We start from the raw sequence: 141937 nt of genomic DNA, 5'->3' as shown, positions 1-141937 counted from the left end.
TTTTTTTTTGAGACGGAGTCTCGCTCTGTCACCCAGGCTGGAGTGCAGTGGCCGGATCTCAGCTCACTGCAAGCTCCGCCTCCCGGGTTCATGCCATTCTCCTGCCTCAGTCTCCCGGGTAGTTGGGACTACGGGCGCCCGCCACCTCGCCCGGCTAGTTTTTTGTATTTTTTTAGTAGAGACGGGGTTTCACGGTGTTAGCCAGGATGGTCTCGATCTCCTGACCTCATGATCCGCCCGTCTCGGCCTCCCAAAGTGCTGGGATTACAGGCTTGAGCCACCGCGCCCGGCCGACTTTTTCTTTTCAACTAAAATGGGCTCTTTTCCAAAACCCTGCACACACACGCCCCCCCCATTCTGTTTATTCTCTGTGTGTTCTGAAATGGCCTTCAGCACTCACTGGATGTTCCACCTTGAGGGCAAGTCTGCCTCTTTGCTTTCTCTTTGCCTGCCACGTGACTTCTGAACACTCCCTGTTACCTGCGTGCCCAGGGCTCTCTGCGTTTGTGCGGCCGTGAAGACACGGGCTCCCTTGCAGATATCCTGAGGGTTACGTTTGTTTCTCCCAGCTCGAATGACCTTCAATCCTTCCCCTGGCTGCTGGCACACGGCTGGGACACATGCTAATTGGAACTCTGGCTCTGCCAGCTTCTTACAACTCACCATGTGCTTTTCGTTCCTGTTATGCCCCAGGACTAGGTTTTTGGATGGCTTTTAAAAGCAGCTTGTCCACCTGCATAGGGCTTTGCTCTGGCCCTTTTAGGATCTCACCCTCTTGCCTTTTAAGCTAGCACCACTTTGGGAGGAGGAGAAATTCTTCCCCCAAGCCCCAAGTCCTCCAGAAGTTAATGCTTTATGTCCACAGGGTGAATAAACGTTGCCCTTCTTGCATCCAAGGGCTGCTGTTTTTCTGAGCCTATGAAGGCGTTCCATGAGTATTCCTCCCTCTTCCTTCCACTTCCTCCTATAGCCTCCATTTATCTAATTACTTACACACCCTTCTCAATGGGCATCAAGACCGTCAAGGTTGTATTCCAAGGGAAGGGGGAGGAAGTCCAGTCCCTGTGGCAGTTAATGGAGAAACAGACTTCTAAGGAAAGAGATAATAATTATATTACTAGAATCCTCTGAGTAAGGGTCACTATAATGTCATGAGGACAGGAATACAGGCTGGCCCAAGGCCGAAGAGGCAAGAGATCCACAGGACAGAGGTGAAGGGTGGTCCCAGGCTAACGGATTACCATTGGAACAGAGATGAAAGTCTAGGGCATACATGGTGAGGACCCGTACATTCCGGAACCCCAGGGATGGACAGGGGCCCACTGTTCACTCCAACATCTCCTCTGTTCTCAAGTGGGTAATTGTGATGAGATGGGATGATGGGTACATGATAAAGACTGGTTAAGTCCAGAACCCAAGATGATGGGGGATGCCCCATTTTGGATGATAGGAAGAAAGGAGAGATGCTTCTTTTTCCTTTTGTCCTCTTTTTTCTCCTCTGTCCTCTGTTGGCACACGGCAGATGGGTAATCATGTCTGTATACCACAGGACATGCCCCTCGGATACATCGCCCCCAAACTTGGAAAAGCTTAATTTCCCCAAACCTTAAAAAACTAATTCTCCTTTGTAATACTGTTTGGCTTAAAAATGAACTGGGAGGAAATTACAAAAGTCAGCCTTGGAACCCAGTACCTGTGTGTAAGAGGTCCTCAGATTAGCCTCTTAAGTCTTTTATAACCGAGAGTAGAGTAAGGAGGACAGGAGTAAGCCTGGTGGGTGGGACAAATGGCATCCCCTCCCTCCAAAAGAAAAAATTCACACTATATTACTTAAGGACCAATTACCATTCTTCCACTGGTCCCTGGTAATATCTGGATACCCCACACCTCTTTGGGGCAAAAATATACTCTCTAAGATTGGTGCTCGCTTAATATTCACCCAACCTCTGAATTCACCTTTCTCTCTAATAGCCCTATTTATCCCAGGAAAGCGACCTAAATCATTAATCAAAAGCTTCAACCTGGACAGTCCTACCTCAGAGGTATACAAATAGCCCACACTTACTTGAATAAGCCCTAGCATAAATCTAACCAAGTAATCTCCTGACGGGGGATAACTTCTACAGTATGCCCACAACCTCCTCATCTGCTCTCCCTTCACAGGATGCCAGGGTCACTAGGGCTGCCCAGGGAAAGGGAACCTAGAAGCCTGTCCTGCCAGCAAAAGGGTAAAAATTCTTACCAGCCAGCCTCCTGACTTCCCTCTCTGTGCAAACTGATTGTAGGAGTGCAAACTGATTGTAGGAATGGTAAAAATCACTGTATTCTCTGCCCCTCCATGACCAACTTCTGACTTTACTTCTTGAATTTTCCTTTCTTGGAGCTACCTTTGTAGACTCTAAATCTTGTAAAAACTGCTTACCACCTTGCTGAAAATACCTCATACACTCGTGGATAAGTCATAACCTTAGTTAAGGCTTATTGGTTTCACCTGTGAGGTTACTTTTGGCAACGTTCAAAAATCAGAAATATTGGCCGTTCTTATTACCTGGCTAAAGTTGGGTAATAAGAGACTTAAAGGTTTTGTTTTAAGAACATTACTGTTAAAATGGGCTTAATTAAAAGCAGATATCCAAGCTATACATATATTTAAAAGGTCTTTTTTTTTCTCTTCTTGAATCTTATATTTTTTCTGGAAAAAAGAAAAAAAAAAAGGTTTTTTCTTCTCAGTCAACTGAATTGTTTTTCTCCATTTTGTCTTCTTGCCACTCTTGATGCAGATGTGAGAGTACCCAAGATAATTTCTAACAGCTTGGGTCTCCTTGGGAAAAACAGAGGAGGTGCCACAGACCCCCTTTTGGGAAAAACCTCTGTTTTCCTCATGGAACCCCAGGAATTGGAAGTGGATAGATCCCTCTCAAAATCTGAGGCTCTGTTTCCTTTGCATTGTGTTACCTGGTGTTTTTAACTTTTGGGAGTAGCAGAAATTACTTCACATTATGAGAGAACTTTGGTAATAACTAGGTAGCTAATAGAATTTTATGGATGGCTAATGGCAGTTTTGGGGGGAATACTCAGCTCTTTGACGTTTGGATTAGAGAAGCATGCTCTCAGCCGCCTGGAACATATGGAAACGTCCCCACTCCTCCACTGAGAGATAAAACCTCTATAGGAAATGGGCTGATTCCCTCTTTCTTGGAATCCAGGATCCGGTATAAAATGGGACACCTAATTTTGGGAATCTGTTTTTGCCTTCCAGGCACGCCTGTTTATTAGGCACTGGAAACTGCATGCTTTCCCAGCCCTGTTTCTGGAAGAGCTCCACCCTGGAGCCAGTAATCCAATTAAGAAACTTAAAAACTACTGGCAAATAAAAAATCTTACAACTACTGAATCTTCTGTTTGTCCATGTATTTATATGTGTTGTGTGTGTGATGTTTATGTAAAAGAACTCTAATTGGTTTAAAAAAGAAGGACTTAAATATTGTCAGAAAAATAAAACTAATGCCTCTTAGTTCATGTAACTTAAATAATCTTTGGGAAATAAAGACAGTTTTAAAGATTATTGGTAAAATAAAAATATCTTCAAAAATTTAGACATTTGGTCTAAATTATGCAAGTCAGATATTAGGTTTGCTAAATGTTTTAAGGTCATAAACTGTGTCTTTGGATTTTGAAAATTGTTTAGCCTGATTTACAGCTAGGTAAGGCTTGGGGACAGGTGGAGTTAGCCACACCCCTAGCTATGCTGGAAAGAATCAGATCTTATCTACACTTCTCTCTGGTGTCCTAGGCTCCAAACCTAGTACATAATTAAAATTGCTTACTAACCAGGCTTTTTACCAAAAGTTGCTAAGAGTTCTTTCTTTGGTCTGTATTTGTGTAAATATGTCATTGGTATGTTTTCCAAAATTATGGAATTCTGATATAACTTAGTGTGTTAAGAATTAGAATTGTTATCTAAAATTGTTGTGTGCCACAGAGGTAACACATTTCCTTGTCAATTGTGTCTTTAACGGTGGGTGCCCTAAGACATTTTGTCATCCACGATTGTTGTCTTATTTTAATCCTCTTTAAATGTTGGTTTTATAATCAGCTACAGAACTCTAATAGGTGTTCTTAAATGCAAGTTTCTGATAACTTTGGAGATTGTGACATTAGAACAAAGGAAAAAAACCTTCCAGGACTCCAATGGAGAGGTAAAATATTCATGAATATCAAACAGAACAGGAGTTAATGGAATGGATTGAACTAATAGAAGACTGAACTAATCCTTTTTGACTTTTTAACTCAAAATGTCACTAATCTTTGTTGTTTTTCAGAGCCAAAAAAAACTTTTCTTTTGAGCTATTTACAGCTTTTAACAATTGAGTAAAATACTTCTGTGAAAAAACTTGGAGCCTATTTGATTCTCTCTACCTGATTTCTCTAGAATTTGGGAACTATTTGTGAGTATTCTAAACTTATGGTAATATAGTTATTTACGTAAGTGCAATAAGAATGGTGTTTTTTTGGTTTTTTTTTGTTTTTTTCTGGTTTTTTTTTTTTTTTTTTTTTTTTTTTTTTGGCAAGAGGATGCAGTTGGAGAAACTGGTTATTTTACCAAGGCTTTGACTGGAATGGCATGCTTTCCTTTAAGGAATCAAACCTGACTTGTAGAGCCAATAAAATCCCCTTGGGAAAAGTGGCCTCATACTTTGTCTACACACTCCCTGTACAGATTTCCTAACCTGCGATGAGTAAAGAATGTCACTTTCTAACAGGCCCAGGAGCCCCAAGTTATTTTGTAACCTCAAGAGGAGAGAAAATTTCCCAACTCACAGGTATTTGAGGGTACAAAATCATAGCTGGGCTTGGCTTTAAAAAAGTCTTATCTGAAATTCCTTATGAAACAGAGTTCCATCAAAGCCAATTTGAAAAGCTTATGTGAAAAATAATTATTCTTGCTGTGCTATATGCAAGTAATCAGGTCAAGAATAATAAGACTGAAGTTTATTCTGCAAACAAATTAGCCCTGTCATATTTGTTTTCAACAAAAATGAGGACTAGAGAGAGAAAAATTATGCTTCAAAATTTATAGTACCTACTATTAGATTCTAGTCTAATAGTACATACTATTAGATTATATTCTCCTCAGTTGTTTCTAAGGTTTTGTCTGCATTTTATACTAACCCTGCTTATTCCCATAAGCCAACCAGCGATCTCTGGCTGCAGCTAAGAAGAAACAAAAGGGATTGGCCATCAAGCTGCAGATGATCCTCGGTGAGTAATATCATCCTCTCAATATTCAAGAGATTCCTTTCTACATAGGACCCCTAGACTGCCATCAGTGAGGCAGGAAGGAGGCAAAATCCTGCCCCTGTCTGCCTTGGACTTGGATAGACACTGCTTTCACCAATCCTTGGAGTCACCCTCTTACCCTGTCAGCTGGCAAGAGGCCAAGACCCAGAGAACCATCACTGCCCCTTTGTCAGTGGGAAGCAGTCACAGAAGACTGACCTTCATCCATTTCTCCCAAAGATTTGCAGTCTTGGGCTGCTGAGGGGGGAAAGGTGACAGGCACAAGTGGGGCAGGAGAGGGCTCTCCCCCATCCCCTAGGAATGTCTGGCAATTATCACATTGCCTGTCTGAAATGGATAAATTGGCAGCTGGCACCAGGTAGAGTCCATTTCCTGATGCTCCACACCTGTTGCAGTAAAGTGTTCATCGAATGCAGGCACCAGGGAGAAGCAACTTCCTGGCCATGTGCATTAAGGGACAAAATGGTGGAATGTGACCTTCCAGGGGCACACCGCAGGAAAAGGGAAGAAAGTCTCAGAGGGGCATGCATACAACTTCCTAATCACACTGTGTGTGCTCACCTCCCAAGGGTAAGGAGGGCACTGTGCATGCGGGCAGCCCACCCGAAGGGAAGAACCATGGGAAAGGAGACAGCCTGTAAAGTCCTAGGATCATGGTTAAACACTGCACTTGACCTTCATGTGCCCACTTGGGTCTCTTCTAAGTGTCTTTTTCTTTCTTTCCTGTTCTAAAGCCTTTTAAAAGAAACTTCCATTCCTGCTCTGAAAGTTGCCTCGGTCTCTTTTTCTGCCTTGCACCCCTCGGTCTAATTCTTTCTTCTGAGGAGGCAAGACTTGAGGTTGCTGCAGACCCATAAGGATTCACTGCTAGTAACTCAGATACTTCTACTGGTGACATATTTGGTACCATGAGACTCAGATTTTCCTCTCCTGATAGGACCACAGCATACAAAAGAAAAGTTGATAGGATCGTGTAAGTTGAAATGTTTAAACAGGCTTTATGCAAAGCGGTTGTGACTCCTTTGCCAAAATGTTTTATGAAAGTGGGTCTAGTGTCTAACTGTGGGGCGTTTCTCCTGCTTAGTACTATACAACTGAAGGCACGCAGATCCAGCCTTTGAGCTATGTTAATTGGAAATGCTAAATGGTAATGTGGAAGGAAAATAATCTTGGAACCCCAAAATCATTAAGCTAAAGGGAAAAGTGAAGCTGGGAACTGCTTAGAGAAAACCTGCCTCCCAATCTATTCAAAGTCATCCCTTTGCTCACCGAGATAAGTGCATATCCAATTGCTTCCATTGGAAAGGCTAATCAGAAACTCAAAAGAATGCAACCACTTGTCTCTTATCTACTGATGACCTGGAAGCCCCCTTCCCACTTCAATTTGTCCCACCTTTCTGGACTGAACCAATGTACATCTTACATATATTGATTGATGTGTCATGTCTCTCTCAAATGTATAAAACCAAGCTGTGCTCCAACCACCTTAGGCACGTGTAGTCAGGACTTCCTGGGGCTGTGTCATGGGCACGTGTCTTTAACTTTGGTAAAATAAACATCCCAAATTGCCCAAGACCCATTTCAGATATTTGGAGTTCACAGGAACTAGTACGATTGCCGGAGCCCACAGAGTGTAAAGTAGAAGTTGGAGTGCTGGTTGAGACACATTCTCCATTTGACAGCCCTTTGTGGAGTTTTTACAGGGGTTTACGGCAAAAGCCTGTGAACGCCTCCCAGCTATAGCTACAAGTTTCTGGACTAGAGAATTCCACCTAAGGGCATTTATTGCCTTGCTATGGGACGTTAACTGAAGATAGCCCATTCTAATGAAATAATGGTGCCTAAGAGTTCCATGGCAAGATGAAAATGGTTTACATAAAATCTTGCTACCTGGGGAGTGTGAGGAGCAGATACTCACGGACAGTAGGCCTCTTCTTTTCCCTAGGACTGACTCTGGAACTGCATGAGGAGCTGCTGGATTCAACAGTGACTGAGAAACAGCTCTCACCTGATGCACAAAGACCTGCTTGGCTTGCAGATGGCAGCTCCAAGGTGAGCAAAAAGACATATTGTTTGGAAAGCTGCTCTGATTGAAGAAGAGTCAAGAAAACTTTTCTCTTTTGAGCTATTGATAGCTTACAATGATTGAGTAAAGTGTATTTTTTTTTGAGACTGAGTCTTGCTCTATTGCCCAGGCTGGAGTGCAGTGGTGAGATCTTAGCTCACTGCAACTTCTGCTTCCCGGGTTCAAGTGATTCTCATGCCTCAGCCTCCTGAGTAGCTGGGATTACAGGCATCTGCCACCACAGCTGGCTAAATTTTGTATTTCTAGTAGAGATGAGGTTTCACTATGTTGGCCAGGCTGGTCTTGAACTCCTGACCTCAAATGATTCACCTGCCTTGGCCTCCAAAGTGTTGGGATTAAAGGCATGAGCCACCATGCCTGGCTGAGTAAAGTGTATTTTTGTGAGCAATATTTACCCCTCTCTGTTTTAGTTCTCCAAAACTTGAAAATTATTTGTGAGTATTCCTATTTTATGGCAACACAGTTATTTGCATAAGTTCAGTAGGAATCTGCTTTCTTACTGAACAGGACACAATTAGAGACACTGGTCATTTTATTAAGGCTTTGGTTGGAATAGCATATTTTGAGACATGACAGGACTGAGAAACTGAGGTTGACTTTGGAGCCAATAAAAAGGCCCTTGGAAGGACTGGCATGGTGCCTTTGTCTAAGTGGTTCCCTTACAAGGTTTCCCACCTGTGGTAAGTAAAGAATGTCACTTTCTAACAGGTCCAGGAAACTCAAGCTATCTTGGGACCTCAAGAAGAGGGTAATTTGCACAGGGATTCTAAACACAGTGTAATGTCAAATCCTCAGCTCGGCTTCTGGCCTCAAGACTTTTAAAAAGTTGAATCCACAATTCCTTATAAAAGTTCCAGCAAAACAAACTTAAAAGGAACCTATAGAGTTGGTCATTTGCCACATTTTATGCAAATAACCAGGCCAAGTATTGTTGCGGGAATCAGGAGGATGAGAGAGACCTCAGGGTAAAGCAAGAGGATGTTTATTGAGTGCACTCAGACCCAGCGGACTTAACATCTGGAAAACTGGGCCCAGAACAAAGACAGCACTTGACTTTTGTACACACTTCATTAAAGGGGGTGGGCTAGCTTGAAGCAGGCTTGCAGCAGTGTGAAAGCAGGGATACAGAGGCAGGACAAACATAGTTAATCAAATTGTAACAGGTTCATAACTCAGGATTACACATGACCTTTGCCAAACAACCTAGATGTCTGTTATCCAGGTTTTGCTCCAAAGAGCCTTACACTGGTTTATCTCATAACCTTCACTATGGTGCCCAGACAGCTGGAGTTCAGGCCTGCTCAGACTTCTCATGACCTTCATTGTACTTCTTAGATAAAACAGAATACTTGAAGTTACTAGTTACCAAGAACAAGAATTTATAAGCTCATACTATAAAAGAAAGGAAAATTTGTTTTTCTCCTCCTTATGTTGAAGGAGTTCTGGGAGAGTCTCCAGAGCATATTCCTTTGTGTCCTAGCTTCTCAGATAGTGTTTATCAAGACTTTTCCTGGGTCTGGGTCTTGCCTGCTACTGCCTTTGGGATGAGTCAGCCTAATACAGGAAAGCTTAATTCTCTTTCTTTTAATTTTATTTTTCTTTCTTTCTTTAATTTCCCACCTCAGTATAATGTGGTAAAAGTTTATTATGCAAATAAATTGGTCCTAATATAATTTATCCTTGATAGAGATGAGGAAACTGGAGAGAGAATATTTATTTATTTATTTATGGGATGGAGTCTTGCTCTGTTGGACAGGCTGGAGTGCTGTGGTGCAATCTTGGCTCACTGCAACCTCTGCCTCCCAGGTTCAAGCTACTGGAGAGAGAAAAATTTAGATTCTAGCCCTGACCATTCATTGTGTTTGAGTTTTTATTATTTGTCTACAACCTGGGCTAATCCTGGATTATTTCTTGGCTACAAGAAGTCTTTGAGAAAGAACCAGATTTTGGCTGGGTGTGGTGGCTCACGCCTGTAATCTCAGCACTTTGGGAAGCCGAGGTGGACAGATCACGTGAGATCATGAGTTTGAGACCAGCTTGGCCAACATGGTGAAAACCTGTCTCTACTAAAAATACAGAAATTAGCCAGGCATGGTGGCACATGCCTGTAATCCCAACTACTTGGGAGATTGAGGTAGGAGAATCGCTTGAACCCAGGTGGCAGAGGTTGCAGTGAGCTGAGATCGTGTCATTGCACTCCAGCCTGTGCAACAAGAGCAAAACTCCATCTCAAAACAAGCAAGCAAACAAACAAAAACAGACCAAAAAACCCAGGTTTTAATTTTCTTCATGATGCTTTTAGTTGGCTCCTTAATGGGATAAGTTCTTTTTCATTGTTCTGGCACACAAATTCTTATTTGATTGTAATCCTGTGTGCAAATTATTAATGTTATGTATTTCTCATTGACTTCTTCTGAGAAAACCAAGGTCTTGGTATTCTGAAGACTAGACATGATTCAGCAGGGCCTGTGAATCCCCCACATTTAGAATCCTGCGGGGCTGTTTTCTGTCGCCAGTACACTGCTATTAAAACAATTCCATGCCAAGTACCCTCCCTCAAGGCTCAGGGACCATTGTGGAAGAGGAGGGCACCTTAGGTTGTAAGAGCTGGATTAGGGGGGCGGAGTATGGAGGCCACGGCAACTCCATCGTGGAAGATAATCAGCCATGCTGGCTTCTGATTAACCACAGTTCCTGGAAGGCCTCTAAGATTTCCAGTTTATCTACTGTTCCTTGCCTAAGAGCAGGTGCCATAAATCCTGCCCTGAGGTCCGACAACGTGGATGTTATCATACTTCAGTTGTCTCATACATCCCTTCTGAATCACATATACTCCTCCTCTATGGTATATAAGCCCTGGGTAAGGGGGTGTGGGTGGATCCAGGGGGAATCCACCATGTAGTCTCACTACCCGAGACACAAACATGAAGCCACCTTTGCAAAAATTATAACAGAAAATTATGGCAGTGAAGGAAATCTGATCCAGCCAACCCGCATCTTGCCTTTTGACTTCAAGCTGCCTTTAATTATTCCTGGGCTTGGGTCAAGCTAACTCTGGGAGACATTTATAGTTTAAGTGATAATAGCCTCTTCTCAAAACTCAGCTGTCTTTGTAAAGCTAATGAGAGACCACCAGGTTAGGAGGATAGAGAAGCCTGGTAGACATAGACGATTGCCAGCCACTATTCTGGAGGTCACAAGATACGCAACTTCTCCAATTACTCCTGCAGATAGCATCACTATTGCAGAACCCAAGATTGGCCTTTGAGGTATCATTTCAGGGATTTTTGCATGTCTAACACTAATAGCTCCACCCGGCCCCACTCACTGATGGCTCTACCTGAACCCACAAACCACTCCTGTGATCCCATCCAGAGGCAATTCAGTGTGCAGGAGAACCACTTCCCACACCCCTATTATTGCACTACAACTAATCAGCGGCAAGCACCCATTGCCTAGCCACCCCAAATCCTTTCCCCAAAGCTTAGCTTTCCTTTCCTTTTTCCTTTTTCCTTTCCTTTCCTTTCCTTTCCTTTCCTTTCCTTTCCTTTCCTTTCCTTTCCTTTCCTTTCCTTTCCTTTCCTTTCCTTTCCTTTCCTTTCCTTTCCTTTCCTTTCCTTTCCTTTCCTTTCCTTTCCTGTCTTTTCTTTTCTTTCCTTTCCTTTTTTTGAGATAGGCTTCCTCTGTCACCCAGGCTGGAGTGCAGTGGCATGATCTTGGCTCACTGCAACTTCCACCTTCTGGGTTTAAGTGATTCTCCTGCCTCAGCCTCCCCAGTAGCTGGAATTACAGGTGCACGCCACCACGCCTGGCTATTTTTGTATTCTTAGTAGAGACAGGGTTTTATCATGTTGGCCAGGCTGGTCTCAAACTTCTGACCTCAAGTGATCTGCCCCCTTGGCCTCCTAAAGTGCTGGGATTACAGGTATGAGCCACTGCGCCTGGCCCCAAACTATCTTTGAAAAATCCAACCCCCACATTGTCAGGGAGGCTGATTTAAGTAATAATAAAACGCAGTCTTCTGCTTAGCAGGCTCTATGTGTGTAAAACTCTCTATTGCAATTCCCCTGCCTCAATTAATTGGCTCTACCTGGGAAGCAGGCAAAATAAACCCACTGGGTGGTTACAGACATGGTTTCTCTTCATGAGTTCCTATTAAATGTTTCTTTCTGAGAAACTGGATTTGGCAACCTGTTTCTTCTGCCTCTCAGCTTCCTTGGATTTTGGGGTAGGTTTGCATAGACCTGCCCACTGCAGAACAATGGCTCAATAAGGTCCTGCACTAGTAATTAAGTTTTCCAGAAATTAAATGTTCTTCCTTATCTTCCTATGTCTCAGTCCCCTTGACGAAGCACTTTCAGAGGGCAGTCCTGTATGCACAGAACTGTAAGGCAGATGGCAGAGAGGAAGTAATCTCTTCGTCCAGGGCTTTGGAGGGGGCTTGCTGGCGTGGGTGTACTATGTGAGGCCCCAGACCTACCAGATGGTTACAGTCTATGGGAAGTCCTGGAGGTCTCACCGTGGACCAAAGGCACATGACATGCATTGGCAAGAAAAGCACCAGCTTCACTGTCAGTGGTGGTCTCCTGGGTGGGCCAGGGCTCACTGTAGGAAAGTCCATCAGAACAGCTCACTGAGGGCAATAGAGATAAAAGGATACCAGAGGCCAGGTGCTGTGAAAGTGCGCTTGTGCCGCTCCAAATTCTCATGTTGAAACGCTAACCCCTAAGGTAGTGGCATTAGGACCAGGGGCCTTTGGGAGGTGATTAGGTCATGGGAGTGGAGCCCTCAAGAATGGCATTAGAAGCCCCATAGAGAGACCCCTCACCCTCTTTCTACCATGTGAGGCCACAGCAAGAAGGCACCATCTTTGAGCCAGAAGCCTTCACCAAATCTGCCTTGATCTTGCCAGAACTGTGAGGCATACACTTATGTGGGTTTTTGTGTTTTGTTTTGTTTTGTTTTGAGACAGAGTCTCACTCTGTCACCAGGCTAGAGGACAATGCTGTGATCTCGGATCACTGTAACCTCCACCTCCCAGGTTCAAGTGATTCTTCTGCCTCAGCCTCCCGAGTAGCTGGGATTACAGGTGCCTCACCATGCCCAGCTAATTTTTGTATTTTTAGTAGAGACAGGGTTTCACCATGTTGGCCAGGCTGGTCTCGAACTCCTGACCTCAGGTGATCCACCTGCCTTGGCCTCCCAAAGTGGTGGGATTACAGAAATGAGCCACTGTGCCTGGCCCACTTGTGTTGTTTATAAGGCTACAGTATTCTGTCATAGCAGCCCACGGCGACTAAGATACCTGGGGTCAGTGCTTAACTGTCAGAAGACAATGGGTGTAGTTATTGCAGGGAACAGAAAGGTCAGAGTGGCAGCCAAATGGGCCCGACCTACAGAGTTTATGAAGATGGTTAATAGAATGTAGCACCCTTAGAGGCAAAATATATGTGGAGGCAACAAGGGTGCTACACAGTTGGACCCATCAGAAGCAAACAAGGACAGATGCCCTAGGAGATAAGACAGAGACTCTATTAAAACTCACAACCTTTGCTCAGTTTCTGGACCTGAGCCAGTTTCCAGGCCTGATCTGTTGACTAAAGAGCAGGCTGAGTGCTTGGGAGAAAGGACCACACAACACTACAGCAAGTGAACTTGGTAACAATTTTCCCATTCCTTCCCCAAAGAGAACTACAGCCATTTGCATGGGCAATTTATATATCAGGGAGAGGGGAATATCCAAATATTTTAAGGACAGCTAGATATGGTTAGAGTTGACATTGATATCTAAAGACCCAAAATGTCATCACTGCCCCCCTTTTGAAGATGGGGTACACCGGAGACAGGTAATAGAGTCTTGGCAAGGACTGTCTTGCAATGGGCTCACTGGGTCCAGGACCCTCACTCCCCACATGGCCATGTCCCTGGTTCCCACGTTATAATTAAAGTATAATTAAACTTGACAGTTGGTACTTCGAGTCTTGGCCTATGGGGTAAGAACAGTCATCGTGGGGAATGGCAAATGGAAGCCTCTGAAAACACCCCCACCCCTGGCTAAGAGAGTAAATGAGAAACAATTTGCATCTCCAGGTCGGGGGAGTGGTGGAAATCAGTTTTACTCTTTTTTTTTTTTTTTTTTTTTTCTTTGGAGATGGAGTCTTGCTCTGTCACCAGAGCATGATCGGACGGTTTTATAAGTGCCTGGCTGGAGTGCAGTGGTGTGGTCTTGGCTCACTGCAACCTGCAACCTCTGCCTCCCAGGTTCAAGAGATTCTCCTGCTTCAGACTCCCGAGTAGCTGGGATTACAGGTGCCTGCCACCATGCCCAGCTAATTTTTGCATTTTTAGTAGAGATGAGTTTCACCATGTTGGACCAGGCTGGACCCCAACTCCTGACATCAGGCAATCCACCTGCCTCAGCCTCCCAAAGTGCTGGGATTACAGGCATGAGCCACCACGCCCAGCCCTCAGTTTTACTCTTAAGGAGCTGAAGGATGGGGGTAGTGGTCTTCAATATGTCTCTATTTAATTTACCAGGCTGGCTTCTGCAGAAACAGAAGACTCCTGGAGGAAGAGAGTGAACTTCAGCAAGTCGCACCAAGGAGAATCCACAGTGGCAGCTGCCCTGCCAGGCACAGGATCTCAGTCAAGGTGGGTCAACACAGCCTCAGGTGTGTGCTCTGCCCCACTGAGATGGCGAGTGCATTCTTTTCTATTCTTATGAGGAAAGAGCATCAGAAAGAGCCTGCATTCGCATAGGATGAATAACAGTGGACCTTGGCTTTGCCTCAGGGTTGCGTGCTAATAATCCATGTGTTCTATGCCCTAAGGAAGCCCAGAGAGAGCTGGACAAGCTGGACATCCCAAAGAGCATGACACTGGCCCACCACATTGATTACATTGCGCTGTTTGGGTGCTAACCAAGAAGTGGCTAACACACTGGGAGTCTTGGTAAGATGCCTGAGTGCCTGCAGCTGGCAGACAAATCCTACGAACATTCTGGGAACTGCCACTAATAACACTCTTGCTGGGGAGGTCTCATAACCAGGAGCATACGGGACCTCCCGTCCACAGCAAAGAGCCAATTATTTTATCTTGCATCTCCCCCGACCAAGAGAGACAGAAAATGCCAGTACACCTTCTGCAGGCAGCACATCCCATACCCATGAAGACCACTCCAGTCTATGTACCATTGATACGAGAAGCTGTGGCCTTCACTGAGCCTGCAGCAGGTCGAGGCTGCAGTGCGGGCAGCCCTGTGACTCAGGCCCTGCAGCTGGTCAGACCCTGTGTTATGAGAGGTATCAGACGTGGGAAAGCAATGCTGTGTGTTTATGGCAAGCCCCTATGCCAGAATCGCAGTGCAGGCCCCTGGGATGCGGGAACAAAGCCATGCCATCTGCGGGAGAGGATTCTACACAACATTCTGAAAAGTCCCTGCTGATGTGCTCCTGGGGTCTGGGGTGATGGAATACCTGATTGTGCATGTGGGCCTGCTCAGATGAGCTGGATTCTGTCACGCCCCTGGGTCATGAGGTTGGGGACTCAGAAATAACCCATCACAGGTGGGAAGGTGCGTGTGGCAGCAGCAGAAGTAGGAGCAGGAGGCTAAGCAGCGGCAGTCGCCCAGTACCCTGCCACGCTCCACAGCAGTCCTCAGAGCCCCAGTGGAGGAACCTTCCGGTGAACTGAGGAGGCAGGGATAAGCCTGGCCTTAGTTCACAGAGGTGTCTGCTCCACCTGTGGGGCCCGCCCAAATCTCCCGGCTGCCATACTCCAGCCTCACCAGGCTGCCCTTTCAAGAGTATGATATGGTTTGGCTCTGTGTCCCCACCCAAATCTCATCTTGAACTGTGATCCCCAGGTGAGGAGGGTGAGACCTGGTGGGAAGTGATTGGATCACGGGGGCGGTTTCCCCCACGCTGTTCTGGTGATAGTGAGGGAGTTCTCATGAGAGCTGATGGTTTTATAAGTGCCTGGCAATTCCCCTGCTTGCACTTGTCTCTCTCACCCACCACCACGTAAGACGTGCCTGCTTCCCCTTCCGCCATGATTGTAAGTTTCCTGAGGCGTCACCAGCCATGCAGAACTGTGAGTTAATGAAACCTCTTTTCTTTATAAATTACCCAGTCTTGGGTAGTATCTTTATAGCAATGTGAGAACAGACTAACACAGAGGGTGATGAAGGAACGTTTTCCCAGTGGTCATCCCCTCTGTGTAAGTGGCTGTGAGGTTAGAAGATCTCTGAACCCATGGGCAATGGCCAATGACTTTGCCAGTTGAGCCCAGAATGGGAGCGATGTGGAGAGCGGGGATGGGCAGTCAGGGCTGAGGCATGGGGTGGACATGGAGGAGTGGGCAGGAGGTGCAAAGATCTGTGTGTAACAGGCAGCTGCTCCCAGAAAGCACCTGCCACAGAGGAGGCCTGAACAACCCCTAGGGAAGGTCAGGCATGGCTGTCTGGGCCAAGCGTGATGGGCTGGTTCTCTCTCTCCATGGGGGCCCAAGGCTGCCGTCCTCTCTCCCTGTGCCATCCTCTGCTGCCTCTTTTCCATGGCCCTTGACCCCAAGGGAACTTCCCGATGAGCCTCCCGCCTGCTAGGCTCCGAATCTGAGTCTGTTTCCTGGGGATCCGCCTGCTGCACTGCCACCTTTCCAGAGTAGAGAAACCAGAAGTAACTGAGCAGTGCTGACATCATATGGCCATCCCAAGGTCAAGCTTCTTCCCCTCACGTATGAAGTTCATTCTTTCCCTTGCACCTGAAGTTCCTGCCAGTCCTGCCCGAAGTGCTGCGGCTGCCCTGGCGATCTAGGTGATCTCTCCATTGTGGGTGGTGCCCAGTGGTCCTCAGTGGGTCTGGACAGGCCCTTTCTAGACTGAAGACCTATGAAATGGAAAGACAAGTCATTTACTTCTTCTGCCCATTTACTATGAAATGTGGGAGCAGAGAGAATAGCAACCAGTCCCATTCAGAGAGGGGCAGAGTGGCAAGCACATGGCAATCGTGGAGTGCAGCCAGCCTGAGGTCCCAGTGTGGAGGAGGATGCTCCTTGATGTGGTCCCAGCTCTCCTCTCTAGGCAGGCCCCAGTCCATGTTCTCAGTGGCAGTGGCTGGCCTTCCTTTGCTCTGTCCCCTGGGCCACCTGCATCCCAGGTACTGGAGAGTCCCCACTTTCTCAGTCTCTCTGCCACTCCTCAAAGAATGGGAGCCCCGAGTTATTCTTAAGTTCTCAAACAATCACAAATACAGTCTGTGAATTCACCTGCTAGAGAAAATGTATTTGTAACCCCCACATCAATACTCGGGGCACTCGAGGTCACTGGACACACACAGGGAGGGGGAAAGTTTCAGACATGGGATGTGCATGTTCCAGCTGAGGTTGGACACCGTGACGTTCTGCCTTCTTATTCCAGCTCATCGTGTAAACATGGGTCTTTCCATGGTCTCCTTAGTGACATTCTTTTTTTTTTTTTGGTGGTTTTGCTAAGTTGGCGCAAGCATAGTGCTGAAGTGGTCCTAAGCACAGGGAAGCTGGCTGCCATGCACCAGACAGAGAAAAAAGGCATCTTAGAGAAAGCTTCAATGTTAGTGAGTCAACAATGTTACACAGGTGTCTTTAAACAGAAACACACATAAAACAAGATTGGGTGTGGATTGATGAAAACTTAGTGACCAGAGCTCTCAGGAACCTTAACCCTGTCTTTCTCCTAGGAGCATGACTCATTCATCTCTAATTCTGCGTTTAGAGTGGCTTTTCAGAACATGAACTGCTGCAGATAATGATAATTGATGGTTTTCTTCTAGGTTTATAGGTTCTTGGGTGTTACCATCCTCTTAAAAATGTTGTTGGTTCAGCTTCTTCTGAAATTATGGAGAGAGATGCTGGCAAGCCTCTCGAGGCGACAGAGCTTACATGGGAACACCATACCCTTTACCTGTTTTTCCCAAGCCATTGTGTTCACCTGACACGATTCACTTCTGTCCACTCAGACACTGTAATATTATTTTATATATAAAAAATATAAAAAATGTGGACAAAACCCATATGTATATACATATATGTATATGTATACATAATATATACACACATGGCTTACATATATGCATATATGTATGCATGTACATATATATATGGGGTTTGTCCACAGTTCCTGGGTCATAACTCCCACAGCCCTTGTTACAACAAACAGTCTCTCTCCCTGACCTTCTTCTGGCCTCTTTTTGCTTGCTTTGGGCAGGTGGAGCCCCAAACTGCTGTGGGTCATAAGCCCCCCATTCCAGAGGGGGTCCTGCCCCACACCCTGGAGGAGGGAACACTGCCCAGAAAAGCCAAGAAGAATGTGACCAGACAGCCTCACCGGGTTTAGACCGTATCTCTTTGGGCCAGTCACATTTCTACACGGTTGTCAATCACGCCCACCCCATGAGTCTCCATGAAAGGCCCAAGAGGACAGGGCTCTTAAGGATGGCTGAACACTGACCACGTGGAGGTTCCTGGAGGGTGGCCCCTGGGGAGGGCATGGAAGCTCCGCACTCCTTCCCCCATACTTTGCCCTACATGTTTCTTCATCTGTGTCTTTTGCAATGTCCTTAGTAACAAACTGGCAAACACAGGTGTTTCCCTGAGTTGTATGAGTTGCTGAGCAAATTAATCGAACCTATTTGGTCAGAAGTTCCAGAGGACCCTGATTTATAGCCATTTGGTCAGAAGTTCCAGAGGCCCAGGCTTGCAACTGGTGTCTGAGGTGGGAGAGGGGCAGTCTTGGGGACAGAGCCCTCATCCTGTGGGATACGAGCTCTCTCCAGGTAGGCAGAGTCAGGATGGAATTACAGGACACCCAGCCAGTGTCTGCTGTAGCGCTGACTGCTTGCTTGCTGGTGGGGATAAATCTCCACATATTTTGGGGTCACAGAAGCCTTCTGTGTTGATTGTTGTAGTTGTGTGAGAGCAGAGAAAAAAAGATTTGAGTTTTTCCTTAAGAGGCGTGGTGGAAATGGACGTGAGGCTATGCCTTGATTTCCCTCTTGAAGATGCTGAGCTTTCGTGGCAGCTGTTGCTTCAGGCATCTTTCCATTTTACCGTTTTGCTGTTGGTATTTGAGGAGCTTCTGTCTAGTCCTACACGTTCCTGAACTGAACTCTCCATTCCCTTTCATCCTGGCTTACAAACCACATAATTACTTTCTGTGTGCCTCATTTCCTTATAATATCTTTCTAACGCAGTCCAAAGGCAACCAACACTCATTACTTCTAACACCGTTTCCAGGCCCCTCCTCCGGAGCTGCGATTTTGTTAGGTGTGAGGTCGGCTTCCCACAGCGTCACAGGCACAGTGTTGTACACGAGCCACCACTCTGCCCACCAAGCACCACTCCTGCCTCCCCACGGCCATCCTGTCACATTGGTTACCCGGTTACTGGGGGGCTACTGGGCTGGGGGACTGCCTCATGCCTCACACTGCCACGCCTGGACCAGGCTCACTGAGCAGCCGACGTGTCGGACGTTGCCAGTCCCCATGGCCGAAGGGAAAGGGCTCTGCCACATGACCCATGCCCAGCCCAGAAGGTTCACGTGTCAAAATGTTGGCCAACATAGTAGGAGGCTGGGAGTGGAATAGCTGCAGGAACCTAGAAGGGTTGAGAATTGGAAATACTTGGCAGAAAGCATTAGTGACTGTTACAGAGGACGACAGAGATGGGGCATTCTTAGAGGACTTGAGGGGACAGGCCTGCTTGATCCATGCCCCAGGTTGAGGGAGCCTGAGCCCCACAGCACGGGCCAGCAAGGTGGTCTGGAGGGCAAACACCGTCTCTCTGTCCTGCCCTGCCTCACTCCACTGCGCAGGGTGGTGTCTGGATGGTGGTAACTCTCAGAAAGAAAATGTGCAGTGAGCTGCACGGGCTGCAGCAAGCTTTGGCATGGACACAGTCATCGACCTGAGAGGCCTCAGTGTTCCCTCCAGCACCCCACTCCAACGATCCCAATTCAGGCGCGAGTCCTGGATTTCGGCTCCAGCGTAGCTGGGGAGTCCTGGACGTGCTCAGCCTGGCCTGCTTCCCACGCTTCGCTTGCAAACGGCGGGGAGGCTTTGGAAGAGAGCTGGATCTTTCCTGCAGGGTGACAGCAGTGCCATCAACTTGCCGCCGAGTTGAAGGCCCTCCAGGAGTTCCCTATCCTAACCGAATCCCACCCCAGCTCCTCTGAGTCATTGGCACTGGGTGATTTTCTTGCATTTCGTATAATTTGGAGGCACGGATTTATCATTTCCCCCACTCGGCAGTCTGGAGACATTCATTTTTTTTTTCTTTTCATACTGCAGTTTCTAAAAATAATGTTAGTGGTAACTTCAATTTCTTACTCGTTTCTCTCCTCCTTCAGTATGAGGCGAGGGGATTTATAGAGGCCTGCTGCTGAGGGGACCCCAGGGGACAGAGCATCCGTGGCTTGTTCCTCTCACAAGGGTCCACCCTCCTGCCTCATCCCGGCGGCATGCATGTGATCACCTGGGAACAGTCCAGGCGGGGCTCGTGCCCTCCTGCAATGCCACCAGGCACAACCAGCATCCTCAGGGCTCTGATCAGGCCCTGATCCCGGGGGCTGTGCTGTGCGAAGTCACATGGCCTGTCAGGGTGTCAGTGGCTTCGTTTGTCTGGAAAGTGGAGAAACTGGCGATCTTCGTCCTTAGAACAGGAGGCTGGACAAGTGGCTGTGTAATACAGCAGCATTATTTGGGTGTGATGGTATGATGCAATAATTTGCTTAAAAACACATGACAAGGCTGGGCATGGTGGCTCATGCCTGTAATCCCAGCACTTTGGGAGGCCTAGGTGGGCAGATTACTTGAGGCCAGGAGTTCGAGACCAGCCTGGCCAACATCGTGAAACCAACATCGTGAAACCCTATGTCTACAAAAATTAGCCAGACATGGCGGTGTGAGCCTGTAATTCCAGCTGCTAGGGAGGCTGAGGCAGGAGCATCTCTTGAACCTGGGAGGCAAATGTTGCAGTGAGCCGAGATGGCGCCACTGCACTCCAGCCTGGCTGAAAGAGACACTGGCTCAAAAAAAAAAAAAAAAGCAAACCATATGAGATAAAATGACGGCTTCCATGGGGGGCTAGATTTGAGTCAGGAAAGGCAGGCTGTTGATAACTGTCGAGGCTGGGGATGGGATGTAAAGCTTATTAAGCTGTCTATTTTTATGTACCCATGAGAACTCCCATAGTAAGAAAACGTGAAAAGAAAATCATAAAACGAAATCATAAGGAAGGCTGGTTTGTTGCAGCCTTTTTTGGGTTGGAGTTGGGTGAGTCTGGGCTTCCCAGCAAGCTCAAGGAAAGGACGAAGGTCGGGCCTGTGGCCCGGGTCCTGGCCTGAGTGTGGATTCTAGTGAGGCTTGGCTCCCACCCCTGCGCCGTGGACGTGGCGGCTGGGTCCTGACCCTGGTCAGCCGCAGCATGGCGCTGGAGCTGAAGCAGCTCTGTGAGGCTGTTTCTCCACTTTTTGCTAAAAGGCGGGGACAGCGAGGCCTCACAAGAAGTGCTGGGAGGAGTGGGTGGCGGATGGGTGGGGAGAGGGTGCTCCATGAATGTCCTCTTGCCCCCATCCTGCCCTCCCCTTCTATCCTAAAGCCCAGGCTGGCTCTGGATACATTTGATTTCTGGTTCCTCATCAAATGTGACAAGCGAAGCCAGAGGACCCTCTGTCACCCAGGACTGAGTGCAGCACCAGGAGGGGCTTGTTGGGTGTGGTGGAGGGGGCAGTGTGGCCCAGCTGGGTCAGGGTGGGGCACGGGGCCAGGATCTCCTGAGCTCTGGATATTTGAGCTGTGGACCGGACAGGATACGCTCCTCCACGGGGAAGGCCTCAGTGAGCCGGGGCTGGGGGGCCCTCTTGTGGCAACAGAGGGCCTGGGTTCTATGTACCAAAGCAAAACCAAAACCTGGGAGCGGCCTTTCACCAGCCCAGGCAGATGCAGCGCGCCGGTCCCCTGAGGCCACCAGCCTAACAGGCTTCAGGGAACCTGGATCTGCAGGCGGTGGCCGAGGCCGTGGTACAGCCCACCCAGCGTCCACCCTGCGGTCCGCTGCGATGGTCAAGGTCCTGGAGTACTGATGACAGGTGCCCTCCCAGGTGCCAAAAGGAGCATCTGCAGATACTGTTCCTGGCAATTGTAGGGCTCCTGGCAATCGAAGCACAGGTGAGTGCAGACATAGGCTGCCTTTACGAAAGGCACAGAGCCGTGGCCAGAACCCCTGGGTCTGGTCTCCACGGCCACTTTTGGGGCCTTGGTTTCCTTATCTGTCACGTGGCCTCTGAAGCTGCTGTTGGCTCTAAATTGTGATTATTGGCCCAAAGTTGAACCTGTTACTGTTCTCTGAGAAGTGGCTTTCCTTCTGGTCCTCCTATTTCTGTCTCTTCTCACTTACTACAATTTTCCAACAGCACCTCCCTCCAACCCCTTCAGTGCCCATTGTCAGAGTCACAGCCTAGGGCTCATCATCAGCCACGCCCACCCTGTCTCCAGAACCTTGGCTCCCAGGACCTCACCCACCTCCCATCTGTCCAGATCCACCCCCAGCGAGCCTTCCAGCCACGGGGCCCACTGATTCCCCACTTGCACCATCATCCACTTCGTCACCTGCCCGAGACCAGGCTCTGTCCAGATCCGTCCCCAGCGAGCCTTCCAGCCACGGGGCCCACTGATTCCCCACTCGCACCATCATCCACCTCTTCACCTGCCCAGGCTTGGGTTTCCTGGGTCACCAGCCTCGCCTCTGCTTTCACGGTCCTGTCCCTTGTCTCTACAGCCTGACTAGTATGGAAAACCCTGATCCTGGTGAAATCGGCGAAATCAGCCACCCTCTGTGGCCTGTGCTCCTGAACTTCCTTCCTGGACCTCCTCCAGGGTCTGGAATGGCCTTCCCTAGATCTGCAGGGTTCACTCCATCACACCCTTATCCCGTCCTCGAAGACGATCGTCAATACACAATCATACAGCCCCCGCTCCTGCCCCCGCACTGTTTACTGTTCCTTTGTTAGTCATCTGTTGCTCCCCCCAGACGACTTCAGGGGGCCGATTTGGCTTTCCCGGTTTATTACTGTGTCCCTGCGCTTATTCTCAGGGCTTGGCGATACGAGTGTGCTGAAAGAACGGACGAGCAAATGAATGCTGCTCTTCTACCATCAGATTTGGAATCACGGCTCTGGATTTGGATTTTTACAACACCAGGTACCAGAGAGGTGTCTTTATGGGGCTGGCTGCAGAGTGGGCCATTCTGAAGGCAGAGCTTCTAGAGCTGGTGACCTTGCTGTTCCTAAGGTTGTGGTAGGATGCGGGGCTCACACAGAGTGGCTGCAGCAACTCTTGGGAAAATGTGCTCAAAATACAACTGTCCCATGAAGAAACAGCCCCGGAACAGACTGTTTACATTCTTTCTGGTACTCGCCTTGACTTTTAAAATAATTACTTCTGATTTTAAAGATAAGACAGGTCCCTGTAAAACAAGTAGATGATGCAGAAAGATGATGCATCCTCCAGGTTCAGCCAGAGCAACAGAACCAGTCGGAGATCACACACACACACACACACACCCACCCACCTACGCATGCACACACACACCTATGCATGCACACACACATACACCTATGCATGCACACACACATGCACACATGGATATACATGCAAGCACACACACGTGCACATGGACGCATACAGGCACACATATGCACACATGCACACACATGCATGGACACACACAAATGCACACAGGCACACGCACACACACATGCACATGTGCACACACACACATGCACATGGGCACACACAGATTAATTTCAAGGAACTGGCTTATGCAACTGTGGGGGCTGGCTAGGCAAGTCTGAAATCCAGGGCAGGCACCAGGCTGGAAACTCTCAGGCCGGAGCTGAGGCTGAGTCCACCAGTGGAATTTCTCCTTCCTGAGGGAAGCCTCAGTTTTGCTCTCAAGCCCTTCAACTGAGTGGACCAGGCCCACCCAAGTTATGGAGGATAAATCTCCTTTAGTTAAAGTTGATGGATTCATGGTGTTAAGCACATTTATGAAATGCCTTCATGACAACACCCTAAGTCGTGTTCACTTGAATAACTGGGTCCTAAGGCCTGGCCATGAGGATGCACAAAACTAACCCTCACAGACGTGAACGGAGCTCAGAAGGCACTGACACAAATTAGATAGAAAGAGACAAATGGCCCAGTAGGACAGTGGGCAAAGGCTGTAAAGAGGAGAGGCACGGTGGAGGGATCCAGACGGCCCACCTGCAGAGAGGCGCTCAGGAGGAGGGATCCACATGGCCCACCTGCAGAGAGGTGCTCAGCACACCAGGTAAAGTCAGTTAAAACCCCCAGGGCCAGAATGCTGTTTCCTCAAAGGGGCTGTTTCCGGAGTGCTGGTGACAGTTGATTTCCTGCCCGGGAGAGCGGTTGCATGGGTGGGTTGCACGGGTGTACAGTCACAGTTATTAAACTGTGTGTGGAGGCTCTCAGGACCCTGGGGGCAGGCTCTGGGTTCTCAGTAAGTGAGTAGGGGGACCACAGTGCTGGCATTGGACCCTCGGGGTCTGACCACACAGACCGTGGAGGCGTCCTGCAGCCTCACCCTCCTGAGCAGGCTGACTGCCTCTCAGGTATCCACCAAAGTACCCCGTGCTTGTGACACGGCGCCCTCAAGTCACACTGGTGATTGCTGCTGCTGCCCAAATCTGCTAGCCAGGCCAGAGACACCTTTGGCAAAGGCACGTCTGGGCCAGGATGATCGGCAAGTTTCAGGCCATAAGCTTATTTTGCCTCAAAGCAGTCATATTAGTCTAAGGCAGTCCGTCTGAATTCCAGGGAATTCCTGCACACTCACACACACGTGAGTGCCTCAGAGCCCTAGGGGAGCCATCTGGTGCTATCAGGAAGTCATCCATCAAATACCCAAAGAGAAGACAAGGAGAAAGGATGACTAGGCCAAGGCTAGTGAGGCCTCTGGATTGAAAAGGCAAGAGGAAAATGCAGGCGTAGATATAAATAGGGCGGCAAGCTTGATGCAGGTAAGAGGAAAACGCATGCGTAGGTATAAACAGGGCAGGAGGCTTGATGCAGGTAAGGGGAAACAGATGCGTAGGTATAAACAGGGCACGAGGCTTGATGCAGGTAAGGGGAAACAGATGCGTAGGTATAAACGGGGCACGAGGCTTGATGCAGGTAAGAGGAAAACGCATGCGTGGATATAAACTGGGCAGCAGGCTTGATGCAGGTAAGAGGAAAACGCATGCGTGGAGATAAATAGGGCGGCAGGCTTGATGCAGGTAAGAGGAAAACGTATGCGTGGATGTAAACAGGGCGGCAGGCTTGATGCAGGTACCTGCTTCTCAGTTCTGTCCTGTGGCTACTCAGCCCTGACACTGGTCAATGCGCTGAGCTCAGCACTGCTCTCCCCCACGGCTTCTCCTTGGTGCTGACTGCAAGGGGCAGGAATGAGTAAGGTCATCCCCACGGGGTCCCCTTCCCTTCCCGCATCTCGGGCTTGTTTCCCGGAAGCTGTTATTCCCCCTGCTGACTAAGTGGTGCCGAAAGCGTCTGAGGGACTCCAAACTCCTCTTGGGGCTTATCGTGAGCTGGTGGAGACGAGGCGTTTCCACCCTTTACCCATCCCTTCTACTCATGGGACCTTCCCAGCAGCTCCAGGGCAGCCAAGGCCCCGGCTAAGGTTTCTGTTCTTACCAGAAGTAAATACAAAGAAATGCTGGTAACTTGCTGAGACACAGAAAGTGTGATGAGAGTCGGTTATGCTGCACCCTCCTGCCCCAGGAGGCCGGGGTGACTCCTTCCTGTCTGTGGATGTGTGGGGACACACTGTGAGAGCCCCAAGTCTTTGTTGCCAATAGCAGGTGGACGAGGAAGGGGTTGTGGGGATGTGGAAAAACTGGAGGAAGGAAGATTTATTGAAAGCTGGTGCAAAAGGGGAAGAGAGGCCAATGCAGACCCAACCGTGGCCTGCCTGCCGGGCCCCCTGCTCTGGCCTGGTGGCTTCCGGACGTGACAGCCCAGCCATGGTCCTGCTGGACCTTTGTGTCCTGGGAGACTTCTCGGAGGCCTGGTCCCTGGTCCATAAGGACGCATAATTCTCAAGCCATGTTTCCATTTGAGAGATGCTAATGGTGAGTGTGGGCTCCTCTCCCCCCACTCCCCTCTCTCTGATGGAGTCTTGCTCTGTCACCCAGGCTGGAGTGCAGTGGCGCGAACCTCCACCTCCCAGGTTCAAGCAATTCTCCTGCCTCAGCCTCCCAAGTAGCTGGCACTACAGGTGCCTGCCACCACGCCCGACTAATTTTTATTACTTTTTAGTAGAAATGGGATTTTGCAGTGTTAGCCAGGATGGTCTCGATCTCCTGACCTAGTGATCCATCTGCTCTGGCCTCCCAAAGTGCTGGGATTACAGGCGTGAGCCACTGCACCCAGTCCCTTGTGTCTCTTTAATGAATGAATGGATTAGCATGGAAGGAGAAGTAGGGTCTATTTTTCACCTAGCTCTAGAATTTTAGTGCTCACAGGCATCCTGGAGCCAGTCTCCTTGAAAACTCTCATTTTAAATGGAGGGGAAGGGGAGCGATCACTTACCAGTTTCAAGTGATCTTCTGGGCTGATAAGACGTGTTGACCTGGAGAGAGCTGGTGGCTGCACAACACTGTGAATGCCCCAAACGCCACCAACTGTATGCTTTGAAATGATTACTTGTATGTTACGTAAATGTCACCTCAGTTCCAAAAAAAAAATAATAATAATGCCCTTGAGACCGGGACAGTCTGCTCCCCCAGAGTCACTAGCTCCTCCTGTTGGGCTCCAGGATGTTGTTGTGGCTGCTACTGCACCACGGGGTGCAGGGACTCCTTAAATGCACATACCATTTTTTCTGCATCTCCACTCCAAGTTCCTTTTAGAGGCAGGCAGGGTGTGGATTTTAACAGTAACAGAATGTCCAGTGCCTGCCTCACTTTAGAATTTCAAAGAGACAGAACCGTCTTGGTTATTACCAAGTTGAGGAGGAAGGGAATGGAGTATTCAGGATCAAGATGCCTTCAAAGTCCATGTTCACTGTTGGCCCAGATGACGCATGACATCCACTCACCGATCCTGTTTTGGTCAAAAATTGGCCTGGCTGGTTGGGTGTGGTGGTTGACGTCTGTAATCCCATCACTTTGGGAGGTCAAGGCAGGTGGATCATGAGGTCAGGAGTTTGAGATCTGCCTGGCCAACATGGTGAAATCCTGTCTCTTCTTAAAATACAAAAATTAGCTGGGTGTGTGGTGGCACATGCCTGTAATCCCAGCTTCATGGGAGGCTGAGGGATGAGAACTGCTTGAACCCAGGAGGTGGAGGTTGCGGTGAGCTGAGATTGCACCACTGTACTCCAGCCTGGTGACAGAGCAAGACTCTATCTCAAAAAAAAAAAAAAAAAAAAAAAAAAAAAAAAAAAAAAAAAAAGTGGCTGAGGGCATGTAAAGAAACATAAAAATCACAGGATGCCCAAACTTCTTATGCCAAAGGGAAGGTTAAGCCTGGAGTCTGGGTCATGCAACACCGCGTCCATATGGACAGCTGTCACTAGCAGGATGCATCAGCCAGGTCCCCACAGAAAGGTGGAGGCCACAGCCATCTCCAAGTGCCCCCACAGATCTTTCATCAGTATATTCTTTGCTGGCCTCCCACAAACAAGGACATGCCAATCGTAACTTTAGGTGTGCAATCTAAGTCCAGCTCCTAAAACGAGAGTCTGTTCCATTCCATGCTGATAATGTCCTCTACAAGCTTGTCCTCCCAGTGGCAGGCCAAAGACAAGACGAGATCAAGTGTTCCTCCACCTCCCCAGAGAAGTCTGCAAAATGGACTCCTCCTTTACTCCCTTTTCCTCTTCAAATATTTACCTTGTGTGAAATGCAGATTTACTGGCTGCTAACTGAAGTCTCACAAGAATGTCACCATTCACCTCACCTCAGTGTCTAAATACCAAACCTCTTGAAAGCCTCTTTAGAAAAACAGCCACAGATGTGTCTGCGGCTTGCATTTTTCCTGGACATGTCCTAAAGCCGGCAGAATAGACCTCGGTTGATTGAGATATTTGCCTCGATCGCCTCTTTCAGTTTCCAGGCCTTACCATTGTTAAGTGTGTCCCAGAGGGTGTCGGGGACCAATTCCAAAGATGAAGAAATTCTCAACTGGCAAGGGCTCCCCTGCCTTCCACCCTCCCCCACTGTCCTTCCCAGCAGCCCAGGGTGCCGCCCACCCGACTGTCTCCGACGATGGCACATGCCCCTGCCCTTGCCCTCCGTGGACTTTCCCAGCTGCCTGGGATGTGCCCTGCTGTGCCCCTGCATCCCACTCGCTGCCCAGGGATGATGCTTCAGGGTGGCCTGTGACTGGCTCAGCAATGATGGACTCTCCTGGGAGGGTCAGGCCCTGGCATCCTACCCTGGGTGCCAGAAACACTGCCTGTGTTCAGCAGCTGGAGTTAAATTCCAGCTCCCAAGCAGTGTGATGGGGAACAGGCTGCACTTGGCCACCGCTACAGGTGTCCCATGCCCCACATCATCCCCATGTCCGGAGCTCACAGGCCCCCTTGGGAAGGGGCCAGCAACAAGAGCTGGCTTCAGAATGAGCAAGCAGCTCAGGGCTGCATTCTCCAGAGGCCCTTGGATCTGTTCTCAGGGGCAGGGCATGTTGGAACGTATGGGACAGGGAAGCCTGCGTGGTGGCAGTTAACCCAGACTCAGTGAGGGGCACCACTGGATTCCAAATGCACCATCGCTCCTCCCGACTCGGGCCCCTGGGGTCTCTCAGCCAGGCCTTCAGTTCCCGCTTCCATCCTGGATGAGGTGTCATTCTGTGGGGCCACAGGGCACGTGGCCAGTGCAGTCACCAGGCACCTGTGCCCCGAAGGGTCATGCGGGTTGAGTGCCCCACCATGGCTGTGTGGAGATTCTAAGAAGTGCTCTCTTTGCGTCTGTGGTTTGTAAGGGAAGTCCAGGGGACAATGGAGCTGGCACTGAGGGACTGGAACCTTGGCTCTTATGTGATTCTGACTCCTCCACCTCCCCAGGAGGGGCCTAGGTTGTGCTCCCACTCTGGGAAGTGACCTGCCTACTGCCTGTGGTCTCTGGTGGCCCTGACAGCTGCCCCTGCCTTGGCAGCCAGTGCTACAGCCTCTTCTCCTGCCCTCCAGGGACCTGGGGTGTCCTGTGCAGAGACTGTGGGTCAGTGTAGAGCCTTGGGAAGGGAGGTGGCCTGGTGCATCGGAGCCCCGTGGGGGACAGCCTGGGCGCCTTGTGGGCATAGCCTGAAAGGGACAAAGTGCCGTCGCACCTGCTTCTCACCTGGCCCAGCTGTGCTTTGCTGAGCTGAGACCAGAGTGGTCCTGTGGCCATTTAGCAGAGTGGTTTTTATGTCTGTTGAATTGAATGATAAAAAATCAGGGCTCATTTTTTTTTCAGTTCATAGTTTATCAAGCAACTTAGTTTTCTTGGATTTTACAAGCTGGCGATGGGAAGGCAGGCTCTGGTCTGACTGAGACGCACGGTACAGGAGCCACCACGCACCTGTACTCGCAGCAGCTCTTGGACTCTGAGGTGCGTTCACTGAAGTGAGCTTCCAGGAGTAGTTTTTCCTGCCTACAGACAGGCTGGAGAGTTGGAGTCCCACCTTGAGCTCTTTCACTGGCCCTGTCGCCAGCTTGTGTTTCCATCATCTGGCATTTTTTGTCAACATGAATAGGAGAGTCTTAGTGATGTGCACTAAGTGCACATGTGCGTGACGGGCAGAGCCACGCCTCCACACGACGGCAGGTGCACACGTGCGTGACGGGCAGAGCCACGCTTCCACATGATGGCAAGTGTGTGTGTGTCTCAGAGCTGGCTGTTTGCAGATGGAGAAGACCCCAGCTATGCTCAAATGAGGATGTATTTTTATATTGAAATCGTGTACTTTTTTCCTTAAAAGTCATGATGAAATCTTCCATTGATGAATCAAGGTGAATTTCCGCTAAATTGCTTTAAAAAAATAGCTGTGTGTATACTCTTCATTTTAAAAAAAGGATCAACTCTCCATTTCCAAAGCCATTCTCGGGGTTTAGTTTAGAGGGTTCAGAAATGGGAAATTGCTTTTCCTTTGTGAGTTGTGGGAGATTTTCTTCTAGTGCCTTAGGTCATTGAGTTGGGGAAACAGCGATGGCCACCTCAAGGCTGCTGTGCTGAACACTGGCTGGTGGCTATGGGGTGAGGGTCTGCTCCGGCCCACCCACCCTGGGCCTCTGACTAGATGAGGCCTCAGAGGGCACAGTTCTGGAGAGGCAGGGGGCGGTGAATGCAAATAATTTTGTTTATGGACAAAGCCCTCTGTGCATTCTGTAATGATACTGTGCCATCTGCCTCTTCCCTCGCTTGTTCACCCCATGGATACCAGCACTACATACCCGGAGGGAAGAGGTGCCCTTTGGCAAGCACGGGGCTGGTGCCCGCCCTCAGGGATGGCAGCCAGCAGGGGCTCAGGGCAGCCCAGGCCACTGTGACACCAGCGGGAGAGGGCTGGACTGGTGCCTGGAGCCAGGTCAGGGAGAGGGAAAGTGGGAGGCTCCTAGGAACGTGTGTCCAGGCGGGGGGAGCACTTGGTGGGCGCCGGGAAAGGCCAGCGCTGGGAGGCTCCTAGGAAGAACGTGTGTCCAGGCGGGGGAAGCACTCGGTGGGGGGCCGGGAAAGGCCAGCGCTGGGAGGCTCCTAGGAAGAACGTGTGTCCAGGCGGGGGAAGCACTCGGTGGGGGGCCGGGAAAGGCCAGCGCTGGGAGGCTCCTAGGAACGTGTGTCCAGGCAGGGGAAGCACTCAGTGGGGGGCTGGGAAAGGCCAGCGCACTGCGTGTGTGGAAAACATACTCCATCCATTTGGTGTTTAGGGAATTTCTTTTTTAGCAGAAAGTTTTTAAATGTATAAATAACTTGCCATTAAAAAGAGAGTGAGCCAATCGGGTGGGGCAGGGCACGCAGAAGCCCCCACAGCCAGGTCTGCTGCTCCTGTGGGCTTCTCTGCAGAGCTTGGGTAGGAGGCCCCTGAGAACCGCGGGACACCCAGTGTGTTGTTTCTGACCTTTGCCCTGCTGCTATGAGGGGTCCCCAAATGAACTCCCATAGCACTCCATCCGGAGAAAGCCCGCACCATGCACATCTGGACGGTCAGGGGTTTTTTTTTTTTTTTTTTTTTTTTGAGATGGAGTCTCGCTCTGTCGCCCGGGCTGGAGTGCAGTGGCCGGATCTCAGCTCACTGCAAGCTCCGCCTCCCGGGTTTACGCCATTCTCCTGCCTCAGCCTCCCGAGTAGCTGGGACTACAAGCGCCCGCCACCTCGCCCGGCTAGATTTTTGTATTTTTTTAGTAGAGACGGGGTTTCAGCGTGTTAGCCAGGATGGTCTCGAACTCCTGACCTCGTGATCCGCCCGTCTTGGCCTCCCAAAGTGCTGGAATTACAGGCTTGAGCCACCACGCCCGGCCAGTCAGGGTTCTAAGAAGGGCGTTTGAAAGCCTGGACCCCACCATGCAGTTCCCAAGTGCAGCACCTTTCCCCACCGCCACTGGCTGTGACATCTCCTAGTCAAGGACAAATCTTAGGATATTCTTTAAACTGCGTGATTTAGAAAACATCCAGATGGCTGCTTATTGGGGCCTCAGCTTGGCCTTCTGTGCAAACAAGGGCCCGAGAGGTAGGCCCCTTTTCTGCTGGAAATGGATTTTCAGTCGCAAAATCCTGAATGTGTCCAAACCTGAGAAAACTCAAAACACACAACACGATTTGGAAATTCCCCTTTGCAGCGTAATGGAAATGTGAGCAGAAATCATCAACATTCTCTGAGTGTTCTGAGATTTTTTTTAACAAAAACATTTTATTTCAAAGGGCAGGTAAGTATTTTGCTAGACATGACTGAAAAAAACGGCCAGAGAACAATTGGAGTTTGTCTTAATAAATAAAATGCCATTTATGTTTCTTAAATTTCATATGACACAATACACATCTTAAATAACCCACTCTGTTGCTATGTATTAAAAACAGTCCCAGGTGTGGTGTGTGTCGTGGAGTGAAGCCCGTTGCTGGGCTTGGACCCGCCAATCCCAGTGCTGGTGGGGAGGCCGCTTCCCAAGCCTCTGCCATGCCGCTATGCCCCGAGCTGAACAGCAGCACCGAGGCCTCGGAGGGCAGCAGGAATGCCAGGGGCTAGGATGACGGTGGCTTCGGGGCGCTCTGTGGCTGGCACGCCTGGGCGCCTCCAGCTGGAGGTGCTTCCTGCCTCCTCACCCTTGGCTTCTCAACAATTAGTTTTCAGGTCAGTCCGGAACATCGGGGTGCTAGAAAAGCCTCTGGGGTGATGTAGGTCTGAGCTCCGTCTTGGTTTCCGATCAGGTTGTTGGCCTTCCTGCTGTCATTTGGCGCTGGCTCTCTGCTTCTCTGCTGGCCTCTGGTGTCCTGTTTTTCCACATGGCACATTCAGGTTCTCTGAAGCCACAGCCAGCGTGGCACTCGCTCACTTTGATGTTCTGTGGCTGACACGCCTGAGAGGGTCGAGGCTACCTGTACACCCCACACCCGCCCGACCTTGCTGTCATGCGTGCATTTAGGTGGTTGCATGGGCACACGCCTTCAAGGCCAGGGTTGGCCGGGTCTTCGGTTCTCTGGCTCGGCTCAGGCAGCAGTTCCTGCAGACTTTTCTCACTGCTGTTCAGCTCTGCGTCTCATTTAAAATAGCACCAGGAGTTCTCAGGTTGGCTTCTATGTCTTTTCCAGGTGCGTGTGCAAAAGGCAAAGGGAAGTCACTCTTTCTGTGCAGGGCCCTTTATCTAAACTGTCCTCTAAAGGCAGTTGTGAAGGGTGGGCCCAGACCCCCTCCACAGGACCAGGGGTGGGGCGTCACTGTTCCTTAAATCTGAAAGAGAGGATGAAAGAACACCTGCTCTAACAGCCAGCAGTGGCTCAGCAAGAGATGCTGAACCTGACACACCACACGCAAATCCCCTGGGGAGCCGGTTGCCCTCCAGGCCCAGCAGGGATTTGTCTCCTACAGGGGCACTGGGTGCTAGATAAACCCTTGCACCTTTCCCACAACCTCCTGGAGGCCAGGAAGGAGAGAGAAGAGAGGGAGGGAGGGAGAAGAGGGAAAAGAGGAGGGAGAAGGGGGCAAGCAGGAAGGCAGGGAGAGCTTAGGGGGCTACACCTCCAACAGAATGCCAAAGACGGCAGTTCCCTCTCATTTTCCACCCAGGTTTTGAGGAGAGATTACCACCAACCCATCCAAACAGAGGTATTGATTAGCAAAGAAAAAGCAAGAGTGAAGGTGGCCGTGAAAAGATAAGCCATGTGTTTTCTTTCTTTTAGGGAAAGCCAGGTGCGGAAGGCAGACAGGGCAGAAGGCGCCTTGGAGCTGGCTTTCATGCACGGGGACAGGGCCCGAGCGGGGACTTACGGAACTTGGTCCCCCGTCGCTGACCCTGGGCAGCTCAGCTCCTTGTGTATGAGGCGGATCAGGAACTGCACCAAAACAAAGGTGAGCCCACGCGTCACTGGGGCAGGCACAGGGTGGCCCGCGCTGTGGGCACCGTGAGGACCTAGCCCGCAAGACTCAGGCGGGTGGTTCTTTCCCCACAGCACCTTCCCTGGGGTCACCTCCCAGCAAGAGCAGTGGGGCCTGCATACTCAGCCCGAGGCCTTGGTTCCTGTGGGCAGGGCTGTCTGATGAGGGCCCATGAAGAACCAGGAGGTGCCCTGAAAACAAGGCTTTTGGGAAAGATGCAGCCTGAACCAGTTCTGGGGTCAAGTCATGTTTAGAATAAAATTAGTCCAATCATAAAACGTCCACAGTGGGAAAAAGAAAATAGACAGGAGGACCACAATGCTGGTGGCCCAGGGGCTGCACCTGAGTTTCTCAGGCGACTCTAAAGCCAGGTGAGCATCTCCGACGCCAGTCCTGGGGTCTGAAGAGGCTGCCACAGGACAGCTGCACCCCACTGGGAGCCCCTCGGAGGCCAGGCCTGGCCGGGGACCAAGGCTGTTCCACCAATATCACTGCCTCAGCCTGAGCTCCTCTCCAGACCCAGGGCTTTAACTCTGTGCCTTTCACATGTTCGAGGGCTCAACATCAGCTTCCAAATCCAGACAAATGATTGTGCTATCCCCAATTTAACTAGTGTGTCTGCATTTTCCAGTGTGGATCCAGTCTCTCCCCAAGTGTGATATCAGCCCACAGGAGGGCTCTCCCTGGACGTGGCCCCTCACTCTTAGCGGGCCGCAGATGCCCTCAGACCCAGGGTGGATCACTGGGCCAGGGGAGGCGGGGAAGGGGTGCTGGAGGACGGTCTCGAGGGGCTGCTTAAAAACCAAACCCATGGCCCCACCCCCAAGCCTCAGTCCACAGCTCTATAAGGCAGAAACTCTTCTATTTTCTTAGATGCTTATGGTTCGAGTAGGAACTTAGAAGTCCCTTGTATGAGGTGAGTTCAAGCTGGAGAGAACAGGAGCCCCTTCTACAGATAAGATGCATTCAGCCGCTCTGCTTGGTACATGAAAGGTGTTTGCGATAATTAGTTGGTAAAGGTTGTGGGAACACGGCAGGTACTAACAATAGTGCTGGTGGCAAGAGCAAGGTTTTTGTTAAATAAATCCATCTGTGTGTATCTGAACCGCTAGCTCCAATTACCGGCACAGGCTTGTTGTGTCTGAGCTGGTACCTTACCCACATCTACATCCTACCAAGTGTGATGTGTGAAAAGTGCTAACCTGAAGAGACCTATGATTATGAAAAGCCAATCATTAAGACAGAGAAAAAAAGATGAAGAATGTAGTAGCTAGTGTTATCTGTGGGTATGGGATGAACTGTAAATAGTGACAGTTCTGAAGAACAGAGATCCGATTTCAAAACATGCCTGTGTGCTTGGCTCACACATGCAAGAATGACCAACAAAGAAGGGGCCCTGCCAACTTCAGGAGCCCAGGCGACACGCACTGGAGACCTGGAGGACTTTGGCTGTGTGCCCAGGCAGTCCTGCGGGCCCTGGAGCTGGCCATCAGTGTGCACAGTGAGGCAGGAAGCATGGTGTCCTCTGGCCCCCCAGGACACCTGCTCAGATCATGGAGGTTCTCAGCCTCAGACTTGGGAGGAAACACTTGTATATTATGGGGAAAAGATACCAGAAAGCATGTTGTTCAGGGAAGAGAAAAAGGTATGTCTATTTCTTAGGTTTGAAAGGCCCAACTTGAGCTCACCGGCCTGCTGCACATCCTGGTACGGTTTCTTCTCCACTACAACAAGACCCCATCTCCCAAGTGCTTCTGCTTTAGGTCTCTTTCTTCCAATGCAACAAATCCAGCCTCCTCTGGTTATTATTTACCTGTCGTGTACTTTCCCATTCTTCTACTTTCGTCTTTCCGGAATTCCAGTGTAGCAGGTGTGTTTCTTGTAAATAACCAGTGCCTGTATTTTTAAAAGCAACTTGACAATCTCTGCTTCTAACTGATGAGTTTAGTCCATTTATAGTTACTGTGTTGCTGGTATGCTGGTATCATTTTCATCCATGTCGCCATGCATTTCTGTATTTACCCTGCTTTTTCTATGCTTCCCCTGACCCTAGGTTCTCTTGGATAAATCTTCATTTCCCTGTATTGCCTTGAAGGTTACACATTCTATTGCTATTGACTTGACAATATAAGAACTGTGGTGTGCTGGAACTCTGATTGTCCCACTTGTACTTTACATTTTCAGTATTTCAGTTCTTTTTTATATTGCCCAAATTAGTCATTATTGCTGTTGTTTTAAACTAAGAGTCAGAAAGCTTATTCTGTAAAGGTCTAGATAGTAAATATTTCAGGTTTTGCAGCCATATGGTCTCTGTTGCGCATTCTTTTGTTGATTTTTTTAAAGAAATCTTTAAAAATATAAACCATTCCCAGCCGGAGGATCATACAAAAATAGGCCACAGTTAGCTGGCCCCTATTTTATATGGTCAATACTTAGATTCATCCTTAGGAATATTGTTTTTTTTGCTTGCATTTCTCCTTGTATCTCAGACTTTCCTTCTGGATCTATCTTCCTTCTTTAAATACACTGTTTAGCAATTTTTGCTGGGAGCATCTTTGGTTAAAAATGTTTTCACTTCACCCTTACTCTTGCATGCAAGTTTATCTAGGTACAGAATTCTAAGTCGTTTGATTCCTGAATCTAAGAATGTTTGTCTTTCATGTATCTGGAAAATTCTCAGCTATTTTCTCTTAAAATATTGCTTCAAACCCAGTCTATTATCTTCCTCTGGAATTACTTTCAGATAATATTAGGCCATCTCATTTGGTCCCCCATTTTATATTTCATTTCTCTTTAATATTTTCCATCTCTCTTTCTGTGCTGAATTCTGGATAATTTCTTCATGTCTATATTTCATTTCAGTAATCTTTTCTTCAGCTGTATCTAATTTGCTTTTCTAACCCATCCATTGAGTTCTTTTTTTCAGGCTAAAGATCACATTTTTCATTTCTATAACTCCTGTTTGGTTGTTTTTGAAGCCTGCTCTGTCTTTTCGATAGGGTCTTATTCTTTCTTTCATGAGGTCAGTTCCTTTTCTTTACATCATTAGTAACATTGCATATAACTCTTTTATCTGCAGTTTTGGGGGAGTCCAATTCCACCATTTTTTATGTCTGTTACTGTCATTCAAAGTGGATTGCTTATGTTTCATAATTTTGTATTGTGAGCTCATCTTTAGTAGGGTGTTAGCTACAGAAATCCTGTGCTGCAGGGTTGAGATTTGTCCCTATTTGCTTCTGCATTATCACTGCCTAAGGACCAACTTTGTTCATTTTAAATATATTTATATAAGCTCAAAGATTAAAGCTGACTGTGGGGAGGTCTATGGCTAAAAATTTTCAAGGGATATTTTTTCCCTTAATCTGGCTAAGATGGGCAGATTCCCATTGTTTTCCTGTGCCAGTGTGCAGATATCATCTAATACACTCTTTCACTGCAAGCATGGCTCTTTGAGGGTCCTGGCTCTATGAGGAAGTCTCCAGTTCCAAATCCTCATCTTATGCCAGCCTAACACTTTGTCTCTTACCCAGTGTGGGCACAACCACCCCAACCCCTTGACTCCTGAGCTTGTGTATTTATATTGCCTTTACAATTCTGGCTCCTGGGGAATTCCTTTACTTTCTTATGAGTTTGGCTATGCATCAAAACAATTTTCAATATATATTACTGAATATTTCTGAAGAAGATATTTCAGATTCTCTGAACAGTTGTAATGACAGGAATTTTACCGCTACTTAGTGGAAATACATCTGAGGCTTCACTAGAACGTTCAGGCATTAAGAAAACCCACAGATGATCCAAAGAACAGCCATTTAAACCTAGTAAATTCATAGGTTGAGAGTTGGTATTTGATTTTGTATGTGGTGGGGAAGTTGAGTTTTATACTTTCCTGGAATTAAGATATAAGACTTTCATTTAGTTGAGTGAGTTGATGTTTCTAAAATTCTCAACTCATTTTTATTGGGATCAGCCTAAGGTTTTGTCTGGTGAAGCAAGAGGAGAGGCATGGCTGTGGGTCTGGGGACTTTGTGGCCAGGTGACTTGTAAAGATAAGTGTATGTGCCCCTCACAAGTGCACATCTGTGTGACTGTGACATCATCACTGGTCTTCCTTACCCAGAGGAAAACCTCAAGCTTTCTCAACACAGGAGGGCACAGAAGCAGGAGCCCAGAGAAAAGGGGGGCAGAAGCCAGAAGGCGACTTGGTGTGTCTGCATGGACAGCCTCTTTGCCCCTTTATTCTCTCCCATCCCTTCAGGTGAAAGAAGTTGGGGCTGCTCCCGCCATCTGACGAGCATGGCTGCAGGAGGGACACCAGGACACTGATGACCAGTGGGAGGCCAGGCTCTGTGTATCATCTGCTTTAATTCCCACAACAGTCTTGTCACTGGGTGCCATTATCATGCCCATTTTAAAGCTGTGGAAGCTGTGGAGCAGAGGTTATGAAATCCGCCCAAGGCACACACAGGACAGATGATGGGCAGGAGGAGCTCCATGCTCCTGGCCTCTGTGCCATCCCGCCCAAGGCACACACAGGACAGATGATGGGCGGGAGAGCTCCATGCTCCTGGCCTCTGTGCCATCCCGCCCAAGGCTGCAGACCAAAGACTGTCCTGCTTCTGTTTCTGATTTTTTCTAACCAGAGAGAGGAGGAGCTTTAGACTATGCATATTTAGAAAAGATGGGAAGACCCAAATCTGTCTGGTAACTCAGGAATGCACGGGAGAAAGTTCCACCAGTGTTTGGCCACAACCACAGAGATCCGCATTCAAGGTGGATTGGACTAAAAATAGGCCGACTTACCAGTAAGGCACAGGCATCTGCAAACATCAGCATGTAAAACACATTGCTCCAGCCGGACGGGGAGAGGAGCCCAGCCAGCAGGGGGCCCAGGGCTGCTCCTGAAATCGGGCAAATGGACACACATGGTGCTGTTTAGAGAAAATCCCAGCACATGACCGGCAGTCACACAGAATGGGGCTCAACACCGCACTCACAATGAAAGGAACATATACGGAACTACACTACCTCATCCTGGCCTATCAGACTGGGAGCGGGTAAAAGGTCTAGTATAGGTTGAGCTTTCCAAATCTGAAAATCTGAAATCCCAAATGCTCCAGAATTCTTAACTTTTTGAGTGCTGACACTCAAAGGAAATGCTCACTGGGGCATTCCAGAATTGGGATTTGAGATGCTCAACCAGTATAATGCAAATATTCCACAATCTGAAAAAATAAAAAGACGTAACCACTTCTGGTCCCAAGCACTTCAGATAAGGATACTCCACCGGGTACGCCTGACTACTGAGAAGGCAAAGGTGGCACAGCCTCTTCCCAGAACCATCCTAAAAATGTGTGTTGGCCTTGTAATGTTCGTTCTTTTCATCCAACACTCCCATGATGTTCCTGAATACACTGTAAGGAAATCTGAATTCAATGCACAATCTTAGATATTCTTATGCTATAAGAATGTAACTGGGTAAAATTGGAATAAGATTTGTAGATACTAATACCCTTCAATGCTCACTTGCTGATTCTGACCATTGCACTGTGGTCATGGAATTCCTTGCTTTTAGGAAGTACACGCTGAATAGTTACGAGTAAAGGGGCAACATGTGTGCATTTCACTCTTAAGTGGTTCAGAAAAATTATGCATGTGTGCATATGTGTATATGTGTGTAAACATATGAGGGGTGCATGATGAACCACATGTACTAAAATGTCTGAATTCTTTGTACTATTTCTGCAACTTTCTCAAAGTCTGAAATTATGTCAAAATGTTTTTTTAAATGATGAAAACAAAATAAAGTATCCCCCTAAATGCCCAGGGGCTGCCGTTTAAGAATGTGTTCTGTAGCAGCTGGTGCATTTTACCAAGAGGGACTGAAATGAATCCTGATATACATGTAGGATGGCCTGTTTTGGTAGACGCATGGGAAAAAGCATGAAGAATTTCCACCAAGCTATGAACTGATATTCAATCTCAGAGAGATAAGATAACCAGGGTCTTTCATGCCCTAGACACTCATTTTTTTCAAGTGTTCACAAAGTGCACTTGCTATTTTATAATCCCAGGAGCAATTGTATGTATTTTTTTAATTCTCAGAACTTCCAGGTAAACATGGTTGGCTACTCATGTGTTATCTCCACACCTCTCAAGCAACACGAACTGCACCATCACTGACTTTTAAAAATGATAAATCCTCCCACCGAAGGGCACGTAGTTTTGGAAGACAGACGTAAAAGGGCTGACAGCTAACACAGCTTCCAGTGTTCCCTGCTCCACTGAGCACCCTCAGAGGGAGATGGCACAGGGACACCTGGAGCAGAGGCAGGCCCAGGGGAGCACACGAGACAGGGGGAAGGAAGGGGGGTCAGCAAGAGAAAAAGGAAGCATGGGTTGAGTCATAATTTTATCACAAACTGTCAGCTACATTCCCTCTGCCGCACCTTGGATCCCAGGTCTCTTTTCTCATCCTCGCTGATAGACTCCTCCTGATGCCCCCGTGCAGGAGAGCGCAGCTTAACCTGTGGGGACACTAAGCCCAGCTCAGGACAGGGATGCGACCTAACAGGCAACAGGGGATCTGGGGAAAGACACCAGCTTCCACTAAGCAGCCACCCATGGTCCCACGCCACGGCAAGGATGTCGGCAGCTGGACCCAGGCTCCCCTGGGCACTGAAGGAGTCTCCTCCTCCACGTTCCACAGGGTCCCTCTGCCTGGAGACCAGCAGCCAGCACACTGTTCCCACAGAAAGACTTCAAACCACTAAGCAGGACCCCTTCTTCCATGGGAAGTAATGAAGGGGCAACCAAGGTCTGCCCTGTGTCTCAGGAATACCCCAACGTGAAAGCAAGCAAGCTGGCAGGAGGGAGTCTGGAGGAGAATATTCCCAGGGGCTCACAGCACCCCAGAGAGCCAACAGAAGACTAAGTTGAACCTCATGACACTCCCATTTTTTTTTGTGGCTGAAAACCTGTTATCAATTTCACATGATTCAATCTAACAAGAAATAAAACAGGATATCCTGAAAGGGCAGAGAAACATCAGTGAACACTGAAAATATGGCAGGAAAAGTAAAATGTTCGATACAAAGGTGGAAAATACAGTCAAGAATCTCCTTGAGAAAGTGTAAGAAAGAACAGGGAGACGGGCAGGAAGGGAAAGAAAGGAAAGTTGAAGGATTAATCCAGAAAAGCCTACATCTGACTAATATGTTTTCCAGAACGAAAAAACAACTCAGAAAATGGTAGAAAACTTATCAAATGAATAGGGGCCCAATTCCCCTAAAAGTGAAGGGCAGGTGTTTTCAGACTGAAGGGGCCACCAGGTGCCCAGGACGGTGGATGAAGAAAAGCTCCAGGCGTAAGGAAGGGAACCTGGAGATTTCTAAGAGAAAAAAGAAGGTCAGAAAGCAAGGGCTGGGGTCAGCATGTCTGGTGAACCTGTCAGTGACGGCAATGGGGGCTGGAAGACGGGGGGTTCTGAAGAGAAGGTGTTTCCACGTCCGCATTGCCTCAGGCGGGAGCAGAATCCAGACACCACTTTGCACTTGTAAGCTTGCAGCACGCACCTCCCCTAACTCAGGAAGCTACTAGGAGACAGATTCCACCACAGGAGTGGTAAACAGGGGTCTAGACTGCTAGGGCTGTGTTGAGGGCAAGAGAGGCGGGGGACTCCCAGCACCGTGGTGACAGGTGCTCTGGGGCAAAGCTGCGCAGTGGGCAGAGTGAGGCTGATGGTGTGAAGAAAGGGGTGGGGTGGGGCAGGGTGCCGACCACAGTGCAGGGAAGGAAGAACTTGGTCGGAAATGTAAAGAGGAAGAGATGAGATGTGTTTACTCACCCGGGAAAAAACAAGATGTTTCTACTGAGGGTGCATAATTAAAGTTTCTTTCTTGGCTGGAAAGTGAAGGGCAGGAGTGTGGCCAGTATAACTGAGGGGCAGGAGGGTGGGCAATGGTGGGGTGGGAGGGAGCCAGGTCCCCTCTTCCATAAGAGGAGTACAGCTGATGATGTTAAGATGATGAACCAAGAAACATGAACATACACAGGTAAGCAGAGAGAGGCAGCTGAAATTGCTGCTTCTAGACAGAGAGGGCTGGGGAGGGGGATGGAATGCCACTGTACAACATAATAAGCTTGTAGGACTGTCTGGCTTCTAAGGTACATTGTGTTTTACTTTAATAAATAAAAATTAACTTGAAAAAATGCAGCGCTATTTAATTGCTCTGCATGAAATGTACAGAAACGGCAACCTTTGCGATTCTAAGGACTGCAGACGCCCTGGGTGCACACCGTGTCAACCGACCGTATGGCACTTGGGAGAAGGCAGGGGTGACTTACAATAGTCATGCTTCGCCTCCACCCGAGTCAGTGCCAAGGAGTGGACGGTGACACTAAGTAAGCATGCGGGCAACTCCCTTGGGCAGGGCCTTGGCTGACACGGTGGCCTTCCCACTGCAGCCTGCACTTGGTCTCGCTGGGCAGCACTCAGGGAATAATGGAAGGAATAATGACCGAGGCGTGGTGGTGGGGGTGGGCAGGCCTGAGTGCCGTTTCCATGGTGACCATTTACTGAGCAGGCAGCAGGCACTGATGGGCGGTAGAGCCCGGAGGAGTCGGGTCCTGGTCCTGCCACTGGTGTAACGTAGCAGCCATCAAGGTGGGCGCAGCAGCTCCGCGGACAGTCAGGACTTGGTGCAGGTTAACAGAAGGCCAGAGGGGGTCCGGCGTGTGTGCCACCTTCCTTGTGAGTGGGCCGAAGGCATTCAGAACCGCGCCTCCCTTCCACCTGCTCGGGGGCAGTGGCCTCTGTTCACAGATGCAGAGTCCCTACCCATAGCCACAGACTTCTGCTTCCCTCTCATTTTGAGAAGAATATGAAGAAAAATGTGTTTTTTCACCTAGTTCATGATTTCCCTCTTTTTTTACACTGATGCTCTGCTTTAAAGCACCAGTCGGGGTTTTGCCAGTGGAGCGCCAAGTCAGCTTTTAGAACAGGGTTTCACAGCAGAGTCAGACCGAATCGCAGGCCACAGGCCACTGGGGCATGAGGCCAAGAGAAGGCCTCACAGTCACAACGTCAATCAGAACCGAGCTCAGCCCCGCAGTCCCCCGACTTCCTACTGAGATGCCCAGGAGAGAATATGAGAGGGTGGCCACCACCACCACCACCACCCAGTGCACTTAAAGCCCCTCTGGACGCAGTGAAATGAAGGAACCAACATTAAGGGCAGAGACGAGCCTGGTCTGGTCTCACTTTGGTGAACAGCAAAAGCCAAAGCGCGGCTTTCTGAGCAACGGCCACCCTGCCCACTGCTTCTCAGAACAAGGCAATGGGTCACATGAAGCCAGCCCTGCCCCAGAAACGGCAGCAGCAGCAGCGTGGAGCTGGGGTTCCCACCACCCAGGGGTGGGTGGGGCGCCTGGGGCCTGTCCGGCCTCGCTCCTCACTGTGCACTCAGCCACGTGGGCCCTGGCTGTGATTCTTAACTGGGAGCAGCCCGTTCAGTTCAAAAACCCAAGCAAATCCCATCCTCCTGGAGCTTCTGTTCCAGTGGTGGGAGACAGAGGAGACAAAGCAGAGGAGTGCACCAAATCCCACTGCGGATGGGGAGAGTGCTCCAGAGAACAGACCAGGGAGGGGGGCCTGGAGGCCAGGCCAGAAGGGTTCCCGCGTTCTCAGCAGGGTGGTCCCAGGAGGTCTCGCTGACAGGATGACATCTGAGCAAAGACTCAAGGCATGAGGGAATGTGGCACGAGGTCACCTCTGGGGACCTTCCCAGACACAGGGCATGGCCAGAGCAAAGAGCCCACACAGGGGCCAGCCTGGCCTTCAGAAGAGGAGCAGGGAGGCCATGCGGTGGGAGGGCTTTGCATTCTGCCATCACTGAGACAGCAGTGGACACCCAGAAACGTGCTGTGATGTTTCCAGCCTGCTGACACCAAGGCCACGGGCAGCCAAGAGCAACATCAGCTCCCTGCACAAGCCCGCGGGAAGGCTCCAGCGCCAGGTTCTGGCTGACCTGGGTTTACTGAGCCACCTTTGTCTAGCAAACACTTGGCTTTACTGCTTCGAGAACCCCACGCAGCAAGTGACTCACCAGGTTGGCACCCCGGGTCATTAGCTGTGAGAGCCACACCAGGCAGCCCCCCGTAACCTCCCACATGTAGGAAGGACCCTCCTAATCTTCACCTGGCAGGCGTGACAGCTCCTGATCTTCACCCGACAGGCACAGCCACTGTGTGTGCTGCCCATACAAGGGCTCAGGGAAGGCCATGGCCGTGCTGTCAGGCTGCACATGGGCAAGGAGACTGGCGCTCTGCCAGTTCCCACCTGCCTGCTCCCTAAGGGAATGGGTTGCTTATTCTGCCACCTTTTTAAATTCCAGAATATGCCACTGAATTCTCTTCAAGAGCTTCGACGATGCTGGTAACACTCAGAACCCTGTATGCTTTTGGACCAATTAGTTTTTCTGTAATTTAATAAGACTCTGCCTTTCTTGAGATGAAAGCAATAAATAATGAGTGGACCTGAGTTAGCCCATGGGCTGTAGTCTGCCAACCACTGCCTTGGGTGAAAACCTGGACACACACAGCTAGTCACACGCGCATCTCCCTGAAGCCACCCAGGCATGCACGACCATCTCTGCGCCGTGTCCCCTGCTATCTGCTCGTATTGTAAGAAGCCGGCCCACCCGATGTTAGCGGTGCAATTGGAACCCTGGGTACCTGTTCATGAGCATGTAACAGTGTGATTTCCACTAAGACACCAAACCTCCCAGAGCCAAAACTCTCTGCGCACCTACAGAGCCGGTCCCGTCGATGATGGCGGTCACGGTGGACAGGGCGTGCGCGTTGCCTTTCAGACTTTTATGAGTCCCCTAGAAGAGAGGAAAAACAGATGTGGAGCTTGTCTCCGTAGCATGAGAAGTAAACCTAAGCCTCTGTATGACCATTTACTCGAACTGTTCTGCAGAACAACTCAGCATGAGGGTATTTCTCATTAAACTCCACCCCAAGTTTGCCTTGGAGAGTTAAAACTTCAAGGGTTTTTAAGAGTCAAAAATCATCAGAAATGTTTGGTTCTAGTTACAAGAACCTTAGGATTCTCTTCAAATAAAAAAAGTTTGTTCAGCACAGTGCTGCTCCTCCCTGAGGCCCCAGAGCAGCCAGCATGAGGTGTGAAGATGCGTGACACGTGCCCCTGCCCTGAGCTGCACCGGCCTTCCTTCCCAGCCACGCCCACATGTCTGCTGGATTCCTCAACAGCCAGGGCCTTCCTGGGACCCCTGTCAGAGGTCTCTGCAGAACCTAAAATCCAACCTGATTGACAGCAAACGCCAGGGGAAGCAGGGAGGAGGGGAGAGCTGAGAAACCAAGGCCGGCACGGGTCCTCAGTGAGCAGCCGCCAGGAGCTCCGGTTTTGAAAATGTTGCATAGATAACGGGGAAAAAGCACAAACTGAGGACAATAGGAGGGGGAAAAGATCAGCAGAAACAATGCCTGGAAGCCTAAAACTATAAAAATGAACCAGCAGTCAAAAAAATAAATGCTTGTGTATGCATGTAATACGCATATAAAATAAAGAACAGAACACACAATATGAAAATCATCCAGAACCTATGTATTTTGAAGTCTAAAAAATAAGTGAAAGTCTCTCCTCTGCCTCTATCCCATGAAGGCTGACCACTGCTAATGGTCTGATGTGGATCCTTCCAGAACTTTCCATGCCCATGCAGACACAAGTCTGCATGCTCACGCACACTCAGGCAGTTTCAGGACACGCCCAACACAAAGGTGACCAAGGCAGGGCGTGGTACCTGGATGAGGAAGGCCAAATCCCCCAGCGCCTCTTCCCAGCCCGGCCCCTCTCTCTCTGCAGAGGTGTCCAGGACAGGACCCCTCCCCTGCCCCCTTGGAGTGAAAAGGCGCCTGAGTCATGAGGATGGCACCCAAGAGCCTTTTGTTGTGCTGAGCGGTGAGTTTCGCGCCAACCTGCCCGTGATTCTAGAAGCGTGAGGAGGGGGGCAGGTGCAGGAAGGCTGGAGACCACAGATGTAGGTGAGCTGCCAAAAACGTGCTTCTGCAAATACGGTTTTACTAACAGTAATGGAGGCCGCTTTTGTCATGAATGGCAAATGGTGGGGTGCCCACAGGGCCAGCGTCTCTCCCAGCTCTACTCACCAGGTCGGCAGAGACGGCGGTGGTGATGAGCGCGTAGGGCCCACTGACCAGGGCTCCGCTGAGCAGCAGCATGGCTGTGGGAGGCAGAGGGGCAGAGAATGGAAGCGTGTCCTCCGGAGAGCCCTGCATGCATGGGAGCAGCCCGAGGTGGGCGCCTGGGGAGCACAGGGAGGGGGTGCAGCAGAAACAGCTTCCTCTAAACTTGTCTAGTCAGGCGCTAAAGCAAATCGTACCCTCCGTAAGACTCAGGCTCACCCACCCTTGAAGGGCAGCAGCTGCCACCACGAGGGAGCGAGCACAGGCCGGACCCTGGGCCTGACCTGGGCCTGGACTGGTCCCTGCTTCATCTGCGGCAGAAAGGCCTGCCTCTCCTCCCCTACAGCTGCTGTGGTGCTCCCTGAGGGCAGACTCCCACCCTCTCCCTGGACCACGTCACTTCCTAAACTCTCCTCTAGGCTCACACTCAGGTGAGGAAGCTTCTGGCCTGAGGGGTCACAGGAAACTCCGCTTCCTCTCCTGTGGGCAAGCTGCCTTTTGGATGATGTTTAAGGGGACCACACACATCCCCACTGCTGGCTCGGTAGGACAGAAAGCATACTTTTAAGTGCTGGAGGCATAATTTGATAGCACAGCCTGCAGGGTGTTCAAGATAGTCCTTCAAGGTTATGCAACCACTCCTGGAGGGCAGCTGGCAAAGCTGGGAGGAGGTGGCTGGAGGGGGGGCTCTTGCCGTGGCTCCCGGCCGGACCCTGCTCAGGTCACACTGCCAGGTTCCTGGCTACCTGACGCGGCCCAAGGGCTAGGCTGGGTTGCTCTCACCACCAGGGGTGCAGGTTGCAGGTCGCAGGCTGCCGCGCCCCGCCGAGGCCTCAGGAGGGGCTGACCTCAAGGTCACCTCTGGCTTCTCCACTGAGTGCCCAGGGCCACTGCCCCGGACCAGGCTCGCACTCTCCCGGCTCACACTGAAACCCGCAGACTGGCAAGCCTCGCGCTGGGGAGAGGAGACCCTGGCCCCTCCAGATGGCTTCACCCAAAGAAGGACACGGGACAATTTTAGCCACACCATGTGCTCCAGTTAAACCAACACAATGCACCTGTTGATTTTAATATTTCATCTTGCCAGTTGTGTGAACTTTAAAAACGTATGCGAAAGAAAAGCAGGAAGGCCTCCATACTCACCGATGGTGGCCTCGAGCCCCATCTTGCTGATGGTGGAGAAGATGTACAGCTGTGGACATTAAGACACAAGGTCAAAGCTATGGCTGGCTGCAGGCGGCGCGAGATGGCTGGAAACCTACTTCTCAACAGCCCGGCGGGGGATTCTCAGGCAGCCATCCCAAGAGTGGAAACCCCTGAAAAAGAGTGATGGCCACACCCCCTCCCGTCTCAGGCATTGGGCCTTGTCCCCACCACAAGGGCTTTGGACCAAGCACTCCAGACGACCTGGGGAAATCTGCAGGGTGTTCCCACTCTACATCCCCAGCCAAGGGCAGCCTTCCAGAGCTCCTGATTTGATTTGAGAGTCTGACTGCCAAGTCCTCAGGCTTCCCACCCCCAATGGCAGCAAGGGGCCCACCCAGGCATTTCTTCACTCAGCATTCTTTCAGGGTCTGTGTTGGGCCATGTCCAGGACCCCAAGATGGCTGAAAGTCAGCCCTTGTTCTGGGGCTAGTGGAGAGGCAGATGTGCAGAGCTATAGCGTCCACTGACAAGCCTGTAACCTCTAATGTTACAATGACAAAAACAGGATGTGCATTGTTTCTAACCCACTGTAAGACGTTGCTACTGACATCCCATTTTCCAGATGAGGGAACTGGGGCACAGAGGGGGATGTCACCGCCCAAGGTCAGGAGCTATGAAATGCTTGAAAAGTACTATGCACCGTGTGTCACAACGAGAGGGGTCAACGATGCCTAAGAGGTGGCGGAGGTATCGCGGATCCCAAAGGATGGGCAGGAGCTTGTCTGGGGCAAGGGGGCACCCCAAAGCGAGGAGCAGCTTGCGCACAGCCCATGCTGAACCAGCAGCAGCTGTGCATGTTGGGGAGGGAGCCTGGGGGAGGCCCGCAGGTGCAGAGGGAGGGCTCAGGGGACAGGAGGCACAAGAGGGAATGAAGTGGGCTTGTCAGGAAAGTGGAGCACGGGACAGATAGGAGCGGATGCTGGCTGGTGGGGAGGACAGTGGAGAACTGTCTGCAGGCTTTGGGGCCCAGGGAAGGCAGCAGGGCTGACCGTGGGGGCTGCGAGCAGCAGCATCAGGCCGCAGGTGGAGGCCCTTTTCTCCAGTCGGTCTGAGATCACACCTGCCAGGATCCCACCTGCAACGGAGAGGCGGGCTTCAGGCGCTGACGTCCCAGGGCATGAGCCCACAGGGAGGAAGCAGAACTGCAGGAGCCCGGAGAACGGCCTCCTCCTTTCCCAAGCCCCTCTCTCCATGCATCACGGGCAGGCAGCCTTCTCACAGGCCTGACCTCCCCGCAGGCCTCCATTGGTTGTGGTCAAATGTGAGAGTCTTGGAGACATCTGTGAGTTCAGGTTTTAGACCAGTCTTGAAGCCCCTTTACCTATCAAGGTACTAAGGTGGCCAGTCTGTCACCTGCCCAGGAGGCATGCTGCTGCTTTTTTTTTTTGTTTTAGTTTTGAGATAGGGTCTCACTCTGTCACCCAGGCTGGAGAGCAATGGCATGATCATGGCTCAATGCAGCCTCAACCTCCTAGGCTCAAGCCATTCTCCCAAGGCTGGAACCACAGGCTCGAGGCACCACGCCCAGTTATTATTATTACTATTTTTTGTAGAGAGGGGTCTTCTTATGTTGCCCAGGTTGGTCTTCATAACAAGAAGAGCTCAAGCGATCCTCCCAACTCAGCATCCCACAGTGCTGGGATAACAGGCATGAGCCCCTGAGCCCAGCTGGCATGCTGTTTCTGAGGGAAGCTGTTCAAGTGCAGAGTCAGGGCCCTGGGGAGGGAGGGGAGATCATAAGACCACCCCCAGGAGACGGCCTGACCCTCTTGGGCTGGGTCCACTCAGGGGATATGAGACCTTGGGGAACCCTGCTCCCTCTGAGCAGCGAATCAGCTCAGGGATCAGCTTATGAAATTATTGCTGCAGAACAGGTCTTAATGAACTCACCAAAGATTCCGCCCACGTCAAACAGGGTGGAGAGCTCCCCTGCTTTCTTGGCATCAAGGTGATCTATTAAAATGACAATGGAGTGTGAAACAACGAGGATCTCTTTCATGTATCACAGTGACACACCATGGCAGAACAGGATCCATGCACGAGACTCTGGTTCCATAAGCTTGATTGACACCAAGGAGCAATTAGCAGTTAACTCAGATTTAAAAAACAAATAACATAGAAAGAATGAAAACACTCTTAACCAAAAACCGTGGCTTTCCTCTGCTCAGTCTAATTATCCCACCTTTGGTTCAGAGGCCCCCCGGGGGCCCCTCCGCCATGAAGTTAGATTAACACAGAAGTAGGGGTGTGGAAGGAGCCTGGATGCTCGAGCGTCCTGTCACATGTGCTGTCTGACCACATGACTTTAGAGCTGCAGATGAGCACACAGAGGCCTCCCAGCACCAGATCAGGGTGCCCTCCACTAGATTTTGTAGAAGTTCTGGGCTTTAAGGTGGACTGAACCAGTCAGGCATGAGAAAGGAGACTGGGCTTTAAGGTGGACTGAGCCGGCCGTGCGTGAGAAAGGAGACTAAGCGGCATCTGGGGCTGCGGGTCAAACCTGGCCTTTCCGAATCATCAATGGCACAGACAGGAAACTTTGCTTTTTTCAAACAAACTGGAAATGCCAGCAGTTCAAGACTCAAGTCCTCAGAATGTTGCCTCTTTTGCAACCACAGGGGAAGAAGGGAGAAAGAAGGCCCAGGCTGTGTGCAGCTCACCGGCCGAAGTGAGGCGGGGGTCACGAGGCCGGGAAAGAACCTCAGGATCCAAGGGCGCTCCTTGCTGCCTCCCCACTCACTGGCCCTTGGGCAGGCCCTGTCCCTGCTAGGCTGTGGGACAGTCCCCACACCACCTCCTCAACTTCCCTCCTGGGGTATTCAGCCTCCAGCCTCGTGCTGCCAGCATTCTCCTCTGATGGGATCTGCATCCCCAGAAAAGGTGGTCTGCGCTCCTCGGCCTCCCCCATTCTCAAAGGCCTCCTCTTTGAGATATCACCGGATCCTGGCCCTTCCTGATGGCCTGGTGCCTTCTTGTCTTCTCCTTCCTCTCACTCTCTCTGGCTCCCTGGGCGAAGAGCCCTCCACATGCTCCTGGCCCATTCCTGCTTCCTCTCAGCCAGGGTTCTGGTTTCCCCACTCAACGGCCCCTTCCCTTAAGCACTCTACATCCCCTCGTCTGTCCTGTGGTCACACATGACATGGGGGAGCATGTTACTATTTCACTAGCACGTTTTCTCATAACCTATAGCTGCAGCCACCGCAGGGCTTCCGAAACGTAAAGCAAACTGTTGGCCCTGCCAAAAATGAGAACTTATCTCCCAGAAGCCATTTCCAGGTCAGAGTATCAAGGATTTCTTCTCTCAGGTCCCCAGAGGCCTTGCTTCTGCTCACTGGCTGCTATGATCCAAAGTTCAGTGTAGCCCACATTTAAATGCAGGCTGCCCCAGAGCAGGAAGTACCTCATGAACTGGTAGCCCTAGCTGGGATAGAACATGTCAACCGTTAAGCCCCATAAAGGTTACCATTATGGCAATACAGTTTGCATATCTGAATTCTTTTTAGCCTATGTTTCATCATAGTACTTTATTCAAAACTGTGTCTCTCAAATCACCCTTCGTGACCTTGTGTTTCCAAGACTCTAGAAACCAGCAGATAGAAGAGAGTTCAGACCCCAGTCAGTGTGCGGAACTTAATGTGTTCTAGCGGCGGATACTCACCCACATTCGTGATGTACAGGGGCAGCCAGAAGAGGAAAGTATAGCTGACCAGCTTGGCGAACAGCAGACACAGCGAGAACTCTATCACGCCCTGAAAGAGAGAGTGGTTGGGCGTCTTCTCCAAATGTGGAGTCAGCAGGTGTGTGTAAATATGCATCAGAGTTAAATATGACTTCGCTCCCATAAAGACATCCTGTCGCTGGTCTGGCTTTAGCACCTCCAGACACGTAGTGGGGATGGTGCTGCACTGCTGTGTGGTGTAGTGAGGATGCAGGAATTGTGGAGCACTCACCCCAGCAGGTGCACCAGGGAGGGGCAGGACCCCTGACAGGGGTGGGACCACAGCTGCAGATACTCTACTGTCACATGGGGTGCAGGCCCAGTGTGGCCAGATTTTCTGCTTTTCAAGTGAAGACGGGAAGCCCTATTTATCTATGAAATTTCTGAATTTTGAAATGGAGACTACCTTTTAGGATCAAAACCCAGTGTCTTTACATCAGAGCAGAGTCAATGAAAACATGTACAGGTTTGATTTTCATATGACATCGCCCGGAAAACTTAGCTATTAAAGGAGTTCTGGCATAGCCGGGCGCAGTGGACTCAGTACTGAATGGCTCCTTCTTCTTCCCTGGAACTGAAATCACTGTAAATTATAAAGCCATCTGGAAACACACAGATCAAACAATTCTGACCATTCTGTCAGCACACAGGCATACAGGCTACTGCATCCCACCTGTGAGTACTACAAACCAGTCCGCACCAGGGAAAACAATGAAAAGAGACACGTAGGTATGAGTGAGGAAATCGAGTGGTGGGTTCTGTAAAATGCCTGTTTGTATTTGTTTTATGTCTACTTTCAGAAGCGGATGGCACTTGTGAGATAAAAATTCCAGAGGCCATCTGAAAATTCAGAGTGAGAAATCCAGTAACACTGTGGTGCTGAATCCCCTGGCTGTCTGTGCACTGAAAATCAACCAAAACGGGGGGCGGGGGAACCCAGCGTTCCACTTCGCCAAGTCATTCTAAAATGAAATGAGTTGATGTCTTCACAACTGATGAGGATGTGTGCGTGTAATTTACTGTATGCCTTTCACGGGCCTGGCATTGTGCTTAGCAGTCATTAAATGACCTCACCTCATCCTCAGAACAACGTACGGTATTACCCCAGGGATGGAGCCCATGTGACAGACGAGGACATGGAGGCTCGGAGTGTGCCACACTTGCCCGGAACACTCAGCTTGGTGGTGGCAGGGGGAGGCTTGAGCCAGGCCTCTGAAGCCCATACTGTCTATAACTCCACTATATAAAAACCTGTATTTTTATAACTAGTGTGCACCCTACTTTAGTACAAGTATTTGGGGGTAGCTACAGAGGAAGGTATAGCAGAAAAGGTCACTAGTTGTTACTAAGGACACAATTAAAAACAAATCTTTGGACTTAAACCTAGCAGCTTCCACACGCCGGCATGCACAGCCCTTTCCCCATGAGCTAGTGTCCAGCCTGGGCTGGGACGTTCTCCTCTGGCTGAACACTGGCTCCAGGGTCTGCCTCTGCAGGCCCAGTTTCTCCTGGGCACTGGAATACTTTCTGTTCTGAAGTCCAGGTTCTCCCCAGTCTTTAATTTCTGTGATATGATTTTGAGGTCTGGGTTGCACTGCTTATGCTTCCAGCCCTGACCTGCTGAGGGGCCTCGGGCCTGTGCCCCTGACCCTCTGCCTTTCTCTAGGTCGTGTCAGCAAGTGAGAGCTGTGTCTGCTCCCTAGTGCTCTGGCTGTCAGTGCTGGAGGGCACGGCCTGGATAGTCCCCCCGGACAGCCTGCCCAGCCCACATGGCAGGGTCTGGTCTCCCTCCTGTGCCCCTGCTCTCGGCTCTCTGCCCCCATCGGAAGAACACAGCCTCTCCACACCCTGCGCACGGCTCCTTAGATTCTCTGCTGAGGGAGTCCATGAATGTAATAAAAACTGAAAAAGCAGCAAGAAATCTCCTTACAGTGCCCGTCCCGCTCATCTGCTCCAAGTCAGCTCGTCCTCAAGACTGATCACCCACTGCGGGTCATGGTGGTGCCCTTCTAGTCTGGAGGCAAGGCCAGCAGTGCCAGCGAGGACCAGTCCGGTCCAGATTCTGACTCCAAGGCTTCCCCCGCCTGTGCTGCTGGTTCTTCCCTTGGTCCCTGCATCCTCCCTCTCACTCTTGGCATCCTCTGTTCACCACGCACGGGCAATCAGACCATAGGCTGTGGCACTGAAGGCACTTTTTTTTTTTTTTGAGACCAAGTCTCCCTCTGTTGCCCAGGCTGGAGTGCAGTGGTGTGATCTCGGCTCACCACAACCTCCGCCTCCTGGGTTCAAGTGATTCTCCTGTCTCAGCCTCCCAAGTAGCTGGGATTACAGGTGCCTGCCACCATGCCTGGCTAATTTTTGTGTTTTTAGTAGATACGGGGTTTTGCCATGTTGACCAGCCTGGTTTTGAATTCCCGACCTCAGGTGATCCGCCTGCCTCAGCCTCCCGAAGTGCTGGCATGACAGGCGTGAGCCACCGCGCCCGGCCTAAAGGCACTTGAAAGGGAAAGAGAATCCAGCCAGGCTTGTGAAGGCCACGGCACGGCACTCAGTGACAGCGCCTCCCATGGGCTCACGCTCAAGGCCTGTGGGAGGGCAAGTGTACCGGGGAGGGGCCGGGCCACAGGGGCCAGGTGGCACAGTAGTCAGGGCCTCAGTTCCCCAACCTGTCACGTGGGGGCAGGCCCAGGGCGCCAGGCTTTCTGTTTTTCCAGTGAAGGCAGGAAGCCCCATTTTTCTATGAACCTTCTGAATTTCTAAATGAAGAAAACGAATTTCAAAAACAATGTCAACATGGTATGAGGCAAACCAAGTATCACTGCAGACATATTCAGTTCTGAAGCTACCAGTGTGCAGCGTCCGGCTTCGGCTACGGATTCGAATCCCCGGGTTCCATAACCACAGACCGCTTTGTAATCATCAACTGACCAGACGTCCCCCAGCCAGCGCAGCAGCCCTTTCTGAAACTTCTGAAACTCCTCCTGGGCACCTTTACTTACTGGAATTTTCAACGCTCCTGTGAAGCTGATGGCGGCCGTGCCACTCCCACCGTCCCCGGGGAGAATGACCACGTGGTTCGGGTGGATGGAGCCCTTCCCATCTGAGAGCAGCAGGCACTGCATCTCGGGGTCCTGGAGGCAAACCCATTGGGAACAAAAGGGAAAGGTGTTACCAGCCGGGCAGTCTGGGTGAAGTGGGGCCAGGCTTCCTAATGACAAGGGTGCCTGGTGGCTCTCTCTTCCACTGCCTTGGAGACATCCTGGGTGACATTCCCACCTGGCCACTGCGTTAGAATGATTAGCATTCATGCATTTTCATGAACAGCTAGGTACACAGATCCTCGGAACCAGAAATTCTAGGAATCTATTTGCAAAAAATAATTTGAAAAGTAAAAAAATACGTATAAAGTAAAATGGATGTCACATCATTGAGAAAAATTAGAAAATTCAAATACATCCATACGAATGACATCTCGCAAAAAAAAAGGTTGGGAGATTTTAATGACAGGAAAATGCTTATGACACATTAAATAACATCATTCAAAACTGCATGTCATTATAACCTTAAATAATGTTTAAATATCGACATCTATAACTAGGCAACTATAGGCTCTATTTCTAGAAAGAAAGCAACTAAAATCTAAGCCAAAAATGCTTGTCACTGAGTGGTAGAATTATGTGTAATTTTTATCAAAATGCTAATAAGAACTTCTTTACATGCTTGTGTACTTTTTAGGAGCTCACAATGGCCATATATGACCAGAAACATTATTTCAAAATACACCTATTCCGATATTTATGAATTCTGATCGTCCAGATGTTCCTAAAGGACAAAGTGTACATCCATTAAAGCAAAGAAGAGTGATCCCCAACCTAGAGTGGGATTTCAAGTCAGAGCAAGGATAACATAAAAATAATGTTAGCCTGGGCCACACAGTAAGACCTCATCTCTAGGGGAAAAAAAATAGTGGAATGTGGTGGTATGTGCTTATAGTCCTAACTGCTCTGGAGGCTGAGGCAGGAGGATCACTTGGGCCCAGGAGGCTGAGGCTGCAGTGAGCTGTGATTGTGGGCTGTACTTCAGCCTGGGCAAGAAAATGATGAAAATAAAATAAAAATGTTCTTCATGAATGAACTATGAGGTTCAAGGTCTTACAAAGAAATGCTTCTATGTATCTCAGACCTTTCACAAAATCAAACAGCCTTGTGGTACTTATCTCACTATAACCTGTTGTAAGTTGGACTAAAAATGTAGTTTAATTAAAAAAAAAATGAAAATGGTAATGTATTCCACATTCCCCTGCCCCTTGATACTTATAATTCTCTTCCAGTGGAAAAAAGAAATGTGGAAACCGGGTGGCAGGTGGGACTGAGTGCAGCCCAGTGTGGGCACCCAGCGGGTGGCCTCGGGGGCAGCTCAGTATCTACATCCCCCAGGAAGCCAGGCTTCACGGCTAGGACTCTGGCATGGAGAGCGGGTCTCTGATGAAGATACTCACATGTGGCCACATAGTCAGGTGCTCTGGAATGAAGATGACAAGCCTGAGTGCAAATGCCTAACATGCATGATGATAATTCCATCACGGCATGTGAAAACAAAGAATGGCGACTGAGTTTCCGAATAAACTTTTCTCTCATGAGTTCTGCTAATCGTCCAGTTTAGAAAACTGAATCAGTAATGCTCTACTGTGGCTAAACACTGGAATCTTCTGTGGGGGGCTTTGAGAAGCCCCGAATTCCCCCAGCCCAGCTGAAGCAGTCCCTGGGGCAGCCCCAGGCGAGTTCCACTCATAGCAAGCTGAGGGCTACAGGACTTCGCAGGCTGTTCTGTAGGAAACAGGCTTAAGCAGTGGGTGAAATGCAACCAGCTGGAGAAAAGTGAAGTGGAAAGAAGCCGCTTAGGCAGGAGAAGCGCACCCTCTGACCCACAGAGAAGTGACTGCAGGTCGACACAGAAGATCTACCTGGCCTCAGGTAGGACCCAGATGCCCAAGGGCCACTCACCGCCCTTGCAGGATTTGTGAAGTGCTCCAGGGTCCACTTGCTGGGCTGGTTTAAAGCCACAGACACAGACCCTCTGCTCCTTATCTAAGCAGCAAGCCCCCTAGACAGACAGAAGGCTGTTTCTGCTGAGAACAGGCCCTGTGCTCACACCCACTCATCTTAAACAGGACTTGCAGCCCCCATGCCCCAGTTGTTTGCTTCTGGAGGAGATGGGAAAGAAAGTGTGGGGCCATGGCTGGTTTTCCAAAACAAACAGGGGGGCTGCTGCTGCCTCCTCCTTACATAGCAAACAAGAAGCCACTGGGTGGACCAAGACAAGGCTGGAGGCCAAGAGGCACCTCTGCCTCTAAACCAGCAGTTTCCAGTCTGTGTCCCAAGAGCCCCAGATGGGATCTGTGGAGCCCCCGGCGGGTGTGGGGGCTTCTGTGGCCAGTGCACTCCACGCTTAGGGCTTACACTTTCAAAGAGAAAAGGGCTCCCTCTGCTGATGCACACACACACACACACACACACACGCACAACAAAAATCCACACAGATGCGCACGGGGGGACTGTGTACTGATAACCACTCTATCTAAAAATGCTAAGCTCAGCCCACTAACCGATGCTGTCTGCAGCTTCCCTTAAGAAAGGCCATCGCAGAGAGATTTGTGGAGTCCCCACTTAGCGTGCAAAGTGCACGGCGGAGTCACATTCCACCTCCAAATACCCACTCCACGCTCATGCCATGTTTGGTGGGCCCAACAGTTCTTGAGCCACAGTCAATCAGAAGGATCCTCAGAGATGTCAAGGAGGAAAAGTGACAAGTGACTACAGGGACGGCAAGTGCGACCGTCCCCAAAACAATCCTCTAAAATGCCCACAGGGACTTGTGGGCTCGCCACATGGCCAAGTGATAGCAGAGCCTCGTTCTCTTTCCCACATTTGCTCCCCATCCCGCAGCTTTCTTTACACGTCTCTTCACGAGGCCACTGAGAAAGTGCCTGCCATGTGACATTATTTAGCAGCTGTCTGAAAAGGAGTGGAGGTCAGGGGCCCAGTGGTCACTCTGGGAAAGGGGACATCCAGGGTGTCCAGCCAACCTTGCGGGGCACTCTCCCCACTGACCCCGACCCAAATGCAACGGCAGGCCTGCCGAAAGGGGGCGCCATGCAAGTGTGGCCAGCACGCGCCCGGTCGTGGTCATCTGAAGCATCACCCTCAGCCTGAAACAAGGCCTGCCAGTGCCTTTACTTATGTAACTGGCTCCTTGACGGCAAGTTCATAAACAGCCTTTCTTAGAAGGGCCGGAAAAGGAAAGAGAGAAGCTATACTCAGAAGCTAGGGCTAGTTTTATGGGTCAGTTACTACACCAGAAGAAAGGGCCTGTGGTCTTGATTCAGAACAGGTGGCCTTATCATCAGAGAGGGGCCACAGTCTTTTGGACACTGATTGGGACATGATTTGTTTAAATGTGAATTCAGAAGTACAGATTTTAAAGCATTTTGGTTGAATTAGTCACTGCCTGCGATCTCCTTAAAATCCAAGAACCCAGATGCATGAGATATCATTTTTCCCTTTTCTAATATTTCAGCCACCACAAATAAATTTCCCCAGTCAATAAAAAAGTGAGACGCATGTTTAGTACATTAATCCTTTAAGCCACTTGATTTAAAAGGTAGGGAGAGCAGCCCCTCACACATGCCGGAGGGGGCCCTCTCCCAGAGGAGGCCCTGTGTCTGTAGAAGGTTAAACCTGATTTAGAGGCTGGGTGTGGTGGCTCACACCTGTAATCCCAGCACTTTGGGAGGCTGAGGTGGGTGGATCACCTGAGGTCAGGAGTTCACGACCAGCCTGGCCAACATGGTGAAATCCCATCTCTACTAAAAAATATAAAATTCAGCCAGGGGTAGTGGTGGGTGCCTGTAATCCCAGCCACTCGGGAGGCTGAGGCAGGAGAATCACTTGAACCCAGGAGGCGGAGGTTGCAGTGAGCCGAGACTGTGCCACTGCACTCCAGACTGGGCGACAGGGTAAGACCTTGTCTCAAAACAAAACAAACAAAACAAAACAAAACAAAAACCCTGATTTAGACAGAGAACAGCTTATAACTTCAATGATTAAACTCAAATTTAAAATGCCTGCTGTGTCTTGGTGTGGTCAGCTAAGCAGCAGCAACGTGAGGAGCTTCTACAAGGATCGAGGACGGGAAGTGTAGGGGACAGGAGGCTCAGGTGCCAGGGGTGGGCACAGCCTGCACTGAGGGGTCCCCACTACTGCAGAGGACAAGGCAGATTAACTTAGCATTTCTGTGTCCCAAATTCCTCATCTGTGACATGGGGGAAGGGGAGATGCCTCTTTCTGTTACCTGCTTCTCCCTTACCTTTTCTTGGTCACATGATGTCAGTTTTCTGTGTGCACCTTATGTGGCCAACCCACCATGTGCCCCTCACCCTGACATCTTCTGTGCTCAGGCACCTGCAGACTCTCCCTCCAGTCTCTCACAGCTTTGTTCCAACACTATCTGCCTAGGGAAGCCTACCCCAAGGCCAGCTGAAAACAGAGCCTGCTCAGCCTGTCTTCCTTGTACTTGGCACCGCTTGGGGGACGTCTCTGCTTGCTTTCCGTCTGCACCAGCACCACCCCCAACACCTGGGATAGTGCCTGGGACATTGAAAGCTGCGGAGCTGCTGAATGAATGAATTGGTTAAGTGTAAAATCCAAAGAAAGCCAATAAGGGCAAACTCAAATTTTACTGAAGAAATTCAATGAGACCTAATTTTTTTAAGACCTGGATGTTTGTGACACATGTCACATAGGCAGAAGGACAGAGAGCTGACGAGGCTCAAAGGAATTTTCCTGCAGCTCCGACATTCTAGGAAGTGTGTATGACTTACCAGAGGCCTGTTCTTTTCGGTCTTCAAGATTTGCTTCTGGAGACTCAATCTGTTTGTACCATTCTCAGAGCCTTTTGAGTGCTGGGGAAAAAAAAAGTTTCATTAGAGCAATACTGATTCAACAGCTAGAAATTAAACCTGGCTTTACTGTAGCAAGGATACTTACTATCGTCCCAAAAAAGCTACCAAGAGGACATAAGACAATTGATTTAAACAGAGTAATCGTTGGTCTCAACACTCCAGACTCTCAGATAATAGAATGTGAAAATCAAATCCTCTCTTGAAGGAAGGGCTAAGACAGAGGTGTAACCAAATGTAAAAACATCCATTACCTTTTCTTAACGGGTGTGAGGTGAGATTGTTGCAACGGTTTTGAAATGAAAAGGCACAGAAGCATCTTTCCCTTTAACATGTGAGGAGCACCTGCCCTCCCTAGGTCAGCCGATTGCTTCTGCAGAAGAAAACCTTCTCTATGGAAGCAGAGTGTGGCTTGCTCAACAGCCCCAGAATGTGCACCTGCCGCTAGGGGGTAGGGATGTGGAAGGACTGCGCTGAGAGTGCCAAACCTCAAAATCATTTCCAAATTATCTCCTGTTACCAAGTGAAAAGTGAAGAAATGAAGGCAGTTTCTTGGGCACTAGAATAAACGTAGCATTTCCTAATCATTATTTCTATAGGGTTCTATGTAGAACCCCTTTTGAAGATAATTAATGGTATAAAAATAATTGTTGAAATTCTCTAATGGTAAAATTTCATTTTCTTTAAGAAATAGTCTAAGCAAACTTCCTTTAAAATAAGGAATTAGTCTGTACTTAGAAAGATGTTATTCATTCACTCTAGTATAAATTATAACAAAACGATTTCTAAGGCTTAGAGAGGCCCAGGCGATTTAGATTTCTGGCACTAGTGCTGGGTCCGTTTGAGAAGAAAAAACCACCAGGCTTGCACGCTACTTATGAGATCTGCAAGTAGAGATCTATGAGGCCTCCACACGGCGGGAAACATGGGGAAGACAGAGCATGGGTTAAACTTCGTTCAGATGGACAGTTAGATCCCACCCTTTACATTTCGAGGCATTTCCCCTGAAAAGGTTTCTGAAGGTTAAGAAAAACTATTGATCTTATTACCTGAAAATGTAACAAAATATCTTTAAAAATACATTTGTTTTGTGCTCAGATGGAGCACAAAGCCTGCCAGGCTAGGGGTGATGATCTGGCCGGTTCATTCTCTGACCGTTCCAGGCAGAAGCAGAGATGGGCTCCTGCTCCCCAGCATGTGGGCCCCCCACAGTGTGCAGAGGCCACCAGCATTACCTGGGCCCTCTTCTTTCTGCTTTTCAGCCAGGAACGTGGGTGCTCGGGCAAAGCCTATCTTACAATTCCTTTTCAAAAGTTTGATGTGGTCAGCTAAGCAGAAATAATATTAGGAAATGCTAGGAAGTCTCCTGAAAGGGAAGCAGCCTGTCCCTAATTTCCTTTCCCTCCTTCCTGCTGGCTGGAATACAGATGTAATGGCCAGAGCTCCAGCAGCCACTGACCAATCATTCACTCATTCATTCAACAAATAATTATTAAGCATCAACTCTGTGCCAGGCACTGTTCTAATTGGTTGGAATATATCACCTTTGGCATGAAGCCATGCACAGGGGAACAACGAAAAGACAAGAGGTGTCTGTGTCCCTGACACTGAACACACACACCCCACATCATCCTGGGCTGGCTCTCTCTAGATTTGTTGAATAGAATAGGTAAATACCTTCCAATCTTGTTTTAGTCACTGCCTGTGGGCTTTTCTATTGCTTGCTGCTGAACACAACCCCAACTAATATGAAGATATTAATAAGAAGCATTAATTTTGGCACAACTGTTACAGGGTTTTGGACCCAATGAGGTCCTAGATTAGGGCACAAAATAGATATTCTAAACCTAAGTAACCTAGAAATCAAATATAAATCAAAAGAACAAGTCCCCATGGCTCTTCAATAGCACAGGGCAGAAGCATAAAGAGACACATTCTTATTAGCATCCTCAGACTCAAGGCAAATGGTCAAGAATTGAATACTCTCTTTCATATTAATTGTGATTCATCTGAAACAAAAACTAATTAGAAAAATCAAATCTGGATCCGATCAAGGTTTCCAGTTTACAGGAGATACAGGGGATAGAGGAAAACGTGAAACACACCCCAGGCACAAGGTCAGCAAAGCCTCAAATGTGGGAAACTTGGCAGAAAAAAATGACCATTTTTTATTTTGACAAAAACAATTCAAAGGAGAATAACACCAAACCAAAAAACCCAACACTGAGGTCTTATAAATTAGAAGAGGCTCAAGAGGCATATTAAATTCACCAATCACAAGGAGTGGACCTTGCCTAGGCCTTGCTTAAACACGGTGCAAAATCATTTATGAGACAATCAGCAGATCTGACCACTGAGTAGTTGTGTGGTAACAGAAAGGATTATAGATTTAAAACATTTATAATAGCATTGTTGAGACAGAATTCACATACTGTACCATTCACTTATTTAATGTTCACGATTCAGTGGTTTTTAATTCAGAGTTTTGCAACCATCACTACAATTTGAGAACATTTTCATCACCTTCAAAAAATCCCATACCCATTCGCAGTCATACTTCCTTTCTTCCCACCCTAGTGCCTGACAACCACTCATCTCCTTTCTGTCTCTAGGTTTGCCTATTCTGGACATTTCATATGAATGAAATCATATAACATGTGACCTTTTGTGACTGGTTTCTTCTGCTTAGCATGTTTTTTGATGCTACTGTAAATGAAATAGCCTTAGTTTCATCTTTGGATTGTTGATTGCTAGTTTATAGAAATACAACTGATTTTTGTATACTGGTCTTGTTTCCTGCAACCTTGCTAACTTGTTAATTCACTCTAACCATGTTTTTTGAGGACTCCTTATGATTTTCTATATAAAAGGTCATGTCATCTGCAAAGAGAAGTAGTCTTACTTCTTGTCCAATCTGCATGCCGTTTATATCCTTTTCTTGCCTAACTGTCCTGCCTGCAGTACAATGGTAAATAGAAGTGGCAAGAGCAGGCCTCCTCGTCTTGCTCCTGATCTCAGGGGGAAAGCACCCGCTTCACCATTAAGCTCCGAGGTGTGGGTTTTATTAGATGCCTTTAGTCAGGTTAAGGAAGTTGCTTTCTGTTCTAGTTTGTTGAGTGTTTTCACTTGAAAGGGTGTTGGATTTTGTCCAATGTTTTTCCTGCTTATACTGAGCTGATCATGCAGCTTTTGTCCTTCATCCATTAATATGGAGTATTACATTAACATTACCTGTTAAACCAATTGTGTATTCCTGGGATAAATCCCACTTGATCATGGTATATAATCCTTTTGTAGGTGGCTGAATTCAGGTTGCTGGTATTGAGTTTTGAATCTACACTCACAAAAGATACTGGTGTACAGTTTTCTTAAGAGGTTTTAGTCTTTTGTTATTATGACAATACCTCATAGAATGAATTAGGAAGTTTCCCCCTACCTTTATTTTTTTAAAAAGTTTGTGAGCAATTAGTATTAACTCTTCTTTCAACGTTTGGCAGAATTTACTAGTAAACCCATCTGGTCCTGGGCTTTTCTTTGAGTGAAATTTTTAAATTAACAATTCAACTTCTTTACTTGTTTTAGATCTATTCAGATTTTCTCTCTCTCTTGAGTCAGTTTTGGTAGTTTCTGTCCTTCTATGAATTTTTCTATTTATTCTAAGTTTTCTAATTTGTTGGCATATAGTTCCCGCATAATCTACTTTATTTCGGTAAAGGTGGCAGAAATGCCACCTTTCCTGGTCCTGATTTTGGTTATTTGAGTCTTCCTTTATTCTTGGTCAGTCTAGGTGCAGAATGATCAATTTTGTTGATCTTTCCAAAGAACCAACTTTCGATTTCAATGAGTTTTTTCCTACTATTTTTCTATTCTTTGCCATTGGTTTTTAAGTGTGATAATGGTATATTACATTTTGTTTCACATAAAAGGGTCCTTATATTTTGGAAACATACTGAAGTAGTCAGAGACAAAATATTAAGATGATTGTTATTTGCTTGCAAAATACATCAGCAGGAGGTGGGAAGGGGCGGTATTAGAAGGGGCGTTGATAGAGTCAGATTGGCCAACTGTTGGAAACCTGGGTGATGGGGTACAGAAGGGTTCATTATACTGTTATTTTTACCTTTTTATATGTTTAAAGTCTCCATAACAAAAACTTTGAAATATTGGAAAAAATGAGAACTTCATCCTAAAAATAACACTTCCACATGGGAACTTCCCAGAACAAGTTAGCATATCTGAAATCTCTTACAAATGCATTTTGCTCCCATTTGTGATAAAGGGAAGATACTACAGAAAGACAGCAGCAGTTGGGACATTGGCCAAACTGCCCTCAGCTCCCTCAGGAAGGCCTGTGACAAGGGTCTTGTCAGTGTCCTGCACAGAGCAGGTAACATTCCTGCAGGAAAAAGAACTTTGGGGCTGTTTGCAGAAGCTGATGAAATATCCCCAGATATCAGTCATCTCTCCCTCTGCGACCAGCCAACACGGAGAGGAAAGAGGACGAGAAGCTGTTTCTCTGGACCACCTGCCCCATGGCACGTCGGGGACACCTGGGATCTCAGTGAACTGCTCAGAGAAGATTTGAACAAAAAGAATGAAACACAGGCTCCAGCCCCAAACTCATACACACAAAGAGCAGAAGCAAGGCCTCTCGCTTAGATCTCAGTGAACTACTTGGAGAGGATTTGAACGGGGACAATGAAACACAGGCTTCAGCCCAAACTCGTACGTACAAGGAGCAGAAGCAAGGCCTCTCGCTTAGATGCGTTCTCATGTTCCTAAAAGCTGTGTGTGAGGAAGACCCGCCCTCCCCCAAGCCCCCTGCACGCCTGCTTCCTGTCCTCAGGCCGGCTGTCCCTGAGTGGGAAAAGCTCTTCTTAGAAGGCAGAAGATGTTCCAGGGTGGAAGGTGTGTGCCGAAGTTCTCCCCAGTCTCGAGACGGGTGGTCCAGGCAGCTTTAAGCTACTTCACAGCACAACTGTACAAGCTTGGAAATTGAAATTCATGCTCGTAGCAGGAACACAGCTTTTAAAAACATTTTAAAATATCAACTCTAGTTTTAAAAACATCATATGGTGTTTGGCCTTCCTGAAGGCACTGGTTTTCAACCTTCATTTTGTTTGCTTTTGTCATCAAGTATGAGAACCCTTCTTTCCATATGAATCACACCCAGGAGCCCGGTGTATTAAAACACAGAAAGAGGACTCTGGCTCCCTCTTCTGCACGAGGCCAAGTGGTGCTCGGGGGCCTGGGACCCAGAGATGATCCAGGCCGGAGGGGCTCACACCTTTCTGTGAGGGTGACAGAGATTGACCAGATGAACTGGTGAGGATTTCACATGGGGTGACATGGAGCCACTGGGCTGTGTTATGCAGGGGCTGATGTGCTCTGACATCTGTTTCAAGAAAGTCTCTGCAAGAGAGGTGTGAAGAAGAGATTCTGGGGAGCAAAGTGCATCGTTCTAGGAAGCTGATGAGCAGTGGCTCGGAGGAGAGCTGACGGTGGAGACGGGGACCAGGGTGTGATGAGCAGTGGCTCGGGGGAGAGCTGACGGTGGAGACGGGGACCAGGGTGTGATGAGCAGTGGCTCGGGGGAGAGCTGACGGTGAAGACGGGGACCAGGGTGTGATGAGCAGTGGCTCGGGGGAGAGCTGACGGTGGAGACGGGGACCAGGGTGTGATGAGCAGTGGCTCGGGGGAGAGCTGACGGTGGAGACGGGGACCAGGGTGTGATGAGCAGTGGCTTGGGAGAGAGCTGATGGTGGAGACGGGGACCACGGTGGTAGAGGTGAAGGAGGTGAGAGTGTTTCCATTCCACACCCCCCCACAGAGCAGAACTGACAGAACATGGTCAAGGATGGGGTGCGGGGCTGAAGGGGCATCAGCTGGCTTCTCAGGTCTGGCCTGTCCACAGGGTGGATAGCAGCTTCCTGACTGAGATGGGGGATGCTGGGGGATCGGCGTGTTCAGGGGTAAAATCAAGAGATCTCTGGTCGTGTTAAGTCTGATGGACACCCAGACATCTCTGTGGGAAGGTTGAGTGGTGGTGAAATCTCAGATTGTGGAGTTCAGGGGAGGGGTCACTCTGGGGACAGCATGGGGACTCGACGTCAATGCACCTGGGGGGGCTAAAAGGCCCGGGCGTGCTCTCCTGCAGTGAGCAGGCAGACAAGGACAGAGGAGGCCATGAAGCAGCCTGGGGGCACCCCCACATCTGGGGTCTGACACTCGGCACAGATGTGACTAGCATGTTAGCCCTGGGAGGGGAGCCTTTCCCAGAGGGAGGGAAGCATCAGGTCAGATGTGGGTGACAGGTCCAGCAGGGTGAGGCCGGAGAGCTGACCTCCCCATGTGGCCAGGTGATGTTGCTGGGACCTGGATGGGCTGTTACCATGGGGTGACAGTGGCCTGCAGAGAGGAGGGATGTCATGCCAGTGGAGATGGGGAGTGGGGCAGCTGGGAGCAGGCATGAGAGCCAGAGGGACTTCCTTCCAAGACAGCCATCAATACTACATGAGTGTGCCAGGAATGATATTTGGGCAGGGGGTGTGTCTGCAGGTGGGAAAGGCCAGTGGTGACTGGCCGTGGGCAGAGGCAGCTAGGGCAGGGCTCGTTCACAGCAGCTGACACGATCAGCAATCTTGCCTGCAGGCCTACGCTGGCTGAGCTGGGCAGGGGTATAGAAGGGAAGGAATGGCGTGCTGGGCAGACCTCTCAGCCACCTGAGATGGGTAGCCACCAACTTAAGTGATAGCAGCCAGCTGACACGTGTATTTTTCCTCAGTCACACTGAGGCCCCCGGGGAAGCCAGGAGGTCTCCACTCCTGAGGCCTGGCCAGGACCCAGCCTTTGGTTTCCCTTAGCATGAAGCCCTCCATCTGGACGGCATCGAACCTCTTGTCTGGGTTTTGTTGATAAGGTTATTACCAGCAAAACCCAGAACAGAATATTCTCTGTTCCTAGAACTGCCAATATTTTGAGGGTGGGACTTCTGTCTACCCTGTGTGTTTCTGTCTGACACCACAAAGGCAGGAGCAGGCTAGGGAAGTGGTCAGAACACTTGGCGAACTGTACACTGTTCTAGAAAAGGACAAGAAAACAGGGTCCTTACCGTCAGCAGGGTGGAGGAGCACCTGACGTCCTTCGGATCTGAAAGAGTAAACATGAGTCCAGGCTGAGCAGGTCCACCACCACGGCAATGCCAAGTAAGCTACGGGACTCCAGGGCAGGGCAACATGGGAGCACCGGCGGTGAAACTGGACCATATGCGGGATTCACGTTAAATGAGTGGATTTGAGCTGCTCGTGCCACAAAAACAAAAGCGGGCAGCTGTGAGTGCAATGGCTGTTAACTGTTAACTTGCTTCGCTTTACTAGTGACCTTTTTACTATCTCTATGTATCTGTAACACCACGTTGTATACCTTAAATATACATAATAAGATTTAATAAAACACAAGATGCCATCTGATACCTTTACTAAATTGGCATTCATTTCAGAAAAAAGCCATCGCCATAGCATGGCAGGTGAGGGCAAGGGCACAGCTTGGCTGGCCCACCAGTGACCCCACACACGCCCCTGCCTGTCCCCAGTCACCCGGCCTGGCAGCCCACTTGTGTGCAAGGTGGGTATGGCAGATCACCGCCAGCCAATGCCAACACTGTGAACATGAACGCTACTTTAAATATGGAAAATACTTCCCAGCGTGGCCAATAATCACAAGCAGAGCATGCAGACGCCGTGTGGACAAGCCCATGATTCACATTCAGAGGACAAGCCCCAGAAGGAAAGCAAAACCAGGAAAAGCACAGCAGGGGAGCGAGGCTGGAAGAATGTCTGTAATGAGGTACTTCACGTTACGAAATTCATTAGAAATAAAAATGAGTGGAGATAAAACATCCATCTTGATATGGAACAAACATCTTTATGTAAACGCCAGGAAGGGAGGAAACTTGAAAAGGAACAGAACTAGAAGTGAAGCTTCAGCTTGTCCTTTACAGACACCAGCGACCTGCCCTGAGCAACATGGGAACCCAGAGTCAGACCCCAGGCCTCTAGGTGCCACGGGAAACCAGCCCTACTGCTTCTCGCTCCATCTCTGCAGCCCCCTCTGACTGCCCAGCACCTTTATCACCTTGGATGAAACTGGTTACTGGCTTGCAACCCAAACTGAGCTCCAGGGCTGCAGGCTTCCCATGGCCAAGTCCATTCCCACACAACACAGGGTGACGTCATGGAGAGGCACGCAGCCACCGAGCACACTCCTGCTGGCCTCGAGGCCCCGCCCATGCCATAGGGCCAGGTGGGTCTGCACCCAGAGGTCTGCGGCTGGCTGCGGGGTATGCTGCCCTCTTGTCCTGGGCACAGCCCACAGGGCGAGGCCACTGTCCAAGGACACATGGTCGGCATGCTGGGCAGTCTCAATGGTCCACCTGTGATGTGCGGTCACCAATTTAAAGGACATCAGCCAACTCACCCCATTTGTATCCACTCACAGTGTGATGCCCCCAGGGGCAAGCCAGGGGGTCCCCCTGATATGGCTCTTCCAGGACTTTCACTTTGAGAGACTTGAGCACACATGTCCCTTGGCTGGGATACATCTGAGAACAGCTTCATAAAGGAGACTTAAGAGAGGCCTGAGAAGGGAGCAGGGGACGCCCTGTCCTTTGGGGCTCACCCTGGGCAGGAGACAGGAGTGAAGGCGTAGCAGAGAAAGCCATATCCTCTGCTGATCGCAAGAATGGTGCGTCTGATGCCTTTAGTACCTGCCCAGGGTCGGTGATTCGGGACCAGGAGGGGCAGAAACAAACCAAGGGGCGCTTGATGTTTTCTCCCTATCTGCAAAGAGCTCCTGTTCTCAGACTCAGCATCCAGCCACTGTTGTCACAGCTGGTCTCATCATTCAGACACAGTGCACCTCCCAGGCACTAGGGGAAAGAGTGTCAGACAGATTCCCTGGGCACGAGGTTCTGGTAGCTTGGTTTTGTTTGGCTAGAGATGAAGCATGCAGCCCTCCTGTAGGTGAGCGGGCCCGTGGCCAGAGAGGACCCAGCGACAGGGGGCATCTGGCTCATTGCTATCTGCCCATGTTGGATCAGGGAGGCTTATTCACAAGAGCCAAGCTCTCTCCGCTTACAGAGACCAGCATCAATACAGGGCCCCGAATGCCTGGAGCGGGCGCTGAGGTGCCGGCCACTGAGCAAGCTCCTTTCCCTTCCACACATCCTCTTCTCCCCAGAGCCAGCCCCTTTCCAGTCGAGGAAGAGAACAGAAGGCTCCGTGGACTCTACCCTCAGGCAGGAGACACCCAGGGGCCCCTGTGCGCTAACAGAGAGGCACATTGTCCTCTGGGTGACTGGTGTCTCAAACACCTGGACAGCAGGGGCACAGAACTCCAGGTTCTAGGAATCAGAGCGGAGAAAAACCGGTGGTAGAATCGGCCTTTCTCAGAACTGCAGTGACACACCAGTCAGAGCTGACAGCCACAAGTTGGCCCACTGGTGAGGGAGCCAGAGCCAGAGCCCCACCCATCCCACAAGGTCCCTGCTCAGGCTGTCCAGGGTGTGGCCAAAGGCTTCCTCAGCCTCTGCAGAAGAGGGAAAAGGGGAGCTGAGTGCAGCCCGGGGCCCCCACTCTCTGCTCACAGCAATGGGTGTGTGTCTGAACATTCCTCATCTGAATGTTTGTTTCCATTTTCACCAACATGGAAGTGTGAGGTGAGAGTCTCCGAACTTGCAGAGTGGCCGGATGATGGTTATCTTAAAAATTCAAAGGTTACCTTTGCAAGACACAAAAAGTGAGCAACTAAATGGAATATGGATTAACTTCTGCATGCAGAGTTGAAGTCATACACAACGCCCAGCATGGCTGGAGGAAGCTCGCTCTGAGTGTCCCTACCTGGCAGGCAGCAGGAGGGAGCTGTCTCCTGCCGTATGGTTTCACTGTGCTTTAAACTCAATCAAAGAACTAAGTGTTGAGTGCAGCTCATCAGAATGGCTTGCAGGATTCGAGCCCCTGTCATGTGACCGCTGGGGCCACCCGGGTGTCTCTATTCTTGCTGTAACTGTCCTGAGTCGTCTTAGCACCAGAGCCTGACGGATCTCTACTTCAAAAATCAATTTCAAATTCAGTTAAATCAAAAGTTTGCTATTGAATCTGAAATGGAATAAGGGATTTGATTTTCCAAGAGATACCTTTTACCCAGTTAAGATATTAAGTAAGTCTTTTATAACACTGTCCAAGATATATCTTGTCAGAAGGCAAAGAGCTGACTGGGTCCAATTCAGGTTTTGGTGGCAAGAAGGGCGTGAGAGGGAACAGCCTGTGGGAAAATGGAAGACTCCCAGGCACGAACACCTGATGCTGAGGCAAGGGAGGGCAGGAGGACGGGAGGAAGGAATGTAGACATGGGTCACTCCAGAAATTGGGGGAGAGTAGAAAATCCAGCAAGACCAGGAGAGAACCGGCTCCCCAAGGAAGTCTCCCTGACAAGAAGAGCGCTGAGGCGGCCATGGGCAAACAGGGCGCTAGGCCACGCAGCTCTCACACTCACCCCTGAGGCCCACCCGAGCAGGGAAACTCGAGGCCTCCCTTGGTGGGTGGTCTCCAAGGCCACGTGCACTTACGTTCAATGAGGAAGAGAAAGCACACTATCCCCATGGCTGCCACGATGGCCCCAGGCACAACGAAGGACAGGCCCCAGCACGTGGACACCCAGTAGCCAGCGATCAACGACCCCAAGATGTTGCCTACGGAGGTGTGGGAGTTCCAGACCCCCATAATCAAACCTCTCCTGCAACACAACAAAACAGAAGACAGAAGATGGAGCTGAGAAGCTGAAACGAGTCCAGCAGTGCAGGGCGCAGCGGCGCCTGTAAAGTAGGCAGTCAGTGCAGCATCAGTGAGGACCGTGCAGACTCGGCTTCCGTGGCATGCAGGACTCCCGATGCTCACGAGAGCTGATCTGTTTATGTGGCCTCAGGCTGTGCCATCACCCATTCCACCTGTCGCTCTGAGCGCATTTTGTACTCAAGAAGAAAGAGGCCTTTCCCTGAAAGTCTTGGAAGGCCTGAAATTAAAATTTGTGCCTCTACAATCAATTAATACAGTAACTTGATGAACTGTCATTTGAACAAAACTCATGGAGGTACACACCAGGTGAATGAGGCACAGTATCTAAGACTTAAGACTTGATGACGCCGGTGTTCCTGTTTTAGCTTCTGCATCTTGTTTGGTATCTTCCACCACAAATAAGCCTTTGGCCTGGCTGAGCTGAATTTTACACAGCCACTTACAAATAAATCTGGACTCGCCAGAGGCTGGGTCCCAGCTCTGCTACTTTGGTGCTGTGTGCTGGGTGACTCAGGTCGGGACTTCCCAAACTCCCATGTTAACATGCAGCTTCGGCTTCAAAAGGCCTGGGGCAGGGTCCTGGACTCGGCATCTCCCACAACACCCGGGAGGCCAGATGCAGCTGTCAGAGGAGCCGTCGAGTGACACAGACTCCACTGGGCACACAGTGGGAGGGAGGAGCTCCCCTGTCTCATGGGACACAGGCCATTTGAATTTCAGCAATTCAAGCCTCAGAGGTTTCAGCCATCTTATTTTAAAGAGGATACTAAAGTGTTTTTGCTGTAATCAGTCTACAGAAAAACTCAAAGTAAAATGGTCTAGTTTTCATCTGCTATTGGAAACAGGGCTGCTTCTCCTCACCTTCCTTTTCCAAACCAGTTGCTGAGGCAGGTGACGACGCTGGGCCAGCCGGTGGTCTGCACCAGCCCGTTGATGACCTGCGGGAGAGGCCAAAGGAGAGACTGACTCACGGGAAGCAGGCCTGGGAGAGCGCCGCAGGGAGGCGCACAGGGCTTGCCCTGCTCACACAAAGAAGGGGATATGACAGCCAGAGATGGACTGTCAATTGTATATTTATATACAGTTTAAACTACATATGTATTTTTAAACCATGTATACAGGTATCCATACATTTTTTTTTTTTTTTTTTTTTGAGACGGAGTCTCGCTCTGTCGCCCGGGCTGAAGTGCAGTGGCCGGTTCTCAGCTCACCGCAAGCTCCGCCTCCCGGGTTTACGCCATTCTCCCGTCTCAGCCTCCGACTAGCTGGGACTACAGGCGCCCGCCACCTCGCCTGGCTAGTTTTTTGTGTTTTTTAGTAGAGACGGGGTTTCACTGTGTTAGCCAGGATGGTCTCGATCTCCTGACCTCGTGATCCGCCCGTCTCGGCCTCCCAAAGTGCTGGGATTACAGGCTTGAGCCACCGCGCCCGGCCACATTTTTCAAAATAAAAGTGATGCATGTCTATTGTGGAAATTTTAGAATAAGTAGAGAAAAGCAAGGAAGGAAAACCCAGGCAGAACCCACCACCAGGAGATCACACCTCACGACAGTGTGGGGCCAAGCTTTACAGTCTCTTTTTGAATCTAAAAACTTCATAGAAAGAGGCTAGGTGCAGTGGCTCATGCCTGTAATCCTAGCACTTTGGGAGGCCGAGGCGAGAGGATCTCTTGAGTTCAGGAATTTGAGACCAGCCTGGGCAACATAGAGACCCCCTTGTCTACAAAAAATTAAAAATTAGCCAGGTGTGGTGGTGCACATCTGTGGTCCAAACTACTCAAGAAGCTGAGGTGGGAGGATTGCTTGAGCCGCCTGGGAGGTCAAGGCTGTAGTGAGCTGTGATTGCACCACTGCACTCCAGCCTGGGCAACACAGTAAGGCCCCATCTCAAAAAATAAATAAATGCAAACTTTTTAAAGAGAGAAAAGCTTTCTTCTCTTTATAGAACTGTTTATAGAATTGTACGATAAACATGGCTTGTGAATTGCATGTTTCCCCTCACCAGGCCATGGAGAAGGTACTGTTGTTCATCATTCTCTGGAATGAACAGAGCCTTGACTTCACGTCTGGACAAAGTATCTCCTTCTAAAGAATCCCTGACTTGAGTTTCATGAAGGGACTTGGGGAATGTATTGCTGAGGACGCTCTAGCATCCCGAGACTCGGGGGTGGCTTTACAAGATTGCAGGAAACCAGGGTCAGCCTGGCATCTCTGACAACCTCACTGCACTAAGCCAGCTCTCTAGAGCAGGGTCCCCAACCCAGGGCCAGCCTGGCACCTCTGACCACCTCACTGCAGTAAGCCAGCTCTCCAGAGCAGGGTCCCCAACCCCGGGCACAGACTAGTCCTAATCCATGGCCTGTTAGGAACCAGGCCACACTGTAGGAGGTGAGTGGCGGGAGAGCGAGCATTGCCACCTGAGCTCCACCTCCCATCAGATCAGTGGGGGCATTAGATTCTTATAGGAGCGCGAACCTGTTGTGAACTGCACATGCCAGGGATCTAGCTTGTGTGCTCCTTATGAGAATCGAATGCCTGATGACCTGAGGGGGAGCAGTTTCATCCCCAAACCATCCTCCTCTCCCCAACCCTGGTCCCCGGTGGAAAGATCGTCTTAAACAAAACTGGTCCCTGGTGCCAAAAAGGTTGGGAACTGCTGCTCTAGAAGATGCCTGGGAGCCGCTGGTCTACCTGTTGCTGCCTCTGGGCTGACCGGGCTGGGCCTTCACTCCAGAAACATGCTGGGACTCTGGAAAATGGTTTTCTCCTCCCTTCTAATTTTCTATATTACTACACAAGTGTGAACTGCTTTTGTAATTAAAATAGCCAAACTTTTCAAGTGTTACGGCAAAATCTTCAAAGCAAAATTAAATACAGTTTGCCTTGATGGTTTTAAGCATTCCCCTGAGCTATCTGGGGAGCCCTGGAAGCATCACAAAACCTGAGATGAGCATCATTATTTCCTATTGTTTTCCCGGGCTGCTGAATACTGATCCACAGCACTGCTGGGAAGGGCAGAAGCCAGGAGACTCCGGAAGGGCTCCAGCTCCAAGGGCAAGCCAGTATGGGCTGCCCTCAGGCCTTCTCCCCTTCTAGCACCTTCATGATCTCTCCTGTTCTCTCCACTGACTGCCTCATACCCCCTCCTGCTGCCTGACTCCCAAGTCGGCCCTTCCTTCCACCGTTGCATCCCTCTGTCGAGTCCTCAGGTCTCCCCCCTTTTTCTCTCACTGTGACCCGACCAGCTGCAGGTTCTCCTTTGTAGGCTGGAACCCAAGTTGGCCCCTGAACACCCCTAGGCACTGATAAAGGTGTTTCAGTTGCTGACCCAAAACATGGAAAGAAACTAGCCCTGGCCCTGAGCCAAATTCCTTAAATCCTCATATAAACTCCATACCCCAATCCCTCGCTGCAGACAGACCCACGTGGAACGCCCCGTCCCGCTGTGTGTCAAGACTAGATACTACAGCCCTCAGTACGTAAGTTCCCCTAATACATGCTTTAAACTCATCACCCAGCAGTTAGTGCTTTGTTCTTTGGAATCTCAACCAGCCCCATCTTGGGATGGTTTGGGGCGCTCCCTGGTGGGAACTCCCTGCCACCGCTGTTAGGGTGACTCCAGCTAGGGCTTCAGCTGGAGGACACACCCTCCAACCCGAGTGGTCAAATCTTTAGCAAGATAAAACATCTCAAACTTATCCACATGAAGACAGGGTGACTCCTAAGGGCTCTGCACGTCAGTCTCCCTGCCAGGGCACCGACAGACAGCATTCTTTATGAGGCAACTCCTGAAATTAAGAAACACCTCCTGGCTGCTGGAATTTCTGAGCAGAAGAGAAAGGAAGGACTTTATTATGTCAGCTGACCCTGACTTCGGACAGGACGTACTTCTGCCCCTTCCCAACATCTTGACAGAGGTGACGTGACATAAACACCCCACCCTATTCACCAAGGAAACCCTATACATAATGAGCCATGGACCCAAACCCTTACCTGAGTTACCACGTAGAATCCGAAACTGTGGATGTTGTAGAAATACCCTAAGCCGAACAGGGCGGTGAAGGCTCCACTGGCGAGCATCCCAAAAGTTAGGTAATACCTAATCGGTAGGCGTTCCCCAATTATGCCACTGAGGTGGAGAGAAGGAAAGACAAATAGGAATAACAAACACACCCGAATGTTAACAGCCCGGCAGCTGTTTTGTGCCGGATGCTTTCATGCTGGTCTCTGAGCCTGGGGAACTCTCAAGCCTTACAATTTCCAGGAAGATTTCTTACACCTATTTCCCTATGGAGTGTTTACTCACCAGAAACCAGGGACTGGCAACATCCTAGAAGATTTTATTTCTAGTAAATGTCACTATCTGTCAAATAATAAAATTCAAACGCTATGACTTATTCATGATAGTTGCCAATGAAAGGAAACAGGAACTTGTCTTGCTAGTTAATCCTGCTTTCACAGGAACCATATCCAGTAAATGTATACAATGTCTTAAAATTCCAGCTGTCGAACTACACCAAATGTCATGAAAAGAGATCACTTATGACCCAGAGCAAGTCACTCGGCCCCACGAGCTGTAATGAAGTCACCTGTGTTAATACACCTGGCTGGCTGGGCTCAGTGGGGAAGTGGCTTGCAGCTGTTTGCCACTACCACCTCCTGCCACACCACTTTGACCTGATTTAAAGGCAGAAGATTTGTTCCATGGTAAGGTCTGGGGTGGCATCTCTCTGATCCTTCTGAACAGCAATGCAACTCACTAAACAGCTACCCATTTTGGTGTCTTATCTTCTAGAGCTGTCTGGAGACCCGGTGGCATAAAGGATGCTTAGCCTCACTAAAACAGCCTCGACGGGGGTGGTGAAGCACGTCTGCAGCTTCACAGCAGGGCACAGACTTAACAGTCTTTAGCTGCCATCACAGCACACTACCTAATGTTATCCAAAACATCCTTTACTGTTTTACGGGAAATGTCACTATGGACCAACTTAACACTGTGACTTATTAAGTAAATAGAAAAGCTGTAGAGTATCATGGATGGACGTGAGCCCTTCGCAAGCATCAGAGACTCTACGGGTCTCACTTTCTTCTGTAGGGTCATTCTAGGAGTCAGAGAAACAGGAAACCTAACACACAGTGACACCTGCCTGCCATGAACCCCACTCCGGGAGTCAGCTCCAATGTTCTCAGCTTTCATCTCAAGAACCTACACCGGAGAGCTTTTCCTTCCGAATTCACCAAGTAAAAAAGATCCACCTCAGATCAACGAAATGACTTTTAAACACTAAAGCAGAAGAAAGTAACTTAAAATTATGACAACATCCAGGTAAAAATTTCAGCTGAAACCTCACCACACACAGACTCAAGAGCATTCTAGAGCTCGAGTTACCGACTTCAACCTGCCCACCTCAGAGACCAGGAGATAGGTCCCTGAGAGGCTGGCTGACCTGCCCAGGTCACGGCACAGCTGGCAGAACCAGATGGGCTCCTGAGAGCTGGTGCTGCTGGCTAGGCTTAGAAGTGTTCCCTAATCTTGCTGTATGATTTGGGCCCACTTTGATCTCTACTGAAAAGTTTTAAAGAAAAGGTCTAATTGAACAAACACCATTTCACATCATATGGGACTCATACGGGGATTCAAGTCCACGCTGCACCTGCTTGAACCCTCCAGGCAGTACCTGGGCTGAATGACTGTACTCTCTCATGTCTGACTTCATCTGGCGCAGCGAGCAACCACCCATTGCTGAGACCTCAGGTAGGGACTCACACAAAAAGGCCCTTCAATGCAGCAGCGTGTGCCCTTGTTTTAGTCATGAGTTCACTGTGTAGATGTCACATTAGACCAAATTTTGTTTTAATAACCTTACTGACAAGGTGCATAAGAATTATCTTTACCGATAAATAAGCAACAAGAAACCAGTTTATTTACATAAAGCAGGCTTTCTGAACCTCAGCACTATTGATATTTTGGCTCCAGTAATTCTGTGGCATTAGGGGGTGTCCTGTGTTGTATGATGTTTAGCCATACCCTGGTTTCTAGCCACTAGATGCCAGCAACATCCCTTCCCTGGCTGTGACACCCACAAATGTCTTTAGACATTACTAAATGTCCCCTAGGAGACAAAACTGCCCCCAGTTGACAACCAGATTTAAATACAGTTTTCTAGTAACTGAGAAAAACACACTCCCACTTTGGGTCTTTTTATACCACAGATTATTTGTGTTCAGTAAGACTGCAGTCTGGGGAATATGAACATTTGACCTCAAAATGGAGAAGGTCTGGCAGCCTGGCTGAGACCCAGGCCCAAAGGAAGCCCAAGGTACACACCACACTCTCTCCAGCTAGGCTCATGTTCGGCTGCGCATCACACACTCTGAGCTTCCAAACCTTTATTATTCATTTGTTCACTCAGACAAGTTCTGCAGCAGGAGGCAAATGCACACGTTCAATAAAGGGAGAGCTATGCGCTCTCCTCCGACAGCAGACACTGCCTGCCTGGGCACCACCCACCCACCAGGGCTCTGAGCGGGGGAGGGGCCAGGTCTTGACGATCCCACACTCTGAGCGGGTCTCAGGGAAGCAGCTAAACATTTATGGGGATCCCTGGGGTTCTCCAGGCTGTAAAGACCTCAGTCTCTGAACAAAAGCCTTTTGGGACTACATGCCTCCGTCCCTGGCTGTGGTTTCACTATGGTTGGTCTCCATCAAAACTTGTGTTGAGGCTTGGCTCCCAGTATAACTGCGTTCAGAGGTGCAGGGAGCTTTGAAGGGCATTTGGGTCATGAGGGATCCGCCCTGACGAAGGAATGAATGTGCAGGAGTAAGTGGCCGCGCTCTCAGGACGATGAGCTATCGTGAGAGGTGAGAGCGGGCTGCTATGAAGCAAGGTCACCCCTGTGCTGTGTGTTTTGTACGCCCTGCTCACTGCTAGGCCATCTCACAGGGCCCTCTGCCAGGTGACGCCCTCCACTACATTACAGTGTGACGCGAGGCTCTTGCCAGATGCAGCTGCCCAATCCTGAACTTCCCAGTTAGATAAAAGCTAAATACACCTTTTCTCATTATAAATTACTCAATCTCAGATATTGTGCTACTAGCAACAGAAAATGGGCTAGAACATCCCTATACTGCCTTTAAAAAAAAAACCTGGCTGGACTGCCACAATAGCAGTTTTTAATCAGTCAGTCACACATCCTGTGACCCAGAGAACATCCACCACCTGCCTTGGTCAGTCAAAGTGGGATGAAGAATGGGCTGGGCTGGCAGCACAGGCCAGGCACCATTCTGAGCTTCTACATACGTTAACTCAATCTTTGCCCCAGTCCTGTGACATAAGAACTATTATTTCTCCCATGTTGCAAAGTGGAAACTGAGGCCCAAAGAGGTATAGTAACTTGCCCAAGGCCACATCCTAGCAGGTGGTAGAGCTGGGATTCAGATCTGAGCTGGTCTTTCTCTGGAGCTCCCCGCCCGCCACGCAGGGCTGCCTCTGCTGCACTCAGAGTTCTGGGGCCAAGCTGGGCATCCAGGTAGAGCTGTTCCGCACATCCTGTGTCAACTGTTCCGATCATCAGGTGAAATTCGTTATTTGGGGCATGTAAACAGATGGCAGCCCCTGAACCACAGGAGAGGTTGGGCTCTGCTAAACAGGAAGCTAGTCCCCTTGTTCCTGAATGACCACGTCCCAGGATCGGCAGGATTCATGGTAGGTCCTAAACCCCAGGGCCAGGAAAGCTGAGGGCAGCCTGTGTCAGTTGGCACAGTGCCTGGGACACGGAAATCCTCGGCCTTGAGGTCCCGTGTTGTGGACACAGCACATGCGCTTGCTCTCTCCTAAGCTTGGCCTCATCTTTGGGAAGGGAACAGCAGGGAAGCCACTGGCAAGCGGGGCCTCACTCCCACACGCCTGTGCACTTCAGCATAGCAGACGCCTTCTCTGCACAGAGGGGCCAGGTAACCAGGAAGGGTCTGGAAAACCAAAGAGCTATGAGCTATCGTGAGAGGTGAGAGCAGGCTGCTTTAAAGCAAGGTCGCCCCTGTACTATGTCTGCTTTGTACGTACCTGAGGTACATCCCCACGGCATAGGCGCACAGGAAGGAGTAGTCCAGGGCCCCAAGCAGCTGCTGATAGTTGTTCTTATCTACACGAATTTGAAAATCAACAGGAAAAGCTCAGTATTGTTTAGTTTATGTTCTAGAGCACGGCTATAAAACACAAAGCATCTGTTCTCTAAATCTGGGTGTACTTAGTGAAATGCGTGGTTTTCCACATAGAAAACAAGGTGGTGCATTTTCCGTTCAGTTTCTCGCAAAGGAAAATGAAGTCACCGCGGTTTCAAATAATCACTAAATATAATGCAGGCATCATTCAGATGGGATAAAATCCCCATTGTGCATGGTGGCTGCACATTTGATTGATGCCTTTTGTTTTACGTGTCCACTGGCTTTTCTGCAGCACGCCTGCCTAGGCCAGCACCCACACCAGCCCCTCGTGTCTCTCTCTTCTTCCCACCCACAGAACTATGCCCTGCAAGTCTGAAATACAAAATGCAAATGATCTTCAGCACATTTCCCTATTAAGAGAACCTTCTTTCAGGAGGAACAGCTCTGCACACAGGCGCTATGGACACTGTGGCAGTGAAGTCACGTGCTCTTGGGTAGGCGAGAGGGCTGTCATGGCAATGCAGTTTCATCTGGGAACAGCATTACTGCCGCTAAAATTATTATTATTATTATTATTATTTTTTTTTTTTTTTGAGACAGAGTCTCGCTCTGTGGCCCAGGCTGGAGTGCAGTGGCCGGATCTCAGCTCATTGCAAGCTTCGCCTCCCGCGTTCCCGCCATTCTCCTGCCTCAGCCTCCTGAGTAGCTGGGACTACAGGCGCCCACCACCTCGCCCGGCTACTTTTTTGTATTTTTTAGTAGAGACGGGGTTTCACGGTGTTAGCCGGGATGGTCTCGATCTCCTGACCTTGTGATCCGCCCGTCTCGGCCTCCCAAAGTGCTGGGATTACAGGCTTGAGCCACCGCGCCCGGCCTACTGCCGCTAAAATTATTAACAGCGAGGCTGGAAGAACCTTGGAAGGACAGCCACTTCAGCTCCTGGACGGACTGATGATCGACTTACCAAATGGTGCCCAGCCACAGTCGGTCTCATTGTCAGGGAGCTGGCGGGGGGCAACGGACCCAGACTTGCTGCTCTGGCTGCTAAATCTGCTGTCAGCTTCATCCCAAGCAGTGCAATACTTGTGGAGCTCACCCTGGGATGTGATGGGAGGGCAGAAGCAAGGAGAGGACGTGCCTTCAGTGAGGCTCAGCATGGGGCACAGAGAGGAACAGTCACCCCTCCTCTCCCAGCAGCCTGCCCAGGGCACTTGCACCCTGCATTCTAATGGAAACACAAGGCGCCGCTGGCGGTGTGTCTGCAGGACCCACAAGAAGGCCTGCTGGTGACGTTTCAGCAGGACTCTTCAGCAACCCCACTCCTGAGCGCACAACGAACATAAGCCATCTTCACATGCCACCGGAAGACGAGCCTCAGGAGCAGTTTTAGTCCTAAGAGCTCCAAGCTGAAAGCCGACTGCCTGTCATCCTTGACCACCTGTCTACAAGGAAGAAGGGGTATATTTTCCTAGATTCACACAACTGAATGCTACACACCAATGAAAAAGAACAAGTTACAGGTCCAAGCAACAATGAGGATGAACCTCACAAACATAACATGAAGCAGAAGCCAGACACGAAAGAGTAGGGACTGCAGCATTCCACTCACAGGAAGTCCCAGGACGGACAACGAATCCACGCGGCCAGAGGTGAGAGTCACGGTTACCTAAAGGGGGACAATGCGGGACAGGGGATGGGGAGCTGTCTGAGAGCTAGAAAGGGTCCATCCCTTAACCTAGGGGACAGCTACCCCTATGGGCATGTACAGATCTGCCAAGCTGGACACTGAAGATCTGTACACTTTACTAAGTGCAAACCATACTTCAAGTTAAAAATATCCCTGGGGCAGGGCACCATCAGCCCCCCAAACTAGCCACAGAACCAGCAAGCAGGGCCAGGGTTGGAGGCACCTGTCTGGGGGGCCGGAGGAAGGGAAAGCCGTGGCCCTGGGGTTTGGTTACTGGCTGTGTGAACATGTTACTTGCTGCCCCTGCCTCGGTCTCCCCCTCTGCAGACGAGGCTGCTGCCCAGTTACAGAAGTCACTGGGACCCGTGACGCTGAACTCCAGGCTTTTGCACAGAGCTTAGAATGGCATGGCCCTTGTGAAACAAACCCTGGGGGGAGAGGAAAGCTCATCTGTCGGGAGGCAGGGGGGCCTGAGTGGGCTTTTCCTCAGCGCACTCCTTGGGAAGAGGAACAACACTTCCAAGACAGCGCCACATGTGGCAGGGGCCCGTCTCGTTGTGGGGGAAGCTGAGGAAGACAGAATGTGCTCTGTGATTGCGTGTCCCTCCCTGGTGGCCTCTGTCACTCCCATGCCTCTCTTCTCGGGGGTCTCTGTAGTGATCACTCTGCACTAGTCAAGACTCAAAGGAGCTGGCCCATCAGGCGTGAGTGATGGCGGAAAGTGGGGTCCTTGTGGTCAGAGGGGTGTCCCTTAGGGGGACTGAGTGCCCGTTCAGTGCCCATGATACCAGAGGGGTGTCCTCGTGAGCTGGAACCTGAGAGAGGCCAGGGGTCTGGAGGGCAGTGCACAAAGCTGGCTCCAGGTCAGGGCACAGAACGCTGGGCAGGGAGCCACCCCAGTGACCAGGCAGGCAGCAGTCGGAAGTCCCGTCCCCCTCTCTTCAGGAGGGAGTGACCAACAAGGCTAGCCACCTTCAAGAGGCCAGGGCTTTTGAATCGAGGCCAGACACCCTGATTTATAGCTGGCAGCATGTGGGCCACGTCACTGAGTCCTGGCATGGCACACGGGATGCAGCTGCTCCACAGTCACGTGACTCTGTCGTCATCACTGGGCTGTTCTGCTATAATTAAACACTGTCCCAAAAAAGTAGCCAAGGGCTCTACTTTACAATGCAAAGTCATCATCTGCCCAGCAGCTCCCTTGGCAGAGCTGATCCTCCCTGGAGGCGCCATGCTGACCTCCTGGCATGTCGGGAAGAGTGCTTTCATTTGCTCCCCGACTGCTTGGGGCCCCCTGGCTGCTCCTGCTTGTTTTAAATTCTCCACCCAAGGTGGATGTGAGGGGCTGTGAGTGTGATCGTGAGACCCGGGGCGGGTGCCTGCAGCCCTTCCTCTCTGTATCAAGCTGGTATCTGCGGCCTTTCTCCATTCACCTGCCGCCTTGTTGGACACTTTTCCTCCTCAGTGCCTTCAGAAGTCAGGTGTTTCTGCCCACCTTTCCCTGCTGCCTCTCACGGAAGCCAATCTGGCCACACCCAAAGGCCGAAGCATCGCCACAATTCACCTCTCACTGAAGAAAGCCACGGCCAGGACAGGAGCACAGGACACTCCCCGGCCAAGGAGAACCATGTGCAGGGATAAGCTGAAGTTTCTAACATTAACCTGGCACAGAAGAAAGGAAAAAGAGATTCTGCAGGCCGCTGCTTAAAACAGAATTTTATATCCTTTGTGATTTCATATTTCTGGGAGGAACCACCTGCGGAAAACATATCTGATTAGAAATGCTCTTTTTTCATAAATAAGCAGTAAAGTTTTTCTAGTTTTGTTATATAATGAGTGGGGGCCTCACACCCTGGTTAGGGGTACAGGCTTCAGCAGCAGACAGGCCTGAGCTGGGATCTTGGTGCCTCTCTGTGGCTTCTGACCTTGGTGATGTCACTTACACTCCCTGGTCATCAGTTATGGAGTTGGCATGACAATGCCTGTGTCCCAGGGTTGCTATAAAGATGAACCATAAATGGAGCGCACCTCTCTGGCCCTCCACCCCCGGGAAGGGCTCAGGAGAGGGCTGCTGTGAGTCCGGGTGCCTCTCCGGCCCTTCTCCTTGATGTTGGAAAGGTCGCCTCCACCTGCACCCCGCAGCCCCGTTGGAAGGCTGCTGCCAAAGCAATGGAGATTTCACATCACTCCAGCACAAAGGGTTCTGAGGATATTTACATAACCACAGGTTTTCAACAACGTTGCTATATTTCAGTATTTCTATGAGTTTTACCCCCCAAACCTAGCGTTTGAGAGACAATGCAAACTTAATTAGGTTAAGATGAATTGTTAAGCAAACCCCTTGCCAGGTGAACAAATTCTCACCAAAGTGCTTCAGGGAGGCACCTTCACCTCTGCACAGCCACACCATCCCTGCAGAAATACTTGAGGAGGGGGTCAAGTCCTTTGGGAAACGTCTGCTTTCATAAAGGCAGCTTTCTTCACACGTTTTTACACAAGTGCCTTTCAACAAGTTACAAACTCAATCAACCCGCGACATCAGGTAGCTATTAAAAACTGATCAGGCAAAAGGCTCTGCGGCAACTGAACTCCACACTTACGATAGGTGAGGCGGGCAGGCTGAGTGGGCCCTGTGAACACGTGGGCGTCGCGGCTGCTAAAGCGTCCATGCAACACACAGAACAGCAACAAAAATAAACAGCAGACGCCATCGCGGGTGGAGGGTGGGGGTGGGAGAAGAAAGGTGCCAATCTTCTGGAAGAACACAGGGAACCGCCAGGAGTCCCAGCGCTACAAGTGTGCGGGGAAGGCGGCAGGGCTGGGAGTCACAGCGCCACGAGTGTGCGGGGAAGGTGGCGGGGCCGGGAGTCACAGCGCCACGAGTGTGCGGGGAAGGTGGCGGGGCCGGGAGCTGGCAACGTCTTCTGTCTACTGACTCCCTGGCCACCTCAGCCCTCCCCACCCCTCCCACTGGCAGCGAGAGGAAATCCCGTCCAGGGAGCAGCAGGCAGCTGCAGCGGGAATTTCATGGCACTAGAAAAGACTGGACTCCTCGTCCTGCACCTGCAGAGACCCACGCGGTCATTTAGGCACAAACATTCACTGCGTTAGCCTGCATTCTACCAAGGCTCTATTCTTTCCATGCTGAATTTGAGCCACTTCGCAGAGAGAAACCACTCATTCCCGCCCTGGGTTCTCAGCCCCACCGTTGCCTAAGGCTACAGCCACAGGACACATTCTCTGCAGGAGGTACGTGGCCTCCAATAGAGGAGATTACCCGGTGGTCTGGAGGGTGCAGGAGACACTGAAAGGCAACAACAGTGAGAGGACAGGACAAGAGCAGGGGATTCGGGCCTCACTGAATCCCCCTGGAGGATGGGGTTAGGCCAGTTTCATTCCACTTTTAGCCAACACAGAGGGTGTGTGTGTGCGTGTGTGTATACATATCATCTGCATTTGATGATCTGTCTAGTCAACTTTATGTGGCTCGTTAGGCTGTGTGGGTGCACTGATTCTAACTAGTCCTTCACATTCCTTTTATAAGGCTACAAGAATTCTCCAAAGCATTATCTAAGTCCTGGAAGAGCAATTAAAGATTTGGTACCAAAAGTAGGAGCGACCAGACAGGTTCTCCCCCACGGACGACAGCACCTGCCCACGGCCAGCCTCCTGCGATGAGTCACAGTTGCCACGTGAAATGCATTATACACACTCAGGCACAGGCACGCAAACGCTCCACTCATGAAGGATACAGAAATAGATGGAGGAGCTTCTTGGTCATTGTTTACTTCTCAAAAATGGAATCATTCTATACATCCTTATGCATATGTTAACTTCTTACTCAAAATGCCTCCTGGAAATGTTTCTGAGTCAACTGGTTTGCCTCTGATAAATTCCTTTAGGGGCCTGCACCTTTCACAATATGGACTTGTCACCATTTATTCAAACTTTTACCTGCTTATTGGGTTCCCTCGATATCCAGCATTGGTTTTTTCCTTTTTCCTTTTTTTGGTCACTACAAACAAAGCTGCCATAAAGACGCTTATGAAGACATTCCCAAGTAAGGTGCTTTTATTTTTAGGGTGAAATTTCCAGAAGCATGTCTGAAGGCTGTAGTATTTTTTATTTCACTGGGTGTCACCAAAAGGTGCTAACACTTGACATCCCATCAAGAAAGCATGAAAAGTCCTCTCCCCTCACGGCCAGTGAGCAGGGCTGACTGCTCTGGGCAATGCTGTGCCAGCCATTGAGCACACTGTTGCCTTCGTCGGCATTTGGAATACCAGCAGGCTTGAACACCATTCACACATTTCCTGACAATCTGAATTCCACGTCTGTGAACTGCCTGTTCATCCCCCTTGCCCGCTGTTTCTTTGGGTTTCCTAACTTCACACTTACTCCTACGATAAACGTAATTTTTTTCTTGGATTTTTACTTTTTGTGTTTTACATTCATATCTTTAATCCATTTGTTTTTATTTTATTTTTTTGAGATGGAGTCTCACTCATGTCGCCCAGGCTGGAGTGCAGTGGTGTGGTCTCAGCTCACTGCAACCTTCACCTCCGGGGTTCAAGCGATTCTCCTGCCTCAGCCTCCCCAGTGACTGGGATTACAGGCGCCCGTCACCATGCCCGGTTAATTTGTTTTTGTAGTTTTAGGAGAGACAGGGTTTCACTATGTTGGCCAGGCTGGTCTCGAACTCCTAACCTCAGGTGATCCACCCACGTCGGCCTCCCAAAGTGCTGAGATTACAGGTGTGAGCCACCGCGCCCAGCCAGTTTTCTCCTTTTAAGTCCTGTGTGTCCAGAGAGGGGTGGGCACACTCACATTCAAATGTTGCCATCCCCCTGGCTCCAGGGACCCCTGCAGTTTAGGCTTCTCTGGGAAGCCTCTGCTTCCAGGTTTCTGCTCTGGCCCAGCCCAGGGGAAAAGAGCTCCCACTAAGATCTCTGCTGGGAGAGTGTAGAACCACCTGTCTACCAGCTTGGGCAGATGCTTGCCTTGAGTCCTGAGGCTGGGCCACAGCTGGAGCAGCAGGTAGAAGGGACAGGGTTGCACTTATAACATCACTATCCTCCCAGCCCTGGTTTTATCATCATCATCGAGAAAAATACAATTCATCAGCAGTGATCAGAGGTAATCTAAACATTCCAGACTAACTTAAATGTGACCTGCTGTGCCATGTCATTCTTTTCTAATTCACAGCTCCTGGTTCGATTTCAGGTAAGCAAATGTATTTTGCTTTTGTTTTGCTTGCAATGTTCCAGGAAACGTGGCTATAAATAATCACTCAACTGTTTTGTGGGTCAACAGAATCACTGCTACTTTCCGTTTCATTGACGCCATTCATATCATGAGCTCAAGCACATGGGTGCTTCATAAGGCACTACAAAGTTCAGTTTTGATGTGGTGTGATGTTCTGATCTATCTTCAAAGGTGAAGAAACCCATGGGATTCAGCGTCAAGCCAATCCATGCCCAGGCACATCACAGCTGCTAGTTTGGGAAATCTGTGCGTTTAGGAGGCTGAGTGTGATGCTGCGAGTGTACTCATGAGGCTGAGTGTGATGCTGGGAGTGTACCTGGACAGACCCTGAGGCACAGAGAAGAAGAGCGGGGGCCCTGGAGGCAGCCTGACCCACAGGGAATTCTCCAGTGCATAGCAGCCCCGCCTGGGGGAACGAGGCCCTGAGCCTCAGTTTCCTCATAGGGGCACTCACAGGGTTGCTGTGAAGGTCATGGGGTAATGTGTGTGGCACTTGGTCATACCCTGAGGCTCTGTAAGCGGCAGTTATTTATATTGTTACTTATGACACTGAACTAAGAGCTGACCCTGACGCTGCCTCCTCAGAAGCCCTAAGCCCTGAGTGGCCTGGACAGCGCCACACACAAGAGTTGGGGCAGGGGCTTTAAGATGGACCACCAGGGAAGCCAGGAGAGGGACCGGGACAGGGCTCCCACTTGCTCCTGACTCACAGGGGCCCTCGTGGTCATCAGGTGGACCCCAACAGCTTTGACCGCTGACAAAGATCCCCCCAAGGGCCAGCCCATCTTACGCGCTACATCTGCCCCAGCAGCCTGTCACGTGGTGGCCTCATGGGGATGCCCACCCCTGCACATAGTACTCAAGGCAGCTCTCCCACCTGCAAAGCTGTTTTTCTTCCCCTACAATCCACACCCAACCTTTCCAGGTCAATCCTGAAACCCCACGTAGGCTCCCCGACTACACCAGATCCTTCAACTCCAATGTGCTCACCAAGTCTCTTCAATAGGTACTTCCATCTTTATAATTCACCATTTTCTTGAGCTGTTTGTGTATTTCTCTAACCAGAAAGACAAGAAGTAGGAGTATTCAGATTTATAGTGACTGGTTATCGGTACTGATTTGAGAGTCTCTTGTCAAGCAGATGAGTGTTTCTTAAGGCCCACCACCTGTTTTCATATTCTTCTCTTAAAAACCACATTTTTTAAGGTCCGCAAATGTTTCCACAGTCAACAACTTGAAAGGCATGGAAGTTTCTTGCTTACCAGGGGCCAAGGGGGAATTTTAGAATCTTTTGGGTAAATGAATGTTTAACATCCCCTGAAAGCTGCTGGAGAGTGGGAAACCTAGGACTGTCACAAAAGAACCAGCCTCTGCGTTGCCTCTGCCGACAGGGGCTGCGGAGGGCAGCCACCCAGGGCTCAGCCACTGGCAGGAGTGGAGGAAGCACAGCTCCAAAGGTCACAGAATTGCAGTCCTGCATCTGGGTCCCTGCCAACTCCTGGAGAGTGAGCGAGCGGCCGTCAGGCTGTGAATGCACTATCTCTGGCAGTGGATGATTTCCTCATTCCTTCTACGATAGAGACTCAAATGCCTCTCAGGCCCCTGATGGTCTATAGGCAGGGTGATGTAATCCCAACGAGGGTAAGAAAATTATTCCTGCGTTTCTCCAGGTTATAACTGGTGTTTATGTAGTCTGGTCTGCTTTAATCTTCTTTTCTCAAAGTCTAGTGGAACACCTGTTTAACAACTTCCTGCCCACCCATCACTCAGACAAAAACGCAGCGTTCCAAGAACAACGAAGAGCCACCTCCGCAGCCAGACCTGGGGTCAGATCAAAACAAAAATGCAGCATTCCAAGAACAATGGAGAGCCACCTCTGCGGCCAGACCTGGGGTCAGATCAAAACAAAAATGCAGCATTCCAAGAACAACGAAGAGCCACCTCCGTGGCCAGACCTGGGGTCGGATCGCACGAAGAGCTGGAATTTGGGGAACCACTTAAGGTTGGATACATTTGGAAGGAACAGTCACACAAGATAAAATAAATATTTAGCTAAGCTTTCAGATTCTGGAACTGTCAACTAATATAACTAAAAGTCCTACTACCTCTGAAAGTATAAATCCGAAAAGCATTTTAAAATGTCAGTTTTAGAAAAGGGAAACTGCAAAGCCAAAGCAGCAGAAGAACTTGTTTCTAAATCATCTGTTTTCCCGCATATCTGCTGCCATCCCCACCCTCTGCCCCACACGCCCTTCAAGTGACCAACTCCTTACAGAGACGACAGGCAGTGCTTTCATGATTCTTACCTTAACGATGCTGATAGGCTTTCGAGATAAGTGAAAACTTGCATACAGCAGAAATGTCAAAATAAAAATGAAGGCTCTGTACCTGAAACACAAAACAGTGGGAGAGGATGATATGAAATAACAGAAGTTATGTTAGGAATACATGTCACTGTGTTCTGAAATGTTCTTATGCTGTGTATTATTCATTCAGTTCTACAGCAACTATCAATATTACTTATGTCACTATAATATTGGAACATTAAAAAATATTGCCACTTTTGCTTTGTCCACATGGAAACTAACCACTGTAAGAGACAGGAAAAACCAGACTGCTTTTCCTACCCTCATGCACAACACACCACATACCATACTTCTCACACTATATGTGTAGGGGTTTTCCCCATATACCAAGCAATTCTCCAGCTGACACTAGGTGTCCTCTAAGTGAGTTCAATTCTGACGCTGTCCTTCAGGAGTCAGCATCAGCCCCCACAGGGCGGGGCTCCGGCCGAGGCTGCCCCGCCTCACATGCCAATGGCAAGCCCCAGGTTGTGGCCCGCTCGTCCGTCCGACCAACTGGCTCTCAGCGTGGTTCCCAAGAACCCCTCCTCAGGTTTGATTAATTTGCCACAGCAGCTCACAGAACTCAGGGAGACACGTTTACTGGTTTATTATAAAGGATGTTACAAAGAGTACACACAGATGAAGAGATGCACAGGGCGAGGGATGGGGCAGGGAGCTTGGAGCTGCTGTGCCCTCCCCAAGGACTCCACCCTCCAGGAACCTCCCTGTGCTTGGCAGCCTGCAAGCCCCCCACACCCTGTCCTTTAGGGAGTCTGTAGAGGCCTCAGTACACAGGCACGATCGAGCAGATCACCGGCCACCGGTGATCCTCTCCACCTCTGCGGGTCCCTCCCCTCCCCAGAGGTCCACGGGTGGAGTTCCAACCTCTAATCACGTGATCGGTTGCCCTGGCAACCCGTCCCCCAAGAGGCTGTCCTGGAGCCTCAGCTGCAGTCACCTCATTGGCAAACAAAAAGATACTCAGCACTAAAGGTTGCAGGAGCTGTGTGCTAGGAGCCAGGGCCAGAGACCAAACGCATGTTTCTTTTTTTTTTTTTTTTTTTTTTTTTTTGAGACGGAGTCTTGCTCTGCCGCCCAGGCTGGAGTGCAGTGGCCGGATCTCAGCTCACTGCAAGCTCCGCCTCCCGGGTTCACGCCATTCTCCTGTCTCAGCCTCCCGAGTAGCTGGGACTACAGGCGCCCGCCTCATCGCCCGGCTAGTTTTTTGCATTTTTTAGTAGAGACGGGGTTTCACCATGTTAGCCAGGATGGTCTTGATCTCCTGACCTTGTGATCCGCCCGTCTCGGCCTCCCAAAGTGCTGGGATTACAGGCTTGAGCCTCCGCGCCTGGCCTACATTTTCTTTATCGTTTATAAAGCAGATGTTTTGGATGATATTTGTTCCCTTTTATTCATTTTGTACTGGGTTGAATATCATCCCCCATAATTTCATGTCTACCCAAAACCTCAGAATGTGACCTTACTTGGAAATAGAGTCATGTAGACATGATTAGCTAAGGTGAGGGCATATTAGATAGAGAGAGCCCTAATTCCAATGACTGGTGTCCTCACCAGAAGGCCACGCAAAGACTCAGAGACGGACAGAAAGGGAGGCCATGTGGCCACGCAGGCAGAGACTGGCACGATGCAGCCACCAGCCAAGGACTGTGGCAGCAGCAGGAGCTGGAAGAGGCAAGGAAGGGTCTGTCCCGGGAGCCCGCAGAGGAAGGGTGGCCCTGCTGACACTTTGACTTTGGACTTCTGACCTCCAGGGATGTGAGAGGGTAAATTCCTGTTGTTTCAAGACACCCAGCTTGTGGCACCTTGTTACAGCCGCCCCAGGAGGCTAATATAATCCTTTCATTTTTGTTTTGTGTTGCGTTTAGACTTATGAATATAAAACAAATACAATAGAAAAACTGATCTAATCGATCTGCTCCTCAGTGTTCGGCTTACTTTTTGCAGTTATGACTACTTATAGCATGCCTGGCTTCCACCAATACAAAAAATCCCACGTTTCTAGCAAGAAAGCAGGTCTCAGCAACGACAGCACCAGATGGGGGTGCCCCTCTGAGCCTCCTCAGAGATGTTTCGAAGACCACGTGTTCTCAGGTGAACGGCAGCCTGCTTAGGGTGACAGGCTTCCTGCAAAATATCTGTCTCCTTGTTTGAGTTGCTATTACCTCAATCATATGCAAATAAGGAATAAAGAAACGCTTTTGAGAATTACTGAGTGATATGATTTGGTGCAGAAATTAGTCCAAAGACATCCTCACTTCAGAAACAAGGAAACCAGACAGAGAAGCGATGCCATGTCCTGTTCAGAGTATCCTATCAGGAGGCGCAGGACGGCAGTGACACTGACGTTGGTCCTTGGTTAAAGTGCTGTCTGCCTCATCGTTCCTCAGTGAAACCACTACGTTTCCCTCTGAGTAATGAATATGGAATTTCTGGAAACCTGCTCTGAGATGATGTAGATATCCTGTTCCTCAAGCTGCCGCCTCACGGAGTGCATCCACTGGCGTTCTGTGCCTGCGCTGGGCACCCTGCAGCGGCTCCACATCCCCACTCCACCTAGCAGCCAGCGCCCACTGTACAGAGAGTGTGCATTTCTCCTACTTACTCAGTTACATCAGTAGGACTCGTCAGAGTCTTATGCTATTCAATGGGCTATCATTCACGATGAGTCTCATTTATTGTAAATCTCAGATTGTCCTAGATTTGACAAGTCAGAGTACCTTTGTAAGCACTTCCTTATTTTCTGGTACAAGATGTTCCGGGCTCATCTTTTCCTTGCCCTGCCCCAGTCCTGGCATTGGCCAGGTCTCCAAGGACTCCTGACTCCTTTTAGTGGGAGATGCCATGCAGAAACCAAGATCCCAGACCAAAGTGTGTTCACTTTAGTGCTATTAATGTTCCCAGGACCTCCCAGCAGGGTGCATTTTACACACACATGCGCGTGCGCACACGCACACCCACACATACACACACACGCACACACACACCCTTCTCTATTTCTATATCGACCGTCACCAGTTTATCCCGAGACCTTTCATTCCAATCCAGCCCCACTCAGTTCCTTCCAGTTCCCCTCCCTCTTCCCATGTCTGTAACTCCTTCTCCAGTAAAGAGAAAGCTGCCTCATTTCTACGGGATTTCTGTAAAAAATGCATAATCGGAATCTAATCATGAGGACGAGGAAATAACAAAGTCAAAGTGTGGCACATTCTAGAAAATAAGCGGCTTGAACTCTTGAAACATAACAAGGCCATTGTCTCAGAAGAAGGAGGAAAAAAAGTCAAGGTCAGAAAAGATGAAAAAAGGCCGAGGAACAGTGCTAGATGAAGAGACTAGACCCATAGGATAATTAAATGCAATGTATGAACCTGACTAGATCCTGAACAGAAGAAGAAATGCTATCGCAGATATTTGACGATATTTGATATCGTTTTTAACATGGACCGTGGATTAGATAACAGCACCTTATTCGTGTTACATTTCCTGATTTTGATCTTTTTGCTGTGGTTTTGTGGTTTTATAAGAGAACGTCCTATTTATAGGAAGTACACACGGAAGTATTTACAAATAAAAGGGTATGATGTCTGCAACTTACTCTCAAGTGGTTCAGAAAAGTGTGTGTGTACAAACATGTATCTACACACATGCACACACACATACACACACACTGTGGAGGGGCAGGGAGAGAAGCAGATGAGGCTAAATGTTAATCTTTGACATACAGCGGTTCTACAGGAACTTCTTACAGATGTTAGTAAGTTAAGTGAGTTTGAAATTATATCAAAATAAACTTACAAAATGAAGAAGCTAAACACTCACTAAATAAAACCAAATTGTTCAGGCACTTGTGGCTAGACTCACAGCAGACACGAAATGAGTCAAGAGAAGAAGCAATCTGGTTGAAGAACACAGATGCCCTCAAGTCAAACCTGAGACACCCTGTGGATGCTCCACCAACCAGCAGGGCTGAGAAGCTGCGCAGGGCTGGGGGCCACCAGGAGGTTGGTGCGGAGGAGATGAATGGGCCCAGAATCCGCTGCTTTGGCATCAAAATCATTTGGAGCAGAAGGTATTTGCGTTCCTGAATTCTCTTAGCTACTGAAAAGCAGAGTTCCCCAAAAGAATTAAAAAGAATCCACCTGCTATAAATCCTGTCCCAAGAAGCAGCCAGGGAAGCTGGACTCTTACCACTGGAGATGAGAAGCCTCCATACTGCACTGAAACAGGAATGGTCACAAAACTATCACATCGCCCATCTGTTCTCTTGAGGGCCCACTTGTCTTTCCAAAAAGCCATTTGTTTGCCCACAAGTGCCCTTCTCCCACTCCCGTTCCCCTGTGAAGGACGGCGCACAGGCCCAGAATTCTAAATGCCCCTTTGAGGGACACTTTTCTATGACCTCTCGTACATAAGTGGTGAAATCTGTCTTTTCTCTTGCTAGTCTGTCTTCTGTCAGTTTAATTCCCAGTTTCCCCAAAACAGAAACTACGAGGGGAGAAGCAAAGTTTTTCCTCTCCTAGAAGAGATCAGCAGGACAAGTTAGAGGCCAGGGAGCCCAGCTTCAGACTCTGGGCTTGTCAACTGTTTCCTTCAAGGAGAATGAAATTAATGAGGCCACCTAAGAGGAGGATTCTCACAATACACAAGGGGAGGTGCTCTCTGAACAGAAAGCGGCGTTCTGAGCTGCACCAGAACATTTCATTTTCTCTCTGAAAGTTCTCCCCAGCGAGGCCACTCATCTGAGCTCACAGTTACGTAACTTACGTGTAAGTTATGTGCTTATTTCACCACAGTCGTTTGCTAACCCTGCTGGTAGTCTGTGGTCACTTTTCTGTAGGGACCATGATTCTTCCAGAAACCACTGGAGACCACGTGGAAGCCCAAACACTATCTGACAACGCCAGTACCAAGGACAAAGGACACCTCAGTGCTGTTCTGGGTCACGGCCTCCACTGCCAGCAAGTAATTCAACGGTTATGGGCGAGGTCAGTGATTCAAGTTTTGTGTTTTATAATGAAACTGCGGCAACACAACTACCTGCACAGTAGCCCTCACCTACACACAGCTCCATGGCAAGGGCCTGCCCCGCCAGGACTCACCACTGATCCCTGGAGAACGAGATGATGAAGCGAATGCCAGCGGGGAGTTGAGCCATTTACGTCGCCACTGACCACACAGCCTCAGTCGCAGAATAAGATGCTTCATAAATGGGTCATTAATCCCGGCTCCAGGTTCCCTCTCTGCTGCCCCTGCTGCTCCCACAGGCTGGAAAGCGTGGAAAGAAGGTGTCCTGCTGGGTCTTGTCCCCTTCCTTCTGGCAGTGCCTCTGCTCTCTACGAGGAGGAGGAGAGGCATTCAGAGTCCAGTGTCCTGACATTCACACATTCAGCATTACTGGCAGAAGTAACCACACACATGTACAGTAGCAGTACCCAGTCCTGATCAAAGCTGGACGTCTGATACAAGCAGGGGTCCCCACCACGAGTGTTACTAGGAAGAGGTGGAGTGAGGTGGAGTATCTGCCCTCGAGGCGGTTTGTTCTGAGAACCCTGAAATGAATTTCAAATAACGTTCTGATGGTGAATAAAAAGGAACCAAGGAACTCATCTCTATCTGGGAGGCATCTAGAGATCAACCCATTCACAAAACCAAATATGTGTCCAGCAGCCACACTATGTGCCCAGATACCAGGGCATGCCAGGGCACTGGACTGGCTCAGTTCTACCCCTGTGGGCCAGGTCACCTTTGAACCATAGTGACAGAGAAATGTAGGCCTAGACAAGACAGCAGATCAAACCAATTATTTAATTGTGACTTTGCCATTTGAATCCAAAGGAGGAATGAATTTGCCTCTGTCTGCCTCTTCATTTTTCATCTTCTGTGGTCACCTCAGAGGTCACAGAAAATGACCTGATTATGAACTCAGGGCTGAAGGCAGAGCAATATAGGAAGGAATGGGGAGGGAGGCCTGAGAACTGAGAGGGGGCCCAGCACAGCAGGCAGGCCTGGTCTCCCATGCCAACATCAAACTCATGACATTCCTGAGTCACTGCGTCCTCCAAAGCCAATCAGTTCCCCACATTCACTTTTGCCTCCCTCGAGAGTGAGCTTCCAAAAACGCACATTCTCCAAGGATTTTCCCTTATACTACCTTTTACAAAAAGATTCAAAATCCCCGCTGAGCTTTCGTCCCAGGAGCCGCCCCTCATCTCTTCTATCTGCTCCAGTCAGAACTACACCTTTCTCCTAGGTAAGTCCTCCAGGGCCTGAACAGGTGGGATTCACCCCACTTCAATACCTCCTGTTCCAAGGCTGACCCTGGGCTGTGTAAGCTGAGGCAAGTCACTTAACTTTTCTGCTCCCTCTCCTTCCAGGCTAAACAATGGGGATGATGGCATCTATGTTGTTATAAACACGCAATGAGATAACCTCTGGGAAGCACTTGAGAAGTGGCCTGGTATGTAGTAAATGCCCAACAAACACTAGCTGATATTATCTTCACTGTAAATTCAAAAGAGGAAGGCCCAGGACTGCAGGGCAAGGCCCTACTTCCATCTCCTTGTCCAGAACCCAGAGACCACGTGCTCAAGAAACTCATGTTGAATGAACAGCCACAAAGACTTCAAAACTACGTCTGCTCAAACCTCTAGATTTAAGCAATCTTTTGCTTCAAATGGGTGGGCTCCAGTCTGGGTCTGGATCTGCTCTGGGAAATGACTTTGTGATGACAGCTTCAGAGTAAAGAATTGGGTTCACCAGTGTCTGGAAACAGATGGTCAGAAGCAAACACCTTCCCCTCAAGTGCCGCTTCTCCACGTCCAGCATGTCTGGAAACATTCCATTGCCATCTACGAAATAAATAAAAAACCTCCAACTCTGATAACACCTGTGACAACAACATCAAAGGCCCAGAAAGCACTGACAAGTCAAGAGGGGAAAAAAAACCTCTTTGATTACTTTTTAAAACAAGGATGAATTCTTTTCCCTGTAAAATGGGTGAAAGAAGAGTGCTATAAATTCTCATAGTGAGTGCAGTTAAGACATGCAAAGACAGTGATTTTACATTTGGGATGTTAAAGAGCTCAACTAATGAGGCCCTTCCTCCCTAGCCTGTGCAGCACCACGGAAAACCACTTCTTTTCCAGTGGGTCAAGACCTCTGGAAGCACGAACCATGACTGACACGCTCTCATTTGAGCCCCGTGACCACCCTGAAGAGGCAGGGCGTTCGTTTCACAAGGGAGAAAAATGAGGCTAGGCGGCTCGCCTGGGTCAGCTGGATAAGTGGGGCAGATTCCAGTTTGTCCTGTTTCTCTGAGCCACCTCCTCCCTCCAGCCACTCTTCCTCCTGCCCATCCCCTGCAGAGAAAGGGCAGCAGAATGGGAGCAAATCACTTGGTTTACACCCAGTTTTTGGCACACAGCCCAAGTACATAAAAAGAAGAGATACTTTTTTAAAAATTCACTCTCGGCCGGGCGCGGTGGCTCAAGCCTGTAATCCCAGCACTTTGGGAGGCCGAGACGGGCGGATCACAAGGTCAGCAGATCGAGACCATCCTGGCTAACACTGTGAAACCCCGTCTCTACTAAAAAAAATACAAAAAACTAGCCGGGTGAGGTGGCAGGCGCCGGTAGTCCCAGCTACTCGGGAGGCTGAGGCAGGAGAATGGCGGGAACCCGGGAGGCGGAGCTTGCAGTGAGCTGAGATCTGGCCACTGCACTCCAGCCCAGGTGACAGAGTGAGACTCCGTCTCAAAAAAAAAAAAAAAATTAAAAAAAAAAAAATTCACTCTCTACAGGTGCCCCTGGAACTTACCATTCCAGGGAGGAAAAGCGGCAGAATGTCCACTTTCATTGCACTGTCAAAGATAGCAACTTAGTCTGGGCACGGTGGCTCACGTCTGCAATCCCAGCACTTTGGGAGGCAGAGGCAGGCAGATCACTTGAGGCCAGAAGTTCAAGACCAGCGTGGCCAACATGGCAAAACCCCGTATCTACCAAAAATACACAAATGAGCTGGGCATGGTGGTGCACACCTGTAATCCCAGCTACTCGGGTGGCTGAGGCATGAAAATCACTTGAACCCAAGAGGTGGAGGTTGCAGTGAGCTGAGATTGCACCACCACACTCCAGCCTGGGCAACACAGCGAGAGCCTGTCTTAAAAAAATAAAAAAGATAGTAACTGAGGAAACAGCCCATTAGAGCATCTTTATTACAACCTGTAAAACCTGTACATGTACCCCTGAAACTGAAAGTTAAAAAAAAAAAAAGAAAAAACCCTGAAAGACACATGGTTTTATACCCATCTCTTGACAAAACAAACCCACCCTAGGCAACTGTAAAACAGAATGAGCTGAGGGAAAGATACATTCACAAGCTCCACTCTCAGACCCACCCACTTGTGATCTGTGCTGCCTAGAAGGTTCCAAGTAATCTGCAGAGGCTCAAATAATGGGGATAAGAAGTGAGCAAAAAGGTTCAACAGTCGTTTTAGGGCTGAGGTGCCATTACACGTAATCAAAGTGGCCCTACAGATTAAATAATCTACTTGATGACTTTTTTTTTTTTAAACTGGGTCTCACTTTACAGGCAAAGATGGGTGAGAAATGCAAAACAAAAGTTCTCATGCATTTTTTTCTTTTCTTTTTTTAAATTAAGAGATAGAATACAACTTCCTGTTCAGAGTGTGCTCTTTCTATGGCTTTTTGCTTTTAAAGGCGCTTTCCATATTAAAGATGAATGAAATGGTCACTATCTCTTTCCGCTTGGCTGAAGTACAAGGAACCTGAATTCCATTTGCACCACCACCTCCCTGACCTGCCCCAACCCCCAACAAACAGAACATCACAGGTGGGCTGCATGAAACAGAACATGTAAATGCAGTTTCAAAATGACTTCAAAATGCACAGGTCTGCAGCCAGAGGTTTTCAAGCTTGCTCTAAAAGGGGATTAATAAAGAAACAACGGGGGGAAGTCTAAAATATGTATCTACTTACACAACTTCAGACAATTTAAGTTCAAAGGCCGGCAGGCAGGCAGGCACTTTCCAGGCAAAAAGCTAAGGGAGACCCGGAAAGGGCAGGTTTTAGCAATTCCTCCTTTGGAGATTGAAACCTGGGGCCGATGGGTGAGGTGTTGGCGGGGAGTGGTGGTGGTAAGGGGCTTGGCCAGTACCCTTCGTTCAAATGCAAATCCTTAGACTGTACGTACCTTCTCGGTCACCAGGATCACAGCGTGGGCCGTAAGGGCTGGAAGGCTGGTGGCCAGCGGCTAGGGGACTTTGCGGCGCGTCAGGCCCTTTATTATAAACCCAGAAGGTCGCTGTCACTCGCATTGGCCAGGAGGCCCACGGGCTCCGGGAACCAGCTGCTCAGCCGACAAACAACGCAAAGGCCCAGGGTGCCGGCGCTCCGAGCCAGCGTTCTGTGCCGGCTCCTCCCTGGGCGGCTGGTCCCCGGAGGAGGTGAATTCCGCGGGCACGCCCACGTCCCCATCGCGGCAGACAATGCGCAGGGTCCCCTCCTGCCGGCTCTCTGGACCCTCAGCTGTCACCGCGGCCCGGGCCGGGGTGGGCAGCGGACCCGGCAGGACAGCTAAGCTCGCCCCTGCCGGGGACTCCGTGGAGCGGCTACTGGCCCCGTGCCCGCTCCCTCTGCCTCCACTTCCCCGGAATCCCAGCGTTGCCCCGGTCCGGGAACGCCCGGCATTGTCGCCTAGGGCTACTCTTCTAGATGTCGCATTTCAAAGACTTCCCTCCGCGAAAACAGCTTGAGACCGTCCCCGGCTCTCCGAAAACATCCAAACCAGCCCCGACTTACCCCCCAAAAGAAGAAAAGGAAGGAGGAAAGGAGCCGAGCTCCGAGTGCGCAGGGCCCCGCGCCCGGCTCCCTGGGGGAGCCGCAGGTGCTGAGCGGCTGCGGCGCCCGAGCGCCCGTGGCCCCGCAGGTGCGGGCGGTGGGGCTGGGGGTCCCCGCCTCCCGGCCCGGCCCCGGCTCCGCGCCTCACCTGCGCCGCCGAGGCCCGCGCACCGCAGCCGGGCCCGGCCGCCGCGGGCGCTTCCTGCTCGCGACTTCCTGGAGCGGCGCGCGTGAGGCCCCGCCGCCCTTTCACTTTCCCTGGCTCGCGGGGCGCCGGCGGGGCCGCGCGGCTCCTCCCCTCCCCGGCCGCCGCGACCCCCGGCTCCGGCCCCGGCCCCGGCGTGCCCAGGGTCGCACCAGCCCCGGAGCCACCGGGCGGGGGCGCCCCCACGCCTTGCAGCGCTGCCCGGCCTCTGCAGGCGAACCCGGGTCATGACCCGCGCCTTCCCCGGCTCTGAGGGCGCACGGGCTTTTGCTGGCCCGCTCCCCACTGGCCTCCGGGCAGTCCCAGGGGGCCTCTGCACCGCTGGCGCTCCGTCCTGAAGGCGGGTCTTCCCCACAGCGGCGAGGGTCACATGCCGCCGCGCCCCCACCCCCAAAGAGGGCCTTTCCTTGGCCTCCCGGCTTTTATTTCTATTGTGTCATGTCAAGGGGCACAGTCATGAAGACCAGCACTCCATAGCGTGGAAATGCGGCACGCGGATTTGGCTATGTCGAACCAACTTGTAAGCCCGCTTGTGTCCCACCTCGCAGGCACGTGACAGAGGCGGCTCCCTGTTAGGCTAGCGGAGCCCGCCGGGTTCTTATCCTTGCCGGCCAGTGCCCTGGCACACAGGCTCCCACGTCACCCCAGAAACAACTCTTCTCCCTAGGCAGCCCCAGGGAGGCGCCTGGCCAGTCCCCTAGAAGCTACTGCTGAACACCCACAGTGGACCCCCGGCATGGCTTCAGAGCAGAGGGGGCTCCCAGCCCACTCCTGGGGAAGAGCAAAGTGAGGCAGAGGGGAAATTTTCCGGGAAAAAGCCTGCCCCTGGATAAAACAATGCTTAAGGATAAAACCAATCTCAGGCCTGGCTGTAAATGTCCCAACAGGCCAGTGCCCCTTGGACCTCCCCCAGGCACGTTGAGCTTCCCTCTGGAGAAAGGAGAAGGCATTCTTCCCTGTGTTGGGCTACCCTGCCCTGCTAGGCCTCACAGTTTCCCCCTGGGGCCCTGCTTTGTTTCTAGAACACTCTGATATCTGTGTCTCTCTTTGCTGAGCTGGGCTGCTGAAATCCATTACTTTGTTAGGCATTTGAGAAGCCTTCTGCAGGCAGAAAGAAAACCTGCCCACCTCTCTGCCACGCAGGGTTCAGCCACAGGAAGCCTGCTGGCCCCTCATTCCACAAGCCAGATGGCCCAGGGCTCCAGTCTTCTCTTTTTGGCTAGGTTTTCTTCAGACTTTCTTTCTCTCCGCAGGCCCCCTCTGCCAGTTCTCTCTCCTCTCTAGCTCTCCATTCCCGGTGATAGCCCAGTGTGGCTCCCATCCCTCTCTCCAGTGGTCTCTGCAGCCCAGGCCCTTGCCACTGGTTCTGCTCGAGGCTACTCCTCTCTCTCTGCACTTGTGCGACAGTGTTCTCACTTCCAAGTTCTATCTCCTGCAATCCACTCTTTAAGGTGCCTCAAATTGCCCTCCTAAAGCAAAATCTGATCTTGACATTCCTGATTTTAAAACCTTTGGGACATCTCATCACCTACAGCTTTTACATTTGAAAGGCAATAATACGAGCTCAGGATATATAGGATACCTCGGTCATCACATCGAGACAGCTTCTTCCCGCCCCCCCCCCCCAGCTTTACTGACATATAACTGACAAATAAAAATTACATAATTTATAGTATATGATGTGATGTTTTGATATATGAATACATTGTAAAATTATTGCCACAGTCAAGCTAGTATATCCAATCACCTCACATTATTTTTGTTTTGGTGGTGAAAATATTTAAGATCTATTCTTCTTGCAAATTTCAAGTATACAATGTATTATTACTAACTATACATTAGAGCTGTACATTAGCTCTCTAGAACTTACTCATCTTTCCTAAGTGAAACTTTGTACTCTTTGGCCAGCAACTCCCCATTTCTCCCACCCTACTGCCCCTGGTAACCACCATTATTATATGCTCTACTTCTCTGAGTTCTAAGTTTTTCCGATTCCACAAATAAGTGAGGTCATGCATATTTTTCTTTTTTTGTTAGTTTTTTTGTTGGTTGGTTTGTTTTGAGACAAGGTCTTGTTCTGTTGCCCAGGTTGGAGGGCAGTGGCGTGAGTGCAGTGGTCAAGGCTCACTGCAGCCTTGATCTCCCAGGCCCAAGTGATCCTCCCATCTCAGCCTCCTGAGTATCTGAGACTACAGGCCCATGCCACCATGCCCAGCTAATTTTTTAAATTTTGTAGAGATAGGGTCTTGATATGTTGCCAAGGCTGGTCTTGAACTCGAAGGCTCAAGCAATCTTCCCGCCTCAGCCTCCCAAAGTGCTGGGAGTAGAGACGTGACCTACCATGCCTGGCCTATATTTGTTTTTCTGTACCTGGCTTATTTCACTTAGTGTAATGTACTCCAGGTTCATCCATGTTGTTGCAAATGACACGAAATCCTTCTTTTTTATGGCTAAATAGTATTCCATTGTGTATATATAGATATACACCACATTTTCTTTATAAACTTCCCTTAGTACTGCTTTTGCTGCATCCCATAAGTTTTGGTATGTTGTTTCCATTTTCATTTGTCTCGAGGAATTTTCTGATTTCCCTTTTGATATCTTCTTTGACCCCACTGGTTGTTCAGGTGTGTATTTAATTTCTGCATATTAGTGAATTTTCCAATTTTCCTCCTGTTACTGATTTCTAGTTCATACTATTGTGGTCAGAAAAGATACTTGATATGATTTTAATCTTCTTAAATTTGTTAAAACTTGTTTTGTGGCCTCACATACCATCTATCCTAGAGAATGTTCTGTGTACATTTAAATGTGCATTCAGCTGCTGGTGGAAGGAGTGTATATGTCTGCTAGGTCCATTTGCTCTACAGTGTTGCTCAGGTTCACTGTTTCCTTATTCGTCTTCTGTCTGGGCCATCTATTCATTGTTGAAAATGGGGTACTGAAGTACCCTGCTATTACTGTATTGCCATTTCTCTCTTGAGCTATGTTAATAAATATTTAGGTACTCCGATGTTGGGTGCATATACATTTATAATTGTTATATCCTCTTGATGAATTTATCTCTTTATCATTATATAGTGACTCTTATGAAGTTTTTGACTTAAAGTCTGTTTTGTCTGATATAAGTATCTTTCTTGCTCTTTATTTGGTTACCATTTGCATGGAATATCTTTTCCCATGCGTTTACTTTCAGCCTATGTGTATCCTTAAAGCTAAGATGAGTCTCCTGCAGGCAGCACATAGATTTTTTTTTTTAATATCCATTCAGACACTTCTATCTTTTGATTGCAGAATTTAATCCATTTACATTAAAGTAATTGTTGATAGATAAGGACTTACTACTGTCATTTAAAAAAGCGCTTTCTGGCTGTTTGTAGTTCCTTTATTGTTTTCTTCTCCCCTACTATCTTCCTTTCTGATCTGATGATTTCTGTAATGGTATGCTTTCATTCCTTTCTCTTTACGTTTTGTATCTCTACTACAGGTTTTTGTTTTGTGGTCACTATGATGCTCATATAAAACATTTTAGGCCAGGCGCTGTGGCTCTCGCCTGTAATCTCAGCACTTTGGGAGGCCGAGGCGGGCAGATCATGTGGTCAGGAGATCGAGACCATCCTGGCCAACGTGGTGAAACCCCGTCTCTACTACAATACAAAAAAATTAGCTGGGCGTGGTGGCATGTGCCTGTAGTCCCAGCTACTCGGGAGGCTGAGGCAGGGGAATTGCTTGAACCCAGGAGGCAGAGGCTGCAGTGAGCTGAGGTCACACCACTGCACTCCAGTAATAAAACGTTAGCTGCCTACAGAAATCCTACACTTGAATTTCTCCCCATCTCAACATATTTTATGTTACTGATATCACAATTTACATCTTTTATGTATTGTGTATCCACTTACAAATTATTGTAGCTACAATTATTTTTAATACCTTTGTCTTTTAACTTTTATACTAGAGTTAAAAGTGATTTACATACCACCACTGTAGTAGTATTCTGAATTTGACTACATTTTTACCTTTATAGCGAGCTTTGTACTTTTATATGTTTTCATAATGTTAGCGCCCTTTCATTTCAACTGGAATAACACCTTCTAGCAGATCTTGTAAGGTGGCCTAGTGGTGATGAACTCCCAGAGCTTTTGTCTGGGAAAGTCTTTCTCTCTCCATTTCTATAGGAGAGCCTTGCCTGGTATGATATTCTTGGTTGGTTGTTTTCTTTCAACACTCTGAATATATCATCCCACTCCCTCCTGGCCTTCAAGGGCTATGCGGAGAAACCTATTGACAGTCTTATGGGTTTTCTATGTGTGACAAGTTGCTTTTCTCTTGCTGCTTTCAAAATTGCTTCTTTAAGTTTTGAGAATTTGATTATAATGTATCTTGGTGAAATTTCTTTATATTTAGTCTATCTGTGGCTCTTTGGGACTCATGGATCTGGACATTCATTTCCCTTTACAGATTTGGGAAGTTTCTGTCATTATTTATTTAAATAAGCTTTCTCTTCCTTTTCTTTCTTTGCTCCTTCTAGGATTCCCGTAATGCTTATCCTAGTTTGCTTGATGATCTTCCTAAGTTGCATTGGCTTTCTTCACTCTGTTTCACCAAGAGCATGGTATGTATGCCATCAACTTAAGGAGCAGACATTCTCCCGGAGAAGGCCAAGGCAAAGCCAGTGACAGGCCTTGACTGACAAGGAACTGAGGTTTCCCTGAAGGGGGCTTTGAGGATACTAGGCTTCAGAGCTCAAGAAAATGCCTCATGCTTAGAAAGCATTAGAGCATTAAACACTATTAGAGAGAAAGAAAAGGGAAAATCAGAACCTGATTACTTAACATGGGGAAAAGAAATTCATTTTATCTCCACTGATGAAAAAGCAAGAATTCTAGCTGTATGGTGCACTGACCGGCGAGGAAGGGTGATTTATGTTCAGTTACTAGTGTTGTTGATAAGAAATACAATGAAAAGCCTCTCATTATTAAGCATGCTCTGTATTCCAGGCATTGCGCTTGGCCTACAGATATAAAACCGACAAGAGTCCACACACTGAAGAACTGTAACGCAATCCAGCAAACATAATTAGGTGTGAAGGCGTAGGCGTTCCCAGTCCTATAGAACCCCAGCGAGGAGACCGGCCATGCTCCCTACCCCATGCCACACTTTCAGTTGCAGTACTTTTGACTCACTTCCTATTAACGTATGAAAGCTCTGTTTCCTCCAAAGCATTCTCTTCCTTGATCATAAAGAACAGGCAGTGGCCATGAAAAACAATGTCTGAGTCACCCTGGCTGGGATAGACCTGTCAGTCCTACAGTGTCAGGGGAAGTGGCAAGGGATGTAAGATAACTAGATGTCGTCTCTAAAAGGTCCATAGAAAACCTTTAAAATTGGACATAAAAATCATACTTTACTTATATTATTTAGAAATATAGGGAACTACCAAAAGAAATGGGTAAAAGAGTAGAAAATGGTTGGGGAATGAGACAGAGGAGTTGAAGGGATAAAGCCAGGTCCAGCTGTTTGTTGTTATATACCTTTAGTGTCATTTCATTTTAAAACTGTAGGCATGATATTTAAAGAAATATCAACATAAAGACAGAAGGCTGTGCTTAATTTAGGTAATGGCATTTTACTGGTAGAATTTTAGACCCTGTGATACTCGAATTAGAGACATATTTGGAGGACAGGAGCTTTACAAGTATCCTGAAATAATAAGGGGACAAACACCCATTTATAAGGGTGGTTCTCTTTAAACGACCTGTATAAAATAGGCAAATTTTCTTGCTTCTAAGACCCCTTGGCAGTGTTTCCCAGCAGAGTAACTTTCTTGCTTTTCTTCTATATGTGTGGCAAGGGAAATAGTAACTGAGAGAGTACTCATGGGTCTTTGGGGAGTAAACTGGATCCTAACTGAAGTAGGACTTGATAAAGTCTTGAATCGAATTCAGGGACTTACAGTTCTTTCAGTGAAGCATTCCTCTGTAGCTGAGCTCCACTCTGGGGCTAACTTGTTGCCTGAGCCCATCTGTTGTAAATTCCTCTTGATTTTGTGCCCATAGGTAGAATGAGGTCAGGTATGTGGAAACAGGAAACTGACCCATCAACTCGGGAGTCATTCTCGCAATTGAGCTAGTGCAGATACATAAGATAAGCAAGTTGGAAAATTTTTATGGGGTCTTCAAAAAGGCATACTCTTAGGCTGAGCATGGTGGCTCACGCCTGTAATCCCAGCACTTTGGGAGGCCGACGCGGGGGGATCATCTGAGGTCAGGAATTCGAGACCAGCCTGGCCAACAGGGTGAAACCCTGTCTCTACTAAACATACAAAAATTAGCCAGGCGTGGTGGTGGGCACCTGTAATCATAGCTACTGGGGAGGCTGAGGCAGAAGAATTGCTTGAACCCGGGAGGCGGGGTTTGCAGAGAGCTGAGATGGTGCCCTTGCACTTCAGCCTGGGTGACAGTGAGACTCTGCCTCAAAAAAAAAAAGGAAGGCATGCTCTCCAGTCCAGCTCCAGTTTGGTAAACTGCATGGCTGCAATTAAGGGGCTGTTCTTTAAAGTTCCCTCTGGGCCAGCATTGGATGATTTATGGACATGGTTCTTTTAAACACTGATGGGAGAATGAAATTACTCATATCCTCTTTATCAAACTGATATTGTTTGGGTATTTGTCCCCTCCAAATTTCATGTCGAAACTTGACCCCCACTGTTGGAAGTGGGACCTGGTGGGAGGTGTCTGGGTCATGGGGGAAGATCCCTCAGGAATGGTTTGGTGCTATCCTCTCTGTAGTGAGTTCTCACTGTATCAGTCCCTGTGAGAACCGACTAGAAGGAGTCTGGCACCTCCCTCCATGCTCTCTCTCTTCCTTCCCCTCTCTCACTGTGTGAGGCCTGCTCCACTTCGCCTTTCACCAAGAATGGAAGCTTCCTGAGGCCTTCGCAAGAAATGGGTGCTGGTGCCATGCTTCTTGTTCAGCGTGCAGAACCATGAACTAAATAAACCTCTCTTCTTTATAAATTACCCAGCCTCGAGGATTCCTTTATAGCAACCCAAATGGACTAAGACACACACTTCAGTAGTCTTTCACGGATTGCCTATCTATTCCCATCAGACGTGGAGTCTGGGAAAGGATGGCTTTGGATGGTGAGACTTTCTGCTCCATCAGCTTAATCTACCCTACTCACCAGTGGCTGACAGTTTAGGCAGCCAGTCCCCTTCACAGCCTACACTGAAGACCTCAGCACTCACTGTGGCCATCAGAAGGCACATGCCCTGGGTTCCTCCAGGCAGCTGCTCCTTTCCAGTTAATTTATAGTTTTAACTCTTATGGTTAAGACCATTAGTATTTAACTCTTATAACTGAAATCCTTTCTAAAAAAAGACTTAGGTAACTCAATAATAAAAGCAACTTATTGAGCTGGGTGTGGTGGCTCACGCCTGTAATCCTAGCACTTTGGGAGGCCAAGGCAGGTGGATTGCCTGAGCTCAGGAGTTCAAGACCAGTGTGGCCAAGACAATGAAACCCTGTCTCTACTGAAATACAAAAAATTAGCTGGGTGTGGCGGCATGTGCCTGTAATCCCAGCTACTTGGGAGGCTGAGACAGGAGATTTGTTTGAACCCAGGAGGTGGAGGTGGCAGTGAGCTGAGATTGTGCCACTGTACTCCAGCCTGGGTGACAGAGTGATAGTCTGTCTCAAAAAAAAAAAAAAGCAACTTATTGAATATGATATTCTCTCCTATTATTCAAGATTATCTTTTTGAGCATCAGTTAAGATTCCACAGTGAATACTGAGCTAGCAAAAAAAAAAAAAAAAAAAGCGTGGGACTTGGAATCTGGAGTGACGGGTTAAAATTCTGACCCCAAACTTACTCTTTTGGGAGCCTATGAAAGTCAATTTACTCTCCTGAACTCCAGTTTTCCTAGTGTGACTCTGTGGGGTTGATGTATGGATGAATGGGGAAAGTAAGGTGTTAGAATGTAGGCACCATGAAAGCAGAGATTTTTTTTTTTTGAGACGGAGTCTCGCTCTGTCGCCCAGGCTGGAGTGCAGTGGCCGGATCTCAGCTCACTGCAAGCTCCGCCTCCCGGGTTCAGGCCATTCTCCTGCCTCAGCCTCCCGAGTAGCTGGGACTACAGGTGCCCGCCACCTCGTCCGGCTAGTTTTTTGTATTTTTTAGTAGAGACGGGGTTTCACCGTGTTAGCCAGGATGGTCTTGATCTCCTGACCTCGTGATCCGCCCGTCTCGGCCTCCCAAAGTGCTGGGATTATAGGCTTGAGCCACTGCGCCCGGCCGAAAGCAGAGATTTTTTAACTGGTTTTATTAATCAGTGAATCCTTATCATGTATAGAATCATGCCTGGCACACAGGAGACATTCAATAAATATTTATGCTAATATTCCTAAGGATGCTTTAGGAACTGTAAATTAGTGTACAAATGCTTATGGCTGCTCTAATTATTGGAAAGCACAGCTAATCAGTATGAATATGTAATCAATCTAGGACTCATATCAGGAGCTGAAGGAAGGAGAGAGCCATAAAGTCCCTTGTATCAGCTTGTTTTGATTTGCTATTTTTCTCTAAAAATGAAGTTTGATTCCCTCCCACCATCTTTAATATACATCCTGTTAAGCTTTGATTATTTGACACAAAGTTAATAGAGGTTTAAAAATAAAATATGCCTCCAAAGTTACTATATATCACTTCGCAGCTATCCTTCTGATGGCAAATGAAGGAACATCTGTAAGAGTACACAGAAATGCCACTTTCATTTCAGGGGTATCAACATTGTACCAGGCCTGGGATGCCAGAGCTCATGTTCACCTTCCAAGTATACAAGAGAATCCTCTTACTGCCTGCGCAGCCTCCACTTCACCAACATTAGCCTTATTAAATCTGTCACATGGGGAACATTCAGTCAGTTTGTGTTCCAGTTTCTTCTCCTGGAAACTGGATGAATGTAGGGTCATTGAATGTTTTCATCTGTAAGACACTGTCCCTATTACAAAGATGAATAGGAGAGGTCCTCATTCTTAGGAAGTGAACAATTTAGTTGGTACAAAACTACAGAGAGCCTCACATGACATAACTTAAAAATCCCCGTAAATCCTTAACCTGTCACACATTTTCTGGTTGTAACTTTCAGAAAACAAAATTTAAAAAGCGCTTTTAGAAAAAAATCATGTTTTGGATACTGTAATTTTCACAAGTCAATATTTTGCACACACCAGTAGCCTTGGCCGTGTCTCTGCTGTAGAGCTGAAGCTTAGTGGGCTCCCTACCTGCTGGGGGCTGAAGCCACAAGGATCTAGGTCGACTCTGGGGGATCATGCCTCTCCAGCCTTCCAACTGCCCAACAGTGATGGAGTGTGGAGGGTTACTTCAGAGGCTATCCACCTGGGAGACACAGTCACCTGGAGGACGCTGCAGACAAGGGTTGGGGATAAGCTTGCCTATGGGGTTGTGCAAGTGGCAGCTGAGCTGAGAGCTGGAGAAGGCATCGAGTTACCCAAAAGAAGAGTGGAAGGTGTTCCAAGCAGAGAACAGCGTGGGCAAAGGCCCAGCAATCCTAGAGAAAGTCAGGTTTGGGGAACTGAAAGTCATTATGGCCAGAGCAGAGAGTGCAGTGTGTGAACATAAGGCAAGAGAAGAGGCTGGGGAGGGACTTGGTGGCCACGTCATTCGGAGCCTAATAATCGAATGAGGGAGTCTGGACTTTACTACTGAAAGATTTTAAACTGAAGAACAACATGATTAGATGTATGGCTTTAAAAGATTATTCTGGTCAGTGTGGCAAATAGATTAGAAGAGAGTGAGACTAAGGCAGGGAGACCACCTGGGCTGTTGGTGTCTTCTTGGCAGAAGATGATGGTGTCCTGACTAAGGAAGAAGCAGTGGGAATGGAAAACGGTAGATGGATTTGGAACAATTTGGAAGGAAGAATCTCCAGGATTTGGAGATTGGTTGGGGAAGAGGGAAGGAAAGAACTGGTCCCAGACATTGATGATGTTCAGATTCTGGCTTAGGAAACCAGTAGCAAGTGGGCCCTTCATTAAGATAAGGAAATAAAGAAAAGAGAAGGTTTGGGCAGCTGGTGTGTGTAGGAAAGAAGTTCAGTTTTGCCCTTGTTGAGTTTGAGATGGATGATAAAAAGGTCAGCCCAAGAAGTGGCTTTTTTGTGGGATCTGGAATACAGGGGAGGAAGCATAAGCAATAATAACTTGAAACTGTTCTCAAAACCCTTTTAGAGTCAATTAATTCATTTATTCTGGTAGTGAACTTGGGAGTGAGATGCTCGTCTTATTGGGTAATGCTGGGCATAGGCAGAGGCTGAGTTATTGATCTCTGGGTCCTTTTTCTCCGTTTACTGTATAAATTTTACTTCTTCTCCTACATTACAATACATGTCATATATGTGCATAACTTAAAATAGTAACAAAAGAAAATATCATGACACACATAGAGAAGTTTCTAGAACTAAACACATACCTTGATGTCCAGCTTGCTGCCAGCTGGCTTGAAAAGGTGTTCAGGATTAAGGTGAAGAAAACAACCTAATAAAGCCAAGCTGCCTCTTCACTCCAGAGAGTTTCCTAAGCTATCACCCCTATTCTTTCTTCCAACACATCCTTGGAACTGAGACCAGGGCCAAGATGACCCAAAATGACCAGCCCATCTCCCCATTTCTAGCCATCCTAAAGCCTGGTGCACTTCTGGGACCCTCTTTAAATGTATTAATATAAAGAACTGCTAAAAAGAAAGCCACAATATTCGGAACATACCAAGATAACTAAGTAATCAAAGAAATACATTAGTGAACCACATTCTAAATGAAACAATCTTCACTTATCTTGTTTAATAAATACATATTTTCACATTTCCATTCTTGTTCAGTGGGGAAACTCTTTTAGGCCCCCTGAACTGAGACTTTGTTCTGAGGTCATAGATAACAGCACTGAGCTGTTCTAGTACCACCCGGATGTGGTTGCCAGAGGCCCCGTCTCGTGCCTCCTAGTGCAGGGCCTCAGTGATCAGATAGCACAAAGCCAGCTCTGGGAAACCTAAAATTGCCAGTCCAGTTTAAAATCTTTCTGGCTTTCCTCTTTGTAGAGGGAGAGGGAAATGGTTCATTTAGCTCTTCTGATAACTATATTTGCTCCACAACTATTTAGAGACTTGTCCTAGTAACTAGATAATTACAAATGGGCTTGAGGAGAGGAGAAAGGCAGTTCAAACAAGCAGGTATGCCAGTGCCACAAGAGGAGGACAGCAACAGTACCCAGAGCTGAGGAAATTCTGGTAGTCACCCAAGAAACGCCAGTGAATGAGATACTGAGGAAAGACACCTGAAACATTGTTTTCTTAAAAACAAAATGGAGACTGGGTGTGGTGGTTCACACCTGTAATTCCAGCACTTTGGGAGGCTGAGGCAAGTGGATCTCTTGAGCTCAGGAGTTTGAGCCTGTGCAACATGGCAAAACCCTGTCTCTATAAAAAAAAAATACAAAAAATCAGCCAGGTGTGGTGGCAGGCTCCTGTATTCCCAGGTACTCAGGAGGCTGAGGCAGGAGGATCACCTGAGCCTGGGAGGTTGAGACTGCAGTGAGCTGTGATCATGCCACTGAACTCCAGCCTGGATGACAGAGCCAGACCTTGTCTCAAAAAAAAAAAAAAAAAAAGGAGCATAATTTCCTTAAGTAATACCCCCTACCTTGTTCAACTTTATATTAAACATTTTCATTCATTCTCTTATCCAACATTTGTAACATAATAATTTTGGTATATCCTTAAGGTGAAATACTATTGTCTTTAAAACACTTTGGAAAATTTTTTTTGACATGTTCACCATATAATGACATGTGATAATGTAAATGACAAACAGAATGATTTCAATTAAATAGACACACATACGCATTTTAAAAGCATGAAAGGATTCACACCAAAATGGCAGTAGTTATTATCTTTGGGAAGTGAGATTATTGGTTATCTTTATTTTCTTCATTATACTTTACTGTATGTTCCCAATTTTCTAAAAGTATTTAGTAATATTTAATAATTTGAGTATCTGGTACGTGTCAAGTTCTGTGCCAGACTGTGGGGTGGAGGCCTTGGGAGGTGCTTAGGGAGGCTGACCTGGAAACACGTTATAATTGTGTAGGGAATGCATCAGAAGTACAACCAGAGAGATGGTAAGAAGGGGCTGGCAGCAGTTAGAAACAGCGTCCCTAGGATGGTTACATCTGGTAAGGTATTAAAGTTGACAAATTGTTCACCGGGTAGAGAAACGTGGGCATCACATTTCAGAAACAGAAAATAACATATACAGATGTATGAAAGTGGCCTGCAAAAAAACTAATCTAAATAATTAACAAGGGTTATCATAGGTGAAGAATCAGCATTTGGGGAAAAATGCTTATCTTCTCAAATAATCAAAGAAATACTAATACGAACTAAAGTCACTATGAGACACTGTCTTGTCCATCAGATTAGCAAAGAAGAAAAATGACTTACAGTAGGGGAGGGAGCCGTGAGTCACACACTCTGTTCTGGTGAGAGTGGGAATAGGTCTGGCCATTCTCGGAGGCAATGCAGCAACATGTATTTAGGCTCAGCAATTTCTCAATTCTATAAACCTGCAATCCAAAGAGCTGAATTTGAGATGTAGACAAAGATCTATGCATTCAGATGTTCATATTGATTTCATTCACTCATTCATCTATTTACTTTGGGCAGGGGTTCACAGGTGTTCACTGTATTATTTTGCTGGCATATGTGAATATGTGTTCTTTTGTATGCATCAAATATTAAATAATTAAAAGATTTTAAAACCTGAGCTAAATATACATGTTACATTTCTATAGCACTTCCAAATCATTTCATTCTCATTATCTTATTTGATTATGACCTTTCTAAAAGTTGGGCAGGGGGAGCCTTATTCTGGGAAAATCATGAGCGTGTGGTTCAGCATGCCACCTCTTTCCCTGTCCCTTTTCTAGAAAATCTGATCCACCCTTAGATCTTGAAAAGTACAGCCCCATGTAGCACAGGATCTCCCACCACAACTGCTGGTTAGAGTGAGGCTATCTGCAATATCAAAACTAGAACCAACCTTGCATATCCACCAGTAGGAAAGTGTGACCTCCACTTTGGAATGAAGGATTAACATGTAGCCAGAAGGCATAATAGTTTTGGTTTTTGTTTTGTTTTGTTTTTTGAAATAGAGTTTCACTCTTGTTGCCCAGGCTGGAGTGCAATGGTGCGATCTCAGCTCACTGCAACCTCTGCCTCCCAGGTTCAAGCGATTCTTCTGCCTCAACCTCCAGAGTAGCTGGGATTACAGGCGCCTGCCACCACACCTAGCTAATTTTTTGTATTTTTAGTAGAGACTGGGTTTCACCACATTGGCCAAGCTAGTCTTAAACTCTTGAGCTCAGGCAATCCACCCACCTTGGCCTCCCAAAGTGCTGGGATTACAGGCGTGAGCCACCACACCCAGCCCTGGTAATTTTTTTTTAACAGTGTAGATTTATGTAGAATTTGCCCCCAAATGGGTCTGTAATTTCTTTCTCATTTCCTTGTAATCCCCTAATACTCTACCTAGAAGACACTCAGATGTAGTTAAGCAACTGATATCCTGAGAGAGCCCTCGGAAAATAGAGTGTGTTAAGAAAAATAAAAAAAACAAGAAAAAGAAAAAAAAAATTCACATCACTTTTTTCTCTTTTCCTAGTGCTGCATAAAGCACAGCTCTGTTGCAAGATAATATCTAACACTCAATTTGATAAACCTGTGTTGGTCGAGCACTTACTATGTGCCAAGCACTGAGATATGTCCTTGAGTTGCTACCCAACGTGAAATTTGAGTCTATTCAATTTTCTGACATCTTTCTACATCTCTTGTCTCCACACAGGTGTCCACTAAACTATTTCCCCTACTGGTTATGATGCATCATGGAATAATCTCACTTCCTGGGTGAAAAATAATTTACATTTCTCTCTTGACAACTGTGTTTCAATAGCCTTCCATTGACCTACATACCTCAGGTATGGGCGTGTGTGTATCTGGCATTTTCCTCCTTGCTGGGTGCCAACTTTATGAGACATAATCCACAAACAGTTCAAATACCTACTTACGGCTGGGCGCGGTGGCTCAAGCCTGTAATCCCAGCACTTTGGGAGGCCGAGACGGGCGGATCACGAGGTCTGGAGATTGAGACCATCCTGGCTAACACAGTGAAACCCCGTCTCTACTAAAAAACACAAAAAACTAGCCGGGCGTGGTGCGGGGCGCCTGTAGTCCCAGCTACTCCGGAGGCTGAGGCAGGAGAATGGCGAGAATGGCGTAAACCCGGGAGGTGGAGCTTGCAGTGAGCTGAGATCCGGCCACTGCACTCCAGCCTGGGCGACAGAGTGAGACTCCGTCTCAAAAAAAAAAAAAAAAAAAAAAATACAAATACCTGCTTACATTTAAGAATCTACCTGTCTATATGTTTCCAGAAGCTTCAGTCTCTCCCCACCCTTATGTATATTAGTGCTAATGAATATGAGCATTAAAACTATCTGTTCATCACAGACTAACTTCTGATTGTCACAAACAACTATCTGACTGAATCATCTTTGGCAGTTTGATTCTTTTCAAGAAAAAACCTCTACTGAAAACGATTAAGATAAACTTGAGTTAAAATTCTCCCCCAAACGTACTGATAGCCAAAAAGTACTTAACCTATTTTAAGATTAACAACAGTACAATTAATAGTAATAGCTCCCATTTACTAAGTGCTTTACTGTGTGCTAGGCACTGTGCTACTCTCATTATGAATATCTAATTTTGACCTCACAACAGCCCATTTTACAGATGAGTAGACTGACTTCAGAAAGAAGTATATGGAGCTAGGGCTCCAATCCCGGGTCTGTCTCTATCCTCTAAATGCTAATATATGATACTACCAACACTATTTTAAAAAGTTTTCAATTGTACATGTAGATAGAACTTTTTCTATCTATATACCCTAATATATTTGTTCATAAATATGCATATATATGAAATTGGTAAATTTACCAGAGAACAATTATTTTAATAAACAACCTCATAGTTCTATAGTTAAGATATGCCTGAACTCATTTTTTTTTTTTTTTTTTTTTTTTTTTTTTGAGACGGAGTCTCGCTCTGTCGCCCAGGCTGGAGTGCAGTGGCCAGATCTCAGCTCACTGCAAGCTCCGCCTCCCGGGTTTTCGCCATTCTCCTGCCTCAGCCTCCCGAGTAGCTGGGACTACAGGCTCCCGCCACCTCGCCCGGCTAGTTTTTTGTATTTTTTAGTAGAGACGGGGTTTCACCGTGTTAGCCAGGATGGTCTCGATCTCCTGACCTCGTGATCCGCCCGTCTCGGCCTCCCAAAGTGCTGGGATTACAGGCTTGAGCCACCGCGCCCGGCCTCACTTTGTTGAAAGTCCCTGCTTTTTATCTGAACAGTGCCTACAAAACTTCAAAAAAAATCTGTTTGCATTTTACCGAAGCCCGTCAGCTCTTAAGGCCTTTCCTCCACACTGTCCAGGAGAGCTCAGAAGAGACATACTTAGGGACTCAGTCGCCATGGCAACTGCCAAGCTGCAGGGCCTCCAGCTGGGAGGTGGGCCTGGAAGGTTGTGGAAAATACAGAAGGCAGCCCCAGGGTGGTTTCAACAGTTTCCCCGGCCTTGGCCATCCCACCAGGAAGCAGAAGGCACCCTGACCAGCCCCGCTGCAGAGATCAACCATGGCCAGCCTGGGACTGTTTTTCTTCTTTTTGAAGGGGTTAATGGGTAAAAGGAAATGGATCGCTCCATTTATACGTAAGAAGGACAAGAAGATCATTTCTTACTGAAGAAACGAAGTGCAGAGGAACCGCGGCCACTGCTGCCCTCCACTCTCCTGAGGGTGTTCCCCTCGGCCCTCACTCCTCCCTGCAGAGCGGCACTTGCGCGAACTTCCCGCTTGGGGGTTATGGGAAGGGCCTGTGTGGATGATGGGAAAGCCCCGCAGGGGATAATGGGAAGGCCTCGCGGGGGATGATGGGAGACCCCTGCCAGAGGAATATGGGCATCCCCTTTTGATTTTTAAGCGGTGGAAGAGGATTTCCTCTCATTTTCCAGTAAGGAAAAACCTCCTGATGGTGTCCTCATCTTTCTGCCTCTCATGTCCCCACCACTCCCACGCCCCAGGAAAGGAGGAAGATGGGCTGAGCAAGCATTTTGAGGGCCTTCAGAATTGGAAAGCGCTACTTCTGGCATTACCAGGCATTTCCAGGTCACTGTGGGGTCAGGGGTCAAGGATCCTGGGGCTCTGAGTGAGGCATCCACTTGGCTTGAGGAAGTCCTCCTGAGGCTTCCTGGGTGCACAGAGGGGTGCACAGAGGGGTGCACAGAGAGGTGCCCAGCGCTCCGACTGCCTCTTGGCAGCTGTGGCTTTCAGCTGAATCTGGGCTGGGGTGCAGCTTCTTTCTGGAAGGAGGAATTTAGAATCCAGTCCAGGTGCTGCTGCAGGAGGTACTGGGAGGCCCATCCTGTTGTTCACCCCTTCTTACCTTTGTCAATTATTTGGATAATTGCTAAACCCACAGTGTAGTGAAATTACTATAGATTGACTGAAAGATTTGGGAGGGAAGACCCTGGCTAATTTGTATGGGATAGAAATCAAATTGTAAACCTCAGGATTTAATAGCTGTAGCTAGATGTCTAGTTGCTAATGATGTGATCCAGAACAGGGTTTGCTTAACCATGTGGTTTGCTTAAGCCACTGTCTGGTGTTTGCAATCCAAGGCATTTGAACCAGTGGTCCTCTGCTTGGTAGATACTTTACAGTCACTGCCAGAAAACTGTAGTTATTTCTTTATCACAGATCTGGGAGGCAGTATAGTGATAAGCAACAGTTGCTCTTGGGTCTGATGGCTTGATTTGAATCCCACTGGCTGTATGATCTTGGGCAACGATCTTAACTGCTGTGGACCAAAGTTAAGGCTGTTGAGGCAGAAATTGATAATGGCTTATTGAAAGTCAAATCTGAAGATTGAATGGGGAAGACACACCAACAAAGTTGGGTGTGTTCCAAAGTCTGTTACAAGTTGCAGTGGTTTTATAAGAAAGTTGAGGAATGGGAAGGGGACTCCTCATATTGGAGTTGTCTTTTTTCATTGGAGGGATGATATAGAGGTTACAATCAATGGCTACGGATGACAACATACAGGCTAAAATGTTTTCTGCGTATGCACAAGACAATCAGTGAAACGTCATGATTTAGAAACAAATCAGTATCCTTTTCAGGTCAGTCGTTTACGTATTAATTAGTACATCAACAGTCTGAGGAACTCATGATAAGATTTGAGAGATTCACAGTAAGATTCTTTACTCAAGTACAAAATGTGAAACATGAATCATAAGACCTTCTCCAAGTAGTTAAAATATAGTTTATTCTTTTAAGTATAGGGGTGCATGACTTAACTCATGCCTGGCATGGCCTAAGGTCCTGTTTATAAGTTGGTATCTTACTGCCACAGAGTCCATTCTGTCAGTCTTATGATCTCTATCTTAACATTAATGCTGGTTAGTTGTTGTGTCTAAACGGCAAAAGCGTATTAGTGAGGCATGTCTGACCTCCCTTCCCACCATGGCTGATAACTCAGTTTTTAAGGTTTCTGGGGTCCCCTTGGCCAAGAGGGGGTCCATTCAGTTGGCTGTGGTGGGGCTTAGGAGGTTATTTTTCGTTTATACCCCCCTACAACTCCCTTTTCTTAGATGTACAATGGGGAAATGATAGTGAGGATTTAATAAGATAACTCATATGAAATTCTTAAAACAGCGCCCACATGCAGTGTCAGAACTTAGTAAACATTGGTTACTGTCATTGTTAGGACAAATTTGAAAGTTGAATTTCTCACATTTTAAATGTAAAAAATGACTATTTATTTGCATATACTTGATTATGTTACCATTCTACATTTTTAACATTTAAAATACTTTTGGCATTTTATTATAAAAATAAGACATGCTCAATTGTAGTAACTGGGAAATTGCCAATATGTAGAGAAGAAAATAATAATCATCTGTTATCCCCAACTCTCCACTTTTCCCCATGAGAAAAGCTGTTAAATTTTGGTGTTTACAACATTTTTATCTTTGCAACTAAAAAAAACGACATAATTTTGGATTCTTGTGTGTTGCTTGTAACTTGTGTATTTATTCAGTAAGTAATATATTTGGGCCTGATGATGGGTTATGGTTGTAAACTTTCATATTAGCATTGGAAAGAATCTCCAGGGGATGTGTGCTCTGAAAGATCAGCAGCTTATTCACCACGTGGATTTGGCTTCTGGGATTCTGCCATCAAGACTAAATCCTGTGGTTATTCAGTCACTCCTCCCCAGCTCCTGCAGCAACAACAAATAACACAGCTTTTTGTCTGGGATGATGGCAGAGGAAATGGGAGATCGTGAGGGGCCTTGGGCAGGCGGAGTGCGTCAGGTGAAGCAGATTGCCAAGCCTGCACGTGTACATGCGTGTGCGCCTGTGCTTTTGTGGGTGTGTGAGAGTGGAGGGGAGCCAGGAGCGAGGGGAGAGGAGCGGAGATCCTTACGGGACCCCTGAGAGTCAGAGGCCCGAGGGGGCTGGGACTCCTGTCGGGTCGGGGAAGGATGTCAAACCCGGACGGACATCAGTGTAGGCCGCACCTGCTGAGAGGCCAGAGCTGCCTCCTTGAGAGTGAAGTTGTTTACGGACCAAAGAAGAGATGTTGGCGGACACATCTCTGCGAGCCGCGAACCCCGAAGGGTCTAAAGAGCCTAGAAAGGTCAGTGGGGATGGGCAGCACCCCCGGGGCGGCCTGCGAGGCCCGGGGACGGAAGGGAGCGGGCAGCGCCCGCACTGGGCAGGGGTGAAACCCTCTCGAGAGTTGGCCCGGACGCGCTTCCCACGTCCCTCCTCTTGAAGGCCCAGTACCCAGGTGGCTCCTCGTTGCGGCGTCACAGAACAGCCGACTAAAGTGATGCATTTCAGGGGCCACCGACAGCGACGTCCAGGTCAGAGCCGGTGGGCAGCCAGGCACGGAACCCGCCCAGGCTCTGCCCAGTCCCCGCCCCCCTCCCTTTCCGAGCAGTGATTGGCCAAGGTGGCCCCTCGTTGCTATGACGGCACCCCAATGCTGCCACTGGCTCCACCTCGTCCCTTCCGCCCCGCCCCTCTCTATTCTCGGGCGGTGATTGGTCGAGGTGCCCTTCCCGTTGCTATGACAGTATGCAAAGGCTGCCAGTGGCTCCTCCCGCGCCGTCCGCCTCGCCAGTCCCAGCTCCCCATCTTCCGGGCCGGGAGGGAGGCGGGGCCGGCCGCGTCTCCATGGCGACGCGGGACGCAGCGGTGGAGGCGGTTGCTACCCACCTGCTAGAGGCGTTGCGGCTGCGATCCAGGCTGAGGCGAGACCATGTCGGACCTGGGCTCGGAGGAGTTGGAGGAGGAGGGAGAGAATGATATTGGGGTGAGAGCTCCTGATAAGAAGGGGCTTCCCGGGGTGCGCAGCGGCGGGGGAACGTCGAGGTTGGGTTTGGAGAGTGAGGAGGGGCAGAAGCCAGAGGTCTGAGCCACAGTTCCCCAGGAGACCCCGGCAGGGACGAGGACCACACCAGACACACCTACGTACATCCTGGAAGCTGATGGTGAAAGGTGAAATGACATCTGGTTACCACATCCCGCCTCGTTCTTCCCCCACCCCCATCCTGCCTCTCATTAAAGGCAAAGATTTCCCAGCAGAAGGCTTTGGAAGTTTCCTCCTCCCTGTGTTAATTCCCATCGAGGCAGTTTTCTTGGATGAGCAGATCATCCCACGCTGCCATACTGCCCTTGAACAAGTCATTTCTGTAGCTGAGATGTGCTCCCCCGGCATTTAGATGCATGGAGGAAAGTTGCTTCCTGGCAGACTCCAAGAAATGCTGAGGAGGCCCTGGGCTCAGAAGAGGGTTCCTGAAGATATTACCTTATAGGTGTATCCTCACATGTGCTTTCTTCAGTTCCTTCTGAACTGACCCAGGTCTTTGGAGTTATTTCCTGGCTTAGGCAGCAGAGAAGAGAAAGAGCTGCACATCCAGCCTGTGAGCTGGGTTCTGTGTGGGAATATTTCTACCACCCAGAAAGTAGTTCCTCCCTACTCCATAGGGTGACCTCTCCATGGCTGACAGGTAGGGAACCTTAGCCGCTATGGTCTGCATGCACAGTACAGAGTTGAGGTACTTTCAGAATTAACTGAAAAATCTAGCCACTCTGCAGTGGTGCTGTCAGTGCCTGCCCAGACCTTTTTGCTAGCTCTGGGCATTCATCTCCCAGCTTCTGCCTGATTTGCTGCTCAGCCACCACTTCTGTGCACTGGAACTACCTGCCCCGTGTGGAGAGCCAGAAGTGCCTGAAATGCATATCCAGTCAGACAGCCAGTAACTAGTGCAAGAAGCAGAACAAAGTCTGCAGTGCAATTGATGCCCCTAGAGTGCCTGCTGGATTAGGCCAAGTCTGGGACTTCACCTGCAATGGCATCCTTCCTTAGCTGCCTGCCCTTTCATGTCTTCTTCCCTGCCCTCTTTACAACTTTCTCCCAGGAGAGCACTGAAAAAAATCAGGCCAGGCGCGGTGGCTCACGCCTGTAATCCTAGCACTCTGGGAGGTCGAGGCGGGCGGATTGCCTGAGCTCAGGAGTTCGAGACCAGCCTGGGCAACACGGTGAAACCCTGTGTCTACTAAAATACAAAAATTAAGCTGGGCGTGATGGCAGGCACCTATAATCCCAGCTACTTGGGAGGCTGAGGCAGGAGAATGACTTGAACCCGGGAGGCAGAGGTTGCAGTGAGCCGAGATCACGCCACTGCACTCCAACCTCGGCGACAGAGCGAGACTCCATCTCAAAAAAAAAAAAAAAAAAAAAAAAAAATTGCTTGTTCAGGGTCTGCTTCTGGGTGAGCCCGACCTGTAACACTTGCACAGCAAGCTTTCTAGTTTGTCTCCTCAAATGGCCCCACTGATTTGTAACTTTTTACTGCCTATAATTTTTAGGTTCAGATCACATTTGGGGTCATTTTAAAGGATTTCTCTCTCATTCAGCCACCCCAGCGGCTCAGTATTGGATGTATTGGGAAGCCTCTTGGATGGAAGGAGGGGACTTTTATACATTTTGATGTGAACTAACCCTGAAACAAATCTGTAAGGTCACCGATTTTTACCTTACATTCTAGGTAGGAATTAGTGGGCCAAACAGTGCTAGAAGAGGGAAAGAACTGAACAGATGTTTATTTCTAAAGTCCTCATTGTAGTGTGTCAGTACTTGTGTTATGATAAGTTTATATACATCCAATTCCATTTTTAATTTTAATTTTTAATAAATTTTATTATGTATATTTAAGAAATACAGTGTGATGTTATGAGATACCTGTGTTAAATCATTACTGGATGCTTTCAGCATGTTATTATTTACTACATTCACTCTATACCCGTGTATTAGGTAGTAAGGAACGTTTATTTTCTGAAGGATAGGAAAATTGCAAGCTTTGGTTACATTTTTTATTGATTTACTTTTAAGATAGACACATAATTGAGCTGGCATGGTGGCTCGTACCTGTAATTCCAGAACTTTGGAAGGCCAAGGTGGGAGGATCGCTTGAGTCCAGGAGTTTGAGACCAGCCAGGGCAATATAGTGAGACCTTGTCTCTACAAAACAAAAAAAAAATTAAAAATTAGCTGGGAATGGTGGTGCATGCCTATAGTCCCAGCTATCAGGAGGCTGAGGTGGGAGGATCACTTGAGCCTGGGAGGCAGAGGTTGCAGTGAGCTGAGATTGTGCCACTGCACTCCAGTCTTGGCAACAGAGTGAGGCCCTGTCTCAACAAAAACAAAAACAAAAACAAACCATAGATAGATATGTAATTATTGCAGCATTGGGTCATGAGTGTTTGAACCTTGAGTCTGTCACTAGGGATAATCCACAGGAGAGCCCTGTGTACTCCTCAGTGCCCTCTACCTGTCCCTTCCATCAGATATTCCTTGCAGGGCAAAGGTCTCTTCAGGCCACACCCCACCCCAGGGATCATTTGAGGAAAGAGTTGCTTCTCTCAGGGCATTTGCCTTTGAAATCGTGGATTACTGAAGGAAGCAAATGGGGAGGTATTTTTGTGTGGAACTGTTCTACCTGCAAGTGCTATTTCAAGCATGTTCCTCCTAAAAACACAGCTTAGAGTATCTAGCATTTTTCACAAATTGGTTAACCTTGTTACAGGGTAAAGGATTATCACAGTGATTGCAAGCTCCTTGCTGGAGGGAGGGAATGAGGCTTCCGCCCTGGACATGTGCTGGGGTGTGGCCTTGGACCAGGGCCTCATTTAGCCCAGGCGTGGTTACCTACCTCAACTGTAAGGTGGGAAAGGTGGGACAATTGAGTATAGTGCCAAGGATTTAGTATAGTGGGATGATTCAAGGGTATGATATTTATAAAATGCTTAGCATCTGGTTAGTGCATATTGAATGGTAGCTGTCATTGTGTCAATTTTCATTACCCAGGAATATGAGGGGGCTCGGAATGAGGCAGGAGAAAGGCACGGACGCGGGAAGGCGCGGCTACCTAACGGAGACACCTATGAAGGGAGCTACGAATTCGGTAAAAGACATGGCCAGGTCAGAACCGTTGACTTGACTGGATGGTTTTCTCTATTTAATGCTCCGTTAGTAAATGCTACATTCAGCAATGACATGAATGATATAATCAATGTGTTTCAGGGGACCTACAAATTTAAAAATGGTGCTCGATATATCGGAGAATATGTTAGAAATAAAAAGCACGGTCAAGGCACTTTTATATATCCAGATGGATCCAGATATGAAGGTAAAATGTTATCACGAAGCAGATTTTCGTGTTGCAGAAGTTTGCTTTTCTTTCTTTATGATTGAACTTGTCTGTGAATACTGACATGTATGACAAAGCTGAAAGTGCTCCAGATTAGTCATTCAACGAACAGATTGTGTTACTATATTCACAGGATTGACGCAGAAACATGAAAGCCTTGTAATTAATTAACTCACTAATGAATCTGTAGTGGGAAATCTGTCCCTATGGCCAGCATGTCCATGTTCTGGGAGCAGACAAAAGGGAGGCTGCTGGGTGGATGCAGGCCTCGGAGCTGGTGGACCCACGGTTTCAGCTGCTCTGCAGCATTCATCTTCCTGAACCTGTCTTTGCATTTTCCATTTCTGACCAACCCCGCGTCTGACGGTTGTGTTATTTCTTTAGGTCGAGTGTTTCCTTACATCAGGGCTTCCTTCTGGGAGTTGTCCTGCCTTGTTAAACGGACTTTTCCTATCTGTGCCATAATTCCTTACAGGCCAACGTTATGTTTGAGGAGGATTCTTTTTCCTTTATTTCCAAGAGCCTCCCTGCCGCCCCTTGTGCCATTGTCACCTGGTGTGATCACACATTAGTGATATCCCAAACCTGGGAAGGGGGACAGGCGAGGAGCGTGCTGCGAGTCTTCAGAAAGTGTATGCAAAATTCTGTGTTCTGGGTTTTTTGTTTTTTCCCTAGGAAGAAGGAAATTGTCTAGTTTTCTTCAGATTTCCAGAAAGATCTGTGGCCCTGTCCTTGGACTCTGGTGACAATAGGTGTGACCTTGCCTCAGCTTTCTCATCTGTAGCATGGTGAGGCATCTGCAACCGTGCCTGATCCATAGTGAGCGCTCAGTAACCGGCTAGGACTGTGAGGTACCACGTGTGACAGCATCACTTCTTAGTGAGGAGGATATATTCTTAGAAAGTGCAAGCTATAGTTGCTTGCTTTGCTCCTAGATAAAATAAGAACCAGTAGGTGGTTCTTATTTTAATAGATGTCAGTGATGATTCTGTCCAATTCTGAGACCAAGATGGAGGGTGTTAATACCGTCCCTGTTAGACAGAATTTGTTTTGTTTTGTTTCGTAAATCCCAGAAGGCTTGCTGTATAAGAAACACCACCTGCTTTTTAAATCAACTTTAAACAATTTAATTTGGGGCTTAATTTAATTCTTTCCAAATCCTTATGCACCTAATCTCATTCTTGTCGCTTTTGATTTTAGTGTAGATATCGATATAATTTGAACAACACACACACACACGAAGATATTTAGAATAAGGCATTTAAGGAATTTTGAATATGAAGGTTAAAAAGGGGTAACTGTTTCTCTGACACCAAATGCATGGATTTTCCATGCTATGTACTTCTCCAGTCTTCTGTGTACACCAACTGAGTTTCCAATGATGCAACTCCATTCTGACACCACCCAGAGTTAGCACAGACCCCACAGGTTAAGGGCTCAGTTTCCAAGACTGCCCCATTTCAGATGTCAACCTCACGTTGTGGATCCCTAGGGTACCCACGCTTCTATCTGACTCAGCTACAAACTGGGGGTTCCTACAACACCCTACTCAGGTTTGATATGTGCCATAGTGGCTCATAGGACTCAGGAAAACACTTTACTTAGGTTTACTGGTTTACTGTAAAGGATATTATAAAGGATATGGATGAACAGCCAGATGCAGAGGTACACAGGGCAAGGCCTCGAAGGTTCCCAAGCATAGGAGCTTCTGTCCTTGTGGAGGTGGAATGCACCATCCTCCTGGCTCATGATACGTTTACCACCCCAGAAGCTCATCAAATCTTGCTCCAGAGTTTTTATAGAGCTTAATCTCCAGCCCCTTCCTTCTTCTTTCCCAGAGTTGGTGGGTGGGGCAAGAGGTTCCAATCTTCTTATCACTTGGTCTTTCTGATGTTCAGTCCCATCTTGAGGCCATCCTGGACCTCATTTGCATAAGTTCAGGTGTGGTCAAAAGAGTCTCATTTTGAATAACAAAAACATTTCTTATCAGTCAGGAAATTTCAAGGGTTTTAGGAGCTCTGTGCTGGGAACCATGAATAAAGACCAATATTTCTTATTGTGCCACGCTAACATATAAAGCTCATCTGGTAGCAGTTGGGATTTTTGATTCTCCAGATGGCTTTGTATCTTAAAGGGCGCAAGGTATAGCCACTACCCAGAGACTTACTCTCTGACAAAAGCTTAAATAAGTATCTTACTTCATTAAGGCAGTAATGGAAACTGAGGTCAGATTGTAACATAGTAAGCCAATACTCTTCCAATCACAAAATCTCAGTTAATGTGTGACTGAGTTATTCATAACAGTGTATCTTGGCTGGCTGCCATCACAATGGGCCAGAATGGTTTTGTGCAGGGCAGTGTGTTCAACATCAGAACCCTGCGGCGTAAAGCCCAGTACCCTACCTGTCTCCCAGATGGTCAGACAAGTCCAATTAGGGAGTCCAGGAACCAGCAGAGGCTACAGTGCTGCAGGAGAGGAGCGGGGAGACAGTTCTGGGTGGCGGGTGACTTGGATACAGGCAGGAAGGCAGAGGTTTTTAGGGGTAGTGGCAGATAAGATGGAGGGGAGGGTGGGTGCCAGATGTTGGGGAGGCCTGGACCCCATGTACTGATTCTGAGGGTTGGGGGTTTAGGGCCAGCTGAGGACTCTGAGGTTAAGGAGGAGAAAGAGCATCGCTGTTCCCTGCTGGCCTTGTTACCTGTCAAACAGAACTCATCAAAACAAAGAAGTTTAATAATGACATTGTGGAGAAACGAGAATGATATGACAACTTGAAGCTGGGTTTTTTGGAAGCTCTCAAATGGCAGGAGCTGGAAAAATGAGCACTTGACTATTGGGATGCTTGTGGAGAAGAGAGCATGGTGTTAGAATCAGACAGACTCCAATTTTCATTTCAGTCTTGCTACCCAACAGCTGTGGGACCTTGGGCAATGCATACAGTCTCTCTGCTTTTCAGGTTCTGCATCTGTAAAACCATATTTCAGCTATTACACATACCAAATGCTGTGGCAAGTACACGGAACCCTACCCAGGGTCTGACGCTCCGTGTTTCCCCATAAGTGTGGGCTTCTTCTCTCCTGTGTTTGACTTACCCAGCAGTGTAGGGAGCCAGCTTGGCAAGACCATGGGCCAGCATGGCACACCAGTGACCAGCCAGCATTTGAGGTGGGAGGAGCATCTTGGAGAGCTTCTCATTTTAAATTGTCTTCAATCCCAAGTGCCAGACACACTGCTCTACCCTAGGAGCACCCAGCTCCACACCAACCAACTGACCCAACAACCAGCCAATCAAACAGCCAACCAGTCACCCAACCAGTCAACTGACTAGCCAACCAACCAATTAACCAATGAACCATCTAACCAACCAACCAACTAGCCAGCCAGCCAACCCAACAACCAACCAACCAACCAGCCAAGCAAACAGCCAACAAATCAACCAACCAACCAACCAATCGGTTAACCACCTAACCAACCAACCAACCAGTCAGCCAACCAACCAGCCAACCAGTTAAGCAACCAATCAACCAACCAGCCAACCGACCAACCAACCAACCAACCAGTTAACCAATCAACCAACCAACCAACCAACTGTGGGAGTTACTCCTGAAGAGAAATATAGTTGGAAAAAACCTCAGTTGACAAGGTCAAGAATGATCAGAATGTATAGGATTGGGGTAGAAAGACTTCTAAAAAAAAATTAAGTGCAAATTTAAAGCCACGATAATAAACTTTATAAATGTCATTCACCTCAAAAAAGGAAACTTGACTCATAGCTGTTAGAGATGTGCCTCAGCAGGTGACTTTTCTCTGAATTACCTTCTCCTTTTGTGCAGGGTCCCTGCGGTGGCATTACAAAATGCTGGGCAGAGCCTCTTAACAGGTTTTTTAAGTAGATTGGGACTTTAAAAAATTTTGCTCACAGTCCTCATGGTGCAAAATTTAGTATCTTTTGCAACATTATTGTTCTGTTTTATTTTTGAAAATTTTCTGCAAAATGTATTTTTTTTCTTGCAATGACACTCTAGAGACCCTCTGACATGGCCAAGAGAGGAGGGATATAATAATGTTGTCATGATCTTTTGTTGGGAAGAAACCAAATGATGTACCTGTTTCAGCTGAGGTCTCTGTGCCCCAGGGCTGTGCTGGAACCACCTCACAATAGCTCATAAAAACCCATTCTGTGCATCTCTTCCCAGCTCCATGTGTAGCTTGAAATTGGCCACAGTGTGAGTGTTTACACCACAGAAACTGGCAAATGCTACAAATCCAGGCACATCACTGCCCCTTAAGATCCAGACACATCCCTCTAGGTATTTGCACATTCTCGTGGTTACTTTAGGTTCAGGGACCTGAAGTATTTTTTACTGAATTATCTCAAGTTGGGGGTCTTCATCTCTCTTGTTCATGCTGTTCCTGTCACACATCACATCATGGGGCCTAGTCCTCTTCCTTAATTGTTAGTGGTTGCCACCTTCCCTCTCTCCATGAATTTTTGGTAAGCCTGCTGTTTTCTGAATGACTACCCACTTTTTGAAGTTGTGCCATGTAGCTTTTTGTGCTGCCTTCCCTGTCCTCGGCTGCTGCTCAGGTGCCAACCTCCCATCCCCAGGCTGGTGCTGGCGCCCTGGGGACATGCACTGTCCTTTGTACAGCTGTTTGTTCATCTCACAAAGTGCACAGGACATTGTAGGTGCTGAGTAAATACTGGAATGATTGAGGAAATAAATATGTAGAAATTCCTTCTGTAGGTAAATTTTGGGGTTATTCACATAAACAAATATTGCTTGAATAATTAGCATTTTCTTAGCCTATTGGGTATTCTTTATCTTCATGTGGAAGTAAGTCCAGTTTTTGTGTAAGCCAGAAGCTTATATAAATTTTGGGGACCCTCTTTAAGAAAAAGAAAATATAAAATTGGTATGAAAGTGAATTTTCATTTGTAATAATAAATCAAAATGTTAAAAATTTAAAAATACCGCAAACATCACAGAATCTAAGTAGCCTGAGTTTTACTGTCTGACATACTTCTAGAATAGCTTTTCTCTACCTTTTGTTAGCTAATACTCTGAATGCTTCTCCATATGGCAACCATTTTGTAATGTTTTCTATAGAGAGGATAGAAATATAATTCCTTCTTTTCTCTTTGATCAACAAATTGATCAACATTTGCTTTTTATTATTCACAGTCTCAAAACGCATCATTTAGCTTAATGACTTGGTGTCATATGCGCGTTTTTAAGAGATGTCACCTTTGGGAGACCTCTATTAAGTTTCTTTCATATGTGAGCCGTAAGATTTGAGGACATTTTGAGTTTTCTAGTGCAGGGACTCATACTGTGGTTGACAACAGTCGTTTGCGGTTGTCTGCATCGTGGAGTGGTATTATGAGTTCTATGATATCCTTGCCAATTTCAGTACTTCCTACCAAGCCTCTAAGGACTTAGCAGAAGCCTGTATGGAGGTGAGGAGGTGAGGGAAGAGTTCAAGCAGAGGCATGGGTCAGCCACGGCATGGCAGCGGCGGATGGAGCTGCTGTGCAGCTGGGGTTAGGGTGGCACGTTGGAGCCAGATGATTGGGTGGGAGATAGACTGAAATGCTGGCAGGTGGCTGAGGATAGACAATCAAGCCCTAGAGTTGTTGCTGGATCACTAAACATTTGCAAGGTAAATGAAGTGTGGTGTTAGGATCACTGGCAATGGGTCAGACAACCCTGGTTTGTCTCCCTCCTTGTTGCGTCTTCATGGTGCTTCTGACTAACCTGTAAATTGTGTTTGTTAGTACATGCAGGTGGCTGTGGCCCACATCCATACACCTCATTCTACCTGTACCCCATGAACACCTGACTCAGCCCTCCCTTAGCCCACTCTTCACCATGACTATGGCCCACATCCATACACCTCACTCTACCTGTACCCCGTGAACCCCTGACTCAGCCCTCCCTTAGCCCACTCTCCACCGTGGCTCAGCACCCATGCCATCTGGCACAAAAGGAAGAGGGGTGGAGGGACATTAGAGTGGAAACAGACAGCAGCCTTGGTCAGTGCTGTTAAAAGTCTCTCTTCTGCAGGGTTTCCTTAGCTGAAGGGGTCTGTGTGTGCATGGGGCCCCGAATGTAGTTTCATTTGCTTCACAACACATCCACCTCTGCCATGGTTAACAATTTGAAGACATGGTACAGGGCATCGATCCCTTCTTCTCACCTGGGCTTGCCTTTGTGTTGTTCCTTTCAGGAGAGTGGGCAAATGACCAGAGGCACGGCCATGGTGTATACTACTACATCAATAATGACACCTACACCGGAGAGTGGTTTACTCACCAAAGGTTCGGTTTCTATCTTGAGTCTTGTGGGATTTGCTTATGTAGTGAGAACATGATGTCTGCAGATTGTTTACACTTACTAAGGAACAGAATCATAACAAAAGCCCAGTTACCAACTCTGCCAGGGAAGTCCAATCTTCCTATGGCTTTGAGGCAAGGATGCCTTTCTGTGCAGGTATAGACTCAAGTAACTGATATCTGCACCTCATTTGGGGCAGAGCACATGAGTCTTTCACCCAAGAGCCCCAGGGAGTGGAGGGCACAGAAGAGCCATTGGGGAACCTGAACCACACCTCCCACTAGCTCTGCCTCTTCCCTGGGGAAAGCAGTTGACACACAGGAGGCTTGCCTCTGTCCAGCCGGCCTGTCCTCTGTGCCTCTGGCAATGTCCTGTGCTTGGGGCACACTGAGCAGGTGGCACCTTCTGACTGGACACAGATATAGAAGCTACATCGCTCTTGAGCCTGCATCAGCCTAGGCCCCCCTCAATGTCAATGTCTGTGTTTTAAACCTGGGAGATTTTTCACTGTGCTGGAACAAAATACCATGTTCCCCTTGTCTTAACCAGGCATGGGCAAGGCACCTATTTATACGCAGAGACGGGCAGTAAGTATGTTGGCACCTGGGTGAACGGACAGCAGGAGGGTGCAGCCGAGCTCATTCACCTGAACCACAGGTACCAGGGCAAGTTCTTGAACAAAAATGTAAGTCCATGGGAAGTGACATTTGCCAACAAAGTACAAAATAACCCCCTCTGGCAGCCTGTGCGAATGTGTGACCGGAGAATACTAAAAACTCAGAGAAAACTGAGTCCAGCCTATTCAAATGTGGGGAACAAGACAGCCGTGCCGTTCTCTGAGCCTCTGGTACCCACGGAGGACAGAATTGGGGGGAGGGAGGGTTTGGCCCATTTCTCTGGGTCTCAGCAGAAAGTCCCACTGTCTTTTAGCGGGGACCTGTTGTATTGTTATAGAACACGTGGGGGCATCGGAACCTCTTGTGTGTATTCCTTCTCATCAGTAAATCAGATACCAAATATCTGTTTCCTGCAGTTGAGCGTGGAGGGGTTTGTGTTTTGTTTCTCTGGAAGGGGTGGTGCGCCATCCCTGGGGAGGAAGACCCCCAGCTCCCTCCTCGTGCTGCAGGCCAGCCTACATGCTCCTAGTCGTGGTGGGAATTGAGGCTACCAAGGGCCTGGCCCTGGGTCTGGAGGCTTGCCAGCTTCCAGCACCCACGGTGGGCTGTTTCTGCTTGGAAGACTTGGTGGTTCCTCTGGCCTTCTTGTACAGAGAAACCTTGAATAATTCAGAAGCTAATACTCAGGCCGTTGTGGCAGCTTTGATCAGGGGTTGAGCAGAAACTTTCCCTGAAGAGAGAATTTGCGAGCAAATCGGTGGTGTTAGAAGTTGACAGAGGGAATGTTTAGCTGATTTAATGAAGGCTCTTCAGACTCTCTTAGAACCCAGTTTTCATTTATATATAATTCATGCCCTAACCACAGATTTTACTTTTAGTCTTCATTAAAACAGCACATTCCCCTCAAACCCACACATTGTTTATATAATTCCCAGCAAATTTCTGTGGGTCTTTTTGGAGGAGATGGGAAGGTGGTTGCAGAGGAAGGGAATTTGATGAAAATGAATCTGGAAGAATCAATCAGCTTGTCCAGCCTAAACCAGTCTGAAAAACCAGGGTAAATATGGAGGCTTTGTTTTGCTAGTTAGTAAAAAACTTTAAATTATACAAATAATACACAAGTACATTTCAATTGTAAAGCATTTAAACACTAGGATCCTGCCCCACTGCCCTGGGCCCAATCCTTCCGTGCTATTCCTGTGTGTCATGTAAGTACATTCTTTTTTTTTTTTTTTTTTTTTGAGACGGAGTCTCGCTCTGTTGCCCGGGCTGGAGTGCAGTGGCCGGATCTCAGCTCACTGCAAGCTCCGCCTCCCGGGTTCACGCTATTCTCCTGCCTCAGCCTCCAGAGTAGCTGGGACTACAGGCCCCGCCACCTCGCCCGGCTAGTTTTTTTGTATTTTTTAGTAGAGACGGGGTTTCACCGTGTTAGCCAGGATGGTCTTGATCTCCTGACCTCGTGATCCACCCGTCTCGGCCTCCCAAACTGCTGGGATTACAGGCTTGAGCCACCGCGCCCAGCCGTAAGTACATTCTAATACAGTCATCTGACACAGAATTATTGTTTGGGGGTTTTAATTACATAATTAGGATCCTACTGTATCGGGATACAAAAATATACATAAAGATACATCTTTGTCATTTTGCACATTTGAGACTATTATGTAGGTTAGATAATGGAATTGTGAAAACTTTGAGGACTGGCATTTAAAATCACAATCGGTAGTGCCCATTTTCCTAAAAAGTGGTGTCAGTTAATACTCTTGCCAATAGAATATGAGTCTCTTTGGCATATATTCTCATCAACATTGGATATTCTCAGTCTTTAATGTTGTTGTTTTTTTTTTTTTTTCCAATCTTATGGGTAAAAAATGTCATCTCATTGTTTTAATGTGTACTTCCCTGATTACTAGTGAGGTCAAACATCTTGTCACCTGTTTATTGCTGGTTTGTGTGTCTTCCTCAGAAAATTCCCTGTACATGTCCTTGTGGACGAGTTATCAGTACTACAAAGCTTCAATAATTAAAACAGTGTGATACCAGGATGCACACAGACACACACACACACACACACACACACACACACACACACACACACCGATGAAGCAAATTAGAAAGTCTAGAGACAGGTTCCAGTACATAAAATAATTTCACACACAATAAGGATGTCAAATTAATAAAGGGATGATGGGAGGAGTCAAGACATAGTGCTAGGAACACTTGATAATTATTTGGGAGGAAAATAATAGTTTTGCCTTCACACAGATGAAGATACTTTCCAGAAGGAGTAAACACTTATATGTACCCTAGGAAATATAGAAAAAAATGTCGATGAATATTAACGTTGAAATGAGGAAAGAGAACTTTCTAAACAGAAATAGAAAGGAAAAACCAGTAAGTTTAGCTTTATAAAAATAACTTCTTATAGATTAGAAAATGCTGTAAAAAAAATCTAAGAGATGACTGTCAAATGGGGAGAGAATATTTGCAACATTTAATATATAAAGTGTCTTATCAATCAATGTGATTTAAATGGCTAAAAATCTTGAAAAAAATGCAGGCTTACTAACAACTGAAATGAAGTGAATTAAAATTGTGAGACCCCGTTGTTTTATATGAAAACACAGGCAAAAATAGAAAATTTTTACACTCCTAAAATCAAGAGTTTGAGGATCTGGGACTCTTAAGTGCAGTTGTGGGAATGAAGTGATCAGAGCCTCATCTAATCAAAATACATGTATGCTTTTGTCCAGAAATTCTGAGAATTTAAGAACGGTATCAAAAGCATACATAAAGTTGTAACTCAGAGTACGTTTACCCGAGCGTTCTTTGTAAAAAAAAAAAAAAAAAAAATCAGTATCCCAAATACCAACAATAGTAACTGAGTAAAATAGGTTACAATCCATAGATGAAATAAAATACCAGGTGGCAACTGGTGTTAGGAAAGAATATTTGTAAATATGAGAAGTAGTTCATACCATATTTCTCAGTAAAAATAGAGTGTGAGTTAGTATGTACAATTATGATCAGATTTTTATTTAACAATGTACACTAGAAGCAAAGTTACAAAGAATGCATCAACATATTAGTAGTTCCATCTCTAGCTAGTTTGCCTATGGATACTGACTCACTGAGGTTTTCTGAAAATGAATACAGCACTTTTATAAAAAAGTAAAATGTGGTTAAAGTTTTCAAAAGTAAACAAAACAGGGCACATACTTCCCAATTCCATTAGCCATGAGTTCATAAAAGCATTCTTTAATCCATGTTAGACTTTACCCAATTTTGTGATTTGAGGTGGGTATTGTGGTGGTGACATTTGTATTTTGTATTTTCTGCTGGGTGTTGACATTTAAGAATGGTTTCTCTTTGCTCGCAGCCTGTTGGCCCTGGAAAGTATATATTTGATGTTGGGTGTGAACAACATGGTGAATATCGTTTAACAGATATGGTAAGTTGCAAACCATGTATGGGGTTTTTACATTAACAGGCAAATAGCTGCTCAAAACTATTGATCCTACAAGGTTGGAGGTGATTTGCCTAAAAGTTCTGCCAACTCTTAGGAACGTTCCCATTTCCATTTTCCTTGGTTGCATGTGTTAGTACAGAACTAAATTGCCAGAAGCAAACAATATCATTTCCCAGTTATTGCAGAACTCTAGACTTTGTTGATAGATACCGCTTTTGTCAATAGAAACTAATCCTGGCTAGGCACAATGGCTCACGCCTGTAATCCCAGCACTTTGGGAGGCCGAAGTGGGTGGATTGCTTGAGGTCAGGAGTTCGAGACCAGACTGGCCAACATGATGAAACCCTGTCTCCACTAAAAATACAAAAATTAGCTGGGCATAGTGGTGCATGCCTGTAATCCCAGCTACTCAGGAAGCTGAGGCAGGAGAATCGCTTGAACCTGGGCGGCGGAGTTTGCAGTGAGTTAAGATCACGCCACTGCATTCCAGCCTGGGTGACAAAGTGAGACTCTGTCTCAAAAACAAACAAACAAACAACAAATAAAAAACTAACCCTGAGTGGGAGGGTTCTAAACAGCCTTAGGTCCCAGAAGTGACAACTGAATCTGTAACTGGTGTTGCCACAGTTTGTCCAATGGCTGTTAGCTTGTCCGGTGTGCGGCATGCTCCTCTGAACGTGCCATTGGTAAGTCTTTCTCTCTCTTTTTCCTTTCCAATATCTAACATTAATATTAACACTACATTGGCATTCCCTGGTCGATAGTAAAGCTAGTCAGCTAATATTGCCCTTACAAGGCATTGAGATATGCATATGTGTGTTGAGGTGGGAATATCTGTGTTCCTATTCCTCTCATTATTAATGTCTGAGCAATCCCTGTAGATAATTAGCAATTCAGTAACATTTCCTGACCCTGGTACTGGTTTTGATCCTTTTGACTTATTTCTTTAGCTGAGGTCATTCTCATGGTAAGAAGTTTTGAGTTTTAAGGAGGAGCGTGAACCTGGCAGACACACGCGTGGAATCATGCTTTTGTTTGCTTTTTGGTCTCTGAAGTTTTCGAGGCGTCCCTTCCTAGTGAGTTAAGAATATATTATTGTACACAAAGTCTCCCATATCTGCATACTTTCTTTCTGAAGAAAGCCGAGGAACGGATTATTGGGCCCACCATCACATCAGTGCCCTTTCAATCTGGGTTAGTCCTTTTCGTGCTGCTATAAAGGAATTCCTGAAGCTAGGTAGATTATAAAGAAGAGAGGTTTACTTGGTTTACAGTTCTGCAGGCCATAGAAGAAGCATGGCACCAGCAACTGCCTGGCCTCTGGTGAGGTTTCAGGAAGCTCCCACTCATGATGGAAGGTGAAGGGGAGCTGGCACCACAGCTCAAAAGAGGAGGAAAAGAGAGGGGAGGAGGTGCCGGGTATTTTTTTTTTTTTTAAACAACCAGTTCTCATGTGAACTAATAGAGCAAGAACTCACTCATCACCACAGGGAGGGCACCAAACCATTCGTGAGGGATCCGCCCCCTTGACTCAAACACCTCCCACCAGGCCCCACCTCCAACCCTGGAGGTCACATTTCAATATGGGAATTGAAGGGGACAGACACCCCAACTATGCCGCAACCTGAGCCGAGTCATCTCGTTTTGTTTTCTCGTTGCTGTGTCCCTCTTCAACCCCCTGGCATCACCCAGAGGCCCTGCTTTAAACCAACTCCTCGTCACCTTGGGGTTGGCTGTGAGGCTGGGGAAAGCCACTCTTGGTCACAGGAGGTAGACGGCACACTGCAGGGAGCTTGGAAGGCTGCGAGAGATCCTGTGCACAAGGGTCTGTCCTGCACCTGCTCCGTGCCACCCACTGCTGTCTCTGCCTAGTGCTCCATCCTTTCACCCCAAGGGCCCTGGCCTGGAATCCTCAGTCTAAACTCATCACCAGGTTTTCAATTCAGTGCTCTCCACAGTTTTTTTTTTTGTTGTCGTTACACGGAGTTTTGCTCTTGTTGCCCAGGCTAGACTGCAATGGTGTGATCTCGGCTCACTGCAAACTCCACCTCCCGGGTTCAAGCGATTCTCCTGCCTTGGCCCCTCACCCCCGCGCAGAGTAGCTGGGATTACAGGCATGTGCCACCACGCCCAGTTAATTTTTAATTTTTAGTAGAGACGGGGTTTCTCCATATTGGTCAGGCTGGTCTCAAACTGTCGACCTCAGATGATCCGCCTGCCTCAGCCTCTGAAAGTGGTGGGATTACAGGTGTGAGCCACCGTGCCCAGCCCTCCAGACAGTTTTATAAACTTTTCTCGTTTTTCTTCCTGGAGTCTGTTAGATTCTAAAACAGAAGGGAGTCTTTGAATCTTTATCCCTTAACCTCCCATGATCGAGTGACTGTCCATGCTCCGTTGCTGCCTCCCGAGTGGCCAGAGTCTGGACATCCCCAGGGCACTCTCAGCCCTGACCTCAGCCACCCTCTTTTCCTGATTCCTGCTCCTGCGATGTTCTACTTTCTGCACATCACTCTGGCCACGGTTATTTAGTTTCCCAAAACAGCCCGTGGTTGCTCATGGTCCACCTTCTTGGCTGTGACCAGAATCCTGTGTGACCTCACAGTGCCCTGTCTTCTTTGCTGCTTCTTCTCCTGCTTTGCTCCAGCTAAAAGGAACCACTGGCTAGGGGCAGGTCCCTAGCAAACCAGAAAATGAAATGGCCAAAATGCTTGATTTCGTTGCTAAGTATGAGGCCCTACCTCCTCTGAACATGGATTCTTCATGCACCGCAGGGTGCTGTAGTCTGGGTGGAAGGCAGCTTCCTATAAGTCATCTGCATCTTACAAAACATAGAGGAATTTGACATACTGTCTTCCCCCGAGGTTCCACTCCATTTATGTGTGTGTGTGTGTGTGTAACCTCTTACATACATAGTCAGAAGCTTAAGAAAGACAGTCGGCTTTAGGATTCGATTGTGACAGGGATGTATTTAGTATTTTGCTGGGATTTCCATGGGGTTGGACACCTCTCACCTGTTCCCTGAAGGAACCTATTGGTTAAATGGATATATTGTCAGCACTGGTAACAACTGTTTAGGTTTACTGGTGACTGAGAAAGTTTTTAAATTTGTGCAGTGATAAAAATAAAGCCCATCTTATTAAGTGCTTTGCAGCTTTAGACTTTACTGGAAAAAGTTCCTAGAAGTCAGTATTTCAGGACGATGAGAGAAAGGTAGAAAGAGCATCAGTAACATCTGAGGGAGAATTACTGATATAAGCCCCAAGCCCTGTTGCTGTTTAGGAAAAACCACCCATGAAATAATGCAGCAGCAACCTGAGGGCTTTGTCGAAGGCCACCCACTGTGCTGTGGGGGTGGATTAGGATGGTCGTGGAACAGAAGAGCCTCCATGTTCTCTTTCCCTGGTAAGGGGAACGTACACCCTCTAGAGCAGGGGTTGCCAAGCTGCAGCCCATGGCTCACACCCTGTTTCTTTTTATTTCTATTTATTTATTTATTTATTTTTGAGATGGAGTCTTGCTTTGTCGCCCAGGCTGGAGTGCAGTGGCGAGATCTCGGCTCACTGCAAGCTCCACTTCCCGGGTTCCCGCCATTCTCCTGCCTTAGCCTCCAAGTAGCTGGGACTACAGGCACCCGCCACCACGCCCGGCTAGTTTTTTGTATTTTTTAGTAGAGATGGGGTTTCACCGTGTTAGCCAGGATGGTCTCGATCTCCTGACCTCGTGATCCGCCTGCCTTGGCCTCCCAAAGTGCTGGGATTACAGGCGTGAGCCACCGCGCCCGGCCTGTTTCTTTTTAAATTATGGTTTTATATGTATATTTATAGAGTTTGAAATTTGCCATTTTAAAGCATGCTTTCAGTGGCATTCAGTACATTCAGTGTTGTGAGAACGATGCCTTTCTGGAACTTGTCCGTCATCCCAGACAGAAACTCTGTACCTCTTAAGCAACAACTCCCCATTCGACCTCGCCCAGTCTCTGACAGCCTTTAATCTACTTTCTTTCTCTATGCATTTGCCTATTCTAGATGTTGTGTATAAATGAATTCATTCTGTATTTGTTCTTTTGTGTCTGGCTTCTTTTATTTAGCATGACGTTTTCAAGGTTCTTGCTTATCCATTCGTCTGTTGATGGACAATTGAGTTGCTTCCACATTTTAACTATTATGAATAATGCTGCAGTGAACACTGGTATACAAGCATCTGTTCGAATCTCTGTTTTCAGTTCCTTTGGTTATATACCGAGGAGTGGAATCGCTGGGTCATAGGGTGATGCTGTTTCACTTTTTGAAGAATTGCCAAATGTTTTCTACAGTAGCGGCAGCATTTTACATTCCCACCAGCAATGTAAGAGGGTTCCACCTCTTGGTTTTATACATAAAGTTGAGTGCAGTCCCCAAACCAGCGCTGTCAGCTTCACCTGGGAATCTGTTAGGAATGCAGCTTATTGGACGCTATCCCAGACCTGCTGCGTCTGAAACTCTGGGGGTGGGGCTAGCAATCTGTCTTTTAGTGCTTTCTGGGTGATCCTGATCTAAGCCAAGTTTGAGGACCCTGTCCTGCAGCGCTGGTGTCAGCCTTCATGGGTGGCCACACTGGAACACTCTGAGACCAAAATAGACAGTAATTGATGTCCCAGTGACTCAGTGGAAGAGGCAGGTGTCTGCCCCTCTCTGTCATCGGTATTATCACCTATGTGGCAGCGAAGTGTTCCGTAGTCATAGTGCTGATGCTGAGATCTTTGGAATTTTGTGATAGTCACAAAACTGAGAAGGAGGCAAATATGCTTGGCAAAATTGGCACATGTTGGCTGCTCACCATTGTCGAAACCATACGTTTTTTAGTACAAAGTGTTCCCCATTCAGACTTGATGAACTCTCATTCTGCTTTCCTTGCATTTTATTTTTCCCCATTGACACTAGCGCTTTCATGTTTATGCAAATCCATATCATATGGACATCTTAGGAACTTCTTAGGCCTAAGCCTAAAACATATGGATGTTTCTTTTATTATTTATATAAAGAATAATACAAATAATTGTGTTTCTACTAAGCTCAATAGACCTACAATTATATAATATAAGAATTTTTTATATTAGAATTGGAAAATGTGGCCAAACAATTGAAAAGACCACTTAATCCTGGCCACTCAGTTCTGGCCACATAGTCCTGGCCATGTCTTAGCTATTGCAGGCGACTGCGACATGCTCACCTGAAAGCCTTTCGTGGTGCCCATTATAAAGCTCGCCAGCTTTATATATAATGTTGCTCTGGAGACCTTATTTCTCACCCTGGCTCTTTCAAGATCCGTTCTCAACCCTGAGATTATATCACAGATAGTCGGCAACTGGTCTGATTCCTGAGTGACATCCTAAAAAGGCTGAAACACAAGCCAAAACCTGTCTTTCAAAACCTGTCCTTCCTCCCTCACTTTCAACATTCCAGACCAAGATGACACAAATGTTGGTAAATGTACATTTTTGCACTTAAAATAGGAAAGAGGAGAAGAGGAAGAGGAGGAAGAATTAGTAACTGTTGTTCCAAAATGGAAGGCTACCAAAATCACGGAATTAGCCCTGTGGACACCAGCCCTCCCCAAGGAGCCGACCTCTACGGACGGACCTGGCCAAGAGGGTCCAGGAGCTGAGAGTGTGGGGCAACCCCGGGCTGTGGGGTGGAGGGTGTGGGGCACCCCTGAGCTGTGGGATGGAGGGTGTGAGGTGCCTTTAGGCTGTGGGAGTTGTGGACATCCTGTTTTCAGGCCAGCTGTAGTTGGACTCTCTGAAAATCAGATGCTGGGTCAGTTGAGTGTACGGGATGTTATTAGGGAGAGTCTTTGGGATTGGAGGACACTCCCAGGGAGCGGAGGGGAGAGGAAAGAAACAGGGTTGATTGGACAGAGGCAGAGGCGTGGCCTCCACAACCTTGCTTCATTCTGTGGGGAGCACTGTGGCGTCCTGGGGACCTTTATGCCCTCACCTAGGTCAGTGAGTGAATGTGGGTGTGACCCCGGGCTGGCACTGACAGCAGCCAGGGGGACAGTCCTTCCCTGAAGAAGGGTCCGCATGGTGCCTCTGTGTCCAACCCAGTGGTCTTCCTGGAAGTCCTTAATGTGCTGGGGAAAGTTGAAGGTGGCTACGCCGGGTGAGATCCCTTCCATGACAAGGGGAGGAAAGCCAACTCTGATTGGCTCCGTGAAAGAATGCTCCTGCTGCTAAGAATTTCTTGGCTTTCATGACTGGGAAGCTCAGGGACAGCCCACAGCATGGCCCGGCAGCCTCTGCCCTCTGTCCCAGCTCTCCTCTGTGCTGGCTCCTCTGGCTGGCACTCTCAGGAACCCCAGGGGACTTCTCTTTCTCAATAGTCTCATCAACACCCTCAGGAATTAAAGTTATCAGACTACCTGCTCCCATCCCTGAGCCACTGACTGCAGTGGGGCCTGGGCTGGGCTGGGTGGATGTTGAGATGGGGAACACGAGGTGCTGCCAGTGGGAGGGGGAGGGTGGGGGCACGGCAGCCCAGGGGACAGCTGCCCTGCACAGGTCTGCAGGCTCCATTGTTCCCAGGAACTCAGGCTTCTGACCTGTGCTTTATCTCAGGTGCAGGAGAACCTGGGGAGGAGGCCCAGGCTCTGCTGGAGGGCTTCGAGGGTGAGACAGACATGAGGCCTGGAGATGAAGACGCAGATGTCCTCCGGGAGGAGAGCCGGGAGTATGACCAGGAGGAGTTCCGCTATGACATGGACGAGGGTGAGGTCCCTGCGCAGGGAAGTGGGGCGAGGGCCTTCCCACAGGGGCCATGAACAGTGGGATTCCCCTTCCCTCCACCAAGGTCTGCCTTCAGCTGGGCCCCAGGGACTTGGGGAAGGCTTAGGGGGCCCCCTGTGAGCCCTCACTGGAGCCATCACAAAACATTACTCCCTTGCACCCTCCTGCAAGCTAGGCTGCAGTGAGAATGGCCTGGGTGTGCAGCGGTGCCCATGCTCTTTGTCACAGGAGGACCGCCACCAGGCTGGAGAGCCCCGTCAGACATGCAGAGCCTGGGTTTCTTTTCTTGCGTGATTTTTTTCTTTTTTTTTTTTCTTTTTTTTTGAGACGGAGTCTCGCTCTGTCACCCAGGCTGGAGTACAGTGGTGCGATCTTGGTTCACTGCAACCTCCACCTCCCTGGTTCAAGCAATTCCCCTGCCTCAACCTTCCAAGTAGCTGGGATTACAGGTGCATGCCACCATGCCTGGCCAATTTTTTTGTATTTTTAGTAGAGACAGGGTTTCACCGTGTTGGACAGACTGATCTCAAACTCCTGACCTCATGCAGTACGCCCACCTCGGCCTCCCAAAGTGCTGGGATTTGCATGATTTTTAGCAGGGCTGACTCACGGGAGTGTGGTTTAAGATGAGTGCTGTTGGGAACTAGCTCTTTTTAAATGGGTTTGGATGTAAGATTAATCTAGAAACTTCTGCCTCTACCAGCTCATAGGGCAGGGATCTGACCTCAGTTCTGACTGACTGAAGCTTCGGGTTCCTGGAATCTTTAAAAATCTTTCCCCAAGTGCTTGTGGGCACTTGCAGAAAGCCCGGAGAGAGGACTCTCTTCCCTTAATGCACTTTTCACATCTGACTGAAAGAGGGCATCATGATTGTGAGGGAAAGGGCCATCTGGGAACAGCGTGGGCACGGTGGCCTCGGGCACAGGGTCTGCAGTCCCATTCCACTTAGTTTATCTCTGTTGTAAATTAAGAATATACTTCCCATTCCTTTGAAAATAATACCTGAAATAATGAAATCACATAAAGCGTTTTCTCTTAGATGCTTGAAGCATGCATAGACTTTCGTGATCGGTAATTGCCCTGAGCGCTGTAGCGATGAACTCAGTGAGGCGGTGCTGAGGTGCAACGTGGGGTCAGGTGGAAACCTGGCTTTGCAAGTGAGCATGGTCTCTGCTTCTCTGACTTGCACAGGGTGGATAGAGTGAGCCCTGGTGGGTAGGGGGTCCACAGGATTCTGTTAGGACTGTGCGGCTAGAGTATGCACGGTGTCAGAGCAGCATCCAGCTGTGCCCACAGATGTCAGCCCTGAGCCACAGTGGAGCACAGCTGGAGGGGGAGACACTGGGTTTGATAGGCAGTGTGGAAGTGAGGGGCTGGGCTGTCACCCTTCAATACCTAATGGGAAGCTGGAATAAAGGAATCAGTGAGTTCCCTGCAGTGACAGGGACGTGTTACCATCTACCCAGGAGAGGTAATGACTCACCTGGGGCAGGACCAGTATACTCTGGGTTAGCTGGGAGGGAGGTGGCAAGGAATGGGTGAAACCAGGAAGGAAATTCCAGGCAGAGAGCAGAGTCTGACAGCAGAAGAGTGTGGGGGTAGGGAGGTGGCCCCTTTCCCTTGGAACCAGATAGCCTTTGAACCTGACGCTGAGCCCAGTGGACGGGACCTCTGGGGGCTGTAGGGATTGCCTGTATCAGGCTTGCTTTCTGAGCTTCTCTGGGGCAATGAGGATGGGTACCCTGGAGCCAGGCAAGGCAGGAGGCCCCAGAAACTTTGGTGGAGGAGATAATGGAGGGCATGGAGAAGGAGGAATCCTGAAAACCAGACTGGGAGAGGTGGGACCCGGTGGATGATGCCCAGTACCAGCGGGCGTCTGACACTGTGGGTTCATGCACCGCCTTGGACAGAGGGAACACCCCCTTAACTCAGTGGTTTTGGGGGCTCCAGGGGACATTTGCAATGTCTGGAGACTTGGGAGGATGGTGAGGGAGGTGCTGCTGGCATCTTCCTGGGTGGAGGCCGGGGACGGTGCTGAATACCCTGCAGGGCACAGGACAGCCCCCAGCAAAAGGTCACACCCACAGTGTCAGGAGGGCCCTAAGTGAAAAGGGAGTAATACAAAATAGGCTTAGTTGGCAGAACATTTATCAAAATAATCCAAGTTCAACATGTATTCATCACGAATCCCACATCACATTGGAGACTTACCCTACTAATTTCTTCTTTAATATGCCCAACAGTAAAAGTTATAGAGTTTAATTAATAATAAAAAATAACTCCACCTTTCACAAAACGCTTAAATGTAGCATCTTATAAGAATGTGGCAAATTTCTGCTTTTTTTTTGAGATGGTGTCTTGCTCTGTCGCCCAGGCTGGAGTGCAATGGCGCGATCTCAGCTCACTGAAACTTCTGCCACCAGGTTCAAGTGATTCTCTTGCCTCAGCCTCCCAAGTAGCTGGGTTTACAGGCATGCGCCACCACGTCCAGCTAATTTTTGTATTTTTAGTAGAGACGGGGTTTCACCATGTTGGCCGAGCTCGTCTTGAACTCCTGACCTCAAGTGATCCGCTTGTCTTGGCCTCCCAAAGTGCTGGGATTACAGGCGTGAGCCGCTGCACCCAGCTGCTTTTCTTTTAATTAACAGCCAAGCAATTACATGTTTTATCCACAAAGCTGGCTGTTTTGGACAGGTGTGCAGGCATAAGAGGATTACTGATGTTACTGAGGATAGTCTTGTCTTAGCATTTACTTTGAGTATGTATTTTACTTATTTTATTTCTGATACCAAAAGAAAAAACTGTTGAAACGCGTATGAGATAAAATTTAACATTCCATTTTTGACTAATGAATGCTTAATAGTTATAATATTTTTTTTGGCAAAAGATCTGTTAGTGAATAAAGACTTTAAAAAATAGAACAAAGCAAATATGTGATATACTCATGTTTCTCTTTTCTTTTCAGGAAACATTAATTCTGAAGAAGAAGAAACTAGACAATCAGACCTCCAGGACTAAGATGAAGTGAGCTGAGAGGAGATTGTATCGTAAGAATGCTTCTGTTATTAGCCGGGCGCGGTGCTGCGTACATGTAGTCCCAGCAATTCAGGAGGCTGAGGCAGGAGGATCGCTTGAGTCCGGAAAGTTGCAGTTGCCGTGAGCTGAGACCCTCACCACTACACTCCAGCCCGGGTGACAGAGCGAGACCCTGTCTCAAAAAATGAACAAAAACAAAATGCTTCTGTCAGTTAACAACCTTTATTAGAGGATTTTTAGTCTTTCTTTCTCAGCTGTGTGTTAAGTCGGTTTACAATAGCAAATAAACCTCTTTATTATCCTTTCTTTCTGAACTAGCCTCTGCTTCAAGTTTTGTAAACTGAAGGTGACCAGGTGGTTTTGCCATGGCTTTTCAGTGGTGTCTTCTCCTTGGATAGAGACAACTGTAACTCTGCGGGAGACGGTGAATGGAAGTTTGGCTTCTGGCTGAGCTAGGAGAGTAATTCTGTACCCAAACCTCTCTCTCAGATTTTCCACAAGGGAGGTAGGAAGCCCTTAGAACACGAGGATTGCCATATGCAACGCTCCTCAAATGCAGTGCGATGGGTACATGGCTGGCTCAGGTAGGAGATCACCCGCTGCCCTCCAGGGCTTCCTCCCACTCCTTCTCTTCTCTGTGTGGAGCCCAGGCCACTGTGGAGGCCCTGCAGGTGGCTGGGGAGAAGGGCCACCCGAAGGCCAGGCTTTGGCCTGCTTTGCACATGCTTTGGTTTCTTAGTGTGCTGGAGGCTGCCACCTGCACCTCGTTCACATTTCTTGAGGACTGTCTCAGACTCTGCCTCTCCTTTCTCTCCCCAGTGCCAGGCTACCCCCTTCTTCCTGGGCAGGTAAGCAAGCACCTCCCAGGGGAGCCCGACTCCCCATCTTGCATGGCTCTGCTTCACGCACCCTCCCCTTCCCTGAGTTACTCAGAGGCCAAGTGTCATCAGTTCACCCCAAAATGTCCTTTCGAGTTGGTTTAACAAATGTCAAGGACGTTTTCAGTTCATCCCTGACATCTTCGGTTCACCCTGAAACAGCTCACCCCAAAGTGTCCTTTAGAGACATAATCTGGGGGCTATGTCTCTAAACAGGGGGCATGTGGAGACAAAAGTGGCTCCCTCTTGGATGCTAACCCACCATGTTGACGTCTGATCGGCCCCAGTCCCGTGAACACCTCCTGGTTTCCGCTTTATCTACTGTCTCTAGTGTAAGAACGTGTCAATCTTGACGTTACCGCACAAATTAGAGGCCATAGTGCACATGGCATTCTTGCTGTACTGAAGATTGCCTTTGTCTTGCTGGAGCATATATGCTCTTTCCCTGTGGTATATAAGCCCCGGGTCTGGGGAGTAACAGTGCAGAGAGTCACCTGTCCTGTGGCTGCCCAGGGCTACGCTTCCATGTGTAAGTTCCCCAATACATCAACCAATACTGACAAGCTGGATTTGTCTGCCTCCTTCTTTGGTTTCTTGGCTCCTTTGGCATTTGGGGACTACTTTGCATACACAGCCCTTTCATGGAAGAAGGCCTCCTCAAGACAAAGCACACAAGCCCGGTGTGGTGGCATGAGCCTATAGTCCCAGCTACACGAGAGGCTGCAGCAGGAGGACTGTTTGAGCCCAGGAGTTTGAGTCTAGCCTGGGCAAAATAGTGATACCCATCTCTAAAGAAATACATTTTTTTTTTTTTTAGATGGAGTTTTACTCTTGTTGCCCAGGCTGCAGTGTAATGATGTGATCTTGGCTCACTGCAACCTGTCCCAGGTTCAAATGTTGCTCCTGCCTTAGCCTCCCAAGTAGCTGGGATTACAGGCGCCAGTCACCACACCTGGCTAATTTTTGTATTTTTAGTAGAGACAGGGTTTCTTCATGTTGGCCAGGCTGGTCTCGAACTCCTGACCTCAGGTGATCCACCCACCTCAACCCCCCAAAGTGCTGGGATTACAAGCGTGAGCCACCATGCCTAGCTTAATGAAATACATTTAAAAAAAAATCTAAAAGAGAAAGCGCATACAGCATTATGAATATAAAATTAGGTTAAAACAAATGTTTATTTAGAATAGGAAAATAAATTATAATAAAATTACAAATGAAAAGTGGATAAGCAGCACAAAATCTAGAAAACTATTAGAATATTGTTATTAATTCACTGCTTAATACAACTCTGTAATACATCTTTTCCTGCATTTTTTTCCAGCATACCCTTTGATTACCTCTTTTTACGACAATTTTGTAATATTTTCTATAGGGATATTAGCAAGATAATTACACTGTTTCTTTAGGGTGGTTTATTCATTACTGATAATTG

At 48.4% G+C, this 141937-nt stretch overlaps 2 protein-coding genes and 3 long non-coding RNA genes across 16 annotated transcripts; 3 read left to right on the top strand and 2 right to left on the bottom strand.

Moving 5' to 3' along the window:
• Positions 1 to 21343: 21343 nt before the first annotated feature.
• On the top strand, positions 21344 to 37816 carry LOC115892661. The gene is made up of 4 exons (XR_004052536.1): positions 21344 to 21585; positions 22511 to 22617; positions 32811 to 32979; positions 37265 to 37816. It is a non-coding gene; the product is annotated as an uncharacterized LOC115892661 (long non-coding RNA).
• Positions 31297 to 96668, bottom strand: SLC37A1 (solute carrier family 37 member 1). 10 transcript variants are annotated; one of them, XM_030914028.1, is made up of 22 exons: positions 96449 to 96668; positions 95654 to 95740; positions 91543 to 91776; positions 86384 to 86465; positions 78735 to 78791; positions 78090 to 78222; positions 77025 to 77103; positions 72955 to 73090; positions 69824 to 69900; positions 68737 to 68903; positions 65224 to 65261; positions 58035 to 58115; positions 53155 to 53286; positions 50096 to 50186; positions 48328 to 48390; positions 47427 to 47512; positions 46375 to 46423; positions 45196 to 45269; positions 43814 to 43892; positions 37810 to 37907; positions 32899 to 32963; positions 31297 to 32361 (listed from the first exon to the last, which is right to left on the bottom strand). In XM_030914028.1, exons 3-22 carry the CDS (start codon positions 91596 to 91598, stop codon positions 32346 to 32348), a joined length of 1659 nt encoding a protein of 552 aa, XP_030769888.1. In that variant the 5' UTR covers positions 91599 to 91776; positions 95654 to 95740; positions 96449 to 96668; the 3' UTR covers positions 31297 to 32345. The 10 variants fall into 10 exon arrangements, 9 of the variants coding, with proteins under 9 accessions (XP_030769888.1, XP_030769884.1, XP_030769885.1 ...); XM_030914024.1 differs by lacking the exon at positions 96449 to 96668 and adding an exon at positions 90373 to 90541 and having other exon boundaries at positions 95654 to 96402; XM_030914025.1 differs by lacking the exon at positions 96449 to 96668 and adding an exon at positions 90373 to 90538 and having other exon boundaries at positions 95654 to 96402.
• Positions 39740 to 52376, top strand: LOC115892660. Of its 2 annotated transcripts, XR_004052535.1 has the most exons (4): positions 39740 to 41060; positions 44894 to 44989; positions 50014 to 50234; positions 50956 to 52376. It is a non-coding gene; the product is annotated as an uncharacterized LOC115892660 (long non-coding RNA). The 2 variants fall into 2 exon arrangements; XR_004052534.1 differs by lacking the exon at positions 44894 to 44989 and having other exon boundaries at positions 39742 to 41060; positions 50956 to 52372.
• An 18023-nt stretch (positions 96669 to 114691) lies between the features above and the next one.
• LOC115892662 lies at positions 114692 to 115596 on the bottom strand. Its single transcript, XR_004052537.1, has 3 exons — positions 115472 to 115596; positions 115204 to 115314; positions 114692 to 114903 (listed from the first exon to the last, which is right to left on the bottom strand). It is a non-coding gene; the product is annotated as an uncharacterized LOC115892662 (long non-coding RNA).
• Positions 115597 to 115781: 185 nt separating this feature from the next.
• RSPH1 (radial spoke head component 1) lies at positions 115782 to 139941 on the top strand. Of its 2 annotated transcripts, XM_010383180.1 has the most exons (9): positions 115782 to 116003; positions 119061 to 119174; positions 119277 to 119382; positions 125636 to 125726; positions 126292 to 126427; positions 129739 to 129810; positions 135320 to 135473; positions 136424 to 136573; positions 139557 to 139941. In XM_010383180.1, the coding sequence occupies exons 1-9, from the start codon at positions 115950 to 115952 to the stop codon at positions 139607 to 139609; spliced, it is 930 nt and encodes a 309-aa protein (XP_010381482.1). In that variant the 5' UTR covers positions 115782 to 115949; the 3' UTR covers positions 139610 to 139941. The 2 variants fall into 2 exon arrangements, with proteins under 2 accessions (XP_010381482.1, XP_010381483.1); XM_010383181.2 differs by lacking the exon at positions 119061 to 119174 and having other exon boundaries at positions 115912 to 116003.
• The last annotated feature ends 1996 nt before the right edge of the window (positions 139942 to 141937 follow it).

This window comes from Rhinopithecus roxellana, chromosome 13 (assembly GCF_007565055.1).
Source record: "Rhinopithecus roxellana isolate Shanxi Qingling chromosome 13, ASM756505v1, whole genome shotgun sequence".
Taxonomy (NCBI): domain Eukaryota; kingdom Metazoa; phylum Chordata; class Mammalia; order Primates; family Cercopithecidae; genus Rhinopithecus; species Rhinopithecus roxellana.
The sequence above is the reverse complement of the archived record's forward strand: the minus strand, read 5'-3'. Positions and strand labels throughout refer to the sequence as shown.

Excerpts from the sequence above, each read along its gene's own strand:
- RSPH1 (XM_010383180.1), top strand. The coding sequence starts at position 115,950 with ATGTCGGACCTGGGCTCGGAGGAGTTGGAGGAGGAGGGAGAGAATGAT. Across the intron at positions 119,175-119,276 it reads TCGGTAAAAGACATGGCCAG|GGGACCTACAAATTTAAAAA; the intron begins GTCAGAACCGTT and ends AATGTGTTTCAG. Across the intron at positions 125,727-126,291 it reads GAGTGGTTTACTCACCAAAG|GCATGGGCAAGGCACCTATT; the intron begins GTTCGGTTTCTA and ends TGTCTTAACCAG.
- SLC37A1 (XM_030914024.1), bottom strand. The coding sequence starts at position 95,777 with ATGCGAGTGACAGCGACCTTCTGGGTTTATAATAAAGGGCCTGACGCG. Across the intron at positions 53,287-58,034 it reads CCGAAAAGAACAGGCCTCTG|GACCCCGAGATGCAGTGCCT; the intron begins GTAAGTCATACA and ends GTTTGCCTCCAG. Across the intron at positions 45,270-46,374 it reads GGGGCTCGAGGCCACCATCG|CCATGCTGCTGCTCAGCGGA; the intron begins GTGAGTATGGAG and ends TGCCTCCCACAG.